Source organism: Mauremys mutica, chromosome 19 (genome assembly GCF_020497125.1).
Source record: "Mauremys mutica isolate MM-2020 ecotype Southern chromosome 19, ASM2049712v1, whole genome shotgun sequence".
NCBI lineage: Eukaryota > Metazoa > Chordata > Testudines > Geoemydidae > Mauremys > Mauremys mutica.
The window spans coordinates 26,276,251-26,389,808 of record NC_059090.1 but is presented as its reverse complement, the minus strand read 5'-3'; the positions used below and the strand labels follow the sequence as shown (position 1 = coordinate 26,389,808).

General features: G+C 50.5%; 5 protein-coding genes across 11 annotated transcripts; 1 reads left to right on the top strand and 4 right to left on the bottom strand.

The window, feature by feature from the left end:
* Positions 1 to 3,866: 3,866 nt before the first annotated feature.
* Positions 3,867 to 21,509, bottom strand: SCARF1 (scavenger receptor class F member 1). 2 transcript variants are annotated; one of them, XM_044993580.1, is made up of 12 exons: positions 21,373 to 21,509; positions 19,097 to 19,356; positions 17,345 to 17,406; positions 16,147 to 16,248; positions 15,102 to 15,627; positions 14,090 to 14,308; positions 13,002 to 13,130; positions 12,814 to 12,917; positions 11,155 to 11,272; positions 10,589 to 10,713; positions 10,185 to 10,325; positions 3,867 to 9,499 (listed from the first exon to the last, which is right to left on the bottom strand). In XM_044993580.1, exons 2-12 carry the CDS (start codon positions 19,201 to 19,203, stop codon positions 8,427 to 8,429), a joined length of 2,706 nt encoding a protein of 901 aa, XP_044849515.1. In that variant the 5' UTR covers positions 19,204 to 19,356; positions 21,373 to 21,509; the 3' UTR covers positions 3,867 to 8,426. The 2 variants fall into 2 exon arrangements, with proteins under 2 accessions (XP_044849515.1, XP_044849516.1); XM_044993581.1 differs by lacking the exon at positions 21,373 to 21,509 and adding an exon at positions 19,725 to 19,754.
* LOC123352957 (Rab interacting lysosomal protein) lies at positions 20,540 to 38,977 on the bottom strand. 2 transcript variants are annotated; one of them, XM_044993582.1, is made up of 8 exons: positions 38,637 to 38,977; positions 38,186 to 38,309; positions 35,237 to 35,358; positions 34,735 to 34,923; positions 33,152 to 33,315; positions 32,196 to 32,318; positions 22,921 to 22,983; positions 20,540 to 21,708 (listed from the first exon to the last, which is right to left on the bottom strand). In XM_044993582.1, the coding sequence occupies exons 1-8, from the start codon at positions 38,925 to 38,927 to the stop codon at positions 21,552 to 21,554; spliced, it is 1,233 nt and encodes a 410-aa protein (XP_044849517.1). In that variant the 5' UTR covers positions 38,928 to 38,977; the 3' UTR covers positions 20,540 to 21,551. The 2 variants fall into 2 exon arrangements, with proteins under 2 accessions (XP_044849517.1, XP_044849518.1); XM_044993583.1 differs by lacking the exons at positions 20,540 to 21,708; positions 22,921 to 22,983 and adding an exon at positions 30,859 to 32,081 and having other exon boundaries at positions 38,637 to 38,975.
* Positions 38,978 to 40,805: 1,828 nt separating this feature from the next.
* On the bottom strand, positions 40,806 to 69,937 carry PRPF8 (pre-mRNA processing factor 8). Its single transcript, XM_044993654.1, has 43 exons — positions 69,825 to 69,937; positions 69,388 to 69,498; positions 68,432 to 68,600; positions 66,118 to 66,282; positions 65,804 to 66,022; positions 64,873 to 65,085; positions 64,470 to 64,595; positions 64,284 to 64,389; positions 62,782 to 62,972; positions 62,287 to 62,406; positions 62,011 to 62,200; positions 61,563 to 61,682; positions 61,069 to 61,203; positions 60,847 to 60,976; positions 60,206 to 60,402; positions 59,908 to 60,114; positions 59,648 to 59,811; positions 59,136 to 59,262; positions 58,770 to 58,962; positions 58,172 to 58,359; positions 57,649 to 57,887; positions 56,323 to 56,469; positions 55,801 to 56,011; positions 54,873 to 54,989; positions 54,542 to 54,789; positions 54,120 to 54,299; positions 52,655 to 52,790; positions 51,882 to 52,051; positions 50,187 to 50,316; positions 49,789 to 49,935; positions 49,255 to 49,415; positions 48,321 to 48,512; positions 47,373 to 47,610; positions 46,959 to 47,087; positions 46,180 to 46,293; positions 45,724 to 45,897; positions 45,134 to 45,327; positions 44,435 to 44,674; positions 44,192 to 44,333; positions 43,684 to 43,824; positions 43,398 to 43,537; positions 42,188 to 42,390; positions 40,806 to 41,200 (listed from the first exon to the last, which is right to left on the bottom strand). The coding sequence occupies exons 2-43, from the start codon at positions 69,485 to 69,487 to the stop codon at positions 41,046 to 41,048; spliced, it is 7,008 nt and encodes a 2,335-aa protein (XP_044849589.1). The 5' UTR covers positions 69,488 to 69,498; positions 69,825 to 69,937; the 3' UTR covers positions 40,806 to 41,045.
* Positions 69,938 to 72,884: 2,947 nt separating this feature from the next.
* On the bottom strand, positions 72,885 to 85,594 carry TLCD2 (TLC domain containing 2). 2 transcript variants are annotated; one of them, XR_006574441.1, is made up of 5 exons: positions 85,311 to 85,594; positions 84,400 to 84,482; positions 81,756 to 81,838; positions 77,266 to 78,133; positions 72,885 to 75,679 (listed from the first exon to the last, which is right to left on the bottom strand). XR_006574441.1 is itself a non-coding variant. In XM_044994216.1 (4 exons), exons 1-4 carry the CDS (start codon positions 85,490 to 85,492, stop codon positions 77,756 to 77,758), a joined length of 726 nt encoding a protein of 241 aa, XP_044850151.1. In that variant the 5' UTR covers positions 85,493 to 85,594; the 3' UTR covers positions 75,970 to 77,755. The 2 variants fall into 2 exon arrangements, 1 of the variants encoding a protein (XP_044850151.1); XM_044994216.1 differs by lacking the exon at positions 72,885 to 75,679 and having other exon boundaries at positions 75,970 to 78,133.
* A 4,569-nt stretch (positions 85,595 to 90,163) lies between these two features.
* LOC123352999 (apoptosis-inducing factor 3-like) lies at positions 90,164 to 105,948 on the top strand. Of its 4 annotated transcripts, XM_044993650.1 has the most exons (20): positions 90,170 to 90,321; positions 91,439 to 92,252; positions 94,571 to 94,664; positions 95,227 to 95,336; positions 98,085 to 98,194; positions 99,036 to 99,080; positions 99,176 to 99,257; positions 99,434 to 99,546; positions 99,983 to 100,069; positions 100,497 to 100,588; positions 100,789 to 100,919; positions 101,570 to 101,685; positions 102,532 to 102,603; positions 102,930 to 102,993; positions 103,524 to 103,600; positions 103,689 to 103,806; positions 104,233 to 104,331; positions 104,800 to 104,875; positions 105,543 to 105,647; positions 105,780 to 105,948. In XM_044993650.1, exons 3-20 carry the CDS (start codon positions 94,603 to 94,605, stop codon positions 105,811 to 105,813), a joined length of 1,593 nt encoding a protein of 530 aa, XP_044849585.1. In that variant the 5' UTR covers positions 90,170 to 90,321; positions 91,439 to 92,252; positions 94,571 to 94,602; the 3' UTR covers positions 105,814 to 105,948. The 4 variants fall into 4 exon arrangements, with proteins under 4 accessions (XP_044849584.1, XP_044849587.1, XP_044849585.1 ...); XM_044993649.1 differs by lacking the exon at positions 91,439 to 92,252 and having other exon boundaries at positions 90,164 to 90,321; XM_044993652.1 differs by lacking the exon at positions 91,439 to 92,252 and having other exon boundaries at positions 90,169 to 90,321; positions 94,575 to 94,664.
* Positions 105,949 to 113,558: the final 7,610 nt, after the last annotated feature.

Genomic DNA, 113,558 nt, shown 5'->3' with positions numbered 1-113,558 from the left:
TCTACACCAGACCTGTCTCCTATCCAAACTAAAACCTCAGCCTCTGTCTCTGACATTGTTTCATGGATGTCCACCCATACACTCAACATGGCTAAAACATTTCTCCTAATCTCCCCCTCCCCCAAGTCCTCCCTGTTACCTCCTTTCTTGATCGCTGCAGACAATATCATCATCTACCTGTCACTCAACCCGTAACCTCTCTTCTAGGTCCTCACATCCAGATTACGTCTAAATCTTGCAGATTCTTTCTGCATAACCTTTCTAAACTAGAGTCTCTGCAGTCCATCTGCACAGCTAAAATACTTGTCCATGCTCTCATCATCTCATGTCTCACTAAAATATCCTTCTCTCTGGCCTTGACAAATGCAATCTTTCTCCACTGATATCCATTCAGGGTGCTGCTACAAAGATAATTTTCCTAGACCATGACTTTGACCATATCTCCCCTCTCTTTGCAACCCTTCACTGGCTTCCCCTTCTCTATTGCATCAAACATAAGCTACCCACCTACTATCTTTTACATGCTGTAGAGCTGTTAATGTTTGCCTCCAATCAGTCCATGGTACCAACTTCCATTGCTCAGTTAAAATTTCAAACAAGCACCTTTGTGCTTCCTCCCATGCTGCCCCTCACACTTGAGAGGTGCTTCGCCCTTTATTATGCACTCTGGGACCAGCTTCTGGTACTGAGTTAAGAGTTCAGAACATGATGTCTATCAAAGGCAAAAAAATTATATCTACTGACTGTACTAACAAAGCCCATATTAAGGAAGGGTTATTGCCATATCTACCATTCCACTGAAAACACACATATTCAGCACCACCAAGCAGAAAGCCTCTATAAACTACAGGGAAATACATAAATATCCTGGGACTTTACCAATCAATTGACTACCCTTCTAATGTTCACGTAAATCTGTTACCCAAGATGTTATTCATATCTAGTATGTAGATTTATACAAAATAACAGATGTAAGGGGAAGTTTATTATGTAGAATTTGTAATTACATTTAAATATTATTAAATTGTAAAAATAAAACTACACATTTATGTATGTTGAGCACACATTAACAAAATTTTACTCCTGTTTTCTGATATAACATACAGTGCTGAGTCCCATGTAACTATTTTCATTTATCTTGAATACATAAAATTCATTCAAACTGTCACAGCCAGGCAGCCTTGTAAGTGCTGAGATGCATTTCATGTTGGGAAAACTAAAATTTGGCCTATCCTTTTCTTCATATCTCTGTTTGCAAAGTTGGAATTCTTTACACATATGGAGGGGTGGAGGGTGGGTTTCAAACATGATGCTTTTCTAAAGAAAATTTCAGTATTGCATCACAGCTCTGTGTAAATCTATAGTGGCAAGCCAGTAGGCCAGCTCTCAACTCAATCAACAGCAAAAGTCCTACTGACTTTAAAGAACTGTTCTCCCTGTACTGTTTACACATGCTGGGCCCAATCCTGAATCAATTAAGAAACCAGATTTTAATTTAAAGTTTCAAACTTTTAATCTGTCACATTATATATATAATTGGAGATATACCAATCTACTAGAACTGGAAGGGACCTTGAAAGGTCATTGAGTCCAGCCCCTGCCTTCACTAGCAAGACCACGTACTGATTTTTGCCCCAGATCCCTAAGTGGCCCCGTCAAGGATTGAACTCACAACCCTGGGTTTAGCAGGCCAATGCTCAAACCACTGAGCTATCCTTCCCCCCTGAAAAATTATGATGGTTTAATTGTAACAAAAGAAAAATATTAAGGGTGTGTTGTAAGATGATCAGACTTACCAGGCAGGGAAGCTTCTTTTACCGCAGTCTAAATGGAATACAGTAGCAGCTACTGGGCACCTACCTCTGAGTTACTGCTGCGCTTACTCCACCTGCTGGAGAAAGTCCAGACTAACAAGATGAGATGGAATTTACTTCCAGGGTAGCTGTGGCTGGATTGAAGAAGTGTGTGTATCAGCATGTGTTTGAAAGTGATATACAAAAAAATGTATTATATCGTATTGTGAGAATCTGCTTCCCAGCATACACAGGTAGTAAATTACAGATACATGTGCTCTGTGAAGGGGACCCAACATTCAGCACCATGCAGTTCCACCAGTACTAGTAACAGGACAAGTACTATGGCAAACAAGGCACATGCCTTTGTCCACTGTGTCACCTAACCATGGCTCAAAGCAAAGCTAGGTAAGGCAGTGGTAAAGACGACAAAGCCCTGTCTACACTACAGCTTCCAATCTTGCTGTTATCAGTGGAATTGCACCTGTGGTGAAGTAAAGGGCCTATTTTTGCAAGTGAACGAGCACTAAGAGACCAAACCATAAACTGAATTAAAAGTAACAGGGCCCACCTTAATTCTGCTGTGATACACTCACATCCACCACAACAGTCCCATAAATCTCTGCACATAACAACTGTCCAACTTTCCATCCATCTGCCATCTGAGGGGTAAGAAAGCAGTGGGACTAATCATATGATGCACTGCCTTGTGGATTTATAATTTTTATAAAGATATTATCACCTGTAGTATCAGCAATCCCAGACTAAAACTTGGATGAAAATCATAATCTTTTGATCATACTCTCCCTCATATATACACAGAGCTCAGCTGGCTCTAGTCTCACGTCAGCCTCATTTTCAGTCATTCTAAAGATGAGCACGTTGTAGTGATTCTGTGAGATATGCTCAGAAATAAACAAGTGGGTAATGAAGGAGACAAACCCCTATAAACATCCACCCTTGCAGGAACAGCAGCAATCACCAGAACGCTACTATTTTTTATATTCTTTTTAATTATCAAAAATTTTGCAGAGTTTATATCCAAATAACCATGCTCTCTCCCTATTCCATCTCCCATCCACCCTTGTCCATATACTGCTTCAGACACATTTTCATCAGTGACCTCTTTAATATTATTAAGTGGATTCTTCTCCTTTGTGCAGCCAGGCTCAGGACCCAGGAAGAATCAGCAGGGAGGATCCATCCACCTTCAGGTTACTTTTCTTAGGGCCTTCTACCCAAATCATGTATTGATTTGGAATATCTGACAGCAGCCTGGTGTCCCCCATTGCTTGTCATTAGCATGTGTCTATGAGGAAGTCAGTGCTCCATACGTGCCAGGGTTGTTTCTGTACTTAGGACAAGCAGGCTGGCATTATATTCTCAATTAAAGCAAACAGGCCAGGTGGCTCTCTACTACAGTAGATAGTTCTGGTGCCAACCTGGTTTTCTCGGCAAGATCATCTGCCAGGCACTGTTAGCAGGTGCATTTTTGCAGGCAACTATTTGGACGTCTTTGAATCATGGATTAACCTTTCCTCAACAGTGGGTGTTTTGCCCAAGAAGGGCCTGCATGACTTTACCTGGTGGTGGTGATGGGGTGGGTAGTGCTGGTGACTATGGTGACTATTGCTCAGAGAAGGGGTGGGCAAATTTTTTGGCCCGAGGGCCACATCTGGGTATGGAAATTGTATGGCGGGCCACGAATGCTCATGAAATTGGGGTTGGGGTGGGGTGAGGGCTCCAGCTGGGGGTGTGGGCTCTGGAGTGGGGCTGGGGAGTTGGGGGTGCAGGAGGGTGCTTCAGGCTAGGACCAAGGGGTTCGGAGGGCGGGAGGGGGATCAGGTCTGGGGCAGGGGGTTGGGACACAGGAGGGGGGCAGGGGGCAGGCTCCCGGTGGCGCTTACCTCAAGCAGCTCCCAGAAACAGCGGCATGTCCCGCTTCCGGCTCCTATGCAGAGGTTCAGCCAGGCAGCTCTGTGTGCTGCCCTGCGTGCAGGCGCCACGCCCTGCAGCTCCCATTGGCTGTGGTTCCTGGCCAGTGGAAGCTGTGGGGGTGGTGCTTGGGTTGAGGGCAGTATGCAGAGCCCCCTGGCTGCCCCTACGCGTAGCAGCCACAGTGGGGACGTGCTGCTGCTTCCAGGAGCCATGCGGAGTGGGGCATGCCCCAGACCCCGCTTCCCGGTGGGAGCTTGAGGACCAGATTAAAACATCTGGAGGGCCGGATGTGGCTCCTGGGCCATAGTTTGCCCACCTCTGGCTCAGAGGCTGCTGTCACTGATGGAAAGAAGAACGCAGGAGGATAATGCACTGAAATCAAGATCCCTGGTGTTTTGTAACCAGTGTGAACACAGAAAAATAATTCTGTCTAGTACATTTTCCTACCACGCTCATCACCATAGTAGCTGAGTGCCTGCACGAAAGGAGATGAATTCACTGGAGGGTTATCCTAAGAAAGGCCAGGCCCAAGATGCAACTCATCTTTGCTCCTTTTGTGCCTCCTTTTGTCCCTCACTCTGTTAAAGTTATCACTGTAATGCCAACCAAATAAAAAACCTTTCAATTGCTCCAATAGCAGAGAACACCAACACAGCTTTGTTTATCTGGGTAGCTACTTGTCACTGACTGATTATCACTAAAAAAAAACCTGTTGATGGAATTTGTAGGATCAGAGCCAGAATAACAAAAAGGAGGCACATAAGGAACTAGTACTGCCCATTCATGGGTTCTAGGCCATAGGTCTCCTACATGCAGCTTACAAGCACTGGCAAAATGACATTAGAACTATCTTTAGAAAGAATATGGAAAGTGTGCACAGAAAATCTACCTCTCTCCTCTCCACCTGTGCTGTTGAGACATGAGCAAGAGGGGACACAATACCTCTGTGTCCTTGCCTCTTATCTGGGAAACACCAGGATTAGCAAATTAGATCCTTGAACACAGAACACATTCCTATCATGGTGAAGATCTTTTCAAGCTTGATAGTTGTCTGCTTGACAGGAAAGACAGTCTAATTGCTGGCAGCTACTTTGTAAACACAGTACCTGCAGTGATTTAGGTCACATGAGATTAATTTCTGGCATCACAGTAAAAACATAACTCCGCTCACTGGATATAAATATCCCATTCTGATTAGAAAAATGTCTGCATATAGAGCTTATTCTGATACATTTCTGCCATTGTAATAAAAATACCTTAAAAACAGAAGCCAATAATGTATCAAAAAGGGACTTGATCACATGGGGCATGTGCAAATCTAGGATTCTACTGGAATGACATTACAGCATTAAATTCTACCTCCACAAACACTAGATGATGTGGCTACAATTCTTGTCAAGCAGACTACAGGGCATATGGCAAAGGCACTTTAAACAAATACAACTATTAGTTTCAAAACTGAAACACCCTGATGTGGAATTTTCCTAAACCACCAATGAGGAAATAATGGATCCAAGGCACACAAGTACCCTCCTGTTTGGAGATGTTCTACTAGAAAGAAAAACAACTAAAATCTCTGACCAAATCTGTTCCGCAAACTTTGACTATTTGAAAGCATTTTAACCTTGAAGGTCCAAAGACAAAATCAATGACTTTCAGATCACTGAGATCAGTTTAAGGATTAATAAATGAGGTACGGATGGCAATTTACTCATGCTGAGACATTCCCAACCTGTCCCTCTCTCACAGCTCTGTTTTTACTGCTATTGTTGTTTCTGCATGTTCAGATTTATACATTAAATTTCAGAATTAAACAAACCAGAAGCTGAAACAATGCACAGGACAGCAGAGCTGAGTCACCCTAAATCTCTGAGACTATTTTTGGGCATGTCTTTGTTTTTGTGGAACTGAGCTCATTTTAGGCTTAATTAAGAACTGTTTACATTCAGAGGCCTCCACATCACTCAGATTAACACAAGAAAACATACAAGAACCACATCAGACAAATCAACCCAAACTCAGCTCAGTGCTATAAATGCTCTTTAGACTTGGCTTCTTGAATTACAACCAGTTTCAAGTATTTCTCAAGGTGTCTAACACCAAATCTCGTTACTCAGAGAATCAAATAAACTGTTTTCTGATCCACTCTTAGCTCCCTTAGCACTGAGGATTGCCTCATTCCATCTCACCTTGTTTGTCGCCTGTTGAGTGCACAGGGCTGGTCCTGTCCACCCAAGCGGGACTACCTCATTGCCCAGGTGTAATGGTGTCACGTTTGAGGCATTTGTTGACAGTGTATGGTTTAAAGCTGTAATTAAGGGAATTGAAATTACAATTTCACCATTGGATATAAGTTAATGATTTGGAGAAACTTTGGCAATGCTGCTTTCTACATGAACTCTTCATGCGAGTCAGGAAAAATAAAATATTTTCCTTCAGCACTAAATTTACAAATCCTGTCAGACTCAGACCACTACATTTGCTCTAAGGTTCCTTCACAGTTGCAGGTCAGTGCAGGTTTCTTGGTATATTGGAAACCCGCACATAAACTCTACATTATAGCATGGACCTTTTCATACATTGACTGCAGCTGTAGAAATTAATATGTTTAGATCCTTCCTCGTAAGCCAAAGTAGTCTGATAAATTTGCACAAACCCAGATATTCTCTGTCCCAGAATCATTCATATGTCACCCAAGTGCCCCACAGAAGGCTGCTCTCTGGAAACATTCTCCCAAGTCCCTGGAGCTTTTATGCTCACAGCCCCAGTCATGCTCTCCATCTGGGGATGTTCAGTCCAGTCCCAGCTCCTTTGTGACATGGCAGTCTGAGCTCAGCGGTGGGAACTGGTTGCAGGGCTGTCTTTCTGTCCCACTTCCCCACTGGCACTGCTTTTAATTTTAGGATTTTCAGCTGGTCCTATCAGTGCTGCTGAGTCAGAAAGAGTCCCCTGTGGGGAGCAACTGACAATAGTCAGGGAGGGAGGTGTGGGTGCTGCTCTCTGCAGGGGTCCCATGGACTAGATGGGCAATGACGACCATGGCACCCTCAGCACCAGTCAGTCTCTGTCTGTGAGCTCCCTGAATAGGGAGCCAAGCCACTGCTCCCTGCCCTCATAAGCATATTGATGGCAGGAGCTAGCAGTGTGCTATTTCCTCCTGCAAGGGAGGGAGATAGTGCTGGCCTGGGAGCTGCCAAGTCCCAAGCAGACACTTTCTTTGCTTGTGCATAAAGTCTGCTCTGCTCAGTGTGTTGCCTGACAAGGAGAGTTGGGAGTGGGGCAGGGATCACTGATCCCTCTGTTTTCTACCAAGAACAATGGGAGGCTGCAGGCAAGACTGTCCTTGCAGATCTGGTTTTGGAGCCTGGCAAGAATTTGAAGAGACCCCTGTAATCGGTAAGGGTAGGAAGACTGGTTTTAAGACATAGGTTCAAGCCCTGGATCTGCCACAGACTCCCTGTGTAACCCAACAAGCCACAACTGAGGGGTCAGGTTGCTAAGCAATCCCCAGACTGAATGAGGCCGGCCAGCTGAGGAGGAAGGAGCTGGGTTGGAGCTATACAGCCATGAAATTGGCAGCAGAAAGGGGTATGCAGGGAAGGGGTTTGCAGTCACTCCCTGGGGGAGGTGTGTCTGGGGCTAGAGGCAAGTACCTTACAGTTACTCGAGCAGGGAGTTTGGGCTGGCGAACGCAGAGAGGTAGACAAGGCTCATGGAAAAAGCCACAAGTTATGGGGTAGGTCAGACTGGCTGCCAATGAGAGGGCACCTGAGCCGGGAACCAGAGTAGAGGGAGGGCCCGGGTCCCCCTACCAGCCACTGGAGGAGTGGCACGGTTTCAGCAGTAAAGGGAAGACTGCCATTTCATATGGAGGAACTTTGATACGCACCCCCTGGAAAGGAGAACACACATGGTGACTCGGCTGGAGGGCCAAGTCATGAAGAGGGAGCCCCTTGCGTGGCAGACAGCAAGAGGATGGAGGAGGGCATAGTGACTGGTCAGAGCCAATTCCCAGGACGGCCAGAAAGAGGCATCACTAGTGGTGAGTGCCCCCCGGTGACATGCCCATATAAGTACCTGACTCAAAGGAGAGGTAACCTGTCAAGGAGCGTGACACCTCACGTGCATTGGCTGTCTCTGTTACTCCGCTGTAATTTAGACTCCTGAACCTCACATGGATGGTATTTTCCTAAAACATAACCTTGTCTTATTGGTCAGCCCAGCAAGCTAAAAGCACAGTCACCAAATAACATGCTGCCAGGTACAGTCACTTCTTCTGACTAATCTACTTGTATTGGAGGTGCCTGAACTGACTTGCCCGCAGCACAGTCCCTCCTTGGTAATGATTCATGGCAAGACGAACATGGAACTCAAGAGGGCATCTCGGTGGCCCCATTAGGTAACATTGCTACTCACAGCAAGTTGCCTCATTTGAACATTAACATGCAATGCAGAACCTGACCCTGCAGGACACACACAGATTTAATGGTAACGCTAGACAATAATCTAGTTCATGTGGCATGTCTGGGAGATGAAATTCTGGGTTCCCTCTAATACCAGACATGTTGCAGAACTAGCACTCTTCAATAACTCGTGGCCTGCCCTGCAAGGTACACTGCCCCCTGTGGCCACAACTACATCGTGATGACTGTCACAGTTCTGAAAAAGAGGCAGGATTTGGGTCCTGGGTGGGTTTCAGGTGTTGGCCTCACAGTCAGGAGAGATGGCAGGAGACTCGTCTGAAGGATAGCAATTTGGAGACACATTTTCATATTTGGGTTCCTCCTCAACAACAGCCTGTTCATTTGTTTCTAGGCTTCTGGCCTCTTCAAGACTTTCACTGTTCTTGGAGTCCCCTGTGACCCCATCTTCTCCTTCCTGAGCCACTTGTCTTTTAAATATAGGAGATGTGGGGATGAGAGGTTCTCTCTTCACAGGAACATCTATCTGGTGTCTATCTGTGAGGAGCTCAGGTGACTCATAGGGCTCCAGACCTGTCGTCTTGGAGCTCTCCTTGTGTGGAGGGGCTGGCTCGGGGAACATGTCTCTGGAGTCCCTCTCTGGGCTCAGGGCCCTGCGGGGAGGTTTCTGGATGCTCTCAGTACTTTTCCTCACCATGGGCTCCTCCCTGACAGCCCTTTTTACTCTCTGGAAGCTACCCAAACGTTTCAGTACAGCCTGAACTGTCCCCTCTCTGCTTCCATTGGCACTCTCATTGGGCTTGGAGGATTTCCCTGCTGTCCCCACAGTCACATAAATGGTTGTGAGATTCTGCTCCTTCCCCCTAACATCCAAAGTGTTTGGATTCAAAGCTGCCTCAAGGGCCTCGACTCTCTGGGCCACATGTCTGCCACTGGACACTGCCATCCTGTGGCCTCCTGGGGTACCCCTGGGGGAGGGCCGGTGGCTAGCCTCAGCCTCGGAGATGGGCTCTGGGTTTTCGTAACAGTCACCTGGCGACCCACCCTGCTGGGGCCCCTCCTCTGGGTCAGCAAGGTGCTGGCGAGGGGGAAGTTTAGTGAGACCACAGGCGGCTTTGGGCTTCCGAGTGGTATTTGGTGTCTCCATGGAGCCTCTTTGACACTGAGGGCCAAATTTAGTTCCTTCTGCAAAAGACACTGAGGGCCTCTTGGCTCTGGCAATGCTGGATGTGCGGGGGATGGTGAAAGGCTGGGAGACGTCCTCGGAGTTAAATGCTGATGCGTCAGGAAATTCATGACACTTGGAGCTGCCTTCCTGAAGCTCAAAGCCTGCCACTGCAGGAACATCTGGAGAAGGACGAAAGAAAGGGGGTTAGGCTGCTTCTCCCTTGGCTACACAGGCTTCCAAGAAGTAAGTCACCAGCATACCGACAGGCTTTTCCTTAGTTCAGGGCTCAAGGTTAGAGCATGTGGCCTTTATCCTCTTCACTATGACTGAGGGCTTCTAGGGACTAGAGTATCCAGAACTGGCATACTTGGGGTTGCACTGCCTTCTTTACTCCCAGACTTGATTCTAGATTCATGAGCGTGGATGATGGGTAAAGGTGCTGAGGTAGGTTTTTGCACACTGATGCCACAGGGAGCCCAGGACAGGGGTGGGGGTGGGGGTGTCTTAACTGGGGCAGCTATGGAAGCACAAACAGCTGCAATGAGCTCTGAAATTATTTGAGGGAGTGAGTTGTAAAATCAGCAATTTTCTGAGGACATGTAGCTCTGGTACATACCATAGCATATTTCCATTTCACACTAAACTGATGGGAAGACCTGAAACAGAGCTCAGCCTCCCTGTACGGAAAGGAAAATAAGGAACTAAAAATAATTGGTGCCTGTGTGTAACCCAAGTCCCTTGCAAATCCCTCCCCACAAGTACACATGGAATGAAATTCACCCTGAGCAAACGGCCTCTGTCCCACTGGGAAAGAGAGTTGAAAATGAGTCTTAAGGAGATGGTAAAGCAACTGGGCAGCGTTACCTTCTCTGGCAGGGACACAGTAGGCTGGGTCCTCATCGTCAGTGTCAAAGGAGGAGGAGAAGGAGCTGTCTGAGGCCCAGGCAGCAGAAGGAGGTTCAATGAAGCTGGGATTGAAGGGAATCTCTGTGTCATGGTGGGAGACTGGAAGGGAAGCAAGACTACGAGGAAGAAGCAATCCAGCTCTCAGGATCACATGCCGGTCTACATGTGTTCTAGTCTGTACTGTACCAGGGATGTTCCATGGGGCAGTCACCTGGTATCTGGCTGGCACAGCTTGCTTGTTTGCAATGGCATTTACAGTACAAATGTAGTTCCTACCCTAAAGAACTCTGAAGACACAGACAAAGCAGGGCATAATAAAGAGTGCATCAATCAGGGATCAGTGCTAATAATGCTATTCTTACCTGTGACTCGGGGGAGTTTGTAGCCACTCAGTGAGAAGCAAGGTAACATGGAGCTGAGATTTGCCAGCACCCCCTGCACATGATGTTTCATTCTGGAGATCGCATCACCATCAGCAACAGCCATCCTTGGAAAGAAAGAACAGAGGTGTGTGGCGGAGATGACTGGCTTTCCACTTAAACAAAGCTCACTCCTGTCTTGCTGGGAAATGGAGCTGGAATCAGTTTGGGAGAAGCCTGCACATGTGGCAGCCCCATTTCTGACCAAGTCCTGCAACCTATCAGCTAATGCAGTTTGAGTCATGGGCTGATTTATCCTGTACACAGAGCTACATGAGTCAAATAAGTAAAAGTAAAATGAAGTAACATGAAATTTTGAAGTAATTCCCTGTCAGGCAACCGAACCCAAGGAAGATGCTAATGACTCTTTATTTGCCTTGAGGCTAATTTTAATTGGCCAGAAAAAGTTCCTCTTGCTTCTAGGGCCTTTCAGAAGCAATGGGCCCAAGGCAGGTGGCTCTTCTCTTTGCAGCTACATTTCTACAGCACCTGACACTTGTTAGTAATACCTGTCTCTGGCATCCAGCTGGCTGGTTCCACAGCAACAGCAACAGCAGGTGACACAGAGTAATAGGAGGAGTAATGGGATGAGAATGCCAGCTATCAGGGCTCCCTGGTGCTTTAATCCTGCATGGAGAAACAGTGTGGAACACAGTGAAATTCTTCCTTGGCTGGCAAGTTCAGAGCACTGGGAAAGCCATCCTGGAGGAAGGATCTCTGATCTGGGGACCTGCCACAGTGGTCTCAGAATGTTTTAAACAGATCCAGTCCAGTCCAAATTGTCCCATTCATACCGCTCCACATCATAAGGACAGTTAGGGAACTCAGCCCAGACCCAGCACCCAGCTCGCAGAACCAGCACATCTTTTGATATCTGCAGAGAGACAGTCTCTCTGAGTGAGCCCTAGAGCTCTCACTCCTCATCCAGGAAGAGGCTGGAGCTCAGGACTGGCTAAGATGTGCTCAGTGCTGTTTGCTCCCGTATGCTCTTTCAGCATAACACTGATGATACCACATTATAGGACAGTGTATTTCCACCAGGCACAGCCCAGTTAGCAAAGCCATAAGCGAGATGGGGTGCTGATCTCACCAGTCCCAACCAGGAATGTATCTGTACATTAAAGTCAAGTGGACTCTAGTCCAGACACATTTTCTATGCTAAAGAGTCTTTGACTTACTATGGCACATTCAGGAACACAAGGACTTGCTCTCAAAGATCAGACCTTTGAGCCGTCTATTCCAGTTCTTTGCCAGTGCCAGATGCTTCAGATGAAAGTGAAAGTCCTCGTACAGGCACTAACCAATGTGGTCAGAATCACCCTTCCTAAGTCTCCTATTCAATTTCAAACTGCCCTGCAGTATTTTGTTCAGATGCATTTCCACATTTTTTAGAACCTGGGTCCACACGGGGATGATAAAGAGACTGTGAGTGCTTCTCCATAATTCAATCAACTGCTACAAACCAAGCAATTCTTCATCTACCTACAAACAAGTGACTTTACAATCAAGACTGGATCCATCTCTCTGCTGTAATTTCATGTGACAGACTCAGAGAAACACCTTCACTCTAAACATAGTTAACCATTTTAGTTGCACTCTGACATACTCCTGATGAATGCTATGGATGAAAATATCACCCTGTGCTACAGGATGGGAACAAGGACGCAGGGACAGAAATATCAAAGGCCCAGAGCAAGATTAAGGGCTTGTAAGGCACAATAAGCTTCAAACATGTGGGCTCTGTTTTTTTGACTAACTTTGAATCCCAATCTAACCTGTTGTGGTACTTGAATCTGGCATGATAGCTCCACTCAGCTACACAGGCTTGGGCAGTGCGGAGGAGCTACAACAAGGAAATCTAAGCCACAGAAATGAGATAGGAAAGAGCTCATTTCCCTGATCAACAGAGACAGAGGAGAAGAGGGAAGGGAGTTTCCTGGAGGCTCGTGCTGCATGGCAGTAGAGGTACTGCATGACACTGTGCAGAGCATCTTTGCTGGGAACCAGCCTGCGTTCTGGAGCCCAGAGGGCACCTTGGCTTCCACAGCAACCTTTGGTGTCTTGCATGGTTTATACTGGGGGAGAAGGAACCAATTCTCTGCTCTGGGCAGGAGAAGATCTGGTTAATAGGTTATGAATGAAAAGGTGCAGTGCAGGATATCACTTACTGAGCACACAGTCCCCAGAGTGTGGGTGGCAGGGGCCCCTTGGACATTGGCAGAAGGAAGAACAGTTCGCTCCAAACAAACCCTCTGGGCAAGTCTCATTGCAGCTGAGGGGAGAGACAGAAAGAAATGGAAAATGTTCATTTGGAAACATCCCAGCCTCTGCCCACTGCAGCTCCCCTCGCTTTTACCTGGTGCCCCAGTAGCCAGCCTGGCAGATACACTCCCCAGAAACCGGATCACAGCTCCCATTAACACAGTCTGGACAGGTGAACTGGCATCCATCTCCAAATGTTCCAGCAGGGCAGGATGCTTCACAGCTGCAAAGAGAGAGGAGAATCTGGCTGCTGGCTCATGGGAGAGAGGCTGGCAATTCAGAGGGGCTGTACCTTAGTTTGAGGGTCAGCAGCTCTGTCACGGTGTCACAGTGCAGAGCCTGCTTTACATTTGCACTGATATTAACGTTGTTCCACAGGGCCCTGACTTGTTCCTAATCCTACCTGAGGATGGAAACAGTGATCTGGTGGTTAGGGCACTAGAGTCGGACCCAGGAGTTCTGGGTTCTGTTCCTGGTTCTGACAGACTCCATGAGTGACTGTGGGAAAGACATTTAGCCCATCTGTAAAATAGGGATAATCTTCCCTAACTCACAGAGGGGGAGGCTCAGATACTGAAGATACTACAGGAAAGGGAGCCATAGACAAGCCTGTAAATATATACGGCTGATTGTGAGAGTCCTGCTGGGGATGCACTGGGCGTCTCTGACTTCAACAAGACAAATATTGAATAGAGGTTGGTTGCTGTTTATTTTCATTGTTCTCTGGTATCACATCTAGGGTGACCAGACAGCAAATGTGGAAAATTAGGACGGGGGTGGGAGTTAATAGGAGCCCATATAAGAAAAAGACCCCAAAATCGGGACATCTGGTCACCCTAATCACACCTGATGCCAGGATTTCTGCAGACAGAGCAGAGAGAGACATCCCAGTGTGTCTGACACTGCCTTGCTCTGCACACATTAGGCCAGAAGGGAGGCTGTGCCACTGACCAGCTTGTTGGGTAATCTCCAACCAGAATCCCTAGCTCAGGTGTCTGACAGCTGTCCGTCTATCCATGGATAATCATCACACAGTGTCTAAGCTTCCGAACTGTGAATGAAGCTTTCAGACAAATATTTTCTACTTTACACTCAAGGAAACCTAAGGACAGAGGATGTCTGCTACAACAGAGAATTGAGCTCCACAAGATAAACATCACACAGGAAAAGAGGGGTCCGTACCTGGGTCCTGTCTTGCCAGGGTCACAGTTCAAGCAAGCCCCTGTCTCTGGATGACAGGTCTCCCCTTTTCGGCAGCTGGGACACATCTGTGCACAGTTCTCCCCATGGTATCCAGGCGTGCACAGCTTCTTACAGAGGGTACCGTTCCAGCCAGAGTCACATGCCAGGCAGAACCCATCCACAGGAGAGCAGGGCTGGCTCCGCTTGCAGTGCCCACAGCTGCACAGTCAGAGGTGTAAGGAACAATCAGCATCAGAGCTGGGGGAACAGTGGCCCCCACATCCCAAACCAAAAGAAATAGGGCAGCTGTGATATAGTCCCTGCTGAGCCTAAGTGAGAATGGAGGCAGTTACCCCCTATGGAAACATCTTACAGAGTGTAGTGAGGCGGCCTGGCTCCCAGCCGCCCCAGAGAGGGGCGACCCCAACAGCACACATTTACACAGAGTTTAATAGGAATGATAACATCCCATGAGGTCTTATTGGAATTTAACAAGGTTTTGAAGATATTACTCGAAAAACCTATAGAATGTAATGGAGAAAGAGATCCTCTCTGTAGGCCCTGGATCAGCCTACAGAAGAGATATCTATAGTTTTCTACTAGAGTCTACAAGACTTTCCCATAGGGGACAGTCCTGTGCCCCTTCTCAGCAGACCATGGCCAGGCCTTCCTGCCCATTGGCTCGGGAAAGGCTCTCCCTCACCAGCCAGGAGACCAGCTCACAAAATAGTATCTCCCCACGCCCCTCCCAGGGTATGAATAGGGCAGCCAATCCAAACCCTTGCTGCCCCTTTCCTCTCAGTGCCTTTATATGCAACAGCTGCAGCCCACAGTCTAACAAGCATCAGCTGCCCACTCCCTGAACTCCTCCCAGTCTGGTCCTAGACTCCTGCATACCCAGCAGGGAACACAGGCTTCTGGGCATTGGCACTCCCTAGGCAGCCACAGATTCATGCAGTCACCTTTAGGCACTATACCCCATCACAAGCACACAGAGTGATAGTCCTCTTACCTGTATCTGCACTGAGATCCGTAATAACCAGCAGGACAGGGATCCCCACAGCTCCTGCCCTGATAGCCAGGGTTGCAGCTGCAATGCCCATCAAGAGGGTTGCAGTTCCCATGCAGGCAGTCACAATGATGTTGGCACAATGGCCCCCAAAACCCAGCCCTGCACTCACACTTGCCTGAGTCTTGGGCACAGGGTGAGAGGTGGCAGGTGCATCTAAAGCTGCATCTCCTGCCCCACCAGCCCTGGGTGCAGACGCACTGCCCTGTGACAGGGTCACAGCGGGAGCCGGTCACCCTGCACAGACACTGCTTCTTGCAGTTGGGTCCCCACCAGCCTGGCTCACAGTGACAGGCTCCAGAATGGGGGTTGCAGTGGCCATGAGGTGCACACTGGCATGGGAACTCGCAGAGTACTCCCCAGCGGTTGGCATTGCAAGTGCACTGGCCGCTTACAGGGTCACACTTCCCATTGGGATGGCATGAACAGCTCTTCTTGCAGTCCGAGCCCCAGTACTGGTCAGGGCAGCCTACAAAGGGAAGAAGACACATAACAGGTCGCCATGCAGGAGTACAGGAGTCTCTGTGCCACAGGGAGGAGAGCAATCTGGCAATGGGTCTGGTGTTCTTTCCCTCAGGGGTGTTGTGAGCCATGGAAGGGCACAGCCTGGTAGGCCCTTGTAGGTCTGATGCTGCAGGGAGACTAAGCAGTGAGGACTACCAAAGAGACACCCAACTGGGAGGAGACATCAGAGCAGCAGGCCCCAAACACTGTCTCTGCTCTGCTGTAACATGTGGATGTAGCTGCCTGTGCTCACGGGTGGGCCAAGGGGCTGCTGGGCACCTGGAGCACTTAACTGTGACCATGTGCCATCATGCTGGGACCTCTGGCCTGAGCTCACCTCCTGGGACCCCGCCAACGTCCTGGTGGATGCAGTGAGCACTGTGTCACACATAGAGTCTCTGGGATCACAGGGGATTCTATGTCTGTCTAAGGGTGAGAGTCTGCCCTGCCCCCTCCTTACCAGCCCCTCCATGCCCATACTCACGGGAGTTGCAGTTGGCTCCAAAGAAACCAGGTTTGCAGAGGCAGATCCCAGGTCTCACACACACTTCATCCACCTTGCAAGCATCCTCCCTTTCACATAGCGCTGTCAACAGCAGGACAAGCTAATCAGGAGCCAGGCTCTCCCAGCACCGGGCCGCTGGCAGGCACATAGCCAGGGAGAGGAAGTGCAGATAGGCTGAGCACCAGCAGCTTCTCCGTAGCTGCCAGGGGCCAAGACCCTTTGGCCTCCAGCTCCTTGTCCCCATGGATTTGGATCAGCGACCTAGCCTGTCAGTGACTCCATTTCCACATCAGCACCCTCATGTGTGGGCTCCAGAGAGAGGTGGGGGATTCTGCTCCAAGCCCTATGGTGCCTGGGACACACTCTGCTCCAACTGGCCTCAGCCCTGGCCTTCAGCCAGGAAGTTGAGACTGAGGCTAGAAATGGCCACTACCTAGAGTACCTTGAGACTGAGACTAGAAATGACCTACAGGTGATGGCTTCTGGGAGGCTTTTTGAGGAGAAATCTCTGCCTCACATCCTATGGAGTGAACAGCCCATGCAGCACTTAGATGCTGGGGTGGTGGGCTCTGTAGCAAATCCTGAAGGGAGGTTCATTTGAGCAAGGGTTAAAGTGATGGGGGCGGAAAGCAGCATGGCTCCCCTTTTCTGTGAAGAGCAAATGGGAGGTTCCCCCAACCCTCCCCAGCTTGGGAGAGCAGCTCTCCCACCGGCATGGCTGGTGCTCTGAGTGCTCCCCTCCTACTTCAGCCTACATTAACCCTGCACATGGGTGCAGCTGGACAGATGTGATAAGGCACAAAGCTGCACTTCACGGGAGGCCTTATAGCTCTGCAACCCTAGCCTTGGTTTGCATCATGCCCCAGCAGAATATTCTGCCCCTGAAATGAACACCCTTCAGCCTCTAGGGAAGAAGCAGGAAGTGGAAATGAGGTATAGCCTGGGGGTCACAAATGGCTCCCCCATCCCCCAGCAGCTCCTGTAGATAGCTCAGTGCAGCCAGGGCACAGCTTTAGTACTATGCATAAGGTTTAAGCCCCCCTCACCCTCATTTTCCCAAAATATCGTTGGACTCTAAGCAACAAAGAACTGAGATACAGGAAATGCACACCAAACTGCCTGAAACGGGCTGGTTAAAATGACAAAGGCATGAGATGTAAAGCCACCGATGACTCACCAGCTGTGCATTCCCTGCCTTCCTGTTTCCAACCTGGGCAGCATACCAGACCTGCAGAGAGGCTGGGGAGGGTAGAGATCCATTAGCATAGGAGCAGGGTGCTGGGCAGCAAGGGCTCGTGAAAGGGGCAATATACTGGGGTGGAGATAACACTCCTATGTTTGCATTAAAGCCCATGTTATCTAGGAGGAACTAAGGATCAGCCAGAAGCACCTCTCCCAAGGTTCAGCCTGGAACATGCTGAAGGACAGGCGTTGCCCTGGGAAAGACACCAGAGGAACAGGAGGAAGTCATGGGCAGGCTGCAGGACTAAGGCTGTCCTGACTGGTTCTGTCAGTGCTGTCTCCCTGTGCTAAAGGAGACACCCACTGTTTGCTGCTTGTTTTTATAGGAGTTATGCAAGTCTTTAGATTCTTTCACCTGCTGGTAGCAGTCAGTTGCATAGGGGCCACCATGTAATAAAAGTATCAGAGGGGTGGCCGTGTTAGTCAGGATCTGTAAAAGCAGCAAAGAGTCCTGAGGCACCTTATAGACTAACAGACGTATTGGAGCATGAGCTTTCGTGGGTGCGTCTGACGAAGTGGGTATTCACCCACGAAAGCTCATGCTCCAATACGTTTGTTAGTCTATAAGGTGCCACAGAACTCTTTGCTACTTTTACAAGTAATAAAAGACTCTCCTAGACAATACCACGATGGTCGAGAAAGAGAGTTCCTGGCCTCTCATACCAGGGCCAGAAGGCAGGGACTACAGGAGGCTTCTGCAGGGAGGCCCTACTAAGTTCACAGGACAGAGCAATCCCAGGCAAAGAAATCAGGCAGCTCTAGGCCCTTTTGGTTTGATGGATAATATCTAACTCAGAGCATGTAACAGAGAGTGGTGTTAGGGAGCTGGATTTGCCTCGGTTCCACAGACTCATGAATACTGTGATACCATAAGGTTAGTTTTACATAGTTACAGTTTAAAACTCTAAAAACCATGGCAGTACTCTGCCTTCTCACCACATGGCCACCTGGTGCTTTCTGGGCTTTAACTGCTATCTGTGCTAGATAGTGAACTCCTCGGGACAGGGACTCTCTCACTCTCTCTGTGCAGCACTAAGCATATTGATGCCACCTGAGATATAACAGACTAAAAACTAAACCTACCCACACATTCAGCTATCTCTGTGCTATTAAACAAACCCACACCTCTGCCTGCATCATCCCTCTCTCACCCCAATGGATTTATAACTGCTATTAAATACACACGTGATCCCTCTCTCTCACACACACACACACACACACACACACAGAGCTACCCCTGTGTTATTAAACACGTCTCTGCTTGTGTGATCCCTCTCTCACACAGACCTATCCCTGTTATTAAACAAATAGTCCTCTGCCTGTGTGATCCCTGTCTCTCTCACACACACAGAAATATCACTGTGTCATTCAACAAACACTCATTTCTATGTGATCCCCTCTCCGCACACACAGCTATCTCTGTGCTATTAAACAAGAATATTTTCCTTGTGCAGTTACACTCTCTTGCAGAGATCTCTATACTGCCACACACCCATTCCCTTTTATCCCTGGGCCATACAGTTCCAGCTCAGGGAGCTTATTCTATTGAGTATGTTAGTCAAAAGATGACAGTGAATTAATTTTCTGCTGCAGATTTTTTTCTTCTCGCCCTGTTGTGGGAAGGGAGCGCTGAGATGGGTATGGAGCGAACGGGGAAGGTAGGCAAAGAAAGGTATTGGGCACCTACCTGGTAGCCTTGCACACATTCTTCCCATTAGGGTCCAGCTCTTGAGCAGAGCTCCCAATCCATGGCCAGAAATGGAGACAGAAGAGTAACAGCAGCAGCTGCACCATCTCGGTCTGGATACTGGGTTCTGCTGGCCACAAGGGGCTTCCAAGCCAAGCTGTATGCAGCTTTCTTGTCCGTTGGTTGGTTCTGTCTGTCTGTCTTCCTCTCAGTTTCTGCCTCACCCTCTCTTTGGCCTCAAGTTTCCTCCTTGCTTTTTCCTGAGGAAATGCAGGAGGCGAAAAAATCCCTCACATCCAAGGAGCCAGAAGCAGTGGGAAGGGAAGTGGGGGCAGGGTAAACGCTATATCTCACTGCTCACTGCAGAATAGAAACAGGGGAGCCCTTAGAGCCAGTGTCATGTTGAGGAAAGTTACTTGCTGCTGGCAAAGCCCAATAGCTGCCACAGGAGCAATCAGAGGGACAAAGCCAAGCTCTCCACCCCCAAACACCATCTCAGCCTGCTCCACATCCACTCCACCGAGTATCATGTCCTCTACCCCCGTCTCCTCACATCCCACCCACCCCCCACTCCGCGGCAGACCCCACCTCTCCCACTTCATGCCTCCCTCCCATGCCCTTCCTCCACCTGGCACTGGGGCTGGAGCAGCACATGAAATCAGTGGTGTTGCCAGGCTCCAGTGCCCTACGGGCTCTGGTGGGGACTGCACTCCTTGGCAAGATGAAGAGCTGCCAGAACAGAGCACACCCCAGTTCTGCCCTTTTAACTAGGCAGGAGACAGTTTGCGGAAAGCACAGAGCACGGACCAGAGCGTTTCCGGCAAATGGCCATCCGGCTGTCTCCCAGGCTCTTTTTGTCAGCATTTTCACAGGAACCACCTTTTTCCTGCATGGTGACCTGGAGGAGGTCAGGAGGTTCATTCAGTCCATGGGGAGACTCCTAACCACAAAGGGAGGAGGGAGGGCAGGGCACTTCCAGGTGCTGGCCTGGACTTTTACCTCCTCAAAGAGCAGGAGCCGAGGGAACAACAAATTCAACCAACCAAAACCAGCTCTAGCCCAGCATGGTGGCTGGGGGCTGGAACATTGTCTGAGGGCTCTGCTGTGCCCCAGAGGGGTGACCAGGTAAAGGAGTGCTGGCTGGACTCCTGCAGCCTCCAAAGTTGATCCTTGGCAGGGTTCCCAAGGAAAAAGAAGCACGGAGCAGTGTGGTAGGCTCAAGACCATGGAGAGCAGAGATGGCAAAACCATTAGCTCCTGCCTGGGCCATGTCTTCAACCAGGGGAGGACTGTTCTTTACTGGAGATTTCTTAGTGCTGTGTACAGTATGGCTTTCAGTCTCCCGAGGGACGAGTCTCCCACCCCTCCCTCTGGACACTATCAGTCCAGTCAACCTGGGACTCCCTACAAGAGCAAGAAGAAAGCACAAGCCATGCCAGGCACTTTGAGCAACACTCAAAGGATTTATTTCTGGTGCTGATCTCAATTCAAAGCCAGACAGTAATATACCCAAGAGAGAGCCCCATCGCCCCAATAATACAGAAACTCCCAAAGATTAAAACACCTCCACTTCCTTAGCACTCGCTAGTGCCATGCACTAGTCACTGTTACATGTTCCTAGTGAAACAAAGAAGAGCCCTGGCCAGAAGTTCTAGTGCACCTTTTCTCTGAGGTCAGTGTATTGCAATGTCCTGCCGTGAGGTCATGAAGCAAATACATCTACCGAGCCATAGTTTGGGTACATTTATGCTAGAAAAATTAGTGCTTTCCTGAGTGCAGCAGCCAGCAATGAGGGAGCTGAGCTGCAAGTGCAGCTTGGCTGCAGATGCAGGTACTGGCTGGGGAAGCCCAGCTGGGGTGTGAGCATAAGTGCTGGCCACAGTGGCCAAGGCATGAGCACTGGTGGAGCATGGGTGATGGCTGGGGCAGCTAGGGTGCAAGCACAGGTAAGGTGCAGACTTAGGGGGGTGGCCAAGAGGAAGCATGGCCAAGCACTGGCTGGGGTGGCCGAGCCACGAGCGCAGAGACGGTACGGGCATTGGCTGAGGCGAGAGCACAGGTGCAGTGCAGGCACTGGGTGGGGCAGCCAAGCCACAAGCAGATGGGGCACAGGCATTCGATGCGGGCTGAGCCACGGGCATGGATGGGGTACAGGCATTTGATGGGGCCAAGCTGCAAGTGTGAATGGAGCATGGGCATTGACTGGGGCATCTGAACTGCGAACACAAATGAGGTGCGGGCATTAGCTGTGGGCAAAGCCACCTAAGCCTACATACATCAGGCTCTCACTGTGTCTTATGCAGCTGCATCTCCAGGGCTGACTGCTGCGATGGGGAACCAATGTTTCTAATGGAGCTGAGGCTACTGGGCCTCCCATGAAATTGTCTCTGAGAGAGGGGCTGGGAGGGGCAGGTGCTGCTGATGGGCCATAGGCTGGCATCCTGCTCAGCTGAGGTCAGGGAGGAGGCACCATTCTGTCAGGGGAGCCATATGCGGGTTTGTTCTCTTCCTCCTGCTCAAAATGCACATCCTGTGAGTCAATGATTTCCCACACTCCTGAGCAGCCTGGGTTGGGGGGGTCTTTGCTGCTGCTGTGATACCACAGACCAAAACTGCAGGGAAAGCAGAAAGAGAGTGGATGAGCAGGGGCAGTGAACTTCCCACAAGAGAGAGCGACATCCCCAAAGCTGTTGTCAGAACCACTGTCCATTGGAGACACCTGGCAGCACCAGGGACAGGTTCATCTGTGAACACCTGGGGCCAGTACGTAACGTCCAAAAAAAGTGAGGGGCCTGTCATAATCTGGGAGCAGCAGCTTTACTAAGACGGTGCTTAAGTGTGTCCCTCAGCTAGATTTCAATTTTTTTTTATATTTTGCCAGGTCTGTGACCCCTCACTCACCTACACACATACTTTAAGCACTGCCTGGCACTCCAGAACCTGTGTGATACAGGCTAGGACTGTCTTGTGGCATCACTGACCCTGGAGGAGGCAGCAAATCACACTAGGGCTTGAGAATCAGAATAGCAAGCCTGGAGCAGGCCTCTCAGAGCACCTGACACACACACCAGCCCCTGATGCACTGTGTGTGCACAAGCCCCTGGCTCCTCCGTACGAAGGTGCCAACTCTTCAGGGCAGGGACTGCACCTCCTCATACAGTGCTCAGCACACTGTTCTCAACAGATAAAGCCTCACAGGTACTGTAGTCATTTATAATGCCCTAAGGCAGTGGTCCCCAAATTTTTGAGGACTGCGCCTGCCCTCAACCCTCTCCACTCCCCCACCCCCACCCCCGCAGCCATGGCTCTGGGCGGGGGGACCAGGGATAAGGGGCCTGAGACTGGGGCCGCAGCTGGGGATGGGTCTGGGGTAAGGAGTGAGGCCAGGAACTGAGCCGCAGCCAGGGGGTGAAGCTAGGGGGAGGGGAGAATTGGAGCCGCAGCTGGGCTAAGAATTGGGGGCCAGCAGCCAGATGCAGCTCTGCTCCTGGTCCCATCCCGGCCCCCAGCCTTGGCCCTGGGTGGGAACAGAGCCACTGCAGGGGCCAAGGTTAGGGGCAGGAGCAGAGCCGCAGCCAGGCCCCCATCTGGGTGTGGCGCCAGGTGCAGGGCACGGCTGGGGGCGGGGCCATAGCAGAGCTCGGGGGTGGGTGGGAGAGCACTCCCTCCCCACCCCCTGTGGGGGCTGGCACAGACCCACCATGCCCCTGGAAAGTCCCTGGAGGGGGCATGCCCCACACTTTGGGGACCTCTGCCATAACCACTAATTATTCCTCTAACCATACGAATATCTCCCCAAATCAGCACATCGGATGCAAACTTACAAGCTCTTGATTTTGGATTCACGTGGCTGAGAGTCCACACAATCTGCACTCTCATCTTCATCACTAGGGTGCAAAAGAGCAGAGAAATGGTGAGTCAGAAACCTCTGACCTGCTCACTTATGCTTGATACCGTATCAGTAGAAAAGAGACTGCCAGATCCCCCTACCCAAACCACAAATAATACGCATATGGGGGAGAGGAGGGCAACAGCCCTATCACACAAATCATCATGGGAATCCTGCCCAGCGCACAGGATACCCTCAGCCAGATTCAGCTCCAGAAAGGTTTGATTTCTGTAAGCTGTTCCCTAGATAACCCCATGACGTGTCCAGCATCGGACATTGCCTTGTGGATGCGGTGCAGAACTGAGGCCCTGACCATGTGTGCCCAGTGCAGATCCTAAGGCACTCTGCAAGAGTAAAGGTGTTGGATGTGATCCAGGATCCTGGCCAAGTTCAAAAGAACAATCACCTTCTGCCTCCTCCCTCCCACATGTTCAGCTGGACAAGGATTCTCCTTCATTTTCTTCTCTAAACAGGTGAACAGGGCTGCTATGTGGCTGTTAAATAGCTACTGCAGTCTCAGTATTTGAAAGAACTAGAGATCTCCTGGGTCCCACCCAGTCCATTTCTTGAAGCCAGGGCAGGATTGTTCCCTACAGTCTAGGGGCTCTAGCAACAGAGCTTCCACTGCCTCCCCTGAGGGACCATGCCATAGCCCAATACTTCTTATTGACCTGGAGGTTGTTCTTGCCATTAAGCCTATGTTTTTTGCTCTTTGTTATTTTTCTCCCCTGATTCCTAGTTACTCCACCTTCTACCACCCTAAATAATCCCCAGAAGTTCATCAGGGATGGGAAGAGTCAGGAACTGTTCTTTCCTTTTTGGAAGGACTGTGCTGTATTTGCTCGTCTCCAGGTGATTTCTCAAAATGAACAGTCAGCAGCACCATTGTTCCACTCTCGGCAATGGCTGCATGTCAGTGGTGGGTATAGATATTCTTTTCCAAGTTTTGTACAGAATCACAATTTACACTCAGCACAATTACGCAAAGCACTTTCAGACTCTTCAGTGTTCACATTGCTGTATAGATGGTCACAATGTTTTTATTTTTAAATATTTAAACACATGTAAGCAAATGAGCCAGACACACACACATTCCTCCCCAGAAGCTTAGACCAGGCACAGCTTTGCATTTTCAGCACATGGGCAGTTTGACTCTAGGGGGGCTGAGTTTCAAGGAGCTAAAATGGCCTTCCCATGATCCCTGTAAGTGGCTCACACCAGAGCAGACGCCAGTGTCCTCCCAGTCCCCAATCCTTTCTTCTAACCACTCCACACACACACACCAGCTTTCTACTAGCTGAGCCAGCTGAACAGGAGTGACTCCAAGGTCCAGTCCCTCACTACCTGGACTGTCCCGTGATGGCAAGTGAGGCACCAGCGCACCTCTTTCCTTGGTGAGCTTGAGAAATTCTGAAGAAATTTTCACCATTATTAGTGTGACACTAGCAGGCGAGATACCAGCTCTTGCCCAGGCTGCAGGCATTAGCTAAGGACTGACGACAACCTCATAACTGGAGACCAGACTAGGTCACCTATATGTTAGTTGTGCTCTAAATAGGGATTAGTTTTATAAGAATGTATTTAGTTTAGACTCTATTAAATGCTTGTATGTTGCTGCATGTATTAATCTCACTTATAATATCTATAGCCCCTGTTATAAGGTAGTATTTAATATGGGGGAGAGATTCTGTAACTGTAAAAATGTTTGCTCTGAAACTGTAGTCCCCTGCCTTTGTCCAGTCAGGAGAGAAACATTAGCAACTGTGAAATACTAGTTTGCCTCAGGAAGTGTTATCTCCAGCCCAACAAAAGAAGGTCCATAGCATAGACACCAGACAAACCATGGTGGATCATCAGAGGACAAAAGACTTTGTTGATTGTTCCCCAACATCCATGAAGGGGAGACACAAACTTCTCATCATGCTGAACTCTAGGGGACAGGAATAAAAATCCCTGAAAAGAAGAAACTGCGTCTATTGGCTGTTTGAACTCTGCAGGGCCAGAGACTCTAAACTGAAGCCAGAGATCCCCAGAGGCTGCCACCTGGGTCTGCCTTGAAAGACATTTTGAAAAGAGATCACTACAACTCTGTCACGTTTAGGATTTAGATGGTAACTCATCTGCATGTATAAATTTGCTTGTTTTAACCTGTAAATAACTCTCTCCCTTTTTTCTTGTTAATAAATCTTTAGATAGTTTATTACAGGATTGGCTATAGACCTTTGTCTTTGGGGTAGGATCAAGAGTACCAGTTAATCTAGGTAAACAACTGGTCTCTCAGGACTGGAAGCAACCTAAACATAGTGTGATTTTTGGTGTAAGTGACCATAAGTCCAGCTTGTCCGGATAGCAAGATTGACTGGAGAGGATAAGGGGACTTTCTGGGACTCCACAGTAAGACTTTTATAGTGATCCAGTTCACATTTGTTACTGGCTTGGTAAAATTGCACTATAGAACACATCACCAGTTTGAGGTGTCTGCCCTGATATAGGCACTCTCAGTCATGAACCATTCCAGACACCATGATATTTGGCACAGATTCTGCTTCCCTGACAGAGGGCCCTCTGTCTGCAATGATGAGAGCTGCTCTGTGCAGGATTCAATCACACAGTACTGAAAACGTCAGCAGCTCAACTGCACCAGGGCTCGCACTGCTACTAGCAGGGCCCAATACAGCATCACGGAGGTCCGTAGGAGTAGGAAAGGATAGCTATGTCAGATGGCTAGTGGTGGGCACCAATGTTGGGGTTCTCAGCAGCATCCACACCTGAAAATCCCACTCTCAGTGACTGTCTACACTGACAGCAAAGGTGCAGCATGACATACCTGTGTTACCTTTCATCTAGCTGGCACAGCTAACCCTGGCAGTGAAAAGGGGGTAGCATAGGCTTCAGCACTTACTAACCACCAGAGTAGAAGTGCGGTGAGGAGCCTGGGCACATACTCTGGTTGCTAGCTTACGCTATCACATCTTTGCTACTATTTAGACTGAAAGAGCTTGGCTTGTTTAGCCTAACCAAAAGAAGGCTGAGGGGAGATATGATTGCTCTCTATAAATATATCAGAGGGATAAATACCAGGGAGGGAGAGGAAGTATTTAAGCTTAGTACCAATGTGGACACAAGAACAAATGGATATAAACTGGCCATCCGGAGGTTTAGACTTGAAATTAGATGAAGGTTTCTAACCATCAGAGGAGTGAAGTTCTGGAACAGCCTTCCAAAGGGAGTAGTGGAGGCAAAAGACATATCCGGCCTCAAGACTAAGCTTGATAAGTTTGTGGAGGGGATGGCATAATGGGATAGCCTAATTTTGGCAATTAATTGGTCTTTAACTATTAATGGTAAATATGCCCAATGACTTGTGATGGGATCTTAGATGGGGTGTGATCTGAGTTACTACAGAGAATTCTTTCCTGGGTGCTGGCTGGTGAGTCTTGCCCACATGCTCAGGATTTAGCTGATTGCCATATTTGGGGTCGGGAAGAAATTTTCCTCCAGGGCAGATTGGCAGAGGCCCTGGGGGGTTTTCACCTCCCTTTGTAGCATGGGGCACAAGTCACTTGCTGGAAGATTCTCGGCACCTTGAAGTCTTCAAACCACAATTTGAGGACTTCAGTCGCTCAGACACAGGTTTGATACAGGAGTGGATGGGTGAGATTGTATGGCCTGCATTGTGCAGGTCAGACTAGATGATCATAATGGTCCCTTCTGACCTTAAAGTCTATGATTCTATGATTCTATTTAGAAAAGCTGGACGAGCACAAGTCCATGGGGCCGGATGCACTGCATCCGAGGGTGCTAAAGGAGTTGGCCGATGAGATTGCAGAGCCATTGGCCATTATCTTTGAAAAATCATGGCGATCGGGGGAGGTCCCGGATGACTGGAAAAAAGCTAATGTAGTGCCCATCTTTAAAAAAGGGAAGAAGGAAGATCCAGGGAACTACAGGCCAGTCAGTCTCACCTCAGTCCCTGGAAAAATCATGGAACAGGTCCTCAAGGAATCAATTCTGAACCACTTAAAGGAGGGGAAAGTGATCAGGAACAGTCAGCATGGATTCACCAAGGGCAAGTCATGCCTGACTAACCTAATTGCCTTCTATGATGAGATAACCGGCTCTGTGGATGAGGGGAAAGCAGTGGATGTGCTATTTCTGGACTTTAGCAAAGCCTTTGATACAGTCTCCCACAGTATTCTTGCCAGCAAGTTAAAGAAGTATGGGCTGGATGAATGGACGGTAAGGTGGACAGAAAACTGGCTAGATGGTCGGGCTCAACGGGTAGTGATCAATGGTTCCATGTCTAGTTGGCAGCCAGTATCAAGTGGAGTGCCCCAAGGGTCGGTGCTGGGGCCGGTTTTGTTCAATATCTTCATTAACGATCTGGAGGATGGTGTGGACTGCACCCTTAGCAAGTTTGCAGATGACACTAAACTGGGAGGAGTGGTTGATACGCTGGAGGGTAGGGATAGGATACAGAGGGACCTAGACAAATTAGAGGATTGGGCCAAAAGAAATATGATGAGGTTCAACAAGGACAAGTGCAGAGTCCTGCACTTAGGACGGAAGAATCCCATGCACTGCTACAGACTAGGGACCGAATGGCTGGGCAGCAGTTCTGCAGAAAAGGACCTAGGGGTTACGGTGGATGAAAAGCTGAATATGAGTCAACAGTGTGCTCTTGTTGCCAAGAAGGCTAATGGCATTTTGGGTTGTATAAGTAGGGGCATTTCCAGCAGACCGAGGGATGTGATCATTCCCCTCTATTCAGCACTGGTGAGGCCTCATTTGGAGTACTGTGTCCAGTTTTGGGCCCCACACTACAAGAAGGATGTGGATAAATTGGAGAGAGTCCAGCGGAGGGCAACAAAAATGATTAGGGGGCTGGAGCACATGACTTATGAGGAGAGGCTGAGGGAACTGAGATTGTTTAGCCTGCAGAAGAGAAGAATGAGGGGGGATTTGATAGCTGCTTTCAACTACCTGAAAGGGGGTTCCAAAGAGGATGGATCTAGACTGTTCTCAGTGGTAGAAGATGACAGAACAAGGAGTAATGATCTCAAGTTGCAGAGGGGGAGGTTTAGGTTGGACATTAGGAAAAACTTTTTCACTAGTAGGGTGGTGAAGAACTGGAATGGGTTACCTAGGGAGGTGGTGGAATCTCCTTCCTTAGAGGTTTTTAAGGTCAGGCTTGACAAAGCCCTGGCTGGGATGATTTAGTTGGGTTTGGTCCTGCTTTGAGCGGGGGGTTGGACTAGATGACCTCCTGAGGTCCCTTCCAACCCTGAGATTCTATGATTTTAACGCCTGTTAGCTAGATCAAAGCTGGGGCGGGGGAAAATTCCTATCTGTGTTACAATCACATCTTCACTGGCAGCATGGGGGTACCTTTAAGGGCTAAGTCTCCTTGCATTTCAGTGGGACAAGTGATCCATCCCCTGTCGCTCATTCCCAGCTTCTGGCAAACAGAGGCTAGGGACACCATCCCTGCCCATCCTGGCTAATAGCCATTGATGGACCTATTCTCCATGAACTTACCTAGTTCTTTTTTGAACCCTGTTATGGTCTTGACCTTCACAACATCCCCTGGCAAGGAGTTCCACAGGTTGACTGTGCGTTGTGTGAAGAAACATTCATTTTATTTGTTTTAAACCTGCTTATTAATTTCATTTGGTGACCCCTAGTTCTTGTGTTATGAGAAGTAGTAAACAACACTTCCTTATCTACTTTCTCTACACCAGTCATGATTTGATAGACTTCAATTATATCTCCCCTTAGCCATCTCTTTTCCAAGCTGAAATGTCCCAGTCTTATTAATCTCTCCTCATACAGAAGCCGTTCCATATCCCTAATCATTTTTGTTCCCCTTTTCCGAACCTTTTCCAATTCCAATATCTCTTTTTTGAGATGGGGCAACCACATCTGCACACAGTATTCAAGATGTGGGCGTACCATGGATTTATACAGAGGCAACATGATATTTTCTGTCCTATTATCTATCCCTTTAATTATTCCCAGCACTGTTTGCTTTTTTGACTGCTACTGCACAGTGAGTGGATGTTTCCAGAGAACTATCCACAATGACTCCAAAATCTCTTTCTTGAGTGGTAACAGCTAATTTAGACCCCATCATTTTATATGTATAGTTGGGATTATGCTTTCCAATGTGCATTACTTTGCATTTATCAACATTAAATTTCATTTGCTGGTTTGTTGCCCGATCACCCAGTTTTAAGAGATCCTTTTGTAGCTCTTCACAGTCTGCCTGGGTCTTAACTATCTTGAGTAATTTTGAAACATCTGCAAATTTTGCCACCTCACTGTTTACCCCTTTTTCTAATCATTTATGAATATGTTGAATAGGACTGGTCCCCATACAGAACCCTGGGGGACACCACCATTTACCTCTCTCCATTCTGAAAACTAACCATTTATTCCTACCCTATCTTTTAACCAGTTACCGCCCCATGAGAGAACTTTCCCTCTTATCTCATGACTGCTCACTTTGCTTAAGAGCCTTTGGTGAGGGCCCTTGTTAAAGGCTTTTTGAAAATCTAAGTACACTATATCCACTCGATCCCCCTTGTCCACATGTTTGTTGACCCCTCTCAAAGAATTCTAGTTGATTGGTGAGACATGATTTCCCTTTACTAAAACCATTTTGACTCTTCCTCAACAAATTCTGTTAATCTATGTCTGACAATATTGTTCTTTATTATGGTTTCAACCAGTTTGCCCGGTACTGAAGTCAGGCTTACAGGCCTGTAATTGCCAGGGTCACTTCTGGAGCCCTTTTTAAAAATTGGCATCACATTAGCTATCCTCTAGTCACCTGATACGGAAGCTGATTTAAATGATAGGTTACAGACTACAGTTAGTAGCTCTGCAATTTCATATTTGAGTTCATTCAGAACTCTTGGGTGAATACCATCTGGTCCTGGTGACTTATTGCTGTTTAATTTATCAATTTGTTCCAAAACCTCCTCTAATGATACCTCAATCTGGGACAGTTCCTCAGATCTGTCACCTAAAAAGAATGGCTCAGTTCAGTTCAGTCTGCAGGGGGTAGAAGGCTCCCTTTCCCGCACTGGCCATGATAACGCAGAGCCACAGAACAGAGAGGGAAGGGCTCCTTGCTAGTGGAGATAAGTGGGGCAGGGGTGCTGCTGACACCAAGACCAGGCCTTGGCAGGAGGAAGATTAGCTCACACACTGCAGAGCACAGCTTCATGATCAGCATAGGCAGGGACAGACTGCATCACGCAGCCCTGCTCATGGGACAGTCCGGTCAGGGCTTGCTCATGACAATGATCATAGCGGTAGGGGCAACTGTGGATGCTAACTTGATGGGTAACAATCCCATTCAAAAAGTAACAGCTCTAGTCACAGGCAGAGCCAGGAGCTAGCCAAATCCCAGAGGCTGCAGAGATTAGGAACCAGCAGCCTGCCATACTCAGCCAGGACACAGGCTTTGGAGTCTATACTAGGTTTGTTAGGGCAGGTCAATAGTCCAGCTGCTGCTCTAGAGAGGCTATTAGGGACACAGCTATGCTACGGGGGGAGGGATAGCTCAGTGGTTTGAGCATTGGCCTGGTAAACCCAGGGTTGTGAGTTCAATCCTTGAGGGGGCCACTTAGATATCTGGGGCAAAATCAGTACTTGGTCCTGCTAGTAAAGGCAAGGGGCTGGACTTGATGACCTTTCAGGCTCCTTGCCAGTTCTAGGAGATAGAGGGTATATTTCTATTTATTTAACCCTAGACCATTGTTAGCCCTCATTGGGCTCTGGGGGTAGCTACTGCTTCCCTGTTTATTAAAGGATAAGATTCCAACACTACAGGGGTGGCTAAGCAGGCTGCAGGGAAGGGCATGCAGCCAGAAAAACTATTTCTTTCGTGCTTTGCCAGACACTTGGCAGAGCCAAACCCACACTGTGTACCCAGTCACTAGGGGACTCTCCCTTTAGACCTGCATTAGGAAAAGCCACACTCATCCTACAGTACCCCATGGTGAGTCTTCAGCAGGAAAATGTGTTAACTTGCATTGAGAACACATGAGGTAAATTGTACCAAAGAGGAGGCAGCTTGTAGTTTTCACATGAGTGCAGATGTTGATTTAAAGCCTACAGGGGAGTCAGGGGTTGACCTTGACCTATTAATTCAATGAGCACTATAAGCTGCTTTGTCTTTGCTAGGATTTCACCTGTTAACTGGAGCTAGAACACACTTTCTCCTGGTGAAGAGAAGGCCTTCGCCTATACAACCTCAGAGGCCTAACATGTAGGTTCTAGTGCCCCATGACAAATGTTTGTTCTATGGCACAGATAAGGCTATAGGTAAGTCTCTGCTTCCTTACATCTGGTCACCCCTACAGGGAGTCTAGTCTCCATGGGCACTATAATGCTTCTTTCCATCACGTGCAGTTATGTTAGGATGTTGGCTCCTCCCTTCCCCTCTGTGGTTCTCCCCCCCAAGCCAAGAGTCACCCCTCTGCAGAAGAGGGTAAGGGAACAGCAGTTATCAAAGCCCTATAGGAAAGCTAGGCCATTTCAGATCTTTATTCAAGACAGTTTAAAAACCACTGAGCTGCACTCCACACACATCCCAGCCAGTCTGTTCTGGGGTGATGAGGACGCAGCCTGCAGAGCATGAAGCTAGAGTTTTGGACAGTTTACAACAGGTGCTCATGAGTCACCCTACTTGCAGGAGTGGGTGCTACTCCTGTGAATCCTGCAGACCCTCCCTGGAACATCCCAGCTGCCATCTTCAATACCACACCGCAGGACAGCTTCTGACAGCATCATGCAGGACCCTGCTCATTGGCCAGTCCTTCCCAGAACTTCTGGCTGCCCCAGCCTCATACCCCCTTCACCAGACTCCACTGGAGCAACGAGCAGTGTCCAACAGCCCAGCAGGCTGCATACGACCCAGTGACAAAGAAACATACTGAGTGCCCTGTGATTAGGAGTTTTGGGGCCCGGGCATGGTGATACGAGGGGCTCCTGTGTCATTCAGCAACGCTCCTCCTTGAGTCCCAGCTGGCGCGCGAGGCAGGTACTGGAGGCCCTTCCCAGGCAGAGGCAGTTCTCTCCTTCTTTCTGAGCAGCAGGAGAGATGTTGTACCATAGCCACCAGTGTCCATCCAGTTGTGGAATGAGCAGGAGCTACCCCAGCCCGAGCACCCAGGCCCCTGCAGCCAGCTGCAGACTCACCTGCTCGCTGGCTCCTCCACAGTCCCCAACATCTTGGCTCGGATTTTTTTCTGCTGTTTTTTGATGGTGGATTTCATGGCATCCAGCAGGAAGCTTGGGATTCGCTCATCATTCAGCAGCTCCCTGGGGAAACAAACCAGCCAGTGCACAGAAGGTCTGGGAGACACTCAGCTCCACAACCTCCTGGGAGCAGGCAAGGAACATCCCACAGCTAGAGTGACCTCTCCAGGACTCTCAGTCTTCAGCAGAGACAGGAGCAGTCACCCCTCCCCTGAGAGTACCTCAATCCTGGCACAGAGGAATTCGATCCCAGACAGGTCATCCTGTAGGCCTCTCAGCCCAGGCAGGAAAAGATCACTGGCAGGGTGAGATGAGAGACTAGCACATCCCCCATCCCTGGGGAGCAAGGGGCAGCAGGGCAAGGTTGTAAGAACTCCAGTCAGAGACCTTAACCTAGACCATCTACAGCCACACAATTCACCATGGGTTGGGAGTGGGGCATGTGAATCCACCTCGAGGGTGCCCAACTTGCTGGGTGAAGCAGAAGGGAAGGGTCAATCCCTCCACTCCCCCAGGGCCCTGTGTCTAGTTGCTCACAGTTAAAACCATCTCAAGGCTGTCCAGCACTCAAATGCCAGTGCTGCAGATCAGAATCTTAGTAGATCTGGATGACACAGATGCAGCCTACCAGGGCCAAGGGACCTTCCCTTTCTGCTGCGGGGGTCTTTTGTTCTTTCTTGAAGTGAATGTGGTTCTGGTCACCCATGAAAATGCTTCCCCATTCCCTATAATCAGGCTGCTCTAGGTATGCTGAATGGTGCCCTGTCCCATGCTCTGTGGTCCTGCAACATCCATAGAGGTGCTCGCTGTCTGTGGAGACTTCCCTATAGCCAGCGCCATGCCCCACAACCTCCAGTCTGATGCAGGGCTGTGGGCATGCCTGCTGCAATGCTCACCGTTGGTAATAGGCCAGCTCCTCCTGCACTAAGAAAAGACTGGTCTTGAGCTCATTCCGCTCCTGCAGGATTTGCTTCAACTCTTCTTTAGAGAAGCAGCTTGGAGCAGAGTTCCTCCCCCAGTCTTGGTGCTGCAGCTCCTCCACAGGTGCTGCTGCTCCATCCTAGGGATGGAAAGAGTGAAAAGCTGAGCAGACCCTGGGAAGACAGGTAAGTCAGTGCAAAGGCCCTGGCAGACCCTCTTGCTACGAACAGGGTACAAGCCAGGTGAGGAAGCTTGCTTAAGATGCCACAGGATCCAGGGGAGATGCCATTGCTGACCAGAGTCAGGTGCAGGTGGGGGAGCACATGCAAGACAGTCTCCTTCCCCTTGTGATCACTGATTAGCTATAGAACTAACATATAGCTAGACTTCATTAGCTAGCTAGATAACAAATCTGGGCTCTAGGATATTTTAAAGCTAAGGGTGTTTGGTTTTCCAGCACCTATCTAAAACATAGAGAATCTCTGGTTGCGAAGAGGTCTCATGTATATCACACACAGCCATCAGGGTTTTCTTGAAAACTCCCTCTCTGCACCCTCTCCTTCACAAATACACACTGACAGCTTGAGATAGAGCAGATGCTGCTCTGGCCAGCACAGCTTTCCAGAGGTCAAGAGGATTCTTGTCCATTTCTCTGTATCGGAGGGTCTCAAGGATAAAGTTTACATAGAGGCAGTGATGTGCACAACCACACAGCAATGCCATTCATGTGCGAGCCATCTCATAAGGACACTGGATTCAATTATTTACTATTTACGTCCATTTGAAGATAATGAAATCCAGTGGTGTATGGGGAGAGCAGAGGGGAGTTCACCTTACTCTGCTGCATCACAAGCCTGTCCCAATAAGGCCCCACTCCCTCTCCTAAGAGGCAGGAAAGGTGACAATTAAGTCCAAGGCAAAATTCTAATGAGAAGCTATTAATAGGGAAATTGGTTAGCTCATAGAGGGCTAAATATTAACTCTAGGAAACCATTTCTACAACAAAGTTTAGACATGGTCTGCGAATCCCAAGATGACCACTGATGCTTCTTAAAGATAGGTGTGTTTGTTTCCCTCCAGCACCCTAGGATATCATCAGATGTTAATGCTTTTTCAGTTTCTCCAGAATTCTTGGGTATGAGCCATCTGGGCCTGGTGACCGGTCCTTAACTGTATGAATTTGTTCCAGTAGTTCTTCAGATACATAGGTCTCTTATAGCGCCTCTACTTTATTACCTGAAAAGAATAGGTCTGAGGCAGATATCTTGCCAGCATCCTCTGTGGTGGGGACTAAAGCAAACAAGTCACTTTATCACTGCAATATCGTTACTTTCCTTAATGCCTCCTTTTACTCTTTGCTAAAGCAGCAGACTCACTGATTCTCTCACAGGCTTCCTGACACCAACATCAGTCTCTCGCTAAGCCCTGATGTTTAGAGACTTAGAGCCCATGCAATGACCCATTAGTGATTTACTGCAGCTTCATGCAGTGGCTAAGAGTTTATTCTGCACTAGAGATTCCCAGTAGAAAGGATATTGCAGGGCTCTGACTCACTCACCAGATTGAGCCTGGGGGATGCTCCAGATGCAGCCCTGGTCAGTCTGTCAATTTCCCTCCGATTTTCCAGCACCATGGTCTCCAAATCCTCCTTCTTCTCCAGAGCACTCTTGAGCTGAACCTGGACCACAGCCAGTTTATGACGCAAGTCCTCATTCATGGACATGAAACGATTTAACTGCTCCTGCAGCTGAGAAACCAGATACAGGCAAGTGAGAGACAGCTGTGCATACAGCTCCAGGCTCTGCTCTCGCACAGGGACACACAAGTGTGTGCAAGGCCACGGGCCATTCCCAGGAAAGGCAGAGAGGTATGGGCACATATAGGTGCTCAGATACTACATTGCTGAGGATGGTATAAGAATCTATATAAAAAACAATCTGCTCTTATAGCAAACACTCTGGCATATATTACAGGGAGACAATGGTGCATGCAAGAACAGATCACATAGCATGGCACTCCCTCACAGCACTGGAATAAGCCACAGGCACCCTGCCTCTTACCGCCTCTGTGTCATGGTTCTTGCAGACTATCTCATGGGCTTGGGCCCGAATCTCATCCCTCTGCTTGTCCACCACCTCCTTCAAACGCAGCATCACTTCTCTCTCTTTCCGTAAGGTGCTGTCTAAAACCCAAACACCAAGAGAAAAGGCATCAGTTGCAGCTCTGCCCTCCTGCTGAGCTCCATGCTCACAGACATGGCTACTCTAGAGAGTTTCACAGAACCCCCCTCCTGCACCATTGCCAACACTGTCTCAGCTGCATTGATGTTTGCAATGCTGGGAGCTCCAGAGTAAATGTGCTCCTGCCTCCCACAGCCATTTTATGTAGCACATGCTAGACAGGCTGCCAATAGGGTTAGATGACAAATTTCTGAGAATGGCTGCTGCAGCCAGAGCCATCCACACTGGGGCTCCCAATGTGGCTAACCCTAGTGAGCCTGAGCCAGGGCTAGCTACCAGGGAGTCTGCAAGGTCCTCTACTGAAAGTGAGGCCATAGCATCTGCTACTGGAGTAACTCACAGATTAAGGCCAGATGAGACCATTATAGTAATTTGGTCCCCCCCACATACACACACCACATAACACAGGCCAAAGCATTGTAACCACTCTCCCCTCATCTCTTCCCTATGAAGGAGCCAGACTGCCCCACACATCATCACCCAATGGAGGCAGAAGTCACTTTGTAATTTTCTCAAGCACCAGTGAAAGATGGCAGCTGAACTGTGACCACAGCCTCAGCAACTCCTTCCTCTCCCCCTTCGGGAGCTGACATTGCCCAGTTAAATAACCAACTTACAGAATCTAGAGATCACAGAGACTCTCAGATCACTCACCCCCAGGGTATACACCTTCTTGGTATTATCCAAATATTTCCCCCTTTATTTCCTCCCATTGCTCCTTGTACTACCCTCACACAGCACCCTGAAGGCCTCCTCCCTGGTGTGCCCCCATGTTACATGGATCTAACTCCCAATGGGCCCTTCTAGTCCCCAGCCACTTATTTGGTCCTCTCCTAGCTTCTTCTTCTCTCACCCACTGAATCTTTCTTACACTGGGGTACTCAGCAGAGAACATGCCCTTCCACACTCCACCTGGAGGTGCAGAGCAGGACCATCCCCTCCCTCCTCCATGACAGGCCAGTCAACACTACACTCACCATTCTCCTGCCATGTCACATTGCCAACTCCTTCCTGACCCTAACCAGGCAGGTAGACAGCAGGGACTGACATCACTGAGGCCTCCTGCTAATTTATGTTAAAGTCTGCCAACCGTGCATGCAGCCAGCCCATATAACAACACCTCCTCCTCACAGTTACCATTGTCCTCACTGTTTCTTTAAACACTTATTACTTCTTTCTTTAAGCTGTAAGCTCTTTGGAGCAGGAACCATCTCTTACTATTGATTCAGGCATAGTGGGGTCTTAATCCAATTAGCTCCCACCACCTCTGTGACTCCAATTTCAAGTGCATTGCAGTAGAGAAGCAGGCCCTCTGCTAAGTGATGCTAGTTGCTGCTTCCTTACTCTATTTCTTCTTTTTACTTACAATTTTAAGAGTTGGTTAGTTTAGATTCTGACTTACTCATCAATAACTAGACTCCCTGGTCACATGAAGGGTGGCTTTAACAAAGGAAATACAGTCAACCACCAACACTGAAAGATGCAACTGAAACAAACAACCTAGAAGGGACAAGTGTAAAATTCCCAAACAGTAGCTGAAGCTTTCTTGGGCAAGGGACAATAGTCCAAGAGTATATTCAGTGCAATACAGTGATGGGTGCTCTGGAGCTACCCATGATAGAGGGACACTCATTCTGAGCTTAACATGTCTGATCCTAAGGGTATGTCTACACTGTGAAGTTGTCAACAAAACTTTTGTCTTTCACAGGTACGGGGGGGGGGGGAGCCCCCCCATGAAAGACAAAAGTTTTGCCAACGCAAGTGGCAGTGTGAATGCGGCTCCTGATGACAAAGAGAACACTGATCGCGGGGCTGGAAGTATTTTGTTGGCAAAAGTGCTGACAAAGTACCGACAAAGAGCATTTACATACAACGACTTTTAGCGACAAGGCTGTCCACACAGCCTTGTCACTAAAGGCTGTCCACACAGCCTTGTCACTAAAGGCTGTGTGGTGTAGACAAGCCCTAAAGGAGGATTTGACATGAACTACCTTTTCCCTAATTTAGGTAAAGTAGCTCCAACCTCTGACTAGAAACCACTTCCCCAAAGCGCAGGCAGAACAGCTCTTGAAACAAGACATGAAAGGGACAAGTTGGGGTGTGTTTTAAAATACAAGTTTTACATTTGTAAAAGACAGCCAGATTCACACAACCGCCTCCCTGAATAACTTAAGGGGAAGAATGTCTTGTGGTTGAGGCAGCAGCTGGGACTCTGCAGACTTAGGTTCTGCTCCCAAGTTCTGCTATATGCTTTCTGTGCAATGACAACTTCAGGGTAAGTAAAAGGTGTGTTTAGTAGGAGATCCTACAACCCATGCACCACTGCTAGCACCTCTGGGAGCCCTAATATAGGCAAGGCTTCTAGTTAAACTTACTAGAAACTTCCATGCCCTGCCTAGTTCAGAACTCCCCAGTGCTAACACCTGTGCAACTGAACAAGGGGTATTTTCCCTAAGGTCCCTAGTATAGACAGCATTACTCTGTACCTCAGTTCTCCACCCATGAAGTGGACCACCACCACCCTGCCTCCAAGGCACTATGCAGACCCATTCAGAGTTTGCAGTTGCTCAGAAATCAGAGTAAAGCCTTTACACAAATATAACCAGAGAATCCCAGAGAATGCAGCCGCCTCTGTGAGCCAGGGCACTAACTTGATTTCTGTAAGCAACATATGCGTTCGGATAACTACAGCTTCACCACCACAGAAGAAACGTCACTGCTGCTGGGGGTCAGTGCAGCTCTCCACCCTCCTTCCCCAGGGACACCCACCTTCCTGGGACTGGCTTTCTGCAAGCTGTGCCAGGAGCTTTTGGTTTTCTTCCTCCAGCTGGGCCAACTGGTTCTGGAGAACATGCTCTTTCCTCTGAGCTTCAGACAACTTCTGCTCCAGATCCTGACGGGCAGACCCAGAGAGATCAGCTCCCGCGCTATGCCTTCACTGACGGGGGCAGCGGCGGGGATCATACATGGGGCGTACGGCTCCCACGGGCCACGGCCAGGCTGCTGTGGGGGTGCCGCTGCCAGCCGAGTTCTGGGCAGCAGCCCCCACAGGAGCCAGAGGGCTTGGGGGGAAGCCAGGCTCTGCTCGCCTGGAGAGCAGCCATTGCCGGGGGCTGGGGACGGGTCACTCGGGGGCAGCCGGGACCCTGGGCCCCAGCCAGTCTGGCCGCTCTCGGTCCGGTGACTGACGCTGCCGAGCGCGCCGCTCGCTCGCGCTCACCTCAGCCCCGGGGGCCGCCGCGTCCTCCCGCCGCCGCTCCCCGCGCAGGCTCTGCAGCGTCCGCAGCAGCGTCTCTGCCGGGTCGCGGCAGCTGGACTCGGCCCCAGCCGGGCCCGCCAGCGCCTCCAGCAACTCCAGCAGCCGCACCACCTGCGGCACCAGCCCGGCCACCGCCTCCGGCCCGAAGCGCCCCGAGAGCCGCTGGAGCTCGGCCCCCAGCGCCCCGGCCATGCGGTACACGTGCTCCGGGGCCAGGCAGCCGGCTGGCGTCCGCCACAGCGGCTCCTCCATCGCCCTGCGGCCGCCCCGGCCTCCGGCCGCCTTAAAGCCGCGGAGTCTGCGCCAGGGCCCGTGGGGCGGAGCCGGGACGCCGCCCCGATGCAGGCGGCGCTTCCCTCGCGCGGCCCTGAGGCGTTCGGGCCGTTAGCGCGGCGCGCGGCGGTCCCGCCCCCAGCAGCCTCTCGCGCGGCCCCGCGCGCGCGCGCTGCTCGTGGCCGCGCTGGGCCCAGGCTGTCGCCGCTTGGGAAGCTGGGCCAGTCGGAGCTGGGGCAGGTGGGGGCGGAGACCGGCCAGGCTGGGCGGAGCGTGGCACAGTCCAGCCCTCGCGGCGGCGTTTGACCCGCTCCGAGTTACCCCCCAGTTCACAGGTGGGGCAGGGCCCCGGCCAGTGGCTGGGCCACTGGGGGGAAGCTGCGCTGTGCTCCAGCCAGATAGGCCACGTCTTCTGGACCATCCTCCTCCCTGGGCATCTTGTCCTGCTCAGGGCCAGTCGCGATGCTGCTCCAAGGCCTAGTCTAGGCCTGAGCTGGGCCCACCTCTCTTTGTCCATCCCTCCCCAGGCTCCACAACAACATGCTTGTGCCCACTTTCAAAGGCCCTTCGTAGCAAATCCCACCCACTCATTTCTCCTTCGTTAAAGCACTGTCAGTGCAGTCTCTCTCACCACCTTGTATTTCCAAACAAGCCCCTTCCTGCTCTCATACTGCCCCATGTTTGGGAGGACTGAGAATAAATGTGAAATTAAAGAATGAGTTCTCTTTATACCAAATTCAAGCAAATGTGTTGTAAAGAAAAGGCTTTCCTGCTACGTGTTAGTCAGGGCCTGAAAATAATAAGTTATAAGACCAGAGGAATGGAGTAGGGAGAATATCTGGTTTAAAAAATGAGAGACGGGAAAGCTTCTAGAACAATAGGGATGACTGCAGATGGTTTAAAATAAGACAAAGAATCGGGTCTTAAAAAGCCAACATGGACCTTCCCACCCCAGAGTGTTATCTTAAAAGTAAAGCTTATGCAAACCCCTATACAAGGCAAAAACTATTGGTCAGCAGGAAGGAGGGGAAAGAAGAGGAGGAAAGACTTTGGGAGAAAAGATTTACAACCTCCTATCTGGATTAAAATTAGAGTAAACTGTCTCAAATTAGTTGTTAAGAGTGGTGGTAATTGGCTATAATATCTGTTTAAGAATATGAAGAGTTATGAATTTGAGGGTTGTGTCAGACCCTACCTACTCATGCTGGAGCACACCATGATGAGATGGTTTTCCCTAAATTTGGCCAATGTGTAAGTAGACTGATCATATGCTCACAAATGCTCTCTCTGTATTGGATGTAGTGACTGCTTATTTTTAGAAAGTTTGGTGTTTATACAATTACTCTATTCAGCCTTTGGATTTAATAAAGGAATTTATGGTTAAGTTAGTGTTGTGGTAATACCTTGCATAAATAATCCCAACAGAGGAGCTCCCCATAAATATGCATAACACTACTTCACCATTCTCCTCCTCTAAGTCCCTCTTTAAAATTCCCCTTTGCTGGGATGCTTACAAAATAAAATTGACAACAGCTAAACTCCCACTGTGCTGATCAATATGGTCTCATTGTTTCCTTGTACTCCTGTCTGTCCCCATCTGTTGTTTCATCTTTTACTCAGTTGTAAACTCTGAGACAGGGACAGTTTCCTCCCCATTCGTACAATGCCTAGTACAATGGATTCCTGATCCATGACTAGGGCTCCTAGATGCTACAACCCTTAAGTAACAGGCACAAGCTTAACTATGCACAATTAAGAATCGTAGCATGAGTGACTTCCAAGGTCACCGGAAATTGGTGGCAGAGCCAGAAACTGAACCCAGCTTTCATACCGATGAGGCACAAGGACAATGTAGAGTTCCCAGTTATATAAAATTTATTAAGCCATTCTCCAAAATCACAAAGTACATTTGGACTGACACTTTACACAAATCCTGCCGTCAGTGACTAGACACAAAAGCATCTAAAGCAATGAACACTGAAAGGAATACAGGGGAATGCCTGCAGATCACTAACTCTTCTGGGGCAAGGTACCCACTGTTGAATATCAACAGTGCTAAGTCTTTTCTGTGTCTGGGTGAGTTCTGGGAGCCCAGGTCTATGCATAGAGATCCTCTCGGTCTGCAGAGTAGACCTCCCCTTCCTGCAACAAGGCGAAGTTGAGGAAGTGAGATGGGCGATGGACCTCATGGTAAAACTCCTTGGGATTCGCTAGCTGCAGCTCATACTTCATGTTGGGATCATGACGAACACCTGGAATTAAGCAGTCCCATTTCAGTCCCCATGCCTGAGACTTCAGCCATTTCCACCCACACAGCTTACCCTGTTCTTCATAACCCCCTGCAGGAAGCAACTAATCATGTTTAAGGTACAAGACTGATGTGATTAAGACATGATGAGCTGGACAGGTTTCTTTCCTCTTTAGCTTTCACAGAATCATTGCAAGCCCCTACTAGAAAAGAACTCTCACCTGCAGTTGGGTGGAAGTATCAAGAGACTTGAAACAGGGAGGGGGAAGAAGGGGGGGGAACAAGGCGTGTTCCCACACACAATGTCTTTAAGCTGAGCTCTTTGCATACATCAGAAGTGACTTGCATCTCTCCTGTCCCCCTGAAAGCTCACCATCTGCCATCCTTCTGTCCCTCTATTTCTGGCACTCCTTCCAAATCCCAGCCCCCTTCCTCATGCCAAGAGTTGTGTTCCCCATTCTTGTGCCATGCCACTCCTATTCCCCCTATTATTGTTCTTTGTGTGGGAAGTCATTCAGGGTGTCAATGTGTTAGATGCTATTAGGAGGATGCGCAGAGAGGAGACAGGGATACTGTTATGTTGGAAGACATTAAATGGTACCATCAGCCAGTTTGATCTACAGACAGATGTGCTTGAAACTGGCTCTACTAAACAGATGGCAGGAGCTCTGTGACCCATTTCTCCCCTTCCAGTTTTCTAATTTGCCTAAAAAAAAAATCAAAAAAATCAATAGGATTCTGCCCATTGATGCCTAGAACTTTCCCTGAAATTCTGGCCTTCATCAGATGAGGCATTCAGAAGTTACCATGTCACAGACAGACACCATGGAATTGAGTGTAGGGCTTTGAAAACTCAGTCAACAAGCTGCTCAGATGTGATACAGGGCTCATAGCACCAATAACATTCCCCTTCCCGTAACTGCCCAAGGAGGCACACAGCCTCCACTTCTCCAAGGACAGCCGGCTAAGGTCTGTGCTGGTAGGGACTCACCCATGAAGTTGTAGTTCCAGGATCCCTGTGCTGGTACCATGAAGAAGCCCAGGAAGCGGTCTGATAGCAACATCTGCACCCTCTCATAGTGGGATGGCAGGTAGCCCTTAGGGTTGTTTCCTTTGTCTGTGTTCTGCCTGCCCCACTCATATCCACTGGGAGTCAGTTTGTAGGCGGTCAGAGTACAGGAGCCAGGGGTAAAACTGAAGAGAAAGAAAGTGGTAGTGACCCAAAACTGCAGATCAGGTGAACCCTGAGACTGAAGGGAGGAAGCTAAGTGCAAATATTCCCACCCCCAGCTGAAATAATACTACCTCTAGCTCAGGGATGGGCAAACTTTTTGGCCCGAGGGCCACATCTGGGGATGGAAATTGTGTGGCAGGCCATAAATGCTCTCGAAATTGGGGGTTGGAGTGCAGGAGGAGGGCCAGAAATTGGAAGTTCAGGGTGGAGGAGGGGGCTCCGGGCTGAGGGTTGGGAGGGGTGGGAGGGACGAGGGCTCCAGCTGGGGGGGTGCGGGCTCTGGGGTGGGGCTGGGGGTGCAGGAGATTGCTCCGGGCTGGGACTGAGGGGTTCGGAGGGGGATCAGTGTTGGGGCAGGAGGTCAGAGCGCAGGAGAGGGGCAGGGATCCAGGCTCCAACCGGCGCTTACTTCAAGCAGCTCACAGAAGCAGTGGCATGTCCCCCCTCTGGCTCCTACGCAGAGGCGCGGCCAGGTGGTTCTGCACGCTGCTGCATCTGCAGGTGCCACCCCTGCAGCTTCCACTGGCCGTGGTTCCTGTCCATGGCACGCACAGAGCAGGAAAAGCCCCAGACCCCGCTCCCCAGCTGGAGCTTGAGGGCCGGATTAAAATGTCTGAAGGGCTGGCTGTGGCCCCTGGGCCATGCTTTCCCACCCCTGCTTTAGCTCATAGTCTAAGTGATCCACTTCCACAAAATGAGTGCAACATGTTGAGCCTGTCTCCTACACCATACCTCCCAGTCTTACCTTACTTTAGTCTAGGTGCTAAACCTGCAAGCACAAAACAGACTCTGATATCCACCCATGCTCCCAAAGATAGGCAGCTCACAGCATGCACATTCCAAACCTGGCCACAGCTAGTCTTCAGAGGCCTGGATTTAGATTATTTTTCCTGTATCTGGCTCAGGCAGCCCACAGAAGCCAGGACCCAAGGGATATTTCTAGTGAAGACCTGGCTGCTTTGCACACCTGCAGGTGATGATGATGGTTTTCTCCCCATCCCATGAGGGATTGTCAGCCATGACCTTGGCATGTGTGGTGACGTCCTGCGGCGAGAGCTGAGGGGACTCATTTGGTTGCGTGTGAATCCACCCCAGGGGCTCCATTTCCTAATGAAAGAAGGCTTGTTAGAGGCAGTGACTGGTAGGTGAGCTCACACACATTATAGCCTGTCTATAAATCATTTGAGTAAATGCTTTCCTTTCCCCAAAGCGGAATGGACCCCCCAAGTAAGGGACACAGGAATGAGACTCACCTTGAGGTACTCATGTTGCGGCAGCTGGCCAGGGAGATGCACCGTCTGATGAGTTCCCCATTGGGGCACCATCACAATGCACCGGATCTCCTTCACTTGGGGATTATCTGGAGGGCTCACACCATACAGGTACCCTGCAATCTAGAAATATGCACAAACATCAGTAAAATCCTTGGGTATTTTCCCTGTAAGGCCATGACAACAGGGTGCACCCACTCTACCTTGTGTTTCCAAGGTCAACAGCCCTTTGTTTGGGGATCCTCACAAGCAGAGGGAGCATCCCAATTTTTTTCAGTGGCAGAAGCAATTACTACAAAGAGTGGGGACATGGAGTTTTTGGAACAGAACTAGAATTCAACTAGTGTGTGTAGCACCATTACTGATGCTCAATGGAATTCACCACCACCTCTGGGCCTTAGAGAATCAGAGGCAGGGTTGCTCCTCCAGGACTGGCATGTCCCAGTGTGATGAGCTGGTTTTTAAATGTAGGCTTGCTACATAGACTCACTTGGGCCCTGAGGTCTGAGATGCAGATGAATTTCTTCAGCACATTCTTGGGAAGGATGTAGGTGTAGCCTGTTTCCTTGATGTCATCAGACGAGACATAGATGTGGTTTGTTCTCAAGTGGAGATTGGCAGCAGAGATTGCTCTGTGAATAGGAGATATTATCCAGCAGCTCAGTAACAGACCTCACCTGACTGCACTCATCCTTCCCACCCAGCACAGCAAGCCCCAGACCCCTTCCATTACCTGACTCGCCACTCTGTCTTGGAGGAGAAGGTCTGAGTTTCATAGTTGCTGGTCGTGGAGGTGATGATTTCATCACCATGCTTGTTAACAGTGCGGGTTTGCGTGGCCGTCAGCTGAGACTGCTCCTTGGTTTGCTTCTCAATCTCTGCAATCTGTTGTCTCTGCTGAGAGGGAGCAGAGATCTCCATCCCCAGGATAATATCGCGGATCTCCGACTGCGTCAGGGATGCCACATTCACACTGAAAAAGAAAACTCACCTGTGTGGCTAAATGTTCTAACATGTATTCCTGAAACACCCTCCCCCACTGAGACACGAGCTCACAGAACACTAGCTAGGGGGAGAGTGGAGCAAGACCCAGTTGAGGAGAGGAAAGTGGATCACGGACATATTGAGTGCAGCCTCCACCTCAACAGCGCTTCAGAAGATGCAGGCACAAATGCTCACACTGTACACATGCCACTGAAGTTTTGATGCAGACACTTCATCTTCTTAGCTGAAAGTGATTAACAGAAATAACCAGCTTCCCTGTTGGTCCAGGACTTCCAACTATTTGTGGGGGGAGAAAGCAGGGGAGGCCAACGGGCCCCCTTTAAGCCTCCTCTCTGCCAGGTGGAGGAGTCCGGTAGTACAGTTGTTACTGTAGCAGAGAAAGGGGTGGTAAGGGCTGGTCCTATGCTGACAGAGCTCTGCTGCTTACTTGTTCTTTTTCCCATAGTCAGCGAGGATCAGGTCCTTGAGCTGCACCTCCACCTTGATCCACTCCTCATCTGTCAGGGTGGGCCAGATATGGTGAGGCTCCGTTATGGTGGTCTTGTCTGGTTTCAGGATCACTTTGGCACGGTCGTTGTTTACATGCAGTGCCCGGAGAATCAGGATCAGACGTGAGAATGCCTATGGGAAGAGAGATGCAGCCATTCAGCAAGGAGAAAAGCCTGACATACAGGAAGATATTGGTGATTTACTCCTGCCTCAGGGGACAGTTATGTTGCAGATACAACACAAAGACAGTTCTGAAGTGAATTGTCATTGATGGAGAAAAACACAAGCACAGTTTAGTGCCACTGCTGGGACTGAGGCTTCCTGGCAAAGCAAGTCCCTGAATAAAGGATGGGGATCCCTGCCCCGTTCTTTGCTGCATGTAGCTGGCAGCAAAGCAATTTACGTCTAGGCAACCATCCTGAACCGCTTTGACATGCAGCAGTTGCAAAGGGGACCCTCACCTACGACTATCAACTATAATACAAATCATTTGCAAAGCAGCCATTTGGGGTGGACCCCAGACCTCACCGTGTAAGAGGAAATGGTTTTCAGCCAATCATCATAAAGGTTGAAGAGAACCATTTGGGGCTCAGTAGCCTTCAAGATGAGATCTCCAAACTTCTCAACTTTCAGGCAGGCCTGGAAGGGCAGCTGCAGCTCGGATCCTTTAATCACAATGTTTGGGAAATCCAGCAAGTGCACCTGGAGTTCAGAGAGAGAGAGAGAGAAAGAAAGAACAGGAAATAAAACCACACAAATTCTTCAGTATCTCCACCTGCCCCTATAGATCGTAGAACCCTGATCTAGAGCTCCACTGTGGAGCTGCTTAAGGGATTAATGCCTGTGCAACACCATATTTAATGCATTGATACAGAAAACTCACCCCTCACTTGCCCACTCTGAAGTAAAACAGAAAACCCCCTGCTCTATAACGTCTAAAGGATTTTATAATGGTGCCCATCCCCATAGTATCTGATCCTTTACCTCAAGTGGGTCCAGCATGCCCTTCCTGGTGACTATGATCTGCTTGGGCTGCTCCTCCACAGGGAGGGAGCGAATCAGGGCAGCCACTTCCTCAGCAGTCTTCCATTTGGCCAGCTACAGAGGAAGACAAGGTTAGAATACGATTGCACACACCACCCACCCCTTCACAGGAGAAAACAGCTTGACCTTTGGAGATGAGAGGAACCCTTGCGTAAGCTCCACAGCGTGGATCAGCACAGTGAAACACTCCTGTTAATGAGCGGGCTGGGCAATTACACCATCTCGCTGTGCTCCACCAGCACATCCCCAGTCCGGCTGGGGAAGTGAACTGATTATAAAGTCTAAGGGGAGTCAATTCAACCAGTCATTTTGTGACGAGCCCTCTCAGCCTCATGTCGCTGGCACTCCCTCTGTCTGGAGGCACAATCCACTAGAGCAGCTGTTGTGAGTGAACTACTTGCGAAACCCTGGTGCTGGTGGGGGAGGGCAGGCAAGTTCGGATTCCAGCCCATGGGCCCTGCGTAGCAGTGCAGGCTCTTTACACCCCCAAAAAGCCCAGAGCTCCGACAAAAATGCACCATTAACAGTGAAATCAAGGAGTCCTGTCCTATAGTAGAGATTGGGCTTAGATCTCACTTTATTGGGACTTCCCAGTGCTCCAGAGACCTATCAAGCTCCCACATGGAGGCGCCTCCTGCTCACTGTTACTAAACAAGTCTCCGCAAGCAGCTAGAGTGATTCCCTGGTCCACTGTCCCCTCCACGGTCCCTGGCTCTTACCTGGCCCAGACGCTTCTGTCCTGCCCACACAGAGGTATGGATGATCTTCAGGAAGAGCTGCCCAGTCCTGGGATTGAAGATGAAAATGGCCCCATTGATGGGCTTTGTGGTCAAGTTCCCTTCAAAGGTCTGGAAAAAACACCAAGGTGAAAATGCTAATGTGAGCTGTATGTGCTGGGACCAAACAGTGACAGGACAGCAAACACCTGTGTAATGAGTTCTGGTTCCCAGCCCCACATAAATGTAACAGCTTCTGTGTATGCACTGCACAAACTTCCATGTCTTTTAGTTCCCAGGCTCACCAGAATCCAACAGATTACGTCATCCCTGCCCCAGACTCCCCTAGGCACAGTACATTACACAGCCCTCTTTCCTATTCCCTCGTCAAAGGTTCCTCCCACCTGCCGCGCTCACCTTGTGAATGGTAACTCTGTACACGTTGGTGTCATCTACAAACCAGATGATCTGATTGGAGAAGAGCTCCCCATAGTTCTGGGAGGAGAGATAGGGTTCTGTGGGCTCTGATGAGTAAAGCTGCAGCCCCTTGCGGATACGCTCCCTCAGTACGTACAGTGCCGGGTTTGCCTTCATAATCTTGGCCATGGCCTGCTGAATCAGAGGCTTGCTTCCAGGGAACCAGTTCCCATAAGCACTGGGGAGGAAGCAGCATGGCACTGGGTCAGTAGCAGATTTCACCGCAACACCAGCTCAAGATCTGAAAGGCAGCAGCAGCCTTTTCCCAGAGAAGAGGCTTGGAGCACTGCCCCTCCCCACACAGGCAAGAGCAGATGCTGCAGCCATCAGCATGTCCCATAGAGGAGATGTGGTCCATCTCTGGCCCCAGCACACTGCTCTCCTCACAATGTCCTTGGGAGTTGTTCATCTGGCTACCCCTCCCTTCGCTTCCCCACACAATGACGAGGGGGAGCCACAAAGAGCACAGCAGTCCCCAAAGCAGCTGCAGCTGCTCCACTGGTGCTGGGGATCCCCAGGGAAGTGGCCTGGCCTTCAGAAACTGCTCCCCGTTCCGTTAGTGAACAGTTAGCACTGTAGACAGACATGGCTCCATCTTTCAGGCCCAGAGTGAGCCTGCAGAGAAATCCCCCCATTAAGAATGCAAGCGACCCCAGGACCGGGCCAGTAAAACGGATTTGCTGTGACACAACCCACAATTATTAAAAACTCAGCAGTTAGCCTCACCCCATTCATTGTGTGTATCCTTCCCACGCCACCCCCTCCCTCTCTGCTACCCTTAATGGCACAGGGCCGGCTCTATTTGTTCTGATGCATACCCAAGGCGCCCATGGCACTGTGAAAGTTTTGGCAATAAAGAGGTTGCAGTCCCAAGGCGAGGGGTCATACCTGTGCAGGTTATAGGCCAGGTCAATAGCAATGAGCACGCCAGTGGGGGAGGGGTAGATACTCATGTTGTCCGTGGTGTAATCCAGGAACTTGGCTCTTGCGTAGCGCTCAATGTCATGGGAGTCATAGTCGCCCCAGCGCAACTGGATATCAATCCAGTATTTCTGAGTGGTGGTACTGTCCATCACATCCCTGGGGAGTAGAAAAGAAAAACGGCCATCAACTCCTACCTCCCAAAGGGCAGCTGCAGCCAGACCTTGCTGCAGTTGTGGCATCACCACCCTTGGCAAATAGCACTTACTGCCAAGTCTCAGCACTAAAGCCAATTGTTAATTATGCAGAGGCAGCAAGACCCAAGTTTAGGGATACTTCATTGTCACATCGGTGCAGAGATGCCTGATGGGACAGTGATCTGAAGGAGATCAGCCTCAGTTTCATATTGGCTCAGATCAGGAAGAATTGCTATTGGTCTTACATTTAACTGGAAGGGGTCACCAGCCCCTGAGGAAAGTCTCCAGTGAGGGCTCAGCCACATGAAATCTGGGGTGAGGTGCACCTGTAAAGGTACCGACTCCAGTCCATATCTTAGGCCCCCAGGACAGCAGGGTCACCAGCAGCACTACGTTTAGTGCTGCAGCTCCTTTAATGTTGAGTGGTAGAAGTGAAGTGCTTCAGGGAGAGGGACAACAGCAGAAGTGGCACACAAGATGCTTCTGGCCACACCCTCTCTAGAAAAGTCAATGCAGATGCAGAGGAGGAAGAACATTGAATGTCCTGAACCAGGGCCACAACTGTAGCCAAGTCACTGCTGGTGGGCAGGCCTCTGTCCTACTAGGAACCCAAAGAGACCCTTGAATGCCTGAGGGACACGGGCTCCATGCTCAGCGGCTCTGCACCCAACAGAAACAGGGAGGAGAGACTGGACAGCACTTACTTGGAGTCTGCAAGCAGCGACGGCCGTGACACATTCCATTTATAGGAGGCAAAGAGGAGGATATCTGCACAGGAGGAGTTCATCTTATAGGACTTCCTGGGGTGGATGGTCTCCTTCTGCACGGTCTCAATCTCTAGAGCATCCAGCTCTTGATCGAACACCTGGGGAGACGGCGATCTGAATAAGGCAAAGAGCAGTGCACAGGAGGGCGGGAAGAACCCCCACCCCAGCAATAGCAGCAAGCACAGCACCAGGGAAAAAGCCAGCTGTGTCCTCTTGCCATCTCCTTCTGCCTGAGGTCACTGGGGGAGGTGCAGCCCTGCTGTAACTCCCATAGCAGAATAGATGCTAAATGATGGGATTTCCCTGGGCAATCTCCACTGCAGGTGGCAGGCTGTTGTAGGTTAACCCCTTGTTCCCCCAAAATTGGAAAGGGGCTTTCTGGGGGCACTGCTGGTAACAAAAAGCCTCCTTCAAACACCGCAGAAACAGAATTACACACATCTGCACCCCCTTCCTCAATGCCCCACTCACTTGACACAAATCCATTACAATGCTCTCGTGAATCTTTTGCCACAAGTGGGCTCGGAAGATCTGAATGAGGGAAATCTTCAATGTGGGGATCTTGCCATGCATGAAGATACCTGTCAAATCCAGTTGCACCTGAAACCCGACATACACCTGACAAGAGAACAGCAACCATGAGAACATGTCACATCACAACCAGCCCCAGGCCTGGGTGAGCCCAAGATCAGAGGATGAAGCCAACTGCTGCTCTATGGAGACATGTATTTTTACCAGTATTAGAATCTGAATGTTACCCTTTACAATGTGCTTTGAAGGACGGTGAGAATTAAAGAACTTGCCTCAAACACAACTCATCTAATTGTATTCCACAGAGATACAAGTCCATGGAGGAGGACTTTACTTACATTGGCTCTGTTAATGGTAGGAGACCACCAGAGGGTGAACCGTCTGTTGGGGATCTGGTTCAAACCTGATCTTTGGGCATTTGTCAACTTCTTCCACTTCATTGACTCCTCAAAGCCACTGGCCTTCTCCCTGAAAGGAACAGATGCAATCAGCTCTGTAAGAAAGCTATCCCTCCCCCGGGAAGGGAGAGTGGCTTACTCGCAGCGAAGACCATACATAGCACAGAGTTGGGAAATGTATGGTTGGAAAGGGCCTTGAGAGGTGCATCAGCACAGGGGGCTGGACTAGGTGGCCCTTTCAAGGCTCCTCCCAGCCTTGCATTTCTAAGGTTTTATAATCTTGTCCATCCCCCTGCCCTGAGTCAACAGTGTGACACGGCTGTAAAAAAGCAAACATCATACTGGGATGTATTAGCAGGAATGTTGAAAGACACGAGAAGGAATTCTTCCACTCTACTCCACGCTGATTAGGCCTCAACTGAGTACTGTGTCCACTTCTGGGCACCACAGAAGAGCAACAAAAATGATTAAGGGTCTAGAAAACACAACCTATGAGGGAAGATTGGAAAAATTGGGTTTGTTTAATCTGGAGAAGACGACGACTTGGGGGGGGGGGGGAGACTAGGACAGGAGAATAGTTTTCAAGTACATAAAAGGTTATTACAAGGAGAAGAGAAAAATTCTTCTCCTTAACCTCTAAGGATAGTACAAGAAGCAATGGTCTTAAACTGCAGCAAGGGCAGTTTAGGTTGGACATTAGGAAAAGCTTTCCATCTGTCATGGTAGCGAAGCACTGGAATAAACTGCCCAGGGAGGTTGTGAAATCTCCATCACTGGAGATTTTTAAGAGTAGGTTAGACAAACATGAGTGCAGGAGACTGGACTCGATGACCTCTCGAGGTCCCTTCCAGTCCTACGAGTCTAGAAGGCGTGATCAAGAGCACCTAGACCATCTCTAACAGGTTCTTAAAATCCTCCCATGATGGGCATTCCACAATGTCCCTTGAGAATCTATTCCAGTACTTACGAATTAGAAAGTTTTTCCTAATCTCCCTTGCTGCAGAATAAGCAGACTACTTCTCATCCTACCTTTAATGGACACAACCCTTAAAATATTCAAAGATTTAGCAGGTTCCTACCTCAATCTTTTCTCCAACCTAAACATTCTGTCCCCACTCCATCCCTTTTTCAACTCTCCCCCCCCCCGCATATGAGGTTTAGAAAACCCAACTTATTTTTGTTGCTTTCCTGTGGACTCTCCCCAATTTGTCCACATTGCCCAAAACCGGACGGAATACTCCAATCAGAGGCCTCACCAAAACCGGACGGAATACTCCAATCAGAGGCCTCACCAATACTGAGTAGAGCGGGACAATTGCCTCCTGAGTCTTAAATAAAAAGCACTCCTGTTAATACACCCCAGAATACTAGCTTTTTTTGCAACTGCACTATGTTGTCTCCATTTGTGATTCTCTATAACCCCAGATCCTGTTTAGCAGTACTATTGCCTAGACAATTATTTCCCAATTTGTATTTGTGCATTTGATTTTTCCTCCTTAAGTGCAGTACTTTGCATTTGTCTTTGCTATGCTATAATGAGACTCTGTTGGGGGACAGAGGTAGCATCAGCACTACACAGGAGAGGTAAATTTTCTGCCGAAAAAGTCTTCAGTGAATAACAGGGTCTTTCCTCACCAGAAGAGACCCTCCCAGGTTGGGAAGTAGGTTCCCTTGAAGAGGGTGTGCTCCAGGATCCCCTCCACTCCACCCAGTGCTTGGATCATATCTGTGCGGTAGTTGTTCAAGTTCCAGAGCTTCCCATCATGGCGCTGATGTGTCCACCAAAACGGGTTCTGTTTCAGAACCTGTATACAACAGAAGAAGGATGTCAGTGCAAAGAGGCTCTGCACCCAGCCCAGCTATTTAACCTTGCAGCACCCACAATGGAGATCTCACTAGAGCTAGGAACCAAGATGCCGGTGTTAATGAGTAAATTAGATGACCCACTGGTGGAAAAAGGAGGGCTGACCCAGAACGTGAATTCACAATGGACAAGTCAGCCTGGATTCAAAAAGATGTTTAATGGCTTTCTACTGGTCAGTATTTTAAAAGCGATCAACAGGGAGAATTTACATTAGGAAGCCAATATTTTGCAAAGAGTGCCACTGAGTCCACATGCCGATTCTCAACATCTGGTCACTCAAAGCTGTGTTCCGTATGCCCCTGCATACTCCCAGCAAGGAGAGTGCTGTTTAAGGATGGGGCAGGTTACATTTCCTGACTTTTTTCATAAAGGCCTTTAGCAGTCCCAGCTCATAGGTCTAGTTCCTTCCTAAAGCAGAGAGACCAGGAAACTGCATCTGCTGTAGTGCAAAGGGGAGAGGAGAAATAGGCTCCTCCACCGGGGCTGGCAGGTGCCTGCCACCCAGTAAGTTTCAGAGCTTCCAAGGGCAATTCCCTGTTGGTACCTGGTACTGTTTGAAGTCTGTCCTGACCCTCCAGCCTTTATCATAAGCAAGGGTGTGCCGGTCTTTCTGGAAGAGGGTATTAATGCGAGGAATCCCTCTGTCCCATGAGTCCTCTAGATCCTCCAGAGTCAGACGCCTTGAGAGAGAGAGAGATTTCAAAACAATGGATTTAAACCCAAAGACTCCAGCCAAATAAGGTCCTGGCTTCAGGAGTTCTTAGCAAGGGAGAGGTTTCTGCTACATAAAGCATCTGCAGGTTCATAAAGTATCTGCTGTAGGCTACTATGATCAGTAAAATTTGGACTTCAAAAAGCTGCCCCAACGTTTGTACCAGTGATCCATCCTTGTGCTGTTGCTCCATGATGAAAAGAGATGACACTCACTAGCATCAGTCCTTTCACCAGAGCCTCATGTCCCAGTGTTTCTCAAATGTGGCCACCAGGGCCTTTTCTTGCAGCCACAGCCACCTGAGCTGTGATTTTTTTTTGGGGGGGGGGGGGGCGGGAAGAGGGAGGGAGAGAGAGAGAGGAGAGCACAGGAACAGGGGTGCACAATGCAGTGGCCCCTCTCCCAGGGATGCCAGCAGCGGTGGGTCCCTGCCCCCCTCCAGAGAGAAGGACTCTGGAGGTGCAGGCAGCTGGCAAATTCCCCACTTTTCCAGGGGTAAGGGAGGCTGGCTTCGGCCATAGGGCTTTGTCCATGCAGCGGCACGCTCTGGTTCCCGGCTCACCACCCCCAGCCATCGTCCCTGGGCCCCGCTGCATCCCTGCCCACCTCCCCATTCAGGGCTTAAATTTGCCCCAGGGCTTATCGGGGCTGATTAAGTCTGCTGTGAAAAATATTAACAAACATACAAATATCACTTTTCACAGTAGAAGACTTACCAGCTACCAAGTCTTAGAAGAAAGAAAAAAAAAAGCTCAACCAAAAAAAGCAAAAAAAAAAAAAACCAACAAAAAGACAAGAACATGCAAAGCACCTCATTTGTGTTTCTATTCTGTTTAGGTCCCATAAAGAATAGAGACAACTGTAAATTTTTATTACTGAGTCTGAAAAAACCCTATATAAATAAATTACAATGATTTGGATATGTATATGTGCCTATTTCCCCCCCCCCCCCCAAAGCTAATTAAGTATTTTAGGAAAAATTGTCAGCGTGGCCATCAGCAGGAGTTGGTGGCCAAATTCTGAGGCCACCAGAAAATATGTTGTGAGAACCCCTGCTCTAGACTGTCTTTCTGCTAGGAAGTGTCATCCATGTCCCAGTTACCTTGCAGAGGCTGGCCCCACAACCTCTGGGAGATGGAATGTGCCATTACAGAAACCCAGCCTGGGCTCAGCAGGGCCTTTACGCTTGTAGTTAAGCAGAGTTTTGAAGACAAGCAGGGTCTCCAGGATTCTGCTTACACATCATTCCCTACTTTGCCCCACAACTAACCCATCTGAGAGCAGAGCGGAAACACACCTGTTCTGGGCAATAGCCTCCTGCCTCTTGAGGGCGTATTCTGCCCACACTCTCTGCGAGTCAATGAACTCACTCTCCCATGGCTGGATGTAGCGGTACAGATTTGGGATCAGCTGGTCTTCCTCATGGCTCATCCCTGAGCGGAAGTGAGTGATGCCAACATCTGTCTGCTTGGACCATCTGTAGCAAAGAGGCAGAGGCAACAAGTGAGGGAGGGTGGTAGATCGGTCATGGCTAAGTACACCAAGGTCCTGATGGAGATGACAGATCCCTATAAACAGGGCACAAAGGTTAACGTACAGGGCAGAAGGTCCCAGTAATACCCTACAAATCCTGCCAGAGCCCCCAACCACTAGTGGCATTCTTGGAATAATTATTTCCCTTCCCATTCTCAGAATCTTGCACAGAGCAGCGTGACTCACCTCAGGTCAGACTGGGGGATAAGAACATGGCCCATGGACAGCATGCCCAACCCCCCCAGCTCTTTCGGGGTGTAGAATACCACGGGGGGGAAGCGGCTTGGCATCTTGGAGTTCAAGCCGATTTTGATTCGGGTCTGAATCTTGTTCTCACACTTCACCAGCAGGTCAAGCAGCTCCTGCGTGTTTACAACAGCCTCCCGGAAATATGTCATCAGACCAATCAGAGCAGTGTTCCATTTGTTCACAATCTAGAGACAAAAGCAAAGGGTCATCATCTCAGCAACTCCGGCCAGTGCCTAGAGATAGCCACAAAAGACACCCTCCTTGTTACCTTTGTGAAGGTTGTGGAGCCGGAGGCCATGAGTATCTGTCTCACTCGGTTGTGAAACCTCTGCATAGACTCATCATCCACACGCAGAAAGCACTGAGCTGTGCGCTCCTTGGTCACCTGCAACAGCAGCACATGGACAATCAATTCAACTTAACTGGGAGTCCCCTATCCAACAAACATAATGAGGTGATTTTCACCCCTCTTACACCATCACTGAAAGGTATCACAAACACCCGCTCTCTCCAGAAAGTGTAGGGGGGTGGCGGTGAGAACTTTAGGAGACTTCTCTGCACTCATACTGCAGTTAAGAAGTTACCTTCCATGGCACCAGCACAGCTTCTCTGCTCTTCAGTTTTCATGCCCACCCACTTTCTAGTTTGCGCCAAGATCCATTCACAGACCCTTAATCTCTTCTGGACAAGAGCTAACCCAGCCAGCCACTTGGCTCTAGCATACGCACTAAACACAATTAACCTTAGCAGCCGATGCTCTAGGCCAGAAGTGCAGAACCAGCAGCTGGCCAGAGCATTTTATAAGGTCTGCTTCAACACAGTATACTAATGGCCAAATCATTACTGTCTGTCATCATGTTTACATCATTTTAGCTTACACACTTGTGTTTTTATGTACAACATTATCTAAATACATACGAAACAAGCTGAACTTAAAATAGCAACCAATAGAGATGACTTTAAATCTTATTAAAACATGCAGAATCTGTTTGACCCACACAAAGTTTATTTGGCTCTCCTGAATAATAAGGTTGGGCACCACTGCTGGCTACCTCTATTGCCATCTCCAAGGGCAGCATGAGCCCAGCAAATCAGTTCTACTCAACCCACATTAATGCAGGGCATGACCACCATCCACTCTGAGCCCTGCTCTGGGATAGATTGCTGTTCCCAAGGCTGCCAGCCACATTCCCTACCTCATTCTGCAGGTTCCACACACCATCCTTGTGGGTGAACTCCTCATAGCTGGTGCGGCACTTGGGTAGGATGCGGCACTCAAAGCCACACATGTTGAACAGCAGGTTGGGATTGTCCTTGCTATAAACAGATACAAAGCTGTTCTCCCACTGCACTGTGGTGACTGAGCGAGGCAGGCGGTTCTTAATGTCCCAGAATACAGCACGGCCACTGAAAGGCAAAGAACACAGTATGAGCCCTGGCTGACAAGATACCCAATTAGTGGGGTGAAACAGAGACATGGGTTAGTTGCTCAATCTCCCCCCTCCCCTGCAGCACAGTATGAACACAGCCCATCCCACATCCAGCACCTCATTAATAGGGATTACAGCATGAAGCTCTGACAGATCCAACACCATCTTTCCCTGATGAGGAGGGTGATGCAACACTAGCTAGGGTTATCCTACAGCTGCCAGATTTCGATGGCAAAACTGCCCATGCACCCAAATCCTCCTTGATGCTCAACATGTCAGATGACTTACAGATTCACATCGTGTTTCATGAGCCGCATCCGGGCATCTCGGGGCCAGCACTTCTTGTTGTTGTAGCCCACAATGTTCTCATTGTTGGGATCTGGATGCTCTGTCAGGTAGCGCTGGATCAAGTCCCTTGCCTCATCTGCTGTAAACCTGGAAATTCACATTAAGGGAGGAGTGAGTTACAGGATTGAATTCACAGGGCAATCCCCATTCAGCCTGGGCAGGAAAGGAGAACCCCTGAAAAGATTCAGAAATTGCATTACCACAGATCAGGGGTAGGCAACCTGCGGCACGCAAGCCGATTTTCAGTGGCACTCTCACTGCCCGGGTCCTGGCCACTGGTCTGGGGGGGCTCTGCATTTTAATTTAATTTTAAATGAAGCTTCTTAAACATTTTTAAAACCTTATTTACTTTACATACAACAATAGTTTAGTTATATATTATAGACTTATAGAACGAGACCTTCTAAAAATGTTAAAACGTATTACTGGCACGCGAAACCTTAAATTAGAGTGAATAAGTGAAGACTCGGCACAGCACTTCTGAAAGGTTGCCAACTCCTGCCACAGACAGTACATGTCATGTTCTTTCATGCATGTTTCTGTGACTAGACATCCAGAGGTCAGTGCCTGCTCACTGCAAAATCAGAAAGGCTACACCCAGCGCACGCTAAGCCAATTTAAAAAAAAAAATGTGATTCCTCACATAGAACTATGGACCTGCCATGCCTGAGCTTTGAGAAGCCAGTTCAGTTACTGCAGCTCAAGAACATGAACTTAAATGGGTCCAAAATCAGCTTTACCAAACAGGCTGAGAAAGAGCAAGAGGAATCTCAGCCAAAAGGGTCATTTCTCAAGTGTATAAGCTCCTTTTAAGAGCTTAAAATGGAAGTAGCCCTGACATGCGACATCATTGCTATTGCACTGCACCGATGGAGCAGGATAAAAGCTTTCCTTGTCTCAATACTGTTGGGCTAGCCCACAGGGCAGTATTCCAGAAGGCAGAACAGATATAATTTAGATAATATTTTTACTTCAAGGTCCCAGAGACACAGACAAGGTTTTCATCTCAAGGCCAAAAGACCAAAAATTTCAAGACACTTGATCACGGCCTTGGCTAGACCAAGAGACTACTCACACTTGATCTGAGCCACAGCACCAGCCACTTCATTCCATCTGCTGGAAGGGAGCACTGATATTCCTGTGTTTGGCCTGGAGAAGAACCAGAGCCATTGCCCTGTGGATCAGTACCATCTCAGCTGTACCTTCTCTGCTGGCACACGAGAGCAGCAGGCAGAGAAGGGAAGGCGCACAGGCGGTGTCTCCTACCTGAAGAAGATGTGAATGCGGTCAATGTATCTGCAGAAGAGGCGGATGGGATGAGCCACCTCAGTGGCAATATCTTGGAAGCTAAGGAAGTCATTTGGCATCTGTGGTGGGCCAGCCATCTCGCTGGCTCGGTGAAGGCCCAGCACCAACAGGTCCATCACCAGCCCATAATACTGAACGATGAAGGAAGCAAACTGCAACCCCCGAATAATCCCGTAGGAGTTGGTGTGGTTCATGTCCTGAGGAAACAGAAGAGAGCTGTGAGACTCTGACTCAACTGCGCCCCCACAGACCTTTCAGCAGGGCTCTCACCCATCTGATGCAATTAAGTTCATGGCAGTTCAAAGGCTACTCCAACAGTCACTCTTGAGCAGAACTCTGATAGTGCTCTTAGCTCCTCAATCCTTCAGCCTGCTCCACTCTCACCCTGGCAAAGTCGTGACTTCCCCAAGGAGATGTGTAGACAAGAGATAACTCTATAGCCCTCCCGCTCCTTCCCCGTTTCCCACAGGCTAATCGTTACCTTGTAATTGATCACCACGTTGTTCTTAGCTGTCATGTAGTCAGCAATGTTATGATCAACGATAAGACGCAAGAGCCTGTTGAGCAGTGTCAAGTCAATCTTCTCATACATCTTCTCAAATCGGGACTCCAGCATCACATTACATTCACCGTCACATGTTTCCCAGACATCCTGCAGATTGTTAATACCTGAGGCAACACAAAAAAGCCAGTTTCACCATCAGCAATGATGCTGCTCCCTCACTCCATTAGCACCATCTTAGGGAGGGAGAGAACATTTTCAAGCTCTCCACTGTCACTCCCTTTACTTGGCCTAGTCTTTTATTGAAGAACCTTACAGAAAAATGGAGACTAGGGAGGAATACAGCAATCAGGAATCTGCAGAGAGGGTGCCTTCACTGTGTATAAAGGTGTTCTTAAAATTTACTGAATCCAGTTTCTGGCAGAATACAGAGCTACTGTGCTGAAAGCAAGCTACATGCTACTAAGAGACAGACATTTAAACCACTTCCAAGAGGACACTCTAGGAATAGGCAAGCTGACCCCCACCTCCACCCCAAAGAATCCTACCTACATGCAAGACAGATGCCTACACTGACCTTGGCACCATTTGTACACCAGCAGTGGAGGCGGTTCAGTGTCTGCAGGTTTGATCCAAGGAGGGAAGAGTCTTCGCTTGTCAGCCTCATACCACAAGTACTGATCCAGATAGGCATCTGTAATCTTCTCCAGGGGTTCAACATCGTAAACAGGAACCAAGTGACTGTAGAGGTCCATGAACTCAATACCAACCTAATCAAGAGGAGACACCAAGCTGGCTCACACTGAGGACAGGCAAAGTAAGGGGTTGATCCAACAAGATTCCAGGTGCGAATTAATCTCTGCATGCAGAGAGCTAACTCAATCCTAGGCACTCTGAAGATACTGCTAGTGGTCTATACTCTGGCTCTAGCCAAGACATTTACCTCTTTAAAGGCTCTCTGAGTCAGAAGGTGTCGTTTGATTCTGGACAGAGCTTCGTGGGGATTATCATACGCCTGCTCAATAAGACCCAACTCCTCTCTCTGCGACTGATTCAGACGGGATTTCACACTGAAAACAAAGAATTGCTCCTATGTCCAAACGTTGATAGACAGAATGACAACTACTCCACGACCCTCAAGGGAAGATTCTCCACAACCAGACTGGACTGTAAGGCATCCTCTGATTACAACTCCTCCCATACGCCCACGCTGCACATGACTCCTATAAGATGGCCAGTACCTGTTCCCACCCATGACAGCCTGCATGAAAACTCAATAAGCCGCACTAAAAAGCCTCAGTAGTACGGTATATGCTGGAGCCTTCATTAGTCTATCAAGAGAACCTACTATCATGTTCAAGCTCAGATATAAACTGATAACCAACAGCTTCAAGGGCATTACCCAATACAGCTATCAGGCCTTTGGCACCCAGCAACACCCTTTCCTCTCCTTACCTGTAGGCTTCCTTCAGCCTTTCCAAGGCCAAAATGAGTAGCTTGGTGTCATGCTTGTAGGAGAGCGGAGGGAAGGGGATGGGTGAGAACCTCCTGCTTTCCAGCCAGTGCACAGTGGTGGTATACACTGCGACAGCCTCCTCCGCAGTGATGTAGGGGCCATCCTGTAAACAAACGGCAGCAGCTCTGTCAGCAGCCATCAAACCCCACTACAGAAAGTCCCAAGCTCTGGCCACCCCTAGCCAGCATCCCAGCCCCACCTTCAAGTAATTATGCTGCCTCTCCTGCTCAGCTTTCAGGTAAAGCCTGGTCAGCCGACCCAGGTTCTTCTTGCACACAGTCTTGTCCACAGTGGCACCCCGGCGGATCCGCTCTCTGTTGTAGTGAGCTGTGTTAGTCCACCAGTCAGCTTTTGCCTTCACGTATCTCAGGATCATGTTTTCAATAGGAGTTGGCAGCCCAGGAACCTGGGGAGGAGCGGCAGAGTTAGAGAAACAGGAGTTCTCCCCATGACTGACTGAAATTAAACTGAAGAGAAAAGCCATGTGAGGTACTTGCCTTCCAGGGGATGTTGGCCTTCCAGCACCTCCAGGCCTCACTCAAGTGCTGCAGGATGGTCCTAGCTTTGTTCTGCTTGATCCCCTCCGGCATCATGTCTAGAATGTCATGCATAACTGCAGCTCTCAGCTCCAGGTCAAAGTGAGATTCCACACGCTGCTTTGTTACAGTCTTTGCAACACCCTTGGAGTGTCGGCCTGGAAGACAAAAAACACTTCAGGAACCTGAAGACCAACTGGGCAGTGTCACTTTGCATCCCATTGTGAGAGCCACACGCAAAAAGGTGCTACAGAAACTCTGTAGCACAAGATAGCTGGAGTTCAAGCAAGTGGAATAGAAATGAACGGCACAAACAGCAGAAGTGAAACACCCACAAGACCTCAGGCCACTGTGCTAAGGGGAGGACAGTTAATAGGCTATGGGCTTCACAGAGAACTCTATTAAACATCAATTCCACTGAGAGTCTATATGGGCTCCCGGGAAACTGACGTTCCCTGAAAAATTAGTGAATTGCTCTCACGCCCAGCTTCCATGTTAAGTGCTTTTCTTGGACAAGGAGGCTGGAATTAGAGCTGACAAGGAAACAGCATTTACCTTCACCAAAGCACCCCCTCCTTCTCAGTTTCACTTATTACACATACCTTCAAACTGCCTGGCCAGCAGGTTGCCCAGCCACCGCTCTAACAGTGGGGTAATGCCTCTCATGAAGAACAGCCATACCCTCCAGCCTGGAGCCCAGAAGCCACAGCCGGGCCCCTTCCCCACAGGCCCCTGAAGAAGAAACGCACAATAACTGCATGTTACGTAGTGACATTCCAGGAGGCCTCCCTTCTCACACAGCTGCATTGGGAAGCAGTACTCACAGTGTTAAATCTGTAGTAGATGAGATGCTTCAGGTCCTTGCACATACGAATCTGCCTCATCAGTTTGTACTTGTACCTGTACATTCCTGTCAGCTGTCCCACATGGGCAAAGATATACTGCAAGCCATCTGCCAACTGAAACACAGTGTGCACGATTAGGAGATGGCAATGCACGTTACCCAGAGGCACTCTCTGGAAGCCATGCTCTTTACTCCTGGCAGTATAGGGTGCACTGTGCTGAGCAGAACTCCTGTGGGTCGCTCAGCCCTCACCACATGTAAATAAATCAGGAATTGAAGAAGTGCGATTAAACTGCTTCCGTCTGAGCTATTCCTTAACAGAGCGTCAGTCCACTCCCAAGCCTCTCGTACTGCTCCAATTGCTTCTCCAGGGCAGTACATGAGTCAATGGCTCTACTTCCACAATCCATAAAAGTTAGCCACCCGTTCCCCTCGCCCAGCCCCTGACCACTTTTATTACCAAATTAGGCTCACCTGAAATGCATCCACATTTCCCAGTCTGTACTGGACATGGCTATCCACCACCAGTTTGGTCAAACGCAGAACCTCTCGGCACAGATGGAAAGCATTACCAAAACGAGACTTCTTTCTTTCCTGGGAAGGGAGAGACGAGGGTACAGGGATTAGACGACATATTGTTATGTAGTGGCCAGGCAGCTTCCAGTCACTCAGACAGTTTGCAAAGTGAACAGCTCAGGGTCAGCAACAATAGCCCTTATATAGCATTTTACCTCAAGGCACTAAACAAATAAGCAGCTTGAAGTAAACTTAACAGGTTTGCTATCTCCTGCTGCGCAAAGACCACTAGAGTTGCTGCTACACTAGCCATCTAAGACCTTTACTATAGAGATTGCTGCAGCACCAGACAGATTGACTTGGGACTGGAGAACATCACTCCAGAGGGGAAGACATGGACTAGTACCTTGGTGGTGAGGGTCTTGACTGGTTTGAGATTGAAATTGTAGTCCAGATGGAGATAGTTGAGGTTCTTCCTATGAATCAGCAAGTTCAGCATATTGTAACCCTGGCGGCACACTTGCAGGCCAACCTCCACCCAGTCCAGCTTTGTTGACTGGAAGAACTTTGTTGCCTTGAAGGAGCGGAATAGGTACCTGGAGATGGGGAGAGAACAATGGAATCAGCTGCACCCCCAAGACAAACCAGAGAGACGCTCTCAAGGAAACAGGGCATCACTTACCTCTTCTTCTGAGCCTTGGGAGGTCTGTGCTTGAGTGCATTCAGAACATAGTACTTCAGCAGCTTCTGGTAGGAGACCCTCACTTTCACTGGCTGCCCTGCTGGGCAGTGCTCTCGATACCTGAGGACAAAGACCACAAACCTCAGAGCTCCAAGGAACACTCATTTTCATTCCCCAGATTGCAAGTGATGTCCTGCAGAGACAGCTAGCCAACAGAAAGCTTTGCAAGGTCTCCAGCAGCACTGTTACCACCTGCGGCTTTTTCTGTATCACTGTCAACATACAGAAATAGGCTGGATAGGAAACTGCTATTCAGAGCCTCTCTACACAACTTCCATGCTTAGGAGAGCAGTACGGCCCCAGTACCTTGGAATCCAACCAAGTCAGATTCATCAAGGAGCTGGAAACTGCACTAGTTCCACTATTGTGCAGCACAGATATCTCCCTTAATGCCGCAGGCACTAAACCACCAATGCCCCCAATAAAGTATGTTACCAGTTCTTGACCAATGGGATGTCTAGAGCTCTGCGTGTCCTGCCAGATCTTAAGTTAAAGGGTCGAGGGGCCCAGAGCAGTGCAATGCCATTGGCCGTGTTGTCCGTGTACAGCGGGGTGTCCTTCAGGAAGGGCTCCACAAATTCTGGTAACTCAAACTCTTCATCATCATCAGGTAAGGGTTCCTGACTCTAGAGAGTGGAAATCCCAGACATAATCAGCCCCACGCTCACTTCAGCTTAATCTCCCAAAAATCCTACCCAAACAATGGAACTGGCATGGCTACACAATGGCAGAGGAAGAGCATGAGATAAACCAACAGTGCTGACTAACACAGGGGACAATGCAAACTCTACATACACACTGATGGTCTCTGAATCAACTCAGACCTCAGGACACAGATCTAGAGCTAGTGGTAACTCAAGGGAGAGGCCCATTCAATGCACAGCTGCACTCAAAATGGCTAATAGTTTGAAAACTTTTTAAAACAATAGGGTGAATAGATGCTGGCTGTATTATACAGGAGCTAAAGAACACAAGTGTAACACTATACACATCAATGGTGCATCTACACCTGAATATTAGGATCAGGTTTTGGTTAACTCTAGCAGTAGAAAAGGCCTTGAGAAGAGCAATGAGGGAGATGGTGAAGGAAGAAGTCAGTGAGTGGAGATTTCTCCTGTGGACAAGAGTAAGAGGAGACATGATCGTGGCATAATCTATTTATGTATTAGGCTACGTCTACACTACAGCCGGGATAGAGGCTCTGAGATTGATCCACCGGCAGTCGATTTAGCGGGTCTAGTGAAGACCTGCGAAATCGACAGCAGATCGCTCTCTGGTCCACCCCTGTACTCTACCCCCAAAAGGAAGAGTAAGGTAAGTCGACTGGAGATTCCTCCCCCCCCCCATCGACCCCCCTCTGCGGTGTAGACCCCATGGTAACGTGACCTAAGGAATGTCAACTCCAGCTACGTTATTGACGTAGCTGGAGTTGCATAGCATAGGTGACTTACCGCAGTAGTGTAGACATACACTTCTTCACTAAGGCTAATTTGGTGTCCCTGCTCTCAAGAGCTAGGAGGCAGTAAGAGGATCCTTGAAAGAAAGCCAACAAGTTTAAATGGAAGAAAGGAAACACTTAACTTATAGCATGTAAAGTTGTGGAAATTGAAGCAAGATATTACTGGGGAACAATAGGATTCAGAAAGGATTAGGGATTTATATGAAAGACCTAGTCTCCAGACTCATCTGCAGTGCCACAGAGCTAGTGATCCTCCTGCTTGGAACTACAGGTCTGATCATGAGCTGGGGTCAGTCCTTTTACAGAGGAGTTTATGCTTTTCCTGAAGTATCCATGCCTGTCACTGTCAGACAAGGTTACCACACTAAGCTGGAGTCCCTACTCTCAACATACAGTCTATGCTAGATCAAAAAGACCCTCTTCCATCACTCCCAATGCGGTGCATCCCTGACTCATGGGCGCTCGAGCAGTAACTCACCTTGACAGAGTGCCTGTGAGAGATGGGATTGATCAATGGATCAAAGTAAAATGCTGGCAGGTCAGGATCCTCTGTTTTAATGAAGACCACATTAGGAGTGTGATACCTGCAAGATACAAGTATTAGAGCATCTTATGAGTACAGCAACTTCTCCACACCCCTGCTCGCAGTGGACGCTGTACTCACCAGGTCAGGTGCACATGGTGCGGTAGGTTGTTGTACAGGTATGGGAAGGCAATCTTGTACTCTGTCCTGATTGGCTGTCTGATGATTATTTTATTGATGTCATTGAATTCATTCCAATCTTCATCCCTTAAATCAGAAGAAGAGATATTGGTAAATGAAATGCAAAATGTGGCAGGAAGGAAAAGGTCTTGGATCAAAGATGCAGGGCAGTGTCCCCAGATACCTTTCTAAACGCCTTCAATACAGATTCAGACTCTAAAGCAGCATATTACAAAGACCCGCTGATCCCAATGAAGTGGCATTTAACCCACCAACATTTCACTTGGGGAAGACAACACATTGAGGTTCCACCCCCAGACCATGCAAGTACTTTTTCCCCTTCCCACCAAAACTCATCACTTACTGCAGGTTAATATCTCGGACCAGAGGCTCGAACTTGGGCCCCCCAGGAATAGCCATGTTCAGAGCCTTGGAAGTGAAGAAGGCCTTCAGATCAAACAGGTAGAAGTAGTTGTCATCCACAAGATCTGTCAGCAGCTGATTAGCTAGCCGGTATAATGTGGACATCATGGGAAGAGTGAATTGCCACCGCTGGTACGTAGAACCGTTCACATACCTGCGAAGGGGACAATGCACAGATCAGCACTGCAGGGCTAGAAGGCTACAAAGCTGCCGAAACCCATCCCTCTCCCCATCCCCTTTACAGGAAATAGGAATGAAACCGATACCTCACAGGTTCCTCCCGAACAGAAGCGAAGGCTGCTTGGCTATTCAAACCCACTGTAGACAACCATGCAACTCCACCTGCTACTGACCAGGTGCTGAAATCAGCTCTCTCCCCCCAAGACAACTTTCCCCCTAATATCCAAGATTTAGGCATGAATATTTGGGATCGCAGGGACAGCAGTCCCAGGCAGCACGTAATATTACCGAAATTTCACCCAGAAAAGTAGTCAGCAGGTTAAAGAGTTTCTGGCATGCTCTAGTCAAGCATCATGTACGAAATTCCCAGTGTCCTGGTATGGCTGACTCAGTCCTTCATGCTTCCAGGGAGATAAACAATGTTTCATTCAGTTGACTGTGCAGAGGTCTTTGAGAAGAGACCTTAAAGGCTCGGTCTTGCCCACTCTGCATCAACACTAAAGGTTCCAGACCAGTTTTCGTAAGAGTAGAATTTGCCCAGGTGTCCTTGGCAAAACATCTCCCCACATTTCACAAGCCATCTAATGTCCTTCTCCCCAAGGCTGCACAATTCTAGGCTGCTGTGTACAGAGTTTATACAATGCTTTGGAACGCTTTACAATGAAAAAGTGCTACCAGAAAAGGGTACCCACTTCCTGTTGTCTTTCAATGGCTGGTGGTCATAGAACCAATCCAGGACAGGGGCATCTTCCTCTGGGTCCAGCTCAAGCTGTATTGCCTCCAGAGGCTCCACATCCAGGATGTTGTCAGCATAGTCGAGAGGGGGCTCTTCATCATCAAATGGGGGGAACCTCATCCTTTTGAAGTGACGCCTGTCTCTCTTCTCTCGTCTCATCATGATCCACATTGACCTGGGATGTACCAAGAGCATTAGATATAGCCTATACTGCAGATTCGAGAGAGATCAACCTGCAGATCCCAATGTGCGATTACTGCCAGTGCTTACCCCCACTGAGAGATGTAGACTGGTTCTATAACCCATGGAATCTCATTCACGAAGGAGATAGCACCAGTGATGTGGTACAAGACCGGAACATCTCGGATTTGTTCCCAGGGCATTGGCATGTTTTCCAAGAGCTTTAGGACAGCATGGGGCATGTACTTCAGGGCACTGCAAAAGAAAAAATCATTTGAGTTAGTCAGTATTCTTATAAACTGACAGTGACCAGCCTCCCCCCTTCTTATTGAAACCCAAATTCAAGCTAAGAGGGCACTGAAACTAGATGTTTCACAGGTCTCCTCAACTAATATGAGATTACAGTGGCTGGTCACTAGACATCACTGTTTTACATCACACAGGTAAAAACAGAGCTTTCCTGCAGAAGCAGTTTCAGATACAGTGAAGGGGTTAGTGCTAAAGCAACAACCCCCATATAGTCATGTGCCCTCATTGTGTACAGTAATCCTGAGCTGGGACTTTTGAGAAACTGTTTAATTCTAGGGTGGCTGCCTAGGTTTCTCTTTCTTAAACTTAATAGGCAAACATAGCGGTCTCCCCTCTCTGAATAGCTAGAGCTCCAGAGGACTAAACGGCTCATTTCTTATGTAGCTTTCACTGACAATCAACTGAAGTCAGACTTTAAATGCGTGTTGGCTCTTCTTCCAGCGGGGACAGTTTGCCCCATTTACAAACCCTGTTATGAGAGCCCAAATGGCAAGAGCTTATGGTTTTCCAAGTCACCAGAAATGATCAACCCCACCTTCAAGGCAATTGCAGCTCCTTTTCTTTCCTTTCAGTGTATCTGCAGCAGAGAAGTTCCCATGGGGAACAACCTGTCTGCCTCTTCTACACAGAATGCAAAATGTAGTTTGAGACTTTCCAAACCCCAGAATGCTCTGGCTCACCATTATTGCTTAGACACGCCAAGTATGCACAAAATTCACTGGGGAGACTGGCAGTTAGTTGGGCAAGGGAAACAGGCTTAGCACGGAGGCAACTGGGACCAGAATTCTGTAATGCTGATGAGGTGCTCTGGCGAGGACAGAGAGAGGAGCTAACTAGCTGATCAAAACATTAATTGTGATGGTCAAGACAGTGGCACGCTTCCAGAAATCCCATGGTAAACTGGGATATTAATCAACCTAGTGATGGAGAAAGAGAAAATCTAATATCCAAGAATTACTATGCATTCCTATGGTGATAGGTAAACTTGTGATAGGGAACATACAACTATGTGCATCTTTAGAACTTGCTGCTTTATTCATGTGATCAGCCTTCCAAAATTAATGGACCATTAATTAGGGTTAAACTGACCTCACACTTAGTAAGGCAAAACACATCTTTTCATATATTTATACCTGCTCCTGAATTTTCCACTCCATGCATCTGATGAAGTGGGTTCTAACTCACGAAAGCTTATGCCTAAATAAATTTGTTAGTCTCTAAGGTGCCACAAGAACTCCTTGTTGTTCCATCCAAACACGGTTCTGCTATGGATCAGCAAGGAAAGCGTTTGTCGATTGTAAAATTGTTAGGCCAAAACACTCACCACAATGAGTGAACTACCCGATTCATCTCAACACTCTGCAGGCTGCCTGCCGGCTCAAGAACTCAGACATTAGTTACATGTGGAAGGTTTTTTGAAACCAAAAGCCATTGGGCTGTAAGAATTTATTTGTATTACTGTAGCACCTGAGCACATTCAGGAACCAGGACCCCATTGTGCATACACAGAACAAAAACATGGTCCTTCTTTGAGACAGGGAATCAACAGCTTGGGGACACTGCACATCCACAGAAATTCATCTTATGAATTACTAGGGACTCTGCATATGGTCAGGACTTAGCACTGGATTACAACCTGCTAGGACTGGCCCCAAGTCTGAAAGGCAGAGAAACCCATCTCTTGCATTTGGATTATCCAACCACTGTGTAACTGGCATCCTTCTCTCTTCCTTCCAGACTTTTTTATTATTATTAAAGAAAAGAGCTAATTCTGCACAGTTGCATTTACCCAATAACTCAATCGCCTCCCCATCTCCCACTATTATATTTCTGTTCCACTGAATACTTATTTAGCTCACATAGTCCATCTCCCAAGCACTTTACAAGAGCTCATACTGTAGCATTCTCTTCTATGCACACAGTTAAAACTGAAAGCTCTCCACGGAAGGTCACATAACTCTCAGTGGTCTCTACAGACTAGTGGATACCTGTGGCATTGGTGTAGTGTACTGCTTACAACACCTGTACTATGTGTGCCCTACCCACCACCCACCTTTCCCTGGACATGGATTAGGATGCTCATTGCTCTCCTCACCCCAAATAAACCCGTTTGTCATGCCGAAACTTCCTGTTAGTCATGTCACCATGGTCCCGGATAATTTTCCTCACGTGTTCTGGGGGCATGTCCTCCTTCTGGGCATCCACAAAACCAAATTTCCTCTTCTCGGCATACCGCTTTGCCTGCAGCTGCTGCCACTTGCGGGCTACACAGACAAGAACACACACAGTCCATCTCAAGCCATTGCACTAAGACATAAGCGGGTACTTCAAACCAACATAAGCCCAAAAGTTAATGCAAGCAAGTTAATGCAAACAGTGTTTTGTAGGGGATAAAAAGCTTCATCTTTCAGGGTTTATACCATGTCTAACTACCAGGGATCAGAAAAGGCTCTCTCACACCTGCCTACGGTTGCGTTCTTTCACCTTCCTCTGAGTTATGTAGTGCTGGAGACAGGACACTGGCGCAAATGGACCTTAACATGATCCAGTTTGGCAGTTCTTTGTTCCAGTGCAACCACAGCCTTCACATTAACATTCGCCTTGTGTTATATTGGCCCTGGTGTATATCCGCTGTTGATAGCAAAGGGGTGCAGGTCATCACACTGCTGTGATTTTAGTTGCTTCGTTGTTTACTCTGAACAATGTTAAGCTAACTGCTAAAATACATGCAGCTGACAGCAGCCTTTTTAGGGCAGTTCTCACAAGTTGTAATAGAATAGAATAGCGGGGAAAATCCAGCAAAATAAAAACAAGGGCAAATACTCATTCATCACAAATGAAGTGAATTGAAGAGTTTAGTGAGCAGAATACAATGGCTGACAACGTAACTTAAAGATACAGAATTCTCATAGGGGCACAGAGGCTACCTGGCCTTTGGATGGTTGGTACAAGGACCTAGGACTTCTCGGTCATGGCTGCCAGGACTGTGTGCACGCACACACCCCAACCCCACAAAGGCCCTGCTGTGACAAATTTCAATAGCTCTTGCACCTTTCTCCTGCAGCTTCTCTTCAGACATGTAGTCAGGCAGCGGAGCCAAGGGACTGGGCACCGGGGGCAAGCCCCCACGGTAGGGAAACACTGCAGCCATGGAGAGGCAGGCTAGGGACCAGAGAGAGGAAGGAAGGCAGGCTCAGGTCAGGGTCTGCCACAGAAAAACACCCCGCTCCTACACCCCGCTCCCCCCGGGGACAAATCCCACTCCCCCCTTCTGCTCCCCACGCGCCCCCCCCGGGGACAAATCCCGCTCCCCCCTTCTGCTCCCCACGCGCCCCCCCCGGGGACAAATCCCGCTCCCCCCTTCTGCTCCCCACGCGCCCCCCCCGGGGACAAATCCCGCTCCCCCCTTCTGCTCCCCACGCGCCCCCCCCGGGGACAAATCCCGCTCCCCCCTTCTGCTCCCCACGCACCCCCCTCCCCTAGCGGACCTCTCTCCTTTCAGGCTCTTGTGTCTCGCCCCGGCTCCCCCGCGGCCTCTCTCGCTTCCGCCCGCAATGGCGGCTCTGGATCGTCGCCGCCGCGCTCCAGGGACCCGGATGGGCTCAGGGGGGCGGGACATAACAGAGCACACTGACCAATCAGCTCTCGGGCTGGGGACGGATAGGCTCCGCAGCCTATCAGAATTTGCTAAGCGGCTAGGAGGCGGGCAAGTCACCGGAAAGGGTGGGACTAGCTGGGTCAGGCGCGCGGATATTCTTCCGGTCGGAGATCCCCACCAGCTCGCGTAGAGCCACGCCCCCTTTTGGCCACGCCCCTTCATGCGTGCCTGGCCGCTTCCCCTGCCCCCCGGAGGCGTTAACTCGGGATCCTAACGATGGTGCAGCAGATGGCGCCTCTTTGTTGTTTGGCTGCTGCTCATGCGGGATTGGGGGGTGGGGCCACCCTATCTACGACCCCCCCATTGCCTCATCTATGGGAGGAGGCTGCCAGGCTCCTAAGGGATGTCAGAAGCCTTCAGTGCCATCCCCTCTCCCACTTATAGCCAAGCCCCCATCCCAGGGGTGGGCAAACTACGGCCCACGGGCCGGATCCAGGCCACGAGCCATTTGAAGCCGGCCCACGAGTTGCACCACACAACTTGGCCATAGTCTGGCTCTCCCAGGGCTGGCTTTAGGGCGATTCAACCCAATTCGCCCGAATCAGGCCCCGCACCACTAAGGACCCTCTGCTGACATGCCGCCGAAGGCCCACCGCTGTCTTCGGCGGCAGCTCTTTTGAATCAGGCCCTGCAGTGCCTAAAGCCAGCCCTAGGATCTCCAGCCGGGGTGCAGGGTCAGGGTCGTGCCATGTGGCTCCAGGAAGCTGCAGCATGGCCCCACTCTGGCTCCTACATGCTCCAATGGGAGCTGCAGAGGTGGTGCCTGCGGATGGGCCTGCGTGCAGAGCTGCCTGGCTGTGCCTTCGTGTAGGAGACAGAGAAGGAACAAGCCACTCCTTCTCGGAGCCTGCACCCCTGAGCCTCTCCCCATGCCCCAACCCCTTGCCTTAGCCCTAATCCCCCTCCTGCTCTCCAAGCCCCTTGATCCCAGCCTGGGATCCTACACCCCAAACCTCTCATCCCCACCCCAGAGCCCACACCCCCAGCCAGAACCTGCACGCCTTCCTGCACACCTTCCCCAGCCATGATCCCCCTCCCGCCCTCCAAACCCCTCGGCACCAGCCCACAGTACCCTCCTACACCGCAAACTGCTCATCCCCAGCCCCATTCCAGCGCCCACACCCCCTCCAGTATCCCAACCCCAATTTTGTGAGCATTCAGGGCCAGGCCTAAAATTTCTATTCCCCCATGTGTTTGCCTACCCCTGCCCGCTCACCATCCCTAGCGCTGGGACTCAGACTGCCCTGCTCTTAACAACAGAAATCCTACTGGGTCAGACCATGGTCCATCTCGCCCCAGCTCCTGTCTTCCCACTGTGGCTGCTGCTAGATGCTTCAGAGAGAATGAGCAGAACAGGACAATTATGGAGTGATCCATCCCTTACTGTCCAGTCCTCATTTCTGGCAGTCAGCAGTTTAGGGAAACCCAGGGCATGCAGTTGCATCCACGACCATTGTGGCTAACAGCTATTAATGGATCCATTCTCCATGAACTTAGCTAATTGTGTTTTGAACCCAGTTGTACTTTTGCCCTTCACAACACCCCTGGCAAAAGCTCCACAAGTTGACTGTGCAGTGTGTGAAGTACTTACATTATTTGAAACAAACAAAAGGATCTCTTTTGAGATGGGGTGACCAGAACTGCACACCGTATCCAAAATGTGAGCGTACGATGGATTTATACAGCAGGATTATGGTATTTTGTGTCTTATTATCTGTGCCTTTCTTAATGGCTCCTAACATTCTCTTAGCTTTTTTGACTGATGCTGCCCCCTGAGCAGATGCTTTCAGAGAACTATCCACAGTGACTCCAAGATCTCTTTCTTGAGCAGTAACAGCTAATTTAGACCCCATCCGTTGGTATGTAAAGGCAGTCAGTGCCCCTCAGAGCAGCTGCCCTCTCATCATCACTGGTTTGCACTGATATGTTCATTATGGATGCAAACATCAGAGGCAGGAAACCCATCCCTGAGACTGGACCCCATCTCCCATCCCATTGAGAGTTTCAGCCTTAGGACAGTAAGCCAGGATGAATCAGACAGTTTCCTACTTGACGGAGTAGCCCAAACAGAAGTTGGGCTTTCTGAATTATTTTCACCCAACAGTCAAGCAGCTGCATGAAGAACAAAGGAGTACTGGCCAACCCAGTAAACAGGCAGGTGGCTGCAAGCTGGAGCCTTTGGGGGCACCAACAAGACCTTTAGAGGTAGACCTAAATGCAGCCTGTCGGTTGGAATAATAAAGCCTGAAGGTAACACGCAAGGTACACCTGTGAGGGGTAGGGGTTGTCACTTTAATCTAGCTGCTAAAAAAACTCCCAGGGCCCTGGGTGCTTAGAAAGTTTCCTGAACACTCCTGTATGGTGCTGCTGCCTCTGGTGCTATAATCCCATAGGCCAGTGTGTAAGAATGATTTTGCATGTGGAAACTGGGGGATGATGCTAGGGGAGGAAGATGCTGCATTGTGAACAAGACAGGGGCTGCAGGGAACCAAAACCTTTTTGGCTCAATTATTTCCCATAAACAAAAGGGGGCTGGATCTGTCTCCCAGCATTCACCAAGAGGGCATAAGAGTCTTGGCACAACCCAGAGGCAGATCCCACAAGATGGATGCATGCAACAGTTCCTCCCAGAAATGTCCCATACAGAACACTCATGTGCAACGGTACCTACCAGAGCCAGAACCCCACAAAACATATGCAGGGAAAAAAAAAAACTACTTGCCAGAACCACACCCATCTCCATAAAACTGCTCTTGATAGCCAGCCCCTGTGGAACATACAGTATTGCACCCCAGAGAGCAGCCAGGCCCATGCAGAGTGCCCAGGCGCAATGGGACTTGCCCATAAAACCACACCTCTCAGAGTCAGGTACTTCTAGAAATTGTGGTTACAGTACAAGGGTCACACTTCCCACACCGCTCCAAATGCAGCAGAATAGTTCATAGGCCTGGCATTAGCATTAATCATTTTATAGCAAACAAACACTGGAATTATCCCCCAGGCTCACTGAGAACACAAGCACCACACACCTGTTTTACAGTTATTTTAAATATATTATCTTGCCACACCCATGGCCTGTTACAAAAGACAAATAAGATTAATATTTCTTAAGCCCACAAAACACTGTGACAACCTTCTTAGCAGCAGGTCCTCAGCACGCAAGGTGCTGAGCAAATTAGGGAGGTGCTCAAGGGAATGGGAATTCAGGTCATTCAGCATCTCACCAGATCAGGACGTCAGTCTTTAACATACAGTACAACAGAGGAACCTTGGAAGCATGTGTGAAGCCAGTGTTTCTGAATGAATCAGAAGGTATGAGGCAGTGAAAGCAAGGTTGGCCCCTGCTCTCCCTCTAGAGCTGGCGATCGTCACAATCCCAATCCTGGTTCTTACAGGTCCCAATGCCCTGTTATCCCTCTCACTGGGACCAGGAGTCCCCATCCCTGTAGCTCTTCATCCCAGGACTGTCAACTTGGAGCAGGACTGAATAGCATCAGAGTCTGCTTGTAGGCAGCAACTGGCCACATACCAAACTGAAAATCCATCACATCCCCCACTCCTTAGCATTCCCATTGTAGGTGATCTGTGCGCACTTATTAGATTAATCTCTCAAAATATCACAGTATCTGGTTTCCCCAGTGTCCATCAGAGGGTTACAGAGACTTCCTGATTCCATGTGTCCCTACATTTGAGGTACCCTCGAGAAATCCTGGGTGCTCTGCCAGGGGAGATGGTGGGATCCCTTTAGTCTATACAGGGATCTAGCCAGAGCACAGAATGTTGTGAGTAAACAATGCCACATGATTAAAGGGAGGTAACAAACAAGTATCCGACTCAACAAAATTACATTCTGCAGAGATTGGGAGAATACAGAACAAATTACTATAGAAAGACTAATAAGTGAGTAGAATGCATCACATAACAGGATTGTAAGGACTGAAGGCAGGCATGTGAGATAGTATGAAAGGCACAGTCAGGAGCAAGGGCTGAATTGGGGAAGAGTTTCACTGTTTCCTTCCAAGTGTCACCCACTTGGGGACCAAACTGAGATCACTCCCAGACTGCACAGACATTGAAAGTGATTATACATGCTCTGCTGGGCTCAGCACTGCTTTACAGCTTGGTGGCTCCAGGGATCAGATACAAAAAACAAGGGGTTGCAGTCTCCTCAGCTCTAGGCACATCCCAAGCTCCCTCCTGTGAAACCAAGCTAAGCTGTCACTCACAACCGATTGCACAGATCTTCATACTGTGACCGTCCTCCTCCTTTCTTACATGTGCTGATCAGAAATTAAAGTTACGTTTTGGCATTTAAATTATTGGTCAGTTTTAGAGCTAAAACAGCACCAAAAAAAGAAGGCAGTTCACACCTCTCTGACGTGCGGCTCCAGACTGTCTGCAGACTCAGACATCACTACATTCAGTTCACATTCACAAACACCACACCAGCTTGATGAACTGGCCCCATTCAACCCATGGTTGGGAAAGGGATGGAGAGAAAGGGAGTGGTTAGATTAGTCCAAAGGGCACAGCGGCAGGGGGTGGGAGGTGAGGAAGGAGAGCAGATATGTAAGCAGGAGATGAGCGGTGATGACACTTGAGCTACATGTAGAAGAAAGGAAGCCATATTGAAAGAAGATGTGGCTGGACAGCAGGATAGCAAATGATTCTCAGTTGCCACTGATGGCAGTCTTTGGAGTGATTACAACTGGGAAATACAGGAAGCCAGGTTACAGGGCCAAGCAAAAACCTCTGAGCAGCTCTGCCATAGGGGAAGGGGAGGACATGATGAAGGATCACTCAGAAGAGCACTGATCTGCAGACGCCCAGGAAGGAACGATCATCTGTGTCAGGCCACTGGCCTGAGGTGTCGTCATGAAGGACTTGGGAGAGGAGTTCCAGTGCAGTGAAGTGGGGAAGTCAGATTGGAGGAGAGAAGAGGCAGCATGCTGCCCTGAAGGGCAACAAAATACAGTTTAGAACAGAACTCAATCCAGGCTGTAGGCCCATCTAAACCTGTGGCTCTGCATCTGAGCAGCACGCTCGGCCAGAACGCAAAGGCTAACTCAGTCTTCACTGGTACTTAGATTGGAACCTCTTTGGGGCAAGCACCTCTTTTTGTTCTGTGTTTGCACAGCACCTAGCACGGTGGGGTCCTGCTCCACGACTGGGGCTCCTAGGTGCTATGGTAATTCAACTCAATCACTCAGCAGCTAGAGCAGAGTTCGCTTGCTGTACAGAACTGGACACAGACAGGGTTAACCCAAGGAGAAAGGGCTGGCTGCCATCTCTGCCATGGGTGCTGTAAATGGGAACTGGACACAACATATGACTTATGGTGACACCAAGTGCCACAGGCTCACATACCCAGTGGGGTAAGATTATCTGCTGAGAAGTTTTCCTACTGGTGACAAACCAAAACCCTAAACTCCAGATTCTTACCTGCAGGCTTTGCTGCACTTTCCAGCCTGAAGAACAAATGGAAACATATGCAGGTCTGGCCACACCCCAGCTCCCAACTGCTGGCTGCTCCCACACAGTTTGTCTTCTCCCCACCATGGAGAGGAATATACCTGGATTCCCCAGAATTTGCTGCCTTTTAACCTGCTGAAATTCCACACGCCTTCCTAGACGATGGGCATCTCAGTCTCAGCATTTCTTAGCCAGTTGTTTCAGACTGTCCCCCTGCAGCATCAAAACCAAACAAGGGATTTCAAGTGAAAGGAGAATGGTTGTGAGCAGGGGTGGCTCCAGGCCCCAGCACGCCAAGTGCATGCTTGGGGTGGCATGCCGCGGGGGTCGCTCTGCCAGTCGCCGGGAGGGCGGCAGGCAGGCCGCCTTCGGCGGCTTGCCTGCGGAGGGTCCGCTGGTTCCGCGGCTCCGGTGGACCTCCCGCAGGTGTGCCTGTGGAGGGTCCGCTGGTCCCGCGGCTTCCGTAGGCACGTCTGCGGGAGGTCCACCGGAGCCGCGGGACCGGCGACTGGCAGAACGCCCCCCACGGCATGCCGCCGTGCTTGGGGCGGCGAAATGTCTAGAGCCGCCCCTGGTTGTGAGCCCATTCAAACCGGGACTGCTGCTGAGCCTAACAGATTTCTCAGAGCTGGTACACATGAGCCTGGGCTGGAGAACTCCCCCTTTTATACAGGGACTTGGTCAGAGACGGGGTTTGGTCAGAAAACTACAGAGACAGAAAACCACTGCCACACTTGGGACCCGGGGGAGTGGAGTTCTGCCCCAGGGGACATCTAGCCCTGTCAAGATTTTACCAGGGTCTGGGAGGCTGACCAGAGGGCTGCTGTGTCTCCTGAGAGTCTGATGAACAAGGATGTAAAAAGGGTTTAAAAACTTAAACAGGAAAAACTTTAGAGTCCTGCCAGACTCCACCTCCCTCCTCTCCCCCACAACTCAAAGTCAGTCAAAGCAAGCGTGGCAGGAGCATGTGGGGCAGGATGCTAGGGCTGGGAGGGGTCCATGACAACTCCACAGTATGGAGTCCATAGCACACCAACTTTTCTCTGAGGTTCAAGAAGTCCAAATCACTTCTTTTGCTCACTTTCCTCCTGTCCTTGTCCTCATGGCAAAGGTTGCTCCAAGACAGGAGCCCAGAAGGGTGCAGACATCTGCCCACAGATTGTTAAGTGGGTTCACAGCCTCCAGAACCTGCTGGACTCTTTACTCCTTTTAGATGCCCAAAAAAGCCACATCTGCAAGACATCCACGTCCCCTCTGCAGCTGGTCAGAAGATTCCACATCATCCTCTTAGACACAGACCAGGTCAGTGATTCAGACTCAATTACTGAAACTTATTACATCTAGGAATGAAACTGCAAATCCTGATAGAGCTCCCGCAACCTCACCCCTTTGCTCTGCACTAGCTCCCTTCCGAAAAGCATCCAATTAAAGCTTTCTGTCCGGATAGCCAACACTCCCATGGATTGGCTCAACCTACCCAAGAGTTCATGTCTCACCCCATTACCACGACCTTCCATCACAACTATGTTCCCCTGGGACAATTAACCTGTCAGTCCCTAAGGGGGGGGGGGGCTCATAAGTGCAGAAGAGAACTATCACAAGGGCTGGAATTGGACTGTGCCACTCAGGCCTGCAAGAAAGGAGACCACAGCCCTCACAGGTTAGGAGCCATATGCAAACTGTAGACATTCAGCTTAGCACTCCCTCAGTGAGATTTCACACACAGCGTGGGGCTTGGGAGAAATTGTTTTGATACCTTTAACTCTTATGAATTATGGTGACATAGACCATGCAGGTACCTGGAAGGCCCTGAGGATTTCCAGCCCAGCTGCGCAGAGACAAGGTGTTTCAAAAAGCTAAGATGATTTTCTAAGTTCACACATCAGTACTGTGAGAAGGACAACCCTCTCCTCATCTAAGCCACGGCCCCATGCTGCTGCAGAATCCTCTTCAGAGCTCCCTCAAGCAGCCACCCGTCAACCGATCATCCCAGCAGAGAGTGCAGAGAGGAAACAAAGCCCTGAATTCTGGCCTGGAAAGGCCTTCCTTCCCTGCCATGTCCACTCAGTCTCCCCACAGCTGTCAGGTGGTGTTATAAAGCAACTGCAACCCCCAGGAAAGCCCAGGAATCTCATCTTGAGAGGACTGTAGTTGTCCTCCATTCCTTCAAACAAGACACTGACACACTCCTGTCCACATCAGTGCTTACTCTCCGCTGGCTGCAGTCCCTCCTCTCTGACCCCTGGGCTGCTGATTTCCTGGACAGCCTGCAGGGCAATGGGGGCAGGACTATTTCTCCTTCTCCCGCCACGCCTCCCGGCTGGACTTGAGGAAGTCACTGCGCAGTAAGCGGTAGAAGAGGATGATGTTCATGGGTGTCATGATGGCCATGCCCACTGTGCCCACAGTATATGTTGCCAGCGGTATGTTCTCACGGTTTAGGACCAGCCAGCGTGTCATCCAGGCCAGTGTCGTGATGCGAAACACTATGTAGGTGCCCAGATTTATGATGCTGTTGAGGCGGTAACAGGTGCTGTGCACCAGGTTGGCCATTAGCAGAATCTGTCGCAGGTGCAGGAAGATGGAGTTAATCTCTACAAGCAAAGCCACAAGAGCGAATCCAATATATTGATGAACCAGCACTGTCAAGCTAAAGCAGATAATCACCTGAATGACAGAGAGAAAGAGAGAGAAGAGGGTTAGTCAGCAGTCTGATCTTCAGCCCCAGAGCAGGGAAATGGTGAAGTTACCTGTCAGAGACTAGTTCTCGGACACCACACTCAACAAAGTGGGACTGATGTGGGCGAAAGAGGCAGTGGCTGCCATGCAGGACTACACCCCCCAAAGTCTCTCTTGCCTGCTGGCAGGCCTGGCGCTACCAGGAGCAAAGGGGACATTTGCCTTTCCCAACTATCTTCCAGGGGCCCCAAATCATTGTCAGAAAGGCCAAAACATGTACAAAGTTATCCACTGCTAAGCAGTGGAACAGCAGCAATTTGGTGAGTATAAATCAGTGCAAAAGACTGAAACTGCAGCGAAATTTTACTTTTGTAAACTCTTAAAATGCAAGATTTGTCAAGGGTCTAACCAGCCCCTGGACTCCTGGAAGATTGCTTGTTTTTTAAAGAGAGACATCCAGGGACCCCAAAATACCACCTGCCCCCACTGCCCAATAAGGGACCCCTACGACAGCCCTCCTGCAGGGCTTAGAAGCTCTGTTCTCACGCTGTAAACCCTGCAGGACCCTGATTCCCATTACTTTTCCATCCCATTTCCATTAAGTCAAGTCAATAGCCTGCTGGTATCATCCCATCGCTTTGTACAGTGCTGGACAACCTCTTCTGCTGTAAGCTGCACAAGCGGGTGAGGAAGGGCAAACCGAGGTGCTCAATACGGAAGAGGAGAAAGGAACAGCAGGAGCAGCTACTGCAGCCAGAGACCTAGCCCTGGGGAACGTTGTTTGGGCCCCAAGCAGGGAAAGTTGGCCCCACTCCAACAGGAATTTCCTAGCACTCAGCAAATAGGAAAAACAGCTGAGCAGCAAGATGAGAAGGGAAAACTCATATCCCAGGACTGCAGCTAGTTGGAGAACTAAGCAGCACACAGAGGAGCTCAGGGAGTTCCCTCCACCCCTCCATGTCCCCATGACGGACTCACTCTCTCAAGGGATTAAGGACGTTTGGTGCACTGCGAACAGCCCTGCACCCACCTCACTGAAAAGTTACAGCCACTCACGGAAGGAAATGCCAGGCGCAAGTCACACAAGCAAGAGATGCCCAATAGAAAGAGGAAGACCGGGCACTGCGCTCTTCCCCAGGGGACTGGGATGAGCAGCTGCAAGGGTGGAGAAGTAGGAAGGATTTCATGCTCCTTGCTCCCTCCAGAGGTCATAGGGAAGAGAGATCTGTGTGCCTGAGAGAGAGTTAGGGCCCCTACCTGTCATTTAGTCCATTAATGCTGCCCTCTGCACTGGCTCTTTAATGAGATTATTTGCTTCCTGCCGGTTAAGCTCCCTGGCTTGGCCTGAATTAGGTGTATTATTGCAATGACCTTTTGACCCACCCAGCAGCAAGCCCAGATGACACAGCAGGCAGGTCCCAGAGAAGCAGGTCTAACCACTGCACCAAACCACCCTCACCCTCTGGAGTCCCCCAAGCTCCTCTCATAGGTTCCAGCACAGCACCTCTCTCAGATCTGCCTGCCACCCCCTGCCCCCTACCAGATACTCCTGCTCCTACCCTGCACCCTTGTGAGCTCTTATTCAGTCCATTCCCCAGCACCCTCCCACTACAGTCATTAGGGACCGAGGCCCCAAACAGCCAGGCAGGCACCATGGTACGGAGTTACTACCTGGGGCCTGGTTCACCCTCACTGGAGCTCCCCACTAGCCTCTGCATTTACCTCTCTATTCTCTCCCCTACTACTGGGTAGGGAGTCCAGCCAGGGCTTAAATTCTCAGAGTATTTCCCATAGTCCACCATGCCCCCTCTCCCCCCATTCTCCACAGGGGGCATCATGGGGCTCAGGGCTTCAGCTCCACAGGGGGCGCCCTGAGGCCCCATAACCCCCCTGAAACTGACTTGCGCCCCCCCAGAGGGCCATGGACCCTCAACTGAGAACCGCAATAGCACCAAGCTGGAGCCAACGTTTGAAAATATTTACCGGAGCTCCACTCTGGACAGCTCCTGCTGAATTTAAGCCCTGAGTGCAGGTTTGATTGGCTCTTCTGTGTTCTGGGCACAGCCTGAGCCCATAGCCAGTGCAGGGAGGGACTGGTGTGGGAGAGATGTTGGGGGACAGCTGATGAGGGGCAAGCAAGTTGTTTGGGTTTTGTTCTGCAGTTCACATGCTGGAGCATGTCAGCTCACAGACACCCCAAGCCCCTTTACCAAGTGCCTGTGCCTAGGGAGATCAGTGCGCCTAATGGAAAAAGCCAAGTCCCCCACACTAGGAACCTGAACTCATGCAGAGGTGAAGAACTGAGATTCCAGGAAAAGTACGTGGCGGGAACTGGTGCAATTACCTCTCTTGGCAGAGATTCAAGTTGTGTGAAGCAGATATGGGATGGGATGGGCTGCCTCCCATCCTAGCAGAATGCATAGGTCACTGTTTGTATAACGCTGGATTTATTAGTTATGAAACAGCCTCAGCCTGGGAGTCTGCAATGAGAACAGGCTTCCAGGCTTCTACTTTCTCCACCCCATGGGATAGTCCCCAGCCCAGTGCTGCCAAGACACCACCAGACATCACCCTAGGCTCCTTCTGTGACCAGAAGGGGCTGCTCCCCAGCACTAGAGCACCCCCAGTTTTACCAGAGGGAGTGGGACTTGGGTGAGAGAAATGCAGAATGCGCACAGATGACAGACTCACGCGCACATCAAAATTAGCGTCATAAGCTTTAGTACCGGGGGGGGGGGAGACTCACAGTAAGAAAGTGACTGTCACGTGTGTCCCTCACTTTTGTTCTTCCTTCTCTTGCCTTCCCCCTTCCCTCCCTGCCCTTTCTCTGGGTGGCCTGAGGCCTCTGCCCCTCCCTTCCCAGGGAACACTTCCTACTGTCAGTTGAGTTTTCCTGTCCCCTTTTCCCTTGGATATTCTTCTCTCTGCTGATTGAGGACCTGAGGGGCACATTCACCACCCTGCTTATTGGCCCATTGATAGTTAATAGCTGGAGGAGTGAGACTGGCACATCTCTTTACTCTTCATTACTCTTCAGTCCTTCCTTTCTCCTCACTTCATCTCACTATTTCATCTGTCCCGCTACTGTCTCCCTCTCCCACCCCCTCAAGTTTACACGCCCCCCCTTCTACCCTGCCCAACTCAGCAGAACGTGTGAGAGGGCTCTGCATATTCTCTCACTTCCCCCGGGCAGAGGTGGAATTCAGGGGCACATATTTTAGAACATAATGGGGGCACCCCTCCTCCCCCATCCTGTTCCTCAAGGCTGCTGTTAGCCCAGAGTGAGGAGAAGCCCTAGCCCAGGGGACAGCAATTGTAATTACCCTGATCATCTCCAGCCATAAGGATCCAGGCGTGTCATGCCTAGTTTCAAGAGTAATGAAGCCAAGTGTAGACATTTTGCACCAGATAGAACTAAACTAACATATTCCAGCAGAAGCAGGAGCTGAACACAGCTCCCTCCAGGCCTCCAGAAATGTCCACAAGAGGCCGATGGGGATCAGGCTCTGCCTCAGTGAACTGGTCAGATGTCCAGTCCCTGCCAGCCTACTTCAGAATAGTAAGGCCATGCACCCTGAACTCCTTCCCATAGTGACAAGTGGAGACTCACCACCGAGTGATGGAAAAGCAGCTCCCAGGACTGGTGAAACTTCTGATTACACAACATATCCACAAAATCTTGGAGAAAATATCCTGTGAAAGAAGAGAGTTCCCATCACCAAGAATCTCCACAGCAACTCAGTGCCACTTACCTTTTAGACACGTAGCCAGTCAAAGTTTGTGGACGATACCAAGCTGGGAGGGATTGCAAGTGCTTTGGAGGATAGGATTACAATTCAAAATGATCTGGACAAACTGGAGAAATGGTCTGAAGAAAATAGGATGAAATTCAATAAGGACAAATGCAAAGTACTCCACTTAGGAAGGCACAATCAGTTGCACACATACAAAATGGGAAATGACTGACTAGGAAGGAGTACTGCATAAAGGGATTTGGGTGTCATAGTGCATCACAAGCTAAATATGAGTCAACAGTGTAACGCCATTGCAAAAAAAAGCAAACATCATTTTGGGATGTATTAGCAGGAGTATTGTAAGCAAGACATGAGAAGCAATTCTTCCGTTCTACTATGCTCTGATTAGGCCTCAACTGGAGTACTGTGTCTGACAGTGCCTAAGGACCGATGAAAAATGGGACCTGTAGTGCTAGACACCTATCATCCTTCTCTATTCCCTGGGCCATAGCTTCCATTGCCTGTCTGTCACAGTCCCTCCCTATCCCCAAGGGTTTATGAATAGAAGTATATGACACTCTCTTGCAGGAGAACAGTCAGTTTCAGCAGAACCTCCTGAAGGGGCAGGGAAAGGAGACACCAGGGTCCCATCCCAGCTGGGTGTTTTGGGGGAGGAGTGTCCCAAGTAATTTTCATACAAGTAATTCTGCGCATCTGGAATTACCAGCCTTTGGGGGCAGGCAGATGAGAACTAGACACCCCGATACACAATCCCTCCCCACCCAGCAAAAGATTGTTAGTATGAACTGCGGGGTTAACGTAACAGCGCAGCAGGAGAAGACAGGAGGACCCATAGCCACGTGAATGTCCCCGTTCGACTCCAAGGACGACCCCCCATTAGAAAGTGTGAGCAGAATCTGAGTGTGGAGCCCCAACACACTGTGACCCTGCAGGCCTTGCCACCAAGCTTGGACCCCAGGAACCTCAATCTGGGCATCAATGGCACTTTGACACCTCACCCACTCCAAAAACATCAGACACTGTAATACTGAGCAAGTTGCAACCTCAGTCCTCTCCACCCCTACACAAGGTCTGTGTTAGCTTCCTTTGTGGGTGAGGAGATGACCGAGAGGTGAAGTGACTCCAAGGCCAAAGCAGGAGTCCAAAAGTCCAGGATCAGAACCAAGTTGTGCACTCAGTGCCCCTTTCACCACACCCACCCTCCCACCCACACACACCCTGCATCATCAGTTCAAAGCTGCCCCAGCTCCCCACAGTCTGAAAACACAGACAGCAGCAGCCCTGGTGAGACCTTACAACCTAGCAGGGCATCAAAGCTGCCCCCCCACTCTCTCCCCACATTTACTACAGGCACCCTTCGCCTCAATTAAAGACGCTAGCTAATGGAACCGCTGGACAACTCCCCACCCCTGGCCACTACCCTCATATAAAGAAGGGCAGCAATCAGGGTTGAGGCTTCGTGCCTAGGGTCTCTACCCAGTCTGGAGTCAGTAACTTTTGTCTCTAGTTCTTTAAGGTGCAATGCTTTGGTAGTAGCTATTCGGACAATGTTCTGGGTCTTGTGGTTAGCAGATGGGAGCTGCCCAGCCTGTTAACATGCGTTCCACAGGTTCTGCACTAAACGCAGGGAATAACGAGCAGTGCTGCCACTACCTCACCTCATGGGGGAGGGAACAGTGGGGATGGATTGGCAGAAGGAACTCACTGTCCCTGCTGAGAATGGGGCCATTGTTGGCTTAGGGTGATCATACGCCTAGAGCAAGAAAGAGACATCACCAGACCAGGGTGGCCCAGTACCAGGCAAGGCTGCATTTACTTTTCTGTCCCCAGAGATTCAGGGGCTGTTGGGACCTCACCAGTGAAAAGAAAAACAGATCAGTTACAAGTCAGAGAACACTGGACCTGAGGACAAAAGAGGAACTTTCAGGCCAAACAATCACAACTTCTTAGGGTGGAAGACATGCTCTGTTCGCAGCTCCCGCCTGCACACCCCAGCAAGAATTGCTCTGGGCCAGTCCAAGGGACTTTGCCCTCCAAGGAAGAAAGATCTATCCAGACAGTTAAAGCCTGTACACAAGCTTGCAGCCAGGGCTGGCCTTCCCCAAGACCCCCAGCTCCTGCAGCAGCCTGGACACAACCTGCTCCGAGGCCATGTTCCAGCACAGGGTGGGGACTCTCTTGGAATGAGCTTTCAAGTTGGCACCTGAACACCTGTTTTGCTGTGGGGCCACTCAGCCAGCCCCCTCCCCCAGAAATGGTCTTCAGATTCCCATCCAGCCGGCGGGGCTTGCCTTGCTCCAGCCCAGTGGTCTCAGCACTCCCCATGCCGCACCAGGCAAGCCTGGAAAGTCTCCCTGTGCCAGGGCTTTGCCCCAGCCGGTGCCCCCTGCTCCAGGCTGGCACCCGAAAGAAGAGCCACCGAAACACGCCGCAGAGAGTTAGCGGGGCTGCCCAAAGCCAGGCCAGAGCAGGTGCGGGATGCTGCGGAGACTTGCTCACCTATAGATACTGAGACCAGGCTGTGTGCAGCCGGGGAGTGAGTTCCGATCAGGTCCTCCGCCATCTGCGGGTGGAGATAGAACCTGCCGGGCAAGAGAGCGCAGGGTAAGAGCCGAGCCCGGCCCCAGCGACACCCCTCGGCCCATGCCTGCCACCCGCCCCAGCCCCCCAGCTGCCCTGGCCCCCAGCGCTGCCCGGGGGGGGCAAGTGGGGCAATTTGCCCCAGGCCCTGCAGGGGCCCCCCATGATAATACAGTGTTCTGTAAAAGCTGAAAAGAGTCCGGTGGCACCTTATGACTAACAGATGTATTGGAGCATGAGCATCCGACGAAGTGGGGATTCACCCACGAAAGCTCATGCTGCAAAACGTCTGTTAGTCTATAAGGTGCCACCGGACTCTGCTGCTTGTACAGATCCAGACTAACACGGCTCCCCGCTGACACTAGTATTCTATAGTACTGCAACTTTTCTTATGGAAGGGGCCCCCGAAATCGCTTTGTCCCAGGGCCCCTGAATCCTCTGGGCGGCCCTGGTGGCCCCTCACCCCAGCAGCACCCGGCCCCTCACCCCAGTAGCACCCAGCCCCTCACCCCGGCCCGCCCCCCAGCAGCACCCAGCCCCTCACCCCAGCAGCACCCGGCCTCCCGCAGCCCAGCAGCACCCAGCACCCAGCCCGCCCCGGCCCCTCACCCCAGCCCCCCGCAGCGCAGCAGCCGCGCCCCAGCCCGCCCCCCCCAGGCCCCTCACTCCAGCAGCGCCCCGGCCCCTCACCCCGGCCCCTCACCCCAGCAGCACCCGGCCTCCCGCAGCCCAGCAGCACCCAGCCACCCCCCCCCCAGCAGCGCCCCGGCCCCTCACCCCAGCCCCCCGCAGCCCAGCAGCCGCGCCCCAGCAGCGCCCCGGCCCCTCACCCCAGCAGCGCCCCGGCGCCGCTCAGCAGGCTGTGCGCGAACGAGGTCCAGATGTTTCGCCACTTCCAGCGGTTGCGGAGCGCGGGGCGCGGCGGAGGCACCAGCCGCTCCAGCCCGCGGTTCAGCAGCCGGAACGCCGCGAAGGAGCCGCCGATGAGCAGGAGCCCCGGGCTCAGCCCCATGGGGGGGCCGCCGCCGGGCTCGGGCCGAGGCGGGAGGCTGGTGCGGGGGCCGCCTGGGGGCCAAGGCTCCTTCCCCGCGCCGGGACGCCCCTGGCAGCGGCAGCTTCGAGCCTTGTGTAACTTTCTTGTAACCACCCAACAAACTCCCGGTCCCGCGGCCTCCCATTGGCCCGGAGCGGCTCCGCCCCTCCACGCGGCACGCAGGCCCCGCCCTAGGGTGTGTCCGGGCCGAGCCGGACCGGACATCCCCGCCTGGGCACCCGAGGGTCCCGCCTGCCCAGCTGGCGCGTCGGCTCCCAGCAGCGCAGGGCGGGTTGCTCTGTGCAGGTGGCTCCTAGGGAAGCTACCTGGCATCTCCGCGATTCCCTGGGAGCCAGGCCACGCTGAAAGTATCGGGCAGGGCCTGAGGACCGGCCGAAAACGGGGCCAGACACTGAGCCCTTTGGTGAGGCGCCTGGCCCGGGAGACTGAGAGGCTCCCATCGTAGACACAAGGGCGGGGAAAGGGCGCTAACACATGCACGTTTTATTAACATTTGCAGTGTTGCCTACTCAGCGCTTTATTATGAGACTCCTAATCCTTGGTATTTTTCCTATAGCTCCAGTGCCTGCAGCCAAATGAGTCAATGAGAACTTACACTTTCCCATACATACAGTGTGTGTCTAGCCCTCGTGGTCATGGGAAAATACACTGAAAACAGGACCTACAAAACCAACATTTAGTATTTTAGAAAAACTCACAAGTTTTAAGACAAGCTTATGATGTTTGTGGTCTACAAACGCCTAGACACGATTCCTGAAGAGCTTTAGGAGCTAGGAAGAAAGAGAAACTAGCAATAGTATTTGATGTTGAAGGGCTCTTTAGCTATGTACAGTTACAATTAAGTATTTTCATTTCATCTGTCAGCCTGCTCCATTGGCCCGTATGACAGCTCTAACACACACACACACACACACACACACACACACACACACACACACACACACACACGTATTCTGAGTCACATCTCTGTTCTCATGTGCTTGTGGACAGGGGAAACATTCCATGGATGGCAGCTTCCTCTATCTATTACTGCCTTCTTTTAGTATAGTCATAGAAATACAAGGCACTAGTAGCATTCGTCCAGGTTTGGCTAAACTCTGTTACATGCTGAAGTGAGAATTGGGGGTAAGTCACCTTTTCCGGCAAGAGACATCTGGAAAGATGTGACTAGAGAGGGAAACTTTGTGCTGTTCCAGCTATGGACTGAAGACCCTGGCGCACGTCTGCCTGGAGTGCGCCAAGTTGCAGACCCTTTTCCATCTCCTTCAGAACCTTCTCCTCAGGTTCTGGCTGCACTTTTCCCCACACCTCCTGATTTATGCATGCCCTATCCATATGCTTGGAGTTGGAATAATCATAAGTTGCTTCCATATGGAGAATTCCCATCCTTCCTTGTCCTAGTTAAGGACCCTTTTTCTTTCCTAACCATAACCAGTACTCCTCTTCCATCTCCAGCATCCAAGAGAGGTAACAAGCAGATCTGACAGGTCTCCCTCACTGGAATGCCACAGGGTCTATCTACACGCAAACTGTATCAAGGGACTAATTTGACTGAGGTTGATAATAGCTTTGGGTCTGGAAGGCCCATGCCTTTTTCCTTGTGGGAAGTCACTGATGCAGAATAATCATTGATACTTAAACGGACACATCCTGCAGTAAAATTGCTTCACACCTGGGATCATAGCCAAAGGGCAGAGCCCAAAAACTGTTTTTGTTGGCACTGTGAGAAATAACCTAGCACCTACATCATTAGTTAGAGCAGATGTGGAATTGGACTTGGAACTCTTGAGACCAAAAGAAATGTGTACTTAAAGTTTTGCACATGACTGTGCACTTGCTCTCTCCATGGTAAAATTAGTGATTGTTCACAAATGGAAAATATGGGGCCAGATCCTCTGGTCCAGCCAAGCTGAGCTACATTTAGGATAGAAATAGGGAAGGCCCAAAGATGACTTTAAAGTGGGTGCTAGTTTGGTCCCTGGTGTAAAGTAGAGCAGACTGAAGGTCTACTGGAAGGGCATAACAAGTGGGGTCCCTCAGGGATCGGTTCTGGGTCTGGTTCTGTTCAGTATCTTCAGCAATGATTTAGATAATGGCATACAGCGTACACTTATAAAGCTTGCGGATGATACCAAGCTGGGAGGGGTTGCAAGTGCTTTGGAGGATAGGATTAAAATTCAAAATTATCTGGACAAACTGGAGAAATGGTCTGAAGTAAATAGGATGAAATTAAATAAGGACAAATGCAAAGTGCTCCACTTAGGAAGGAATAATCAGTTGCACACACACAAAACGTGAAATGACTGCCTGGGAAGGAGCACTGCAGAAAGGGATCTGGGGGTCATAGTGGATCACAAGCTAAATATGAGTCAACAGGATAACACTGTTGCAAAAAAAGCAAACATAATTCTGGGATGTATTAGCAGGAGTATTGTAAGCAAGACATGAGAAGCAATTCTTCGGCTCTACTACACTCTGATTAGGCCTCAATTAGAGTATTGTGTCCTGTTCTGGGCACCACATTTCAGGAAAGATGTGGATACATTGGAGAAAGTCCAGAGAAGAGCAAAAAAAATTATGAAAGGTCTAGAGAACATGACCTATGAGGGAAGATTGAAAAAATGGGGTTTGTTTAGTCTGGAGAAGAGAAGACTGAAGGGGGACATGAAAACCGTTTTCAAGTACATAAAAGGTTGTTACAAGGAGGAGGGAGAAAAATTGTTCTTAACCTCTGAGGACAGGACAAGAAGCAATGGGCTTAAATTTCAGCAAGGGCAGTTTAGGTTGGAGATTAGGAAATACTTCCCAACTGTCAGAGTAGCTACGCAGTGGAATAAATTGCCTAGGAAGGTTGTGGAATCTCCATCATTGGGAATTTTTAAGAGCAGGTTAGATAAACACCTGTCAGGGATGGTCTAGACCATATTTGGTCCCGCCATGAGTGCAGGGGACTGAACTAGATGACCTCTTGAGGTCCCTTCCAGTCCTATGATTCTATGCTCATCTGCCCAGAGCCTCCAGATGCCAGCAGAGGATCAGATGGAGTCCGCAGTGTAACAGACATACCTCCCTTTTTCCTGCTCATGGCCCTACACTGGTGGGTGGGGCATGTGATGGGGCATAGGTGGAAAGTAGTCTCTGTAGGGCCCAGTATCTGGGTTGTGGGTATCAGAACCATTCTGCTGGAAGCTTTGGCTTTTGCAAGTTAAAGGCTTTGGGACACGTTATCTCAGAAAGAGAGGCAAACAGTTTTCTATTCCCTCTCCCCAGCGGGTAACTGCTACACCAAAGTCAAAGTAGCACACAGCCTAGCCTGCAGCTGGCATGGTGGAGTATGTAGCATATTGGTGCCCAAACTCTCCCTCAGCTCTTCATTGAACACCAGTCACCCGGAGCCAGGGGTCTCATCCAGGCAGAGGCAGCACTTTGTAGCTAGTGCTTGCTGGTCAGATTGTCAGAGGTGCTGGACATCTGAGACCAGGGCCGGTGCAACCATTTAGGCGACTTAGGCGGTCGCCTAGGGTGCTGGGATTTGGGGGGGCGCCATTTTCTTCGGCAGTGACCGCAGCAGCTAGATCTTCGGCCGCCCCAGTTGCTGCTGGCATTTAGGCGGAGGGATCTGGGCCAGGGGAGTGAGGGGAGGGCCACCTGCAGCAAGTAAGCGGGGGGCAGCACGCAGGGGAACTCCCCGCCCCAGCTCGCCCCTGCCCCGCCTCCTCTCTGAGCACGCCATGGCTGCTTCATTTCTCCCGCCTCCCAGGCTTACGGCGCCTAAGTTGATTGGCGCCGCAAGTCTGGTAGGCGGGAGAAGTGAAGCAGTGACTGTGTGCTCGGGGAGGAGGTGGCGCAAGGTGGAAGTTTCGCCTAGGGCGCGAAACATCCTTGCACCGGCCCTGCCTGAGACTCTCGTTACATACAAGGAGAGCTTGCAGAGGCTCAGCACTTCTGGAAAATCAGACTGCAGGCAAATTATAGGTGCCATACAAATACCTCAGATACCGACAGCTTGCCAGGCAAAGTCCTGGGTAATACAATGTACTGTGCTGGGCCTTTGCAAAGGCTCAGAAAGAGGCTAACATGACCCCAGGAGATGGAGAGAAATTGCATTTGTACAGTCTTGTTTTCTGAACTATTTTGTATATGATGAAATATCAAGATTTCATAGAATCATAGAATCATAGAATCTCAGGGTTGGAAGGGACCTCAGGAGGTCATCTAGTCCAACCCCCTGCTCAAAGCAGGACCAAACCCAACTAAATCATCCCAGCCAGGGCTTTGTCAAGCCTGACCTTAAAAACCTCTAAGGAAGGAGATTCCACTACCTCCCTAGGTAACCCATTCCAGTTCTTCACCACCATTTTATATCATCCACCTCCCCAGCTAGCCAATAAGCCTTTGTACTTCAGTTAGCTCTTTTCATCCTCAAGTAAATTAATTTAATTAGCCACAGCAGCAGAATAATTATAGAAATTGGACTTGAACGCTCGCTCAGCCATTCCCCCACAACCTTCCCCCTCATGACCTATTACAGCAATGACACACTCCAGCCTTCCCAAAGGGGGAGGAGCATAATGCTTGGTTGCCAGGATACAGACCTCCTGTGACTTGTGACTGACAGGGATATTGTGTAACTTGTTGAGAGCCGCAACCCAGATGTGCGTTAGCTGCAGGAGACAGGGACAGACTTGTCTCTCTTGAGAAGTGAATGCCTCAGTTCCACACACCAGGTGCAATACAGGAGGCTGCAATTTCTCGGTTCTGGTGAGAAAAAGCACTTCTGGGCTCATGTGAGTATTTATAATGCCTTTCTGTAGGTAAATGGAAATGACATCCGTGTTGGGTGGGTGTTCCATTGCCAGGCTTTTGAGGCAGATGTTGTAGGAGTTAAATTGTTGTTCCTGTACCAGTTAGTTGCACCTCTTTTTGCGGTGAATCAATCTGCTTCTCTTTATGTTTCATCTCCCTTGATGCACCAACCACAGACTTCACTTCGAAGCAGCTTCGCTGCCTGCTCCAGGGACTATTCCCCAGAGGAAAAACATTGATTTAATCCCACAGGCCTCTGCTATCTGCTCTCTGTCTCTAGTTTACTGATTACCAAGACAGCAGCAAAACTAAACAGCCAAGGCTCCTAAGTACTGCTGGGCAAAAAATAATTACCAAAACTTTTTTTAAACTGAAAAATTAATATTTGGGTTGACTGAAACATTTTACAAATTTCTGCAAGTTGTGCCAAATTGTTTGCCCCCCTGTCCAAACATCTTGATTCTACATTTTCAGAATTAAAAACTTTTTTTTCTATTCAAAATTACTTTTTGTTTTGAATTTTGCTTCAATTGTATTTCAAAAAGTAAAAAAAACCAAAAAAACAAATATGAAATGAAACAAAATGAGTCATCGAACCAGAATTAAATTTTCAACTTTTTTTGTTTCAATGACAAATGCTTGTTTTGGACCAACCCAAATGTCAGTTTGTATCAATGTTTCAGGTCAACTACAAAACTGAACAATCAGTTATTCTCCCAGTTCTACTCCTATAGAGCTTTCAGGCTATAAGCCCTGTTTGGTTATATTGTGCACAGTCAAGGTCACTGTTTGCACTAAACAACTAATACGTGACACAGGTGCGACACTTCCACTTAGACCAACTACTGCAGCAGTCTTGGTGTTGTGGTGATTGTGCTGTAATCACCTGCCCTTTTGTGCTCCCTGCTTCCTCTCCTCCACAGTCACCGATAGAATTGTATCTTGTTTATGAAGGAGGTGGCCATGTCTAATGTCCTCTTCCAAGCCAAAACTCAGAACCAGTACTTCATCCTCATCCTCCTTCACCTACCAGCTCTTTTTGAAACCTTGTCCTTCTTTGGCTTCCCTGACTCTGCCCTCTCTTGGTCACTCTTTCAGTGCGTCCTTCAGAGGATCCTCCTCATCTACCTGCTGACTTTCTGTGGGACCTTCACAACAAGGCTGCATCCTTGGACCCCTTCTCTACTTTATCTCCCTCTACACCTTAAGCCCATCTGCAAACAGATTCAGCTACCACATCTATGCTGACAGCTACCTCTCTACTCCCAAGCTGTCTCCTTCTATTCAAACTAAAATCTCCGCCTGTCTCGCTGACTGCTCCTTGCAGATGTCTAGCCCTCATCTCAATCTCAATTTGGCTAAACCAGAGTTCCTAATCTTTCCCCCCGCCCCAGCTTTTCAAGCAGTCACCACTACCTCCTTGTTTGATCACTGTGGACAACTGGGAAGCTAAAGTTCTAAGTCCATATTCACCTGCTTCTCCCAGACTTTTGGAATCTTCCTTGAATGCTCTGTAGTCCACCTGCTCCCTACCATCCATGCACTCCAGATCTGGTTGCTCCCTTTCCTCCTTACAGCAGCCAGAAGGCGAGGATATGGCATACCACTCTAAGTTCTGCAGGAAGGCATCCTGATTTTTGCAGCAAACTGGAAATGCATCAGAAGTCTAAAATATGTAGAAAAACAAAGATGCATTTCATAAGACAATTAATGCTGTTATACAGTAGATCATGCAATTAAAATTAATTTTCTGGATATTTTTCTACGAACGTCCCACCACCACAGAATTTCCAGTTTGCTAAAGGCCTGAGGGGGCCTTGTGACAAATTTTAGTTTCCATGTGCCACAGAATTCAGTGGGCTGTGACGCAAACTACATGGAGCCCTCATCGTACCCCCCTGCAAGCAACGGAGTAAGTAGAGAAATTCCAGTGCTCAGCATCAGTCTGTACCACTTGCTTAAGACAGAAGGATGTGCAGGAGCAGACTGGCTAATTCTGGATTTGCTGGCCCATTGCCATCCGACAGCTAACATGAGGGCTTTCAGCCTGCAGTGGTAACACAGGGAGCATTCCCACTGCAATGGCTTGCAGAGCCTGGCTCCATATGCAATTAGCTGGCCCCACCACATTCAGTGAATCAGCAAAGCCCAGACAGGCTGCAGTAGCTTGGTTTGCTCTGTGCCCTCCCCATGGCTGGTGCGAATTGTAGGGAATGGCCCCACCAGTCAAAGGTGTGGGCATGGGCAGGTGAGAAGGCATCATGGACACCAGGGATGCTGGGGGCCTCTAGACTTCGGAAGGGTGTATCTGGGCCCCAGCCAGAGAAGCATTTCTGAGGGTCCTAGACCTTGTCAAGTGCGAGTGACCAGAACTGAGCGAGTCAGGCTGTGTGGCCCAGAAGCAAGGCACAGACAGAGCAGCAGCTGCTGCAGAATTTCTTACCTGGAGTGCTTGTTTGCAGCAAAGGGCAGCACCAGATGCTTCCTGCTGGCTGAACGTGGATGATGCTGTGTCTGGTGGGCTGGGGGAGGCGATGAGTCCCCTGCCCTGTTGCTGCCAGGCCCTCATTCCCATCACCCAGTGGCTGGACGGGCTCCACCCTGCCGTGCCCACGGAGGCCTGACTTTCTCACAGTTCCCAGGTACCCACCCTCTGTCTGTACCATCACCTCAGGCTGTGAGCGAGGCCTCAGCCTCGCCCCGCCCCGCCCGCCAGGGCTGAGGCACTGGCCCGTCTCACCTAGGCTCTCATGCCAACAGTCTCTGCCAACTGCAATGACGCTTTCTGGGCCCCCGACTTGGGAGTCTGCCTGCGCTGGGCCCAGAACTGGGGCTCTGCCTGCTCCAGGCTGTCGAGCCAAGGCACTGCTGCTCGGAACGGCTGTGCCTGCAGGCCTGGCCCCTCTCTTCCCAGTGCTGGGTTTACAATGGCACCAGTGGCGCCATGGAGCTGGGCCCACGCTCAGACAGGGCCCTGGCCTGCTCCCCTTGCACTGTGCTGAGACCCCACCAGGCCGCTGGCTCCTCCCTGACCATCACTTGCTCCTTTCTGCCTCCTGGCCGGACCCCAGTGCAGCTCCGGCGCCGGGCAGTCTCTGCTTCCCACCACCTGTCTCCCCGGAGCTGAGCCGCCTGGGACTGGTGCAGAAGCCTGGCCAGTCTCACCAGTCGTGGGGGGGTGGGGGGCGTGGCTTGGCTGGGCCCCTCCAGGCAAGTAGGTCCTGAGGGAGCCCAGCCTGGGCAGGCCCTGCCTGGCTGATCTCACCACACCTGAGGGGCCGGAGCGATTCCCTGCCCCAGGAACAGCCCTGGCTGCGCTGCCGTCTCAGCCCGGCAGACAGAGTCACCTCCCAGCAGGGCTGGTGAGTGCAGCCGGGAGGCAGGGCATGGGGGAGTGGGTCTGTGGGAAGTGTGGGGGGTGCTGGGCTGTGAGGGGCAGGGAAGATCTGTGTGTGTTGGGGCACTGGGGAGTGGGGAGTCTGTGTGGGGTGCTGGGTAGTTGTGGTGGGGCTGTGGGCAGGGGGGCGCTGGGCAGGGGTGGTGTGCTGCAGGGTGCTGTGCATTTGTGGGAGGGTTGGGTGAGGGCACTGGGCATAGCGAGTTCAGGGGAGCTCTGGCCATAGGGAGTTGGGGGGTGTTGGGTGGGGGGGCTGTGTGGCGTGGCATGGGCCCACCCCCGACAGGAAGGGGCAGGCTCGCAGCACAGGGCCAGGCAGGACACGCTTTGTCTGGCAAATGCTGGTTTGTAAATAGTGCCCTTGCACGGGGCTGGGCGGAGCGGGGCCGCCCTGTGCCAGGCTCCATTGCCCTCATGGGGGCCCACAAAAGGTTAATCCTGCAGGGCCAGGGAGATTTGCTGAGCACTGGCTTTAGGAGACCTGTGGGGTTCTGGTGCATTGGTGGGGGAAGGTGTAACAGAGGGTGGGAGGGGAACAGGGCCTGGCTGCCAGCCCAAAGGGCCCGGGGCCGCAGTTGTGGTGTCACACTCCCAGGGTGCACCATCAGGCTGAGACAGGTCTGCAATCTGCCAGGCGGCCTAGAGAACGATTCCCAAAGTCACTCTGGGGCCTGTGTCTTCATGCTGAGCTGCATCATTACATGGTGATGAGGTCATAACACAGATGTCACGTCAGCAACTCTGAGAGCAAAATGACCGAGCAGCAGCCTTCCCAGAATGCTCTGCTGGAGCACCCCATTCCCATCCCTGACTCCTCTCTGCTCTGTCTTCAGCCAGCCAGCTGCTGAGACGGGCGCCCACAAGCATGGACACTGAAGACAGCGTCACAGAGCAGGTCTGCCAGGAGTCAGACATCCAGGATGGCGAGTGAGTGTCAGATTGTGGCAGGCTGGGGGATTGTGAAAGGCCGGTTCCCATCACCAGCGCTTGCTGACAGTCCTGACCCAGGCCCCCTCCACCTGAACTCAGCCCAACCTCTGTGTGACACCCGGTAACGCCCCAGCCCCACCCGCATCCCCTGCTGGCACCCTGCATTAGCGCAGGGGGAGGGTGGGTCCTGCCTCAGCAAAGTGGCCCCAAGAGGTGGGTGTGCTGGGGGCTTCTGTTTCTGCTCTGCTCCTCAGCAACAAGGCTTCATTTATTCCTAAGAGGCAGTTTGTCTGGTGCTCCTGTCACCCAGGACGGGGAGGCAGGTTAGGAAGAAGCCAGCCCCACAAAAGGCCACTGAGAGAGGCTGTAGGGGGCCCGGAGGCAAAGAAACACCAGCCCCACTGCCGCGGTTATTGGAGGCTCTCGTGGCACAAGCAAGGCGTCCGGTATGGCAGCCTTCTCCTCCAGCTGCCCCCGGGTGGCCTGATTCTGATCCCGCTGCCCCGTGGTGGCCTCACGGTCCAGGCTCGCCATGTTGGCTTGTGCTTGTCTCCTGCAGGCTGCGGGAGGTGGAGGTTGCAGGCCACAAGGTGTTGCTGGTGAGGAATAAGACGGAGTTCAGTGCTGTGGGGAGCAAGTGCACACACGCAGGAGCCTCTCTCAGCAAAGGTAAAACCCGGCGCGTATCCCCAGCTGCCAGGCAAAGCTCAGGCCACGGGCAAACGCAAGGAAGAGGCAACGGTGTCAAAGGTGACACTGTGCAGAAAGAGGATGGGCAGCTTCTCTCCAGGCGCTGCCGCTTGTCTAATGCTTCTGCCTAGCAGGCTGAGCTTCTCTCTCACTGCACCTCTGAGCGAAAGGGCAAGGGAAGCCCACACTGGCACCCCCAAGTCAGGGACAGCCCAGCCCCCCGGTGGAACGTGGACCAGGATTCAACTGCTTTTCAGGGGGCTGCCTTGTCTCAAGTCACTGCTCTGGCCAAGCGCCCCCTGCTGGACACTCACCAGACTGTTGTGTTTGGCTCCCTCCCCACACATACCAGGGTGCTTGAAAGCAGGGGTCCTCACAAGACATTTGTTGGTGGCCTCAGAGTGCAGCCACGGCTGGTGGCCGCTCTGACAATTTTTCCTAAAACACTCAATTAACTTTGTGGAACTCCTTACCTGAGGAGGTTGTGAAGGCTAGAACTATAACAATGTTTAAAAGGGGACTGGATAAATTCATGGTGGCTAAGTCCATAAATGGCTATTAGCCAGGATGGGTAAGGAATGGTGTCCCTAGCCTCTGTTCGTCAGAGGATGGAGAGGGATGGCAGGAGAGAGATCACTTGATCATTGCCTGTTAGGTTCCCTCCCTCTGGGGCAGCTGGCATTGGCCACTGTCGGTAGACAGGTACTGGGCTAGATGGACCTTTGGTCTGACCCGGTACGGCCATTCTTATGTTCTTAAAAATACATATGCACATATACATGTCCAAATCAATGTAATTTATTTATGTAGGATTTTTTTGCAGACTCAGTATAAAAATAATGTACCATTTTCTCTGTTCTTTACTGGACCTAAACAGAACAGAAACAAATAACGTGTTTTGCATGTTCTTGTCCCTTTCTGTTGTTGTTTTGTTTGCTTTTTGTGGCTGCTTATTTTTTTAAGACTTGCTAGATAGTAAGTCTGTTTCTGTGAAAAGTGATATTAGTATTTTGTTAATATTACTTTTCACAGCAGCAGACTTGCTAGCTAGCAGGGAGGCAGTGAAAAGTGATATTACAAACATACAAATATCACTTTTCACAACAGACTTACTCAGCCCTGGCAAGCTGGGGGACAAATTAAACCCTGGATGGGGAGGTGGGTAGGGAGGCAGCTGGGGGTCAGGGGCAATGAGGGGAGCCCTTCAGCTGCACAGCCAGGGATTGGGGCCAGAGGATGCAGTGGGGCCAGGGGTGATGCTGGCGGGGGGGGGGGGGGGAGGCGAGCTTGGGGCCGGCGAGCTTGGGGCCGGCAGTCACTGCCACATGCTTGGGGGCTGGATTGCGTGGCCCCATGGCTGGAGTCTGAAACCCTGCAGCTGGGGGTCAGAGCCCACTGCTGCACGGCCAGAGCCCAGGGTCAGAGGAGGGACAGGTTGGGGGTGGGAGGGTGAGTCTGGGGCCAGGCTGAGGGCTCAAAGCCTGTGGCCAGGGGATGGAGCCTGCCGCCACACGGCTGAAACCTGTCGCCCGCCAGCCCAAATCTGAAGCCCAAACCCCACCGCCTGCCTGCTCCTCCAGCGTTTGTGGCGCCAGAGGGGGACAGGGCTCACCCCCTGCTGGCAGCCCTGGAGGAGAGGCCACTGCTTTGCCCCGCTCATCACCACCCAGGAGGCCATGGCCACATGAAAGCCCCTGGTGGCCACATTTGAGAAACGCTGCTTTAACGCCTCCCTTCTTCTGAGTAGGCTGCAGCACTGACTCTGTTTGGCTTCTCGGGCTCACTTCCTGGGCACAGACTGGGTCCGTGTGGGACCCTTCACAGACGTGGGACCTCATGTCTGGCAACTCTAGGCCCTCCCAGGACCATTGCCGACCCCTCTCCCACTCTTTTCAAAGCTCCCACCTTGTGGGCACTCTGGTTCACAGCTTACCCTTTCAGAGACGGGCCAATGGACGCAAAGAGACACCTTTGCACAGGGATTTTGGAAAACAATTGCTCGTTACTGGGCTAAACAGCATGCCATTTCCTGCCTCAGTTTCCTCACCACTCTCAAGCATTCTGTGGGAACTGGGCAGCCTCCTAAGGAGTCCAGGGTCTTTCCTCTCTCCGTTTTACACCCTGAAATGCCCTGTGAGAGGCCCTTCTCTTTAGAACTTCAGTCCCCTTTGTCAGCTGACCTCCAATCAGCTTGAATTCCCCACCACCAGTGATCAGTTGCCTTGTTACCAGCCCACCAGGCAAACTGGTGCTTCTGGGGAGTAGTCAGCTCACTGACCTAGGAGGCCTCCACTTGAATAGAAGACCTAACGGTTTAACAACCCACCATTGTTAGTCCTGTGTCAACACCTCTGGAAATTTCAGCCCAAGATGGAGGTAAAAAGACAGCAGAGGAACTAGACCAGCCTTGCAATCCAAATGGAGTTTGCAGTTTAGTCTAGATACATGTAGAGTCCATAATATCAACCAGAATTCATAAGTTGTACACAGGATTCCCCAAATGATCTCACCCCATACAGTACTTCTCAAGGATAGTGAAGAGGTACACAGCGCTGCTTCGCAACACCCAATGCGGTGAACTAGAATCCTGAACCTAGTTTGTGGAAGTGAACAATTTACCCATGGTACATCACATCACAGTCCAAGCTGGGAATAGACTCCAGGAGTCCTGACAAGAAGTTCTGTTCTACACACTAGACAACACTTCCCTTGGTGTGTGACTTGCAGGAGTCTTGGCGGGTAACAGACTGCGCTGTCCCTGGCATGGTGCCTGCTTCAATATCAGAACTGGAGACATTGAGGAGTACCCAACTCTGGACTGTCTTCCCTGCTTCAAGGTGACATTATCCTTGGTCCTTTCCATTCTACATCCCAGCTTGGTCTGGCTGCTCTGTATTTGCTCCCCTTTTTGCCTCATCCATGACAGTACCTGCCACTCTACACCCAGCCTGCTCCTGGCCTCACCAGTGATTCTGTGGAAGTGTTAGAATTCTCTTCCCTGGCCACCGCTCTCCACAGTGGTTACCAAAGAACTGGTTTTCGGGACCATTTGGCTCTAGGACCTAAATGCCTTTTCAGAAGCCTTGTTAGGCCCCTTGCCCCTCACATTGCCTAGTAGCGCTTTTGAAGGGAAGAAGGATTCTCACAGGGCTCCGAAGACAAAGCATGTAAGTGCTAGCAGTGTCTGTCTGAGCTGCTTTGGCACTGAAAGGTGCCTAAAGGTCACTCTGAGCTTGTCAGGTGGAGCGCGGTGTTCTGTGGGCTTGGGTCATCAGCTGGATAGAAGAGTCCAAACGTGACCTGCCCAAACCCACCCTCCGCAGAGGGGCACTCGCTCTCTTCACAAGAGTGAAACAGGACCGTGCAGCACTCTGTCTTTCGCCCTCAGGGCTGCTCTAGCTTTTTGCCTTTGAGAGACTCCTTCGGCCAAAGGCCCTGGGTTGCTGCTTTGGCATCAGGTTGCCTTATTAGTTCCACATCCTCATTGTGCCGTCACTGAAGACCAGCCCCCCTCCAGTGCCCACCCTCCTCCTTAGTGCCACTTGACCCCAGAGTAACACAGGCGTTGGTAGCAGCCAGCTCCTGCAGGACACACACAGTCCAAAACAAAGACTCCTCCGTAAATTCCCAGCAGCCTCAGCTATGCACTGAAATCCCACTCTTCTTCGGTCTTTGCAGGTGCGAGTGGAAGACGGGAAGGTACTTATTACTGCAAAAAAAAAGGTACTGACCTCACCTGCTCAGTGAGTAACCACAGCAAAGGTGGTCTAGGGACCAGTTACTATTGTTTGAATAATTTCTTCTTTTCTTTCTGCCAGGACCTTGAAAGTGACCGAAAGCTGAAGACCATGAGTGAGCGATGCAGGAGCAATGAGAACACAATGCTGCTCCTGGGTGGAGGTCAGTGACTCAGTAGACAAGGTCTGAACACAAGCACCAGTGCTTTGGTTGTGTAGTTTGTATGTCAGCCCTTTGGGCACATGCTGGGTCTTGCTGGTCTCTTCGCCAGGGGCTTGTTCCTCCTGCGTGGCTGGTGAGTCGTGCCAGAATGGGTGAGACTCACGTTTCTCTCACAGGTGCAGCTGCACTGGTCTGTGCAGAAACACTTCGGCAGGAAGGCTTTACAGGCAGGATCATCATGGTAACCAAAGAAAAGCATGTCCCGTATGACAGGACCCAACTAAGCAAGGTTTGTGCATGGCCAGAGCTTCTCTTAGAACTGTGATTGAGGGGCTGGGCTGGGGAGGGCAGGGGGAAGGAGAGGAATTAGTCAGAGCACCAGCTGCCTCAGCAGAGCCCAGTTAGCCAGGGCTGTGAGCAGAGCCTGGTTATAGGACGGTTACATTGTTCAGCAAATGTCCCTGACCCACTCCCTACAGTGCCTCCTCGTGGAACAGGCTTGGACAGCAGTTCTGAGCCAGTGATTGTACCCCATTCCCTGCAGCCCCCTCCTGCTATAGACACGGTTGGCTTGGGGGGAGGGAAAACACATTCCCCACTGTGAACATTTCCCATAAGGAAACTGCAGGAGTCCAGATTGCAGCGCAGGTGCTGTTAACCTCTTGAACAGGGTGATTGGCTTTGTGGAGCTGCTCCTCATTCCTGTTGCTTTGCTTTACTTCCAGGCGATGGATAAGACGCTAGAAAGCATTTACCTGAGGCAGCAGGACTTCTTTGAGGCTCATGGCATCGACGTTTGGACTGACAAAGAGGTGAAGGAGCGGCAGCCGCTCACCTTTATCAAACCATTAGTGCTTGTCTCTAACGCTGACCTGGGAGCAGGGGACCATTGCTGCAGAATACTGTCCTTCTCCTCTGGACTGCCTGGGCACACACAGTGCATGTTGGGAGTCACACACCGACGTCAGGTTTACCTGCGGGGCACTGCTGTACATGTGGGTAAGCTAGTGGCAGACAGGCAGCAGGCGCGTGGGAGGGAGGTGACTTTAGAAGGGGGCATATGGCACACTGGACGCTTGGGATGGCTGGGCTCCAAACTGGGAACCGTAGCGTTCTCCCACCTTGTACTTGGGTGCAAAGAGCAGACAGTGCCTGTGTGGCTATGCACTACGTGTACTTAGCCAGGCTGTGGAACGGAGCAGTGAGCCAAACACTGCCCGGTGCCCTTCCTTGCTGCAGGTGGTGTCTGTGGACACGCAGGGGCAGAAAGCCCACTTCCAGGATGGGGCCTTCCAGCGGTACGACCAGCTCCTCATTGCAACAGGCAGCAGGTGAGAAAGCAAGGCAGCCACGTGTTTGCTCAGCACAGGGAGCCTTAGAGGGAAGAGTGCAGCAGGTCTTTGACCTCTTCAGTGAGGTCAGCGCCCGGAGCCACTGGGTGGGGTGCATCACCATGCTCGCAGGGGGAGGGGCAGGCACAGCTGCCTTTTAATAAGCACCGCAACTGTAACTGACGTCTCCTCTCCCACAGCCCCAGGCAGCTCCAGTGCCCCGGCTCAGACCTGGAGAACGTGTGTTCCCTGCAAACCCCCGAGGATGCTAACAGGATTCTTCACCTAGCAACTGGCAAGAGGGTGGTGATTCTAGGCGCTTCCTTCATTGGTACGAGACTGGCGTAGCAGCTGCCTGACTGCACGCAGAGAGTCAGAATAGGGGTGGGGTCAGATCACTAATTGTAAGCCCAGCCTTGAAATCTATTTTCACTGTGTGTGCTGATTAACCAGAGGCCCTTTGCCAAGAGTGGCTGCGATGCTCACTGGTGGGTGGCCGCTCCGTGCTGTTCTGGGCTGTGCATTACTCTGTGGGGGGTGCCCCACCCCAAGCTGTTCCTCTGGAAGCACTAAAAACTGCAAACAGCACTTGGACCTGGAGGAAGGGGATTTATTTTATGGAGGTGTCACTTCATCCTTCAGGAGTCAGGCTGCCTTGTTCAGCACCATCTGGGAGAGTGGGGAAGGTTTGCTGTGCCCTGGGGAGGCAAACAGGCCTGAAGTGCAGCTAGTGGGGTGCATAGGGGGATGGAGAAGTCTTTGCCCTTCGTGATACTTCGATCCCTGGTGAATCCCAGAAAGATTCAGGATACTAGACTGATACTTGTATCAACGCAGGCAGCAGGAGCAGTATCTCTGACACACTTCCCACCCCCATGGGTAAAAGGTTTCCAGCTTCATCCCTATTTCCAGGGAGAAGGTTGGGGCCGGGGGGGGTGGTACTTGTGCCAATTTCACTGCAGACATGTCCATTGTATGCAGGGATGGAGGTTGCTGCCTTCCTTTCAGACAAGGCTAGTGCCATCTGCGTGGTGGAAAGAGAGGAGTTCCCCTTCCAGGCAGTGCTGGGGCCTCAGGTCGGAGGTATTGCCATGAAGGTATAGTGGTGTCCCGAGTCTTCGTTTATTCATTCTGATGTAAGGTTCCACATGCCAGTAACACATTTTAACGTTGTTAGAAAGTCTCTTTCTATGAGTCTATAATATAGAACTAAACTATTGTTGTATATAAAGTAAATAAGGTTTTTAAAATGTTTAAGAAGCTTCATTTAAAATTAAATTAAAATGTGACATGTGGCCAGGACCCGGGCAGTGTGAGTGCCGCTAAAGGCACGTGTGCCATAGGTTGCCTACCCCGGTACAGTTAATAGCGGACAGAGAATGGACACAGATCCAAGTGGTGTGGAAGCCCTACACTGACCTTGAGTGCTGCACACGCAGTCACACAGTGAGCGCAAACCTTCCGCCCACTCTGTGCCCGAGACACAACACTTACCCCTCCCTACCCACCTTGCACTCAGCGCACCAGCTTGGACAGCTGTGCCTCATGTGCACACACACAGGCTATCCCCAGCCATCCCTCCCTAGCCACACTGGTCTTGTCTCATCCCCTCTCAGTTCTGGCTGATTTGCATGCCACACATGCTCACGTCTCCCCCAAGCTAACAGTCCCGCCTTATGTGCTGAGCACAGACTGGGGGCCCAGAAGGCGGCGTGGCTGTTCCTCCATCAGCTGTAGGAGATGCTAGCTCTCTGATCCACAGGACCCGCTTGGGGAGGTGGGGTGATACTTGGAGAACCCTAGTGGGCAGAGCTGGCCAGTGGCCCAGCTAGCTGCCTGGGTTTCTGGAAGGGGAGGAATGTGTAACTGTTGAATTAATCAGGGATAGAACATTGATGAGAAGAGCCATTTTGGGCTGGAGTAATTCCTCTTCCTTGTTTCAGATGCTGCAGAATAAAAGAGTGAAATTCTACATGAAGGCTGAAATCTCTGAGCTGCGAGGAGAGAACAGAAAGGTTACAAAGTCCTTAATAGCTGGACTGCTCCCAAAATCTGCTTCCAATCTGGACCTATACCGTTCTACTCCCATCCCATGTTCCTTCCACAGGCCATGTAATCTCCAGTCTCCCAGGACTCTAAACTCTACACTTGTATCACATACACAGGCACTAGCTTGCTCTCCACTGCCCCTAGGATCAGAGTCTCCTGGGCCCAGAAACATGGATTGGGTGGTCCAGGGGCTGGGGAAGCAAAGTACCATAGCGAGGCCAGGCTGGGGGTGCTTCTGGGGGGAGGAGGTTCTGAGGCAGCATCTCAGTGAATGGTGTTGCCTCTTTCCTAGGTTACAGAGGCTGTTTTGGCCAGTGGAGAGAAGCTACCTGCAGATGTGGTGGTGGTGGGAATAGGTAAGAGACTAACCCGTACACCTTTGCTTCATGTAGACCCCGTCTGTATCTGTGCTGCCCCTCACCTTCCAGGACCTCTGCGTATCCAAAAGAGCCAGGCTGGCTCACGTTCCAAGACTAACTCCCAGGAGAATAATTACCCTGTCCCCAACCAACTCCAGTCCCCAAGGACATGCTTGTGACTTGATTGCCTCACATTCTCCCTTCCTGTAGTGCTGCTCCAGGAGTCCCCCCAGGGATCCGTTCTTACACCCATTGCGCCTGGTACCAAAATACCTGGTCCTGCTTAGAGCTGGCATTTGATTACCCCTCTTCAAGCTCAACCAGCCCTCGGCCTGTACCCCTCATGCAGCTCTCATTGTCACCCTCACCTCCATACGCTGCTGTTTGTTCTTACTGTGCTTTGCCCAACTCCAGCCCATGCTGGATTGAATGATACTTAAACAGCTGTGCTCCCTCCTGCACTGGCCTGCATGAGCTTTCTTCACTCTCCTGCCACACCTCTTGCGTTTCTCCATCTTTCCCCAAAGGTGTCACCTCCAACTCAGGTTTCCTGAAGGACACTTCAATTGCTATGGACCGTGGAGGCGCCATCCTGGTGGATTTGGTGCGTAAGTTCCTGCGAGGCATGCACAGATCGCGTTTAAGGTGCCGTGCATGCTAGGTCACTAATCACCCCCCTTCTCCCCTCTTAGTTCATGCAAACCAACGTCCCAAGAGTCTTTGCTGCTGGAGATGTGACTTCATTTCCAGTCACCCTGTTCGGTGAAACAACTGCCACCATCCGTCACTGGCAGATAGCACAGGCTCATGGTGAGGGACTGCAGCAGCATTAGCACTATCTGTGTCTGCCTCCCTTCCCAATACAGCTGGAAAAACAGGCTTGAGAAATGGTCACTGAAGGCGGCGAGGCCTGTGCCTTGGGCAAGTGGGCGCCAGGACATGCAGAGCCACTACCCATGCACCAAACCAGCTCCACTGACCAGCCCACATGGCCTGCAATGGGGCCAGCTATGCCCAAAGGGAGGGAGGGGGAGGGGTCACACACAGAGGTGGGTAGCTGCTGCTGCCAGCCCGAGTCAGTAATTGGAAGCAAATCCCACTTCCCACCTTGACCCAGGGCAGGAGACAGGCTTCAGGATGAGAAAGCTGATGAACCTGAAGTTTTAAAAGTCTCCCATGTAAGTATCTTCTGGAAAAATACATTCTCCACCCCTGGGGTTTTCTGGGTCATTTCAGGTCACATTGCTGCTTTAAACATGCTGAGGAAGCAGAAGGCCTTGCACACTGTTCCTTTCTTCTGGACCTCCCTGCTTGGAAAAAGCATCCGCTATGCAGGTAGGAGGGGAGCAGAAAAGCTGGGACAACCACCCTTCCCCACCCCATACCTGTGCAAAGCTAGGTGCTCAGATACTGCAGGGATGGGGACCTTATAAGCACCCAGACAGATGTTTGAACCATTCTCAAAGTCAATCAGAGAGAGTGAGGGTGAGAAGTCCCCCAAGCCCCTTCTTTAATTTGGGGAAGCTACAGCTGAAAGCAGAAAACCCAGTGTCAAGTCATAGACCAGGACATTAGGGTCAGAGGTCATATCCCCAGGGCCCTGGGGACAAGGGTCACCCTCTCTCCCCTTGGCCACAGCCAGAGCCCTAACTGCATGGAGCATGGAGCCCAGGTCCCGCCTCAGGATCCTTCCACTGGTCTACTGAGCTGTCTTCCCCCCACCCACCTGCAGTTATTTGGTCATTGAGCTTAAGGGGCATGGTGGCATCTGCCCAGACCCCACTGCATCTTCTGTGTTTGCAGGCTATGGGAAAGGATACACTGAGACTGTTGTGAAGGGAAATCTGGAGCAGCTGAAGTTCTTGGTCTTTTACATCAAGTGAGTGAATCTGTAGCCCAATTAGCTTGGAACTCTTGGCAAGTCAGAGCCAGACCCAGCCAGTGTATCTGCCAAGAACTTACTCTTCCTGTGCAGGATGCAGCACCAATGTCCACGGTGCTCAGGGGAACAGCCTGTATGCAGCTCTTGGGATGGTCCTTGGCAGTAGCGCAGGGGGCACGCTCCACACCACCCTTCCAAGGGTGTGCACAACAGGGTTGCCGTCCATCCAGCTTCTGCGCGCTGGGGCAGGGGCATGCACAGAAGGGAGGAACAGGCCACCAGAGAAGATTGCCAGATCTTTCAACAGCCTCCCTGGTTTATAGAAAAGCTTCCTTTTGAGGTTCAATATTAAAACTGTAGGGAGCCAGGATTCAGAGACTGAGGCATATCAGCCCTGGAGAGAGGAAGGGAGAAGTAGGAAGCAGGATAGCATCTGTTTTCACTCTACCCGACTCTTAACCCATTCAGCACTTGATCCCCCGTGGGCACTTCACCATGGACAGCCTCCACTGTCACCGCCCGTGGGGAGACCAGCTCAGAGCCCATCAGAATAAAGCTGGCTCTGGAATGGCTCAGTCCCTTGAGCTCTCGGAGGCTGCAGTGCTCTGGCACTCAGGGGGCTGGAGAGGAGCGTAACTTATTTGCTGAGGCTTTTCTCTTTCAGGGATGATTATGTGATTGCAGCTGCCAGCCTGAACTTTGACCCCATGGTCTCCCTGGTAGCCGAAGTCATGTACTCTGGCAGACAAATCTCAAAAGCAGAGGCCCAGTGAGTAATTCAACTGACCCACTAAGTTCATGCCCCACGAGGTTACTGCTGCCTCGTTAGCATCAGCCCTGCCTGGGCCAGAGCACTCAGTCACAGGCAGGCCTTTCCTCAGGGTCCTTTCCTCTGTTGCAGGTCCTCTGATACAACCTGGATGAAGCAAGCCTAATGCGAGACTGCCTGGGGGCTCAGTAACACCCCCGCAGGCGTAATCATTTCCCATACCCCTGTCCTCCCACTCAGGAGAAATAAAAACCAGCATGAAATGGAGCAGGAGCTCTGCTTGTCATGTCTGCAATCACAACCACGGCCTCCCTTCTCTTTACTTGGGGGCAGCAACCAGGAAAGTTTATGGGGAGAAGGAGCGGGGAGGAGAAGAGAAGTGCTGGATCAACCAGACATAACTTGTCCTCTCTTCTGTAGAGGAGAAACCGTTGGGCTGAAGAACAGCAGGCTACCAGAGTCCTGGAACTCAGCGGAATGGGGGTCATGGCCAGGGTCTGAGTAAACAGGGGAAGCTCGTATCCCAACCATGCAGTCCGTCTGACAGCTCGATTTTAAAAAATGCCCATGAATATCGGGCAGTAAAACAGAAGAGATTTCACGGAGATTAGTAGTGCATCTAAGAGCAAAGCAGGAAGAGGCGCCTTTTCTCCAGCAAGGGGAGCTGTAGCCTAGAGAAAAGTCTTTCACACAACTAGAATCTAGCCCCACGCTCTATGTCAAAGAACTGAAGTGTAATGCATTATCACTAATACTGCACCCCCACTAGTTAACACGGGCACACAGTGCCAGAGCAACTCAGATGACATTAAATGTTTCCTAGGCTGAGGCCTGCTATAATAGCATCGCTTGGGAACCTTAAATATTGCATTAGTTTCCTCGGTGTTTCCTACCTCTAGTGCAGGGACAGGTAACCTATGGCACAGGTACCAAAGGCAGCACTTGCGCTGATTTTCAGTGGCACTCACACTGCCCAGATCCTGGCCACCAGTCCGGGGGGCTCTGCATTTTAATTTAATTTTAAATGAAGCTTCTTAAACATTTTAAAAACCTTATTTACTTTCCATACAATAGTTTAGTTATGTATTATAGCCTCATAGAAAGAGACCTTTTAAAAAACATTAAAAGGTGTTACTGGCACACGAAACCTTAAATTAAGTGAATCAATGAAGACTCGGCCCAGCACTTCGGAAAGGTTACCGACCCCTGGTCTAGTGAGTCATGTCAACCCCTCCCAGCCCTAGGAATCCCAACCCCCAGCCTAGGTTATGTGCCACTCTCCCCAAGCATGGAATATCATCAGCTCTCTCAGGCTGCATCTCTGCTTGGAGAGGAGACTTTACAGGAACAGCCAGATGGTGCAGGAAGTGCTCTGTGCCTGAGGGAAGAGTTACAGAATCTCCTGTGCCCAAACTGGCTGGTAGGTGCTGCTTTCCACAGGCAATTTAATGGACCAGGTCGTTGGTGGTCACATGGCAGTTTGCAGAGCAGAGTCAAGCTGTGCGAGCTGGTCAAGCTCCACTTTGGGCAACTGCATTCTGCTAGCCTAAAAATCACCCTGGCTTTAACTGGATAGAGCATTCAATCACTTTCTGGCCTAAGCTGCCTCAGTGTGGTAGTAGCTGTTGTGTTCCTCCCCAGATACAGCTGCATTTTAGCAGTGGGAAAAGTAGTTGTGTGGTTTGCAGAGCACAATGGACTCCTGCATGATGAGAGGGGCACTAAAAATGGTAAAATTTAACTGTGCTAAGCCATGTGGTGACAACACCAGGGGCCAGGGGAAGTGGGAAGAGCTGTCCCCTTCTTTAGGGCGACATGCTTCGCGGCACCTTATATTTGTCAGCACCTGACATTTCAAGAGCTGTCTGCGGAGGCCCCTTCCAAGGCAGAAAGAGCTGAAGTGGAGGAAGTGGAAACAGAGCAGGAAGGTGGCCCAAAGGGAGAAAGTTGCTCAGGTGGCCCCATACAGAGCAATTGCTTCTACCTCATTCAGAACAATGTTTTGCCCCCTAAACACACTCCAGCACATGCTCAACCCTGAGCAGAAGCCAGAGGCCATGTCTGACCTTACAATACAGAAGACCCAGCCAGCTGCAATAGAAGGGACTGACTATGGATCAAGGGCACAGAGGGCCCCCACCATGGTCACCTAACAATGACTGAAGATCAAATAAATTCATCTCTGGCCTGACAAGCTCCAACCCCAAACCAGCTGAGTTTGGGACTAGGAGGAGCTTAGCCTGAAGCCCATCCATGGACAGACTCCAGCAGTCAGGAAGCTCTGTATTAATGTAAGTTGAGATTGAAATGCCTGGAATTGAGCCGTTTACAAAGCACCTGCTGCTGCCTGCGCTGGTCCCAGACTGAAACAAGTAGCCCCAGGCAGCGGAAGACAGCCTTCCACCACATGGCATTACTGCCAAAGACACATTGGAGGAATAACCCTATTGCCATGGCCTGGCAGACCACTTTACAACAGCGCAGCCTCCTAGCACTGACAGCCCCACCTGTCTCCACCTTCACCTGGCCTGCCTGGCAGCTCAGTCTGGCTCCTTTAAGAGCTTATTGTGCCACTGAAGCTTTTTTCAACCCCATGACCATCAGCCATGGTAGCAGCATCCTTTGGTGAATATGCTTCATAACCCATGGGTTCCAACTTACAGCCTGGATGAACATAAATCCAGCCAGGGAGCAGGGGGGAGCTGGTTCCTAAATCAGGCCAGTTTCTCCTCCCCTCCCACACTTGCAAGGTGAGGAGAAACCAGTCTGGCAGGCTCTGCTGAGAAGAGGCTACACCTGTGCTTTCTAGCCTCCATGTGAGGGCCACTCCCTGGGAAAGCCTCTGTGATCACTGCCCAGCCCATGCCACCTTCAGTTTAGCATGCTTGCTGGAAAGCAGCACCTCCAGGCTGCTTCTGCTGCAGGGAGGGGGTCCCTCCTCCAGAGGAAAGCAGCTTGCGCTTGGTCAGGGACCAGCCAAGCCCTTGCCAAGAGCACCACTTGAAGTGCCTGGAGAGTTGATGGGACACAGGGTGGAGTGTTCATGCTCTTCCCCCAGGAACCAGCGTCTTGTGAGGGACAGCCAGGGCCTGCCCCACATGAACGGTAGCATGTTGGGGGGTTGCATTCCTACAGGACCCCCTCAGTACAATGGAGTAGGAGGAATGTGGTGACTGCTTGTGTGTTGGGTCCTTCTGACAATAGCTAAATAGCCTGGGGAATGTGGGATCAATGAATATTGCCCCATCAGGCACCCTGCCTGTGTGAGCTGTGCAAGGGCCACAGAGCAGGTAGGTGCGCTGTGTCTGTTCCTGGAATGTCATTGGTTGGATGACAGTGCTCAGCTTTAGTCACAGCAAGCAGGCGGGCACACGAGGGGCGTGGGAACTGGAAGCTCTCTGAGCCATGCTAGTAGAGAATCCCTGTGCCTGGAGATAAGGCCGTCTTGTTTGGAAAGAAGAACGAGAGTGCTATAGCTTCACCATCACAGCTGCTGAGAAGGTAGCAGTTCTCTGCTCCCATCGGGGAGGGAACTGACATGCACGTGGTCATGACACAAGGGCAGTATCATGGCTGCCCCAAGTAACCCATGGAACTTGCTGCTGCAGGGTGAGGCAGTTGTATACATGTACAGCAAAAGCAACTTTGGCCACGCTGAGAGGACTTCCTGCTCCACTGTGTAATCAGGCTGGGGCAAGAAGAAAACTCCCCACTCCCTGCCATGCGCCCCCATGCCCTGTACCATAGTGATGCATGTTCTTTAGTGACCATTACCTTCCTCTGCCAGATATAGCTCTGCTCAGGTCTGGGGCCAGGCTTGTTATCCTTAGCGACTACAGTCCTCCCTATTTGCAGCACAGAGCAGCCCCAGAAAGCAGCTTGCCATCTCCACATCAGTACTACAGTGCTCTGCAGCAGTGGTTTTCAGCCTTATTTGCAGACCCCCAAAAAGTTTCAAATGGAGCTGCAGACCCCTTTGGAAATCTTAAGACAGTGTGCAGCTCCCCAAGGGTCCAAGGACCACTGCCCTACTGGGGGCTGGCAGCACATCCCTGTGAGTGCAGCTAACTCCTATCCAAGGAACCCCCATTACCTATCAGGACAGCACGGCTGCGTGAACTCACAAGTCATCAGGGGGTGAGGAAGAGCTGCTCAGGAGAAGCCTGGAGTGTGGTTTCAGCAGCCCTTTGCTGACTAAACCCATCACAGTTGGCGTGAAATGGACCTCTGCTTGGCAGCTAGTCAAGGTCAAACTGTCCTCATCAGTCCAGGTCAAGGAAGCCTCCCACGCTGCCCCTAGCAATTAGGCACCAAGGCTGTAACCAGCACAGAAAGTTGCTTTAGTCAGGTGTCCATTAGCAAATTAGAATATGAGGTTCTACCAAGTCACCCAGGGGTAGCCCAGGTCTTCTGGGTGAGCCAAAGCGCACTTCCTCCTGTGACTAGAAGCAGGTTACAAGTCCAAATTGCTGGTGAAGTGAAGGCTGCAAAGATAATCAGCCAGAAAGAAGCAGAAGGGCCCAAGCCCAGGTCTAACAGCAGTAGGTGGCATGGAAGGGTTGGCAACTTTTCCTGCATGTTTTCACATTAGGCATCAGGCTCTCATATCCCATGGAAGCCTATGGAGGTTGGAGAGCTGTTAGACACCACATCCCATTTCTCCAAGGTGAGAGCTCCCAGTGCAGTTGAGACCTCCACCATGTCCCTCTACTTTAGGGATTTAATGGTTCAAACATGGCCTCTGTACATCAAGGACAACTTGTTTAGGACACTTTTGCAGGTCTTCCCATTAACCAGGGTGCAAGCACTCTAGCATGGAGACATACTTACTCCCCTTTATGTTCAACCTACACTCCCCCCAGCCTCAGAGTATCCACTGGAGACTTTTCCTGAGTGTCTCACTATCCCAGGGCTCTGCTTTCAGTACAGCTTACAGATCAAGATCAAGGAGTGGGGCTCTTCATAGTCCAGCAAGGTGGTCATCCCTCAACTAAGTGGTTAATCTAAATTAGTTGAAAACTCACCCATCCTGCTCTCCCAATGCGTGCATCCAGCTGACATCAGACAACCCAAGTGACAAGATGAGAGTGGCTACATTCAACAGTTCTTCAACTGGCAGCTTTAGCTACTAGACGGACGTAAAGCTTGCCACTGAAGAACTGGTGCTAGTTAGCCGGCAGCGCAGGCAGCTGAGTAGCAGCTGAGGAGGAAGCAAACAAGTCAGAACCAGTACTCAACACTTAGAAGTGAAATCAAGTCATCCAGGAACTAGAACTCAAGGTTCTTACACCAATGGATGGCAGTGCTGGGTACTTCCCTTCCTGACACACCCTCTAACCACACAGCCCATACAGAAACCCTTCCTCCCATCATGGCACCCGCTGAGTGCATTGTTCCCTTCCACTGTTGCTCCTGGCACAGAGAGTCCTTGCTGAGTGGAGTCTCATGTGAGACTAAACTGGAGTGGGTATAATTGAGGGATTCCTAAGATTGCAACTGACGGAAGTTTCACTCGTACAGGAGAATCTGCCACACAGGCTTATGGTTATGCCAGCTGTGCTTTACCAATCCCAGCAGCACCAAGGCTGGAGTTGCTGGGAGCTCCTGGCTATGTTTGACCTGGAGCCAGGTGTGACCTAAACTCCTCCCCAAAATTGGCACCAGCTGTTCCTCTCACTGCCAAACCAGCTGGTGCATTTGCTCTTATGCACAAAATAAATTCAACAAGACTGGCTGGGTGCATGCTAGTGGTGTGCAAAGAACGAAGGCATCTGTGATGGAGGAGATTAGATAGCTCATTATTATGAGAGCCTTATAAAAGACTCAGAGGAGAGTTTGGTGTATTGACTAAGGGGGCAGCCTGTGCCCCCAGCCAGAGGCATGGCAGGTTTAGGGCTACCCCACAGCAGGCAATAAAGCATTTCCCAACTGCCCCTCTAGACTGATGCCAGAAACTCAGCCTGCCAAGGAAGATACTTCAGCACCCAGCATTCCTGCTGCCAAGTTACCACCAGTGGAATTGAAAGACTCTTAAGCTTTTGAGAACCTGAGCAATCCAGCATATTAGCCACCCGGGGGACACCAGGGCCAGCCCAGGAAGCTGGGTGATGAACTACGAGCACTTCCAGTCCAAAGATGGAACTTTCTAGGAATCAAACACTGGCAATCAAGTAACTAGGCCTCCTGAGGTGCTGGCCCAGCCTGAGAGAGCAGGGGCAGGGAGAGAGATGTGTCTTGCTTTGTCAAGAGGTCCCAGGCATCACACATCTGGAGGCCCTTTCCTTTTCACAGTGCGTTTGTGTGGCGAGGGCAGCAGTGTGAACAGAACACCATGACCCAGGACAAGCCACTAACTCCCACCAAGTCCAATGGCACATGGATTTCAAGGGGCTGCAGAGGAAGCCCCAGGGAAGCCTGTGCACCGGCAGTGACAGAACCTGTCTAGGACATAGGCTCTTCGGGACTACACAGACGGCGTCACAGACTGAAGACTCATCCTGAGGGGGTGGGAACATCTATCCTGCAGGAAGGCTTCTGCCAGCACTTACCAGAGCACAAGGCCGCTATCCTGCAAGCTGCGGTGATCACAGAGTAAGGCCCAACTCTTCTGTACAGGCTGCTCTGGCCCAGCCGAGATGCCAAACATTCCACTCATGCCTGGTACATATGGTATAAATTCCAGCCCAGTCTGCCGGCCCCTTCATGTCTGAACTTTGTTCCAAGTGCTGAGCTCCACCCCCTCCTTTCTTCCAGCATGGGGCTTGAATGCATGAATCAGCATGAAAGGAAAAGGCCCTCTCCATGCCCCAGCTACAGCCAAAAGCAGAGCCCTTGAGATGGAGGAGCTGCCAGACTGCTGAGTGGGAGACAGAGAAGGCCCTAAATAGTCCACAAAAGAATAATGTCTCTATACAGAGTGTATGTCTATCTCAGGCATTCACTCTCCCCCGAACCCCTGCATGGGGCATGAAATGTCAGTGTTAGTCTGACAGTTACAGACATGCCCCTGGAACCACCAAGCAGAGGAGAGACTTGATCTCAAGGCTTTGCCCCTAGTGCTTTGTTCTGATCTAGTGACAGAAACATCTCCAGTAATGTGCACGAGACTGGTTGCAAGATGTCCCTTCTGTTTGAGTCTGCAGCAGGGTGGACCCTGAAGGTCCTCCCTCCAGCTGGTCCCTAGAGGATACTATTACAGCTTTTCTGAGAGGGGGGTGTGGGAAGCTGATGGCTGCTAGCGTAATGCCTACTCTTCGCTTCTAGCGATAGGGAACTTCACTCCACGAACTGGGTCTTCACCACACCCCGGATCTCTTCAAGAGATCCGCTCTTTAACTTGGGAATCAATCAGCTTACCCAGCCTTGAGGAGTTTCGCTCTTCTCCCTAGGGCAACCCACGCACCACCAGCCACTAGTGTAACATGGATGGGCAGCAGCCAGTGACATTATCGATTAGGAGCCAGACAGGCGGCAACAGGAAAGCCAAGAACAAGAGACTGAATCCAGCAGCCTCCAGTACACCCAAACAACCCCCCCAGACTGTGCACAGTGGGCAGCTCCTCTGGGGCTGCTCTGTAGCCAAGGGCACTTTCCCAGGCTGCGCCACAACAGGGAGAGGTTGGAAATCACCCGAGCCTTGACCCAATCCAAATCTCTGGCTCGGACCAAGGCTCAAACCCTCATCCCCCACGGAGCAAGGGGAGAGAAAGGTTCGGTCTCCACCTACCCTCAGCGCCGAGGGGCTCATGCACCCACCCAACGGGGCAGGAAGCGAGCCAAGAGCCCTGAACCTCGCAACTCAGGGCGGCCTGACCCGACCCAGGACTGAACTCCTGAGACAGCCAACGCCAAGAGCCGATCAACTGCGTGTGCTGCTGACTAAAGCAACATCTGCCCCACCCAGCGGCTGCC

Excerpts from the sequence above, each read along its gene's own strand:
- LOC123352957 (XM_044993582.1), bottom strand. The coding sequence starts at position 38,927 with ATGGAGGAGCCGCTGTGGCGGACGCCAGCCGGCTGCCTGGCCCCGGAG. Across the intron at positions 34,924-35,236 it reads AGAACCATGACACAGAGGCG|CTGCAGGAGCAGTTAAATCG; the intron begins GTAAGAGGCAGG and ends CTGGTTTCTCAG. Across the intron at positions 21,709-22,920 it reads GAATCCAAAATCAAGAGCTT|TTTTGGTCTGTGGTATCACA; the intron begins GTAAGTTTGCAT and ends CTTTCCCTGCAG.
- PRPF8 (XM_044993654.1), bottom strand. The coding sequence starts at position 69,487 with ATGGCTGCAGTGTTTCCCTACCGTGGGGGCTTGCCCCCGGTGCCCAGT. Across the intron at positions 66,023-66,117 it reads GTCTACATCTCTCAGTGGGG|GTCAATGTGGATCATGATGA; the intron begins GTAAGCACTGGC and ends GGTACATCCCAG. Across the intron at positions 59,263-59,647 it reads AGGCTGAAGGAAGCCTACAG|TGTGAAATCCCGTCTGAATC; the intron begins GTAAGGAGAGGA and ends CTTTGTTTTCAG.
- SCARF1 (XM_044993580.1), bottom strand. The coding sequence starts at position 19,203 with ATGGTGCAGCTGCTGCTGTTACTCTTCTGTCTCCATTTCTGGCCATGG. Across the intron at positions 17,407-19,096 it reads AATGTGTGCAAGGCTACCAG|CCTCTCTGCAGGTCTGGTAT; the intron begins GTAGGTGCCCAA and ends TACCCTCCCCAG. Across the intron at positions 14,309-15,101 it reads GGATCTCAGTGCAGATACAG|CTGTGGGCACTGCAAGCGGA; the intron begins GTAAGAGGACTA and ends CTGACTGTGCAG.
- TLCD2 (XM_044994216.1), bottom strand. The coding sequence starts at position 85,492 with ATGGGGCTGAGCCCGGGGCTCCTGCTCATCGGCGGCTCCTTCGCGGCG. Across the intron at positions 84,483-85,310 it reads GGCGCCGGGGCGCTGCTGGG|GTTCTATCTCCACCCGCAGA; the intron begins GTGAGGGGCCGG and ends CTTGCCCGGCAG. Across the intron at positions 78,134-81,755 it reads TGCTTTTCCATCACTCGGTG|GTGATTATCTGCTTTAGCTT; the intron begins GTGAGTCTCCAC and ends TCTGTCATTCAG.
- LOC123352999 (XM_044993649.1), top strand. The coding sequence starts at position 94,603 with ATGGACACTGAAGACAGCGTCACAGAGCAGGTCTGCCAGGAGTCAGAC. Across the intron at positions 94,665-95,226 it reads TCAGACATCCAGGATGGCGA|GCTGCGGGAGGTGGAGGTTG; the intron begins GTGAGTGTCAGA and ends TGTCTCCTGCAG. Across the intron at positions 102,604-102,929 it reads TGCGAGGAGAGAACAGAAAG|GTTACAGAGGCTGTTTTGGC; the intron begins GTTACAAAGTCC and ends CCTCTTTCCTAG.